This window comes from Mustelus asterias, chromosome 24 (assembly GCF_964213995.1).
Source record: "Mustelus asterias chromosome 24, sMusAst1.hap1.1, whole genome shotgun sequence".
NCBI classification, from domain to species: domain Eukaryota; kingdom Metazoa; phylum Chordata; class Chondrichthyes; order Carcharhiniformes; family Triakidae; genus Mustelus; species Mustelus asterias.
Window position 1 is genome coordinate 3,606,624 of NC_135824.1, and position 116,462 is coordinate 3,723,085.

General features: G+C 42.6%; 1 protein-coding gene and 1 pseudogene across 2 annotated transcripts; one reads left to right on the forward strand and one right to left on the reverse strand.

Moving 5' to 3' along the window:
- The first annotated feature begins 13,679 nt into the window (after positions 1–13,679).
- Positions 13,680–111,026, forward strand: golm2 (golgi membrane protein 2). 2 transcript variants are annotated; one of them, XM_078241177.1, is made up of 11 exons: positions 13,680–13,915; positions 35,693–35,863; positions 42,692–42,746; positions 49,837–49,939; positions 64,431–64,551; positions 68,683–68,857; positions 73,556–73,636; positions 75,441–75,746; positions 82,540–82,725; positions 93,292–93,459; positions 107,321–110,226. In XM_078241177.1, exons 1-11 carry the CDS (start codon positions 13,763–13,765, stop codon positions 107,401–107,403), a joined length of 1,602 nt encoding a protein of 533 aa, XP_078097303.1. In that variant the 5' UTR covers positions 13,680–13,762; the 3' UTR covers positions 107,404–110,226. The 2 variants fall into 2 exon arrangements, with proteins under 2 accessions (XP_078097303.1, XP_078097305.1); XM_078241179.1 differs by lacking the exon at positions 93,292–93,459 and having other exon boundaries at positions 13,684–13,915; positions 107,321–111,026.
- LOC144511599 (U2 spliceosomal RNA) lies at positions 83,952–84,125 on the reverse strand (annotated as a pseudogene).
- Positions 111,027–116,462: the final 5,436 nt, after the last annotated feature.

The following is a 116,462-nucleotide window of genomic DNA, read 5'->3' on the forward strand; positions in this document are numbered from 1 at the left end:
TCCATGCTGCATTCTCCATGGCAACACCTTCACCGATCAGAGTCTACTTGCCAACCAATCAGCACTCTCTTTTCATGCAAATTGTTGATCTCCTGTTCCTGTTGGTCATTTCTTTTGAGCAGCCCTGATGAGTGGAAGACGGAAAGAGCATGTCTCTTTTTTAAGCAATGCTCAAAACAAGGGAGAGGTTTAGGAGCGAAAATGTGAGCTTAGGGACCAGGCAGCTGAAGGGATGGTTGCCAACTGTGGAAGGATTAAAATTGGAGTGTGCAAAGGCCAAAATCAGTCAAGCGCTGAGATCTTGGAGAGTTGTGGGGCTGAAGAAGGTTACAGGTAAATAGAGCATTGAGACCATGAAACAACTTAAACAAAACACATATATTATCATATAAAGTAGCATACAAAGATCATAAGCTACAACTTACACAAAAATTCAGTGAATAAAGTGCCTAAAATCTGGCATTCCCTCAAACACCAGTTCCAATTTTTGGGTCTGCCTAGACAATCACATGGGGACAATGATGCTGGCCATGCCCATAAAGCAGTGCCGGGGACAATTGGGGGAGTGTGTGGGGTGGTGGGGGGGAAGGGGGGTGGAAGGCCACAGATATCTACGTGGTGGAGGAGTGGACAGGGGGTGGGGAATAAACTTTTGTTTGGGGTGCCCTTTGGTTCCCAGCTCTAAGAGTTCAAGCAGAGTGACAACACAAACCACGCCTAGTCGTTCTTTGGCAGTTAAAGTGACAAGATCTGGAGACCATGATGTGGAGATGCCGGCGTTGGACTGGGGTGGGCACAGTAAGAAGTCTCACAACACCAGGTTAAAATCCAACAGGTTTATTTGGTATCACAAGCTTTCGGAACGCTGCCCCTTCATCAGGTGAGTGACTCACCTGGTGAAGGAGCAGCGCTCCGAAAGTTGGTGATATCAAATAAACCTTTTGGACTTTAACCTGGTGTTACAAGATCTGGAGAGAAAACTGGCATGTGGAGCTGGAGAGTTTCACACAAGTTTCTCACCAGAACTGACACTCAGCCAAATTCTCGTAAGATTCCATCCAAAGTCTCTCCTGGTTTTTTTAATTGGATATTGTGATTTCTGCCTAGGTTGATTCAATCTTTCAGTTTCTGAACTGGAAATATTCTGCTGCCTGCATCTGAACTCACATAAAATCCCAGTTCCCCCTTCACTCCTGGTTGAGTCTCAATTTTAAAATTCCCATCCTTGTTTTCAAATTCCTCCATGCCTTCCCAAATCAATGATGTAATGATTCAGGAAGCCCGACTGGAAAGGAACATAGTTTATTACAGAATGTAAAGTAAAACCACTACTGTGGTGTACACACACTAGTCCCTGCCCGGGAGTACAGTTCAGCAGGCCCAGTCCTGGGCCTGCCTTATAAAAGAATCAGGTAATGAGTTCCAGCTGGGCAGGCCACTGCCTGTTACCAGGGGAACTCATTCTCAACGAGCCCCACAGGGAGATCAATCAGTGACTCCTCATGGACCTCATGAGGGTTATCACATGTAACCTCCTGGAGACCAACAATACTCTGAAAATCTCTATGCTCCTAATATTCTGGCTCCTTTGTGAATCTTTGATTTTAATTACTCGTTCTGATGACCGTGACTGGAATGTTACTGCCCCGCCCACCACAGAATTGGAGCAGGCGAGGGGCGGACAATGGAAATATCCGCTGACCTCAGGCGGGATTTTACGGGTTTTGGGATGAGCGAGACTGTAAAATCCCACCCCCCATGTCTTCAGCTGCCGAGGCTCTAAGCTCTGGAATTCCCTCCTTAACCCCTCTGCTCCTCTATCTCTCTCACCTTCATTAAGATGCACCTCAAAATCTATCTCTCAGCAAGAATTTGGTCACTTGTCTTAATGCCTCCTTATTTGGCTCGGTATCAGTGTCTGATAATGCTTCTGTGAAGCACATTGGAATGTTTTACCTACTTGAAGACACTATTTCAATACAAGTGTCACTGTTGTTTGGTTAAATAAGGCCAGATCATCAGGCTGTTCTATTCTGGAGACGAAACTTAAATGTTAAGATTAACAGCTTTAATCTAAACTCACTTCACTGCAAACTCCTGCTCATGAGAGACAATCATATTGCCCTGGCTTGGGTTGGAGGCTGACTTTACTTGTTTTTGTCAGTATTGCATTGAATCGGGTCTAGGCTTCAAAAGGACCTTGTCATCACTTGACTTACAGTAAAGAATGTAAGCCTTTCTCACAGCAGACCACCCTGACTCATCGTTTTCCCCTCTCCTCAATTAGACAGGAAATTGGCAGCTGACTTTGGACCCTTTGCCCAGGAATTGATCACCAAACTAGAAACTAAACCAGCGACTTCACTGCCTAAGAATGAAATTTCACTAGAGCTATCCCCCCACCCACAGCCCCAACCCCTACCCCTGTTTCCCTCCCACTCTCCTGGATTCTCAAATGAAAGACCATCGCACTGATAACAGTTGCAGAGTTTTGGAATAGTCCTGGACTGGGGTAAGCACTTTTGACTGTTGTCATTTAGAAAACAGGCTGCCCAATTTGCAATTCTGGATTACTAGTCCAGTGACATCAGTACAACACTACGGTCCCATATTCATCTCAATGTACGGCACTCGCTTTTTAATTACCTCTGAAATTGTTGTTTTGTGGGGAAATGTCTGCAGACAATTTGTGTACTGTAAAGTTTCACAAACACAAATGAAATAAACCATGGCGAGGTGGTGGCGTAGTGGTATTATCACTGGACTAGTAAAGCAGAGACCCAGTATAGTGGCATTGTCAATGGATTAGTAACCTAGACACCGGGGTGAAGCCCTTGGGCACCTGGGTTCAATTGCAGATTATGAAATTTGAATTTAACAAAAATCTGGAATTAAAAGTCTAATGATGACCACGAAACCATTGTCAATTGTCATTTAAAAAAACCATCTGGTTCACGAATGTCCGGTAAGAAGTCTCACAACACCAGGTTAAATTTACACGAATTTACACGAATGTCCTCCAGGGAAGGAAATTTGCTGTCCTTACTCTGTCTGGCCCACATGTGAGTCCAGACTCACGGCAATGTGGTTGACTCTTAAATTTTAAAGTTTAAGGGCAATTAGGGATGGGCAATAAATGCCAGCCTGGCCTGCGACACCACATCCCATGAAAGAATAAATAAAAATGACCAGTTAATTTGGTTGCGTGTTGCTTGAGGAAGACCTGTTAGGGAAGACACTCCTCTGCTCTGCTTCAAGTAGTGCCTTGGATAATTTACATTTACCAGAATGGGCAGGTGAGGCCCCATTTTACTACCTCGTCCTAGAGACGGTACCTCCGACAGTGTAGCACCCGTTCATCAGTGCACTGGAGAGTCAGCCTAGATCATGTGCTCAAGCCCTGGTTTAGGAAGCAGGAGTGCAACTATTGAACAAAAATGATACTTGGTTAATAAAGAAACTACATACAGTGCCTAGTGAATCATTTAATTCCTTCCACATAACTGTTTAAAATCTGTTCTAATCTTATGCACTTGAGCAAAGGGCAGCATAAACAGTCCCAAAATAATCTTACAGCAATATTACCAATTCAGTACACAGTGTGACCTATCCAAGTCACTGCTGATTTGTTACATCCCAGAAGAGAATGTACCATACCAAGCCCGACAGAAAATAACTACCCCGATGAATAATGCCTGCTGTGGCTATCTATTATTACAACAATAATTGACTTGTTCCTTGTTTCAACTTGTTTCTTGTTACATAATTAAACTTATTTTGATTGCCTGCCCACTCTTTGAGGCAACAAGATTCCTTTATCCTTTCTTTAAACATCTATTTTGTGTTATCTGCAAATCATCCACAATAATTCACAGAGTCAGTTATACGTGTCTGGTACTCACTGCCAGTTTCGTTTCCCTGTCGCTAATACATTGAGGAAAAAATGCTGAGGTCGAAATAGGGAATAAAATAATAGTCTCAATAACTCCTTATTTCATTCTTGCTGTTAGAACTCTTTAAATCGGGTGCCTGCATTGTCTTGTCTTTGCGTTTTTTGTGACCTCTGCATTGTTGGAATTTGGATATGACATTCTTTGAACTTGGTGAGAAGAGAGATACCTGCATCCCTCATTCCTGTTTGTGCACCTTTGAATACAGAGTAGAATTATGTTGGATGAGAAAGGAATAGAAAGATTCGCTGCCAGGTTTGTGTGAAGAGGGATGGGGCTAGGCTTGTATGGAGAACAATTACTTGTGTGCTGTGCATTCTGTTTAATTCAATGTATACTGAAATGTTCAGTCTTTGCCCTTTGACTTTGGTCTTTGGAGGCATTGTCCTTTCCCTAACTCCCAGACACTATCACCGCCTGCCATAGAATCATCACGCAAGCTAGATGTCCTTGCATTTTAAAATGTACTGAAAGGCAATTATCAGGAGCCTTGTTCAAATGATCATAGTTTCACTGGGTTGTAAATGGTATTTCCATTATTCAACGTCTTTTTAATTCAGCAGGATGTTGCTAGTGGCAAGTTGCTAGAGGGTGCAAGTCTTATATTCAGCCCACTATTGATTTTGCTCCATTCATAAGTAAACAAAGACAAGCTCAACAAATTCTCTACGTGTCTCCATATATTCATAACAATGTGCACAGAATTCCCACAGGCACAGGTACATCTTCAAAAAGGACTTCTCCTCCTTTGGCCCCTGGCTCCAATGTCAGCGGTCACTAATCTTCTGTCCTCTAAAGGTCTCGGCAGGGTTTGTTCTGTTCTACTATTTGCTTTTAAAACCTCCTCAAAGTCCTCCTCTTCAGCTGTGCTACTCCTCCTCTGTCCCAGCCTCTCGTCTTTTTCTTTTGCTGGGGCGGCACGGTGGCACATTGATTAGCACTGCTGCCTCACAACGCCAGGGACCCGGGTTCGATTCCCGGCTTGGGTCACTATCTTTGCAGAGTTTGCACATTCTCCCCGTGTCTGTGTGAGTTTCTTCCGGATGCTCTGGTTTCCTCCCACAGTTCCAAAAATGTGCGGGTTAGGTTGATTGGTCACGCTAAATTGCTCCTTAGTGTCAGGAGGATTAGTAGGGTAAATATGTGAGGCTACGAGGATAGGGCCTGGGTGGGATTGTTGTCGGTGCAGACTCGATTGGCCGAATGGCCTCTTCTGCACTGCATAGAATCATAGAATCCCTACAGTGCAGAATGAGGCCATTCAGCCCATCAAGTCTGCACCGACCACAGTCCCACCCAGGCCCTATTCCTGTAACCCCACGTATTTACCCTGCTAATCCCCCTGACACTAGGATCAATTTAGCCAATCAACCTAGGGATTCTATGATTCAAATGAAAGATTGTTCTATACAGAGAAGCAGTCTATCCATTCAAGGTGCGATAAGTTGCATGTCATAACAGAATTTATTGAGCATGGCTCAGTAAGTGGCACGCTGATCTTTGTGTCAGAAGCTCATGGATTCAAGACCCACTCCAGAGACTTGAGCACCAAGCCCAGTGCAATACTGAGGGAATGCTACACTGTTAGATGAAATGTTATGCCGAGGACCTGTTTGCTCTCTAAGGCAGACGTAAAAGATCCCATGACATTGTTTTAAAGTGGTGGAGTACCTATGCTGTCCTGGCCAATATTCATTTCTCAATCCACATCACTAAAATTGAAATCTCGTCATTATTGCATTGCTATTTGTGGAACGTGCTGTGTGAAATCGATAGCCTTGCTTCCTTTAACCATGACAATACTTCAAAAAGTATTTCCATTGCCAATGAATGCTTTGGGATTCCTGAGGTTATGAAAAGTGTTAGAGAAATAGTACTATTTATTTTTGTTGTTAAAATTGCAGATTTTGCAGAACAAACTCCACAGCCCAGTCCTAATGAGCCATGAATTCCTGCATTTACTAGCTCTTGTTGTCACACGTTTATACTGAGTTTCCACCCAAGACTGAAGTCTTTGCCGCAACGATTATTAAGAATTTCTTCAGCTCATTTTAAAGTATCTTCATCTTTCATCAAGATTATGGGGTCTCTTCATGAACGTGTAACTCAAGGATTTCAATCAAAATTAAAGTGTGCCACACAGCTTGCGAAAGAGATATCCCCAACTCTTTAATCTGATCCTAGATTTGCAAGCCACTGACTGTTCATAATTATCCATTCAGTGAAGGAATGAAGATTACTCAGCAATCCACATTATCAGTGCTTAATTTCATGAGGGTGGAGTATTTTTTTTAATTTTGCATGTGCATCATTACAGAGCCAAGCAATAGCCTTGTCAGTGTCCAGATGAAGTTTGTTAATCCCGCGTTCAAGTTTAATCAGCAGACAATCCTCGACCATAATAGGAACAGGAATAGGCTGTTCAGCCCCTCGAGCCTATAATCTATATGATCCTGGCTGGTCCGACGTTCCTCACGTCCACACCCCAGCCCTTTCCCCTTTACAGATGAAAAATCTATCTGTCTCAGCAGTAAATATACACAAGGGGCAGCACTTTCTGGCTGCGCTCGCCCCAAAACCGGAAAATCCCACCCGAGGTCAACGGACCTTTGCATGGCCCGCCCATTATGATTGCTGTGACTGGCGGGGCTCTGCCCGCACAGCTCTCTGTAGCAAGGAGTTCCAAAGACCCCTACCTGCAACGCCTCTACTTTCTCAGAAGACTAAGGAAATTTGGCATGTCAGCTACGACTCTCACCAACTTTTACAGATGCACCATAGAAAGCATTCTTTCTGGTTGTATAGTTATAGTCATAGGTTACTTATTTATTTATTTTTTATCACAGCTTGGGATGGCTCCTGCTCTGCCTAAGGCTGCAAGAAACTACAAAAGGTCGTGAATGTAGCCCAATCCATCACGCAAACCAGCCTCCCATCCATTCCCCCTGCCTCGGCAAAGCAGCCAGCATATTTAAGGACCCCACGCACCCCAGACATTTTCTCTTTCACCTTCTTCCGTCGGGAAAAAGATACAAAAGTCTGAGGTCACTTACCAACTGACCTATGGTTATAAATAAATTCCTTTGAAGCAAATGAAGGTACAAGACTAAGAGTGGAAAGAGAGCAAAGTAATAGAATTGTTATGGATTCCTTTTGCAATTGGCAAGCCCAGAAACCATCATAAACCACCCAAGAACAGCTACTTCCCTGCTGCCATCAGACCTTTGAATGGACTTACCTCGCATTAAGTTGATCTTTCTCTACAACCTAGTTATAACTGTGACACTATATTCTGCATTCTCTTTTTTCCTTCTCTATATATGGTATGCTTTGTCTGTATAGTGCACAAGGAACAATACTTTTCACTATATACTAATACATGTGACAATAATAAATCAAATCAAATCAAAGATTCACAACCCTCTGAGAAAATAAATTCCTCCTCATCTCAGTCTTCAATTAGCGTCCCTTTATTCTGAGACTATTCCCTCTGGTCCTAGATTGTCCCATCAGGGGAAACACCCACTCAGCATTTTACCCCTGTCAAGCCCCTTAAGAATCCTTTATGTTTCAATGAGATCAACTCTCATTCTTCTAAATTCCAATGAGTAGACCCCCAACCTTTCCTGACTATACCGGGGACCATCGACAACGTGAGTCATTGTTTGGACTGCATGACATCTGCAGCCTGGATGACCTCGGGATTCAGACTGATGTTGGGTGGCTGCACAGGGGCCTCAGTCTGTCCGGAAATGGGTTAGAAGGGTCAACTATCAACTGTGGGAGATCAGGCCCGGTGGATGAGCAGTGGGGCCTATGTTGGGGGAATGGTTTCTGTCAGATGTTTTCTCCTGCCATAAATCCTCAGATGTTACTTCTCAACATGATGGGCTCAACCATGTGGAGTGGCATGAGGCAAGGCCTACTGCTGGTGGCTTGAAGAGGTCCTTGAATAAGGGTAGACCATCTCCAGTATCTTGCCTGTTCCAATTACCTTCCTGATGTGGGTGCTGGTGGGGGTCAATGTTGCCAGGGCTGGGAACCAGAGGGAGTAAATTGATCAAAAGGTATCTGTGATGACGTGCATTGTTGAGGTGAGTTGCACATTGATAAGTTCGGTTTGGACAGATTTGTACCATTCTGGGGCTCAGTATAAATCAGGAGCAGGAGTAGGCCACTCACCTCTTTGAGCCTACTCCGCCATTCAATAAGATTATGACTGATCTGATTGTAATTTCAACCCTTGTCAGAGGCCTAGTGTTGTCACCCATAGTAGCCTGAACAGCCTGTCCTGGGGTATCAGTATAATGGTGGCAGTAACCCAGGGAGTGAGAACTCTTGATATTTTGACAAATGGGCCAATGTGCCAGATTGTACTGTATGCTACAGTGAGGTTAAGGAAAATTTCCCCTGTTTTAAGATACTTTGAAGGCTATTTTCATGAAAGTTGTTAATATGAGGAGTTGATCACATGAGCTTCTTTCTTGTTGAAAGCCAGTGTGGTCTACCCTCAGGATTCTCTCCACTTCTGGCTTGATTGGGTGTAGGATAAGGTGTGCTATTACCTATACTGAGAGCTGTTCCCAATGTGGTCTCCTCTAAATCGGAGAAACCAAACATAGGCTGGGTGATCGCTTTGCTGAGCACCTTTGATCGCTGCGCAATCAGGACCCTGATCTTCCCGTTGCTTGCCATTTTAACACACGATGCTCACATGTCTGTCCTTGGCCCTGCTGCAATGTTCCAGTGAAGCTCAATGAAAACTGGAGGAACAGCATCTCATCTTCCGGCTCGGCACTTTATAGCCTTCCGGTCTCAACATCGAATTCAACAACTTCAGATGATTAGCTCCACCCCGCCTCCACCCCTTTGTTTTCATTTTATTCAATTTTTAACTGTTCTCTCCCTTTAATTTCTTTATTGTCTTTATTTATTTTGTTTTTAACACCCCCACTCTCTTCCCCCATTTTATCCTCCCTTTCCTTACCTTTTCTCTTCCTTTGCTTCCCCTTTCCCCTTTTTTCTCAATTTTCCCTCTCTCCCACCCATCTTCCCCCTACCCCCACATCTTCATCTGTCACAGCTTACCCTCTGATTTCAGCTTCTCTGCTGTGTGGACACTCACACCTTCTATTCTCTCTATGGGCTGCCGTTAGCAGCCTTGTTTTTGTGGCTATGACTCGTCTTTCATTCCCTCACCCTGCAGTATAAATATCTCCCACTTTCTATACCTTTCAGCTTTGACAAAGGGACATCTGGACTTGAAACGTCAGATCTTTTCTCTCCTTACAGATGCTGCCAGACCTGCTGAGGGCCGGCACGGTGGCACAGTGGTTAGCACTGCTGCCTCACAGCACCAGGGACCCAAGTTCAATTCCGACCTCAGGTCACTGTCTGTGTGGCGTTTGCACATTCTCCCCGTGTCTGCGTGGGTTTCCTCCAGCTGCTTTGGTTTCCTCCCACAGTCCAAAGATGTGCGGGTTAGGTTAATTGGCCATGCAAAATTGATCCTAGTGTCAGGGGGGTTAGCAGGGTAAATATGTGGGGTTATGGGAATAGGGCCTTGGTGGGATTGTGATCAGTGCAGACTCGATGGGCCAAACGGCTTCCTTCTGCACTGTAGGGATTCTATGACTTTCCAGCATTTTCTCTTTTGGTTTCTGAGAGCAGCGATATTGGATATTTAGCTTGGTGCTAATTTTGGATCTTTGCCTGGTTTTGGGAGGCCAAGGACTTTAGACATGCGCTAGGATTTTGTCAGCCTTCCCTCGCATACAAACATATGAATTAGAAACCGGATCAGGCCATTCGGCCCCTTGAGCCTGCTCTGCTTATCCAATAAGATCATGGTTAATTTGATTGAAACTCAACTCCACTTTCCCACATACCCCTGAAAGCATTTCACCCCCGATAACCTTTCACCCCGATAACCTTTCACCCCCGTGTTAATCAAGAATCTACTGAGCTCTGCTGTAAAAATATTAAAAGATTCAGTTTCCACTGCCTTTCCAAAGATTTACGATGCTCTGAGAGAAGACATTTCTCCTCATCTCTATCTTAAATGAGTGACCCTTATTTTTAAACAGTGACCCCTAATACTAGATTAACCCACAAGAGGAAACATCCTCCCTGCATCCACCTTATCAATATCCGGCAGGATCTTAAAGGTTTTGATCAAGTTGCTTTTCACTCCTCTAACTCCAGTGGATGCAAGCCTAGTCTATCCAACCTTTCCTCATAAGATAACTCACCCATTCCTGGTATTAATCTAATAAACCTCTTCATAACTGCTTCTGATGCAATAACATCCTAAATGACCCTTGTAAAGAAATGGGCAAACCAGGAGTGGGTCCATGGGCCAAGATGTTTTAGGAGCTCAGGAAGGATGTTGTCATAATGAGAAACAATGCCCAGACTGATGGTTTGTCGTACTTTGTCCAACTCCAGAGTGGTGATGCATTCAGATCTGGAATTGTGCTGCCTATGGTAGGATCGCCACTCACTCTGGATTTGCTTCTTTGGGGGTGATTTTACCAAAATAATTCCAAGTGCTAAATGAGCATGAAAATGGGAGAGAATTGTACCAATTTTTTGGGCAAACTCCTAGTTGCAATCATAAGGCAATTGGAAAAAAGATGTGATTCTCGCAAGCAGGGGGAGTGGGCGGAGCCTATTCAGACTGTGAAGCCGGCAGCTGAGTTCTAGGGGCACCATTACGCAGGTGCACCAATCACCCAGTGCACTCTGTGCATAGGGGATCTCCTGTCACTTCCCCCCATCCCGGACATCGCACTTCCCCCCCCCCCCCCGATCACTACCCCAGCTTATGTTGATCCTCACATCCCCGATCGCTGCTCTGGCCAAACCCCATCCCCCTGATGCAGGATATCCCCACTATGGAGTTCCCCCCCTCCTGCCTTCCCTGTTATGGCCCCACTGCCTTGGCATTGCAAAATTTGAAGATATATTCATAGAGTTTTGCAGAATAACAAGAGGCCCTTTGGCCCATCATGGAAGGTGGCACAGTGATTAGCACTGCTGTCTCACAGCGCCAGGGACCTGGGTCCAATTCCGGCCTCAGGTAACTGTCTATGTAGAGTTTGCACTATCCCCTCATGTCCACATGGGTTTCCTCCGGGTGCTCCAGTTTTCTCCCACCGTCCAAAGTTGTGCAGGTTAGGTTGATTGGCTGTACTCAATTGCATCTTAGTGTCATAGAGATTAGCAGGATCAATATGTGCTGTTACGGGGATAGGGGCTGGGTGGGATTGTTGTCAATGCAGACTCAATGGATCAAATGGCCTCTTTCTGCACTGTAGGGATTCTATGATTCTATGTCTGCGCTGGCCATCAAGTACCTATCTATTCTAATCCCATTGTCATGCATTTGGTTTGTTGCCTTGTGTGCTATTTATTTATGGCGTTTCAAGTGCTCATGTAAATGATCCTTGAAGAATGGGAAGGTTCTGTCTCCACCACCTTTAAGGCAGTGAATTCCAGATTCCCACCACCCTCTGATCTATCTCTTCAACCTACTTGTAACTGCAACACTATGTCCTGCATCCTCCCTTTCCTTCTCCCCGATGCACTTTATGAGTGGTATGTTTTGATTGTACAGTGCGCAAGAAACAATACTTTTCACTGTATTCCAATACATAAGTTTAAAGCTTATTTATTAGGCTTACATTAACACTGCAATGAAGTTACTGTGAAAATCCCCCTAGTCGCCACACTCTCTGACACCTGTTCGAGTAGACGGAGGAATGCACCCTAACCTGTATGTCTTTCAGACTGCGAGAGGAAACCAGAGCACCCAAAGGAAACCCATGCAGACATGGGGAGAATGTGCAAACCCTGCACAGATAGTCACCCAAGCTGGAAATCAAACTTGGCACTGTGAGGCAGCAGTGCTAACCACTGTGCCACCTTTGCTAATCAACAATGTGACAATAATATATCAAATCAAATCCTCTGGGTGAAAAAGCTTTTTCTCAAACCCCCTCTACAAATCCCAGATTTGATTTGATTTATTATTGTCACATGTATTAGTATACAGTGAAAAGTATTGTTTCTTGCGCACTATACAGATAAAACATACCGTTCATAGAGAAGGAAACGAGAGAGTGCAGAATGTAGTGTTACAGTCATAGCTCGGGTGTAGAGAAAGATCAACTTAATGCAAGGGAAGTCCATTCAAAAGTCTAACAGCAGCAGGGAAGAAGCTGTTCTTGAGTCGGTTGGTACGTGACCTCAGACTTTTGTATCTTTTTCCTGAAGGAAGAAGGTGGAAGAGAGAATGCCTGGGGTGCGTGGGGTCCTTAATTATGCTGGCTGCTTTGCCGAGGCAGTGGGAAATGTAGACAGAGTCAATGGATGGGAGGCTGGTTTACATGATGGATTGGGCTACATTCACGACCTTTTGTAGTTCCTTGCGGTCTTGGGCAGAGCAGGAGCCATACCAAGCTGTGATACAGAATGCTTTCTATGGTGCAGCTGTAAAGATTGGTGAGAGTCATAGCTGACATGCTAAATTTCCTTAGTCTTCTGAGAAAGTAGAGGTATTGGTGGGCTTTCTTAACTATAATGTCGGCATGGGGGGCAGGGGAGGGGGGGGGGCGGCAGGGGAGCAGGACAGGATGTTGGTGATCTGGACACCTAAAAACTTGAAGCTCTTGACCCTTTCTACTTCGTCCCCATTGACGTAGACAGGGGCATGTTCTCCTTTAAGCTTCCTGAAGTCGATGACAATCTCCTTCGCTTTGTTGACATTTAGAGAGAGATTATTGTTGCGGTACCAGTTCACTAGATTCTCTATCTCATCTCACCTTAGGTAACATAAATGACTAAGAATTAAGAAGGAAATGGAAATGCAAATATATGAATGACAGCAGCAAATTCCCCCTGGTTATGGGCAAGAGTGCTCTCACAGTGCCAAGCACCCCCAGGCTTTAAGGAAATGGAAAATTGAAAAATGCACAGGGGGTTGGGTCAGGTGAGGCATGCTGCCGGGGTGCTACATCCGCGTAAAGTGGGATGTGGCTGGGGAGCTTGTGTGACAACCAGCCACAGCCACAGCAGCAGCAACCCCCAGCGCAGCAAGCTCAACGAATGCGGAAGTGTGGCTGTGCCCGCTCACACTAACCTGCTCGACCCGCAGCGGCGGCTCCGCCCATCCCGGGGCGGGGAGAAGGAACCAATGAAAGCGCGCGGGGTCTGATTGGTGGAGTCGCCGCTTCCAGCCCCGCCTCCCCTGCCTCGTCACAATGGGCGGCGAGGTGAGGGTAGGTTGCACCTTGTTTATAAGGGGCGGGGGAACGGGGCGGGCGGGCACAGCGGAGCGTCCTCGGGGAGAGAGAGATAGGGGCGCGGGAGGACCGACTGAGCGAGTCGGGAGGGAGCGTTTATTTATTAAGGGGGAAAAAAACACTCATTCCTCAGTATTGAGGGCGACTCTCGATCGATAAACGTCAATCGGTCGGTCGCTGACGGGAAAATTTTTTTACTGTCGGCGGCGGCGGGGGGCCTGAGGAGATTGTTCGAGAAGCGGCCGTTTGGACGGCGATGAGCGGCGGCTTGGGAGGCCTAAAATCGCCCTCCTTCCCCGGGGGGATGGAGTGAACCGGAGCGGCGGCTCGTGCAATCTCCTCAGGCCCGGCCTGAAGGGAGAGGAGGGCGGCGGGGCCCTCGCTAATCGCGGCTCGGGAGGGGTTTGGCCCCCTTCCCCCCCCTCCCCCCCCCCCCTGAGGCCGGTATCATTCCACCCCCCCCCCCCCCCCCCGTTTATTTAATTGATTATCCTCCCGGCCCCCGCGATGATGTTCGGGAACAGCCGGCGGGGGGGCCGCCTGCCGTCGCTGCTGCTGGTCGGCCTGCTGCTGCTCATGGCCGTGCTGGCCTTCAACTACTGGGTGCTGTCCAGCCGCCACACCCGCATGCAGCTGGAGGTGGCCGAGCTACAGGTGCAGGTAAGGGGCAGCAGCCGGAGCACCGCGCACCCGGGGGGGGGGGAGGAGCGGGAGGTACACACAGCTGGTGGGATGAGGGGGTCAGATCTGTGGATGGTGAGGGGTGTACACATGCACCCAAGGAAAGGGGGGGGGGGGTATACACGCACCTATGGATAGGGGGGCGGGGGGTACACGCACACTGGGGAAGGGGAGGTACACATGACATTGGGCAAGAGGAGGATGTACGTATGCACACTGGGGAAGTGGTGGGCACATGCACATTGGGCAAGGGGGCACACTGGTGTGCACATTGGGCAAGGGGGGCACACTGGTGTGCACATTGGGCAAAGGGGGCACACTGGTGTGCACATTGGGCAAGGGGGGCACACTGGTGTGCACCTTGGGCAAGGGGGGCACACTGGTGTGCACATTGGGCAAGGGGGGCACACTGGTGTGCACATTGGGCAAGGGGGGCACACTGGTGTGCACATTGGGCAAGGGGGGCACACTGGTGTGCACATTGGGCAAGGGGGGCACACTGGTGTGCACATTGGGCAAGGGGGGCACACTGGTGTGCACATTGGGCAAGGGGGGCACACTGGTGTGCACATTGGGCAAGGGGGGCACATTGGGCAAGGGGGGCACACTGGTGCGCACATTGGGCAAGGGGGGCGCACTGGTGCGCACATTGGGCAAGGGGGGCGCACTGGTGCGCACATTGGGCAAGGGGGGCGCACCGGTGCGCACATTGGGCAAGGGGGGCGCACCGGTGCGCACATTGGGCAAGGGGGGGCGCACCGGTGCGCACATTGGGCAAGGGGGGGCGCACCGGTGTGCACATTGGGCAAGGGGGGCGCACCGGTGCGCACATTGGGCAAGGGGGGCGCACCGGTGCGCACATTGGGCAAGGGGGCGCACTGGTGCGCACATTGGGCAAGGGGGGCGCACCGGTGCGCACATTGGGCAAGGGGGGCGCACCGGTGCGCACATTGGGCAAGGGGGGCGCACCGGTGCGCACATTGGGCAAGGGGGGCGCACCGGTGCGCACATTGGGCAAGGGGGGCTCACCGGTGCGCACATTGGGCAAGGGGGGCGCACCGGTGCGCACATTGGGCAAGGGGGGCGCACCGGTGCGCACATTGGGCAAGGGGGGCGCACCGGTGCGCACATTGGGCAAGGGGGGCGCACCGGTGCGCACATTGGGCAAGGGGGGCGCACCGGTGCGCACATTGGGCAAGGGGGGCGCACCGGTGCGCACATTGGGCAAGGGGGGCGCACCGGTGCGCACATTGGGCAAGGGGGGCGCACCGGTGCGCACATTGGGCAAGGGGGGCGCACCGGTGCGCACATTGGGCAAGGGGGGCGCACCGGTGCGCACATTGGGCAAGGGGGGCGCACCGGTGCGCACATTGGGCAAGGGGGGCGCACCGGTGCGCACATTGGGCAAGGGGGGCACACCGGTGCGCACATTGGGCAAGGGGGGCACACTGGTGCGCACATTGGGCAAGGGGGGCCGCACCGGTGTGCACATTGGGCAAGGGGGGGCGCACCGCTGTGCACATCGGGCAAGGGGGGGGTGCACCTGCACGCACATCGGGCAAGGGGGGCGCACCCACCCACACATTGGGCACGGGGGCTGTGCACCCGCACTCACATCGGGCAAGGGGGGGTGCACCCGCACGCACATCGGGCACGGGGGGGTGCACCCGCACGCACATCGGGCAAGGGGGGGTGCACCCGCACGCACATCGGGCAAGGGGGGGCGCACCCGCACGCACATTGGGCAAGGGGGGGGCGCACGCACATCGGGCAACATTGTGCGTGCGCGCGCGCACACACACCTGGGGTAGAGTGGGGGTACACACTTGCTCACCCGGGGAAGCGAGGGATACAACACACACAAACCTGGGGAAGGGGTGTTGGAAGAGGGTGAGAGAATGAGTCGGGGGTGAGGGAAGGGTGATAAACTTGGGGTATTAGTTTAAATTGAACATCAGTGTAAATTGTCCTGTTTATACTGAGACTTGGGTGGGATGATTGGTCTCTGATCCCGAGACCTATGATATTGCAAGATAAACATGTGGCTGGTTAGCAACTGCTGTTATGGACATTAAAGGTGTAGCAGACTCGGGGGTTACCGTAACTGCTATAGAATACTGAGAATACCTTCAGCATCCGCCAGGCACACCCCACGTTGCTTCTTTGTTTTGTGTCATAGTGCTGTCAGTATGTTGCTCCTTTACCAGTGTGGGAAAATATCTAATTAGGACTGGTGAATTAGTTTTGTGGCAATACCAGGCAGAGTTTTTATTACTGTTATGAACCTTGCTAGAACTAGAGGGCACAGCCTCAAAATAAAGGGGGGTCAGTTTAGGACAGAGTTGAGGAGGAACTTCTTCTCTCAGAGGTGGTGATTCTCTGGAATTCTCTGCCCACTGAAGTGGTGGAGGCTACCTCGTTGAATATGTTTAAATCACGGATAGATGGATTCCTGATCGGTAAGGGAATTAGGGGTTTATAGGGATCAGGCGGGTAAGTGGAACTGATCCACTTCTGATCAGGAATGATCGTATTGAATGGCGGGGCAGGCTCGAGGGGCTAGATGGCCTACTCCTGCTCCTATTTCTTATGTCCTTATGTTCAGTGTCAGGATATTGCAAATCACAGAAGGGAAACTTCAAAGCAAGAGTGGGAACGAGACTGGAAGATCAGAGGAGAGACCATTACCATTCTATGGAGCAACATTTCAACCCAAATGATTGTGTCTGTGTAAGGAATTTTGGCAGTAACTAAAGATGGCCGCCTGGAGTTTGCAACCAATGTGGTCCAGTATTTTTGCTAATGAAACTGATCAATGGAAGAGTTGTTCGCTGACATCAGAATCAATTTGTCTAGGCTGTGACTGGAAGACAATGGCCTAGTGGTCTTATTGCTGGACTATTGATCCAGAAACTCAACTAATGCTGGGTTCGAATCCCACCATGGCAGATGGTGGAATTTGAATTCGATAAAAAAAAATCTGGAATGTGTCTCCAGACCACAGCAATGTGGTTGTTTCTCAACCACCCTCTGAAACAGGGCAACTTGGGATGGGCAATAAATGTTGGTTGGCCAGGCAGCAACATCCATGTCCCACAAATGAATAAAAAAGAAGACAGTTCCAGATAACACGGTAGAATCATAGAAACCCTACAGTGCAGAAGGAGGCCATTCGGCCCATCGAGTCTGCACCGACCACAATCCCACCCAGGCCCTATCCCCACGCTAATCCCTCTAACCTATGCATCCCAGGACTCTAAGGGGCAATTTTTAAACCTGGCCAATCAACCTAACCCGCACATCTTTGGACTGTGGGAGGAAACCGGAGCACCCGGAGGAAACCCACGCAGACACGAGGAGAATGTGCAAACTCCACACAGACAGTGACCCGAGCCGGGAATCGAACCCGGGACCCTGGAGCTGTGAAGCAGCAGTGCTAACCACTGTGCTACCGTGCCGGTAGAAGTAAATGCTGCTGAGGATATTCAATAGGAAATGATTCCTGATCTACAAGGATTTCCAGTGGACTCTACTCCAGGAGAGGATGAGGGACATTCATTCACGGATACTCAACCTACTCCTATGTCCAGCTTTGCTGCAACAAGCCTCGCCCGTGATATTGTTGCAGGTCAACAAAGCCCCTGAAAGATTGATGTAAAGTTGAGACATGAGTGTCATGTTTCTGCCCATAATGGGGATTGAAATTACGGGGAGAAATATTATAGTAAGCATTGTCTTTATGTATAGAATGACATCTTTAGCAGGTATGAGCACGTGCGAGTGACGTCATCGTTAGTACAGGTTTAAAGTTTATTTATTAGTGTCACAAGTAGGCTTACGTTAACATTGCAGTGAAGTTACTGTGAAAATCCCCTAGTTGCCACACTCCAGCGCCTGTCCGGGTACACTGAGGGAGAATTTAGTGGGCGGGTAAGTGGAACTGAACCCACTATCAGATCAGCCATGATCTTATTGAATGGCGGAGCGGGCTTGAGGGGCTGGATGGCCCTGCTCCTATTTCTTATGTTCTTATGTTCAATGCACCTAACCAGAAAGACTTTTGGACTGTCGGAGGAAACCGGGTCATCAGGGGGAAACCCACACAGACACTGGAAGAACGTGCAGACTCCGCATAGACAGTGACCCAAGCCGGGAATCAAACCCAGGTCCCTGGCGCCATGAGGCAGCAGTGCTAACCACCGTGCTGCCCCATGCTGTGTAACTAGCTGCCCCCTATTCTGAGTCCGTGCTATACTGTATTTCCATATTTTTACTCGTAGAGGAGGTTGAATATCACGTTTGACTACCATTTTAGTGGCCAAATTACCACACGTGATGAAGGCCTGGAACCTGAGGTCCAATTTGAAGATGATCAAGCTAATATTTCATTCTAGCATGGCAGATGAGGTTTCCATGGCTTGCACTTGTACTTGTGTAGCAAGTTTCAAATTCCAAAGGTAGTGATGCCTGTAGGAACAGAATCATCATCTACATGGGAAAACGTAAAAACAGAGCAGTATAGCAAATGGTTACCTACCCATCTTGTGCAGTGCTTGCTGCAGTAGAACTGGCATTAGAGAAGTGAAGAAAATATTTTGTCATAGGTCAGGATTGGTGTCATATGAATTCACCATATGTTAGGGAGATGCAGCTCAAACCCAAAGGCCAAGTGCTTTATGCATTTCCTGATTCTGCAAGTTGAAATATTTTCTTCCAGTGTCAGTTGCAAAATTAAAGTTTCAGTTAACTTTTTAATTTAAACAATGTTTTCAATGAACACAACTAATGGTTGAAATGATATAATCATCGTAACCGCATATCAAATAAACACTCATAGCACATTGCATTTCAGATCCTACACTTTTAATATAATACCTCGGCAGCAGTACAAGTCTTGGGTATAATGCATGACAATTGGTGTTCATTTTATTGGCTCAATACATTGCTAACCACCATGTATTTCAGTTCCCATTGTTGCTCGAGAGGGAGGGTCATCAGGGGGAAGTCGCCTGATGCTTACAGGGTCAGAAGGAAAATCTCTAAACTTTATCCATGCACTTAATACAGTTAGTGGCATCAGTGAAGAAAGACCTGTAAACTGTCTCTTCCTGGACAATGTGTCTCGGGTACCGTGGGAGGTGTATTCTGAAGTTGATTATGGCAACACAAGACGAATGTTTATAATAAAGGTCGGCATATTGCATTGTGGATGGAATGTCAGCAAAATTTTATCATGATGAAAAGCAATAGCAGCTTGCATTCATTGGAATTATTGTTTAGCCATTGAATATGTTGTGCAAGAATATAGTGGTTCTAAAAACTGATTAAAAATTAAGTTACATACAGCCCTATCACTTGTAATTAGCATACATTGTGGATTTCTGATGTAACTTTTATCAAGAGATTGCCCTTTTCTGTACACATTGAACTCTTCCTCTCGCCCCTTGAGCGTTTTTATTCATGGAGTGATATGGTTTAATGGGGATGTAGTATGCCTAGCCTGAATCTGATATCATCCAACATGCATAAGTTAATAATGGGGACCACATTGCAGCATAGTGACCACTAGCGTGATTGGAGAACCAGCAGCAGAGGACCAATATCTTGGAAGATGGAAAACCAATAATTCTCAATCTGCTTTCGTTACAAAGCAAGACTTGCGTTCACTTGGTGCTTAGCACTACCCCTAGATGTTTCAGCACTTTACAGGCAATGAAGCACCTGTTGAAGCCTTGGCACTGTTCTTGTTAGGAAATGTAGTAGTCAATTTATATGCAGTAATATCCCACAAAAAGCAATGAGATAATTGATGATGGCCAGGTAATCTGTTACATTTGTGATGTTCGTTGAAGGATGGATATTCATGAAATCCCTACAGTGCAGAACAAGGCATCCGGCCCATCAAGTCTGCACTAGTTCTCCAGGCCGTGTTACCCAGCCTTATCCCAGTAACCCCACATATTTACCTTGTTAATCCCCCTGACCTACACATCTTGGGACACTTCAGGGACAATTTAGCATGGCCAATCCACCTAACCGGCACATCTTTGGACATATTGACACTAACATATCCATATTAACAACAGCATCAGGGAAATGTCCCCTGCTATTTATTTTCTGTGTTAAAATCCTGGCCAGTCAGTCGGGGAGGAAATGAAAAGAAGGGCGAGTGACTTTGGTTTGGTCTCGTACTGTGACAAGACCAACACTGGAAAGGCTTCCGAGAGTTTCCATTTGTCTTTTTTTCAATTGTTTTCATTTTTTAAATTCACTATTTTATTTTTTTAAACATTGCCTGTTTCAGTTCTGCTGGTGCTGAAAACCTCATTCATGCCTTCATTACCTCCTGATTATTCCAACACATTCCTAGTTGATCTCCCACTTTCTACCCTCTGCTATCAATATGTTTCATGTTTAAGGAGGGCTACTTTAAGATGCAGTGTTTTGTTACAAGCAGTAACTGCCAAGATAGCAGCACTCATCTAATCCTGACCTTTTGAATATTTGATTTTAATTGCTCCATCATTGCTGGCTTTGCCGTCAGTTGCCTGGGTCCTTAGCTCTGGAATACACACTCCACAGCTCTGCCTCTGCCTCATTTTCCTTCTTCAAAGGCACTGTTTAAAACCTACCTCTTTGACAAAGCTTTTATATCATCTGACCTAACATCATCATAGGTGGCTTGGTGCCATATTTTGTTTCATAATGCTCGATAGGACATTTTATTATGTTAATGACACTATATAAATCAAAGTTGTAAAATTTTCTTACTCTCTGCTCCAGTGAAAATTGTCTTAGCATCTCAAGTCTTTTCTTCGTAACCACAGTTTCATGTGAATGTACACAATGCATTACTTTGCCTACTATTAGGGGTGCCCAAACTTTCACAACTTTCCGATTTATAAAAAACCCTTTGCAGCATTATCCAACTGTATTTTCATATACAAGGAATTTGTTTATTTGCATCCATAGGTTGCTGAATTCCTCTATACTCTCCAGTATCTTACCATTGAATGTACACAACTGTTCCCTTTCCGTGTAGGCTACCAGCAGTGTGCTCATTTCATTAATTTGTCTTCAGTTCTCCTGAACAATTGAAGACAAGCTACGTATTCTCTTTTCTAGTAAAAACAGGCCCAACCTGTTTAGTTTTTCCTGATGGTTATTAATGCCTCGGTTCTGCTATCACCCTTTTAAATCCTTTCGGAATCTTCCCCTTCGACTCTATCTTTCTATAATATGGAGACCAAAACTGCATAAGTGGCCCAATATAACTTCCCTGTTTTTCAATTCTGTCCCTCAAAAATGAATCATAATACTTTGTTTTCATTTTCATGGTCTGTTAACTTCTGTTGCTGTCTCATGATTTTGTAAATGTGTATCCCTGGATTTGTTTGGTCCTCCAGACCATTTCGACTCTTTTTCCTAAGAGTAAGTGGCCTCTCCTTCGTCTATCAAAATATTCCACAAATGAAAGTTTCCTTGAGGTTGTTTCAAATGCGATCCTTTCACAAGCTGTTTGTTTTTGCATTTAATTGTCTGTTACAAAAAAGCACTGCATAACCACACATGTAAACTATAAGTTGTCAGCACAATGAGGTCACAATGAAAATTTTGTAGATTATCTGAAGGGTTCAGTTTAACTTCTAATTGTTGTTGCGATAGAAATTTACAGTGCAGAAGGTGACCATTTGACATTTCTTGTCCGTGCTGGCACTTGAAAGATCTCCACCTAATCCATTGCTCTTTTCCATATAGCCTTTAAAATGCCTGTCAAATAATTATCCTGTGCTCTTTTAAAAGCTATTGTGGATTGTGCTTCCCATTTCTGGTCAGTAATAAATTGTCTTTATTAAAGTAAGACTTTTGTGAAGAGTGCAGCTCCTGTGAAACTGTTGGCTTTTGTTACAGAAGCAAATATGCTTGTGATCAACTTGTGCTTGTCGGTCTCTGGCCCAGAAACTTGCTCCTTCCTCCCTGGCATGTGGGAGGCTTTCAAGTGTAAGTTGATAGGGATTCAGGACCGGTACATTCCTGTAAGGATGAAGGATAAGTATGGCAAGTTTTGGGAACCTTGGATAACGAGAGATATTGTGAGCCTCGTCAAAGAGAAAAAGGAAGCATTTGTCAAAGCTAGGAGGCTGGGAACACACGAAGCAAGTGTGGAATACAAGGAAAGTAGAAAGAAACTTAAGCAAGGAGTAAGAAGGGCTAAAAGGGGTCATGAAAAAGCATTGGCCAGCAGGATTAAGGAAAATCCCAAGGCTTTTTATACATGTATAAAGAGCAAGAGGGTAGCCAGGGAGAGGGTTGGCCCACTCAAGGACAAGGGAGGGAATCTATGCGTGGAGCCAGAGGAAATGGGTGAGGTATTAAATGAGTACTTTGCGTCAGTATTCACCAAAGAGAAGGAATTGGTGGATGATGAGTCTGGGAAAGGATGTGTAGGTAGTTTGAGTCATGTTGAGATCAAAAAGGAGGAGGTATTGGGGTTCTTGAGAAACATTAAGGTAGACAAGTCTCCAGGGCTTGATGGGATATACCCCAGAATAGTGAGAGGCAAGGGAGGAAATTGCTGGGGCTTTGAGAGAAATCTTTATATCTTCACTGGCTACAGGGGAGGTTGTGGCTACAGGTGTGGCTTTTGCTACCAAATAAACCTGTTGGACTTTAACCTGGTGTTGTTAAACTTCTTACAGGGGAGGTCCCAGAGGATTGGAGAATAGCCAATGTTGTTCCTTTGTTTAAGAAGGGTAGCAAGAATAATCCAGGTAATTACAGGCCGGTGAGCCTTACATCAGTGATGGGGAAATTATTGGAGAGGATTCTTCGAGACAGGATTCATTCCCACTTGGAAATAAGTGGACGTATTAGTGAGAGGCAACATGGTTTTGTGAAGGGGAGGTCGTGTCTCACAAGCTTGATCGAGTTTTTTGAGGGAGTGACGAAGATGATTGATGAGGGTAGGGCAGTAGATGTTGTCTACATGGACTTCAGTAAGGCCTTTGACAAGGTCCCTCATGGCAGACTGGTGCAGAAGGTGAAGTCGCTTGGGATCAGAGGTGAATTAGCAACGTGGATACAAAATTGGCTCGGTCAAAGAAGACAGGGTAGCAGTGGAAGGGTGTGTTTCTGAATGGAGGGCTGTGACAAGTGGTGTTCCTCGGGGATCAGTGCTGGGACCGTTGCTGTTTGTAATATATATAAATGATTTAGAGGAAAATGTAACTGGATTGATTAGTAAGTTTGCGGACGACACAAAGGTTGGTGGATTTGTGGATAGCGATGAGGACCATCAGAGGATACAGCATTATATAGATCAGTTGGAGACTTGGGCGGAAAGATGGCAGATGGAGTTTAATCCGGACAAATGTGAGGTAATGCATTTTGGAAGGTCTAATACAGAAAGGAAATATACAGTAAATGACAGAACCCTTAAGAGTATTGATAGGCAAAGGGATCTGGGTGTACAGGTACACAGGTTACTGAAAGTGACAATGCAGGTGGAGAAGGTAGTCAAGAAGGCATACGGCATGCTTGCCTTCATTGGCCAGGGTATTGAGTTTAAAATTTGGCAAGTCATGTGTAGCTTTATAGAACCTTAGTTAGGCCGCACTTAGTGTTCAATTCTGGTCGCCACACTACCAGAAGGATGTGGAGGCTTTGGAGATGGTACAGAAAAGATTTACCCAGGATGTTGCCTGGTATGGAGGGCATTAGCTATGAGGAGAGGTTGGAGAAACTTGGTTTGTTCTCACTGGAGCGACGGGGGTTGAAGGGAGACCTAATAGAAGTCTACAAGATTGAAAGGCATGGACAGAGTGGATAGTCAGAAGCTTTTTCCCAGGGTGGAAGAGTCAATTACTAGGGGGCATGGGTTTAAGGTGGGAGGGGCAAGGTTTAAAGGAGATGTACGAGGCAGATTTTTTACAGAGACTAGTGGGTGTCTGGAACTTGTTGCTGGGGGGAGGTAGTGGAAGCGGATACGGTAGTGACTTTTAAGGGGTGTCTTGACAAATACATGAATAGGATGGGAATAGAGAGATATGGTCCCCGGAAGGGTAGGGGGTTTTAGTTAAGTCGGGCAGCATGGTCGGTTATAGAGTTAGACTTTCATGAGAGATCAGTGAAGTACACAGAACATATTATGTCCTTGTCACAAGACAGCATCTGGTTCGAATTTGAAACCTTCGAATGCAAGCAGGAAAAATTGTTATCGGTTGGACTTATGGATACGTTTTACATCCTATTTAAAATCAGACATGCCTTTGGTTAGGATAAAGGTTTTTATTTTTGTATAGTTCCTAAATCTATTTTTAGAATGCTGTATACATGTTCTTTTCATGTACACAAGTTGTTGCTGTAAAACTTCCAAGTGAGGAATGTTAGTGCAGGAAAATCAAATAATTTCCATTTCAGGAGCCCAGTAAGTGCAGTTAGTGTTCCCCAAGTTATTATTGAGCACAGAGCAAAGTTCCATTGACTCTGTCACAGTAATATGTTTCAACCTGATCATCAGTGGATTACCTTAGAGTCACGAATGTGTTTTTAAATTACACCACCAACCAGCACATGGTTTCTGTGGATGAGATTGTTAATTTCACTCAGATCCTGCGCGAATCAGCTGGCAACAGTATTTGCAGGCATCTTCAACCTCTCTTTACAACAATCTGAGGTCCCTATCTGCTTCAAGAAGATGACCATCATCCCAGTGCCAAAGAAAAGCCAAGCAGCGTGCCTTAATGACTATTGTCCGGTGGCTCTGACATCCATCATTGTGAAGTGCTTTGAAAGGTTAGTCACGGCACGAATCAATTCCAGCCTCCTGGATTGCCTGGATCCATTACAGTTCACCTACCACCACAACAGGTCCACAGCAGACGCCATCTATCTGGCCCTGCACTCAACCCTGGAATACCTAGATAACAAAGTCACTTATGTCAGACGACAGCTCAACCTTCAACACCATTATTCCTACGAAACTCGTCTCCAAACTCCGTGGCCTGAGCTTCTCCCTTTGCAACTGGATCCTGAACTTCCTGACCCACAGACCATAATCATTTAAGGACAGGCACGATCATCCTCAACAACATGTCAGCTACGGCTCTCACCAGAGAAAGCATTCTTTCTGGTTGTATCACAGCTTGGTATGGCTCCTGCTCTGTCAAGAAACTACAAAAGGTTGAGAATGTAGCCCAATCCATCATGCAAACCAGCCTCCCATCCATTGACTCTGTCTACACTTCCCGTTGCCTCGGCAAAGTAGCCAGCATAATTAAGGACCACATGCACCCCGGACATAAACTCTTCCACCACCTTCCGTTGGGAAAAAGATACAAAAGTCTGAGATCACGTACCAGCTGACTCGAGAACAGCTTCTTCCCTGCTGTCTTCAGAATTTTGAGTGAATCCACCTCGCATTAAGTTGATCTTTCTCTACATCCTAGCTATGACTGTAACACTACATTCTGCACTCTCTTGTTACCTTCTCTATGAACGGTATGCTTTGTCTATAGCGTGCAAGAAACAATACTTTTCACTGTATACTATTACAGGTGACAATAAATCCAATCAAATTTAGTACCCAATTAGAGGCGGTGTTGTGATCTGGGCCTGCTTACTAGATTCAGGAACAGATTGAAACTGTAGAACTCTTAGTATTTTTATCCTGTCAATCTGATGTGTATTCAAAATTAGGTCCTAGAGTTCAACATTTTGCACAGTACAATGAGAAACATAGCATCTTGGAGTAGGGTCTACAAAATCGAATAGCATGATTAGATGAGTGCATTGTTAATGTGTGGAATCCCTTGTATTTGGTTTGGGGTTTTGGGATTTAAAAATTGAGGTGCTGCAGTGATTCATGCGCAGTCGCTGGGTCAAAATCCTGGAATTCCCTCCCCAACAGCATTGTGGTCCAATCCACAGAACATGGACTGCAGCGATTCAAGAAGTCAGCTCATCATCACCTTCTCAAGGGCAACTAGGGATGGACAATAAATGCTGGCCAGCTAGCAGCACCCATGTCCCACGAATGAATAAAAAAAAGTATTCATTTACGACCCATCCCTAATTTCCTTTAAAAGTGGTCATGAACTGCCTCCTTGAACCACAATGTTCATATGGTGTAGGCACATCCACAGTGCTGTTAGGAAGGGAATTCCAGGATTTTGAACTAATGCGAGTGAAGGAACAGCAATTATAATTTTACAAGTCAAGGTGGTGCATGGCTTGGAGGAGAGCCTGGTGGTGTTTTCCTGCATCTACTGTCCTTATCCTTCCGGGTGGTGCAGTCGAAGCAGCCTTGGTGAGTCGCATCTTGTAGATGGTGTACACTGCTGCCACTGTATGCCAGTGGTGATGGGAGTGAATATTGAGGGGTATGGGGTATCAATCAAGTGGGCTACTTCGTCCTGGATAAGTTTCTTGAGTGGAGCTGCACTCATCCAGGCAAGTGGAGAGTTTTCTAACTCCTGACTTGTGCCTTGCAGATGGACAAGCTTTGGGACATCAGGAGGAGAGTTACTCTACAGAATTCCCAGCCTCTGACCTGCTCTTGTAGCCACAAGTCTTTATATGGCTAGTCCAGTTCAGTTTCTGGTCAATGGTAACCTCCCAACATGTTGTTAATAGGGTTTCAGTGATGGTAATGCCATTCAATATCGGGGGAGATGGTTGGATATTCTCTTGAAGATGGTCGTTGCTTAGTACTTATGTAGTGCGATGTTACTTGCTACTTACCAGCCCAAGCCTGAATGTTGTCTAGATCTTCCAGCATTTGAACAGACTGCTTCACTATCTGAGGAATAGTATTGAACATTGTGCATTGCATCCCCACTGCCGACCTTGTGACGCATGAAAGATTATTGAAACGGCTGCTGGTGGTTGGGTGCAGGACACCACCCTGAGGGAATCCTGCAGTGATACCCTGGACTTGACAATAACAACCATCTTCTCTGTGCCAGGTATGACTCTATAACCAGTGGAGAGTTTTCCCTCCAATTCCTTTTGACTCCAGTTTTGTTAGGGCTTCTTGATGCCACACTGTTGAGGGCAGTCAATTTCAATTCCGCTCTCTCTTGTCTGTGTTTGGACAAGGCTGTAATGTGATAAGCTAAAGGCCCTGATGGAACCCAAACTGAGCATAGTAAGTGTTATTACTGAGTAAGTGCTTCTTGATAGCACTGTCAAACCCCTTCTATCACTTTGTTGATGATCAAGTATAGACTGATGGGGTGGTAATTTGCCAGGTTGGATTTGTCCTTTTTTTTTGTGTTCTGTAACCTTGGCTTTTTACACTGTTTGGCATGCAAGCAATCCTGTTTGGTAGCATCACCACGTTGAAGCTTCATTTTTAGGTTTGCCTGATGCCACTCCACTCAGTATATTCTGTGCCCTTGGCACCCTATTATCAATGAGACTCGCTTTTAATTCAAGATTTTAAATTCTACCAGCTGTTGTGATGGATTCAAATCTTGCATCTCCCAAACATTAGCTTGGTCCTCTAGTCTAGAGACATTACCACAATGCCACCACCTATATTGCAGAAATTCATAGAATCCCTACAGTGCAGAAGGAGCCGCTTAGCCCATCGAGTCTGCACCAACCACAATCCCACCCATGCCCTATCCGTCCTGCTAATCCCCCTAACTCTAAGGGCAATTTAGCATGGCCAATTAAACTAACCCACACATCTTTAGAATTCCTAGTAGTAGCAAATATTACATTGGTCTGTAGCCTCTAATTGCCCTTCTAAGTCACACTTTGTGAAGAGAACTCGGGTCTGATTCTAAAGGACCTGAACATTTGTGAGAATAAGTGATTACATTGAAGAGTAGCAGGTACACGTTTTACTCTTGGAGATACCTGTACTGCAGAATATTGAATTGTGTATTGCATGAATGAATGCCCCTCTAAAACTGCATGCTCTGCATGATGCTATTCAATGTCCTGGAAGATCCAGCTTCTGAAAGAGAAAATACTATTTTGGTTGCTCTATAAAGAATTCATGTGATGCACTAATATTGAAGTTCCAGCTGTATGGAAAATCAACTTTTGTGTTGCATCCTTCCATCCATGTTTCTGATTTTTTGTGAAGTTTGTGTGATATGGTTTTCCTTGAAAATGCTTTGGAAGTTTCTGAGGAACAGTAAATTGATTCACAGTGATAGATGGATGTGTTGTTGTGTTAGTGTTGTGACATCAATAATGGTCAAGGGGAAACTATTTCTGATGGTTTTTTTGTATAAAGTTGTGCTATGGAAGCAATTGTATAGTAAGACAGTCAATTTAATATAACAAATGTAGAACTTGATGTCGAAGGATGTTTGACTCTGAGTTAAGGGATTGAAGGTGAAAAGAGGTGAAATATGTGTTTGGTAGTGTCTATCATTAGGTTTAGTTTATTTATGATTTGTTTCTAACAAAATATTGGCGTTATCCTATCCTTTAATATACAACTTGTCCTGTCCTTTTAATAGGTGCCCTGGAGTCCACTGGCGCTGTTCATTTAAACACAATTTAGTGTGGATTTTAGATATTCAAATGTTTGACTTTCCGCATCTTGGTTCAAATCAATTCTGGAGAAAACAGGTTTAATTTGTTTTATTGAAATTCTCTAATTATTTTGTAGTTTAACACCAATGTAGACAATATAGGAGATATAATAGAATGTTCTCTGTGATGAAACATTTTAAACGCTGGTGACTGGAGGGATTTGGGGGGGAAAAAACTGAGTTGTGAAGAAGTAGTTTCAAACATGATGTAGAAAATTAGCGAATTCAAATTGTGGTTAGTGTGCTGTTGCCATGTAGTGTTTACTTTGGAGAGAACTAATGTGTTTTGTTTACAAAAAGAAAAGGTCCCCTTAGGTTTTTGATTAGGTGGGCTTAGATTGACAAGGTCATGTGGTGATGTGCTTAAGGAGAGGAGCTAGGTATATAACAAAACAGCTTTTGGCTGGGGTTTGTTTAAAGACAGATCTGCAAGCTACTCTCGACAAAATCTTTCTGAAGGCTTAAATGTTGTTTACCCTCATTATAGCAAATATATGGTTTTTAACTGTAAAGTGTTTTCTGAATCTGTAAGAATGTTGCTTATAGAACATAGAAAAACTACAGCACAAACAGGCCCTTCGGCCCACAAATTGTGCCAAACACGTCCCTACCTTCTAGACCTACCTATAACCCTCCATCCTATTAAGCTCCATGTACTCATCCAGGAGTCTCTTAAAAAACCCTATTGAGTTCGCCTCCACCACCACTGACGGCAGCCGATTCCACTCGCCCACCACCCTCTGTGTGAAAAACTTACCCCTAACATCTCCCCTGTACCTACCCCCCAGCACCTTAAACCTGTGTCCTCTCGTAGCAGACATTTCCACCCTGGGAAAAAGCCTCTGAGAGTCCACCCGATCTATGCTTCTCAACATCTTATACACCTCTATTAGGTCTCCTCTCATCCTTCGTCCCGTCAAGGAGAAAAGACCGAGCTCCCTCAGCCTATCCTCATAAGGCATGCCACTCAATCCAGGCCACATCCTTGTAAATCTCCTCTGCACCCTTTCAATCTTTTCCACATCCTTCCTGTAGTGAGGCGACCAGAACTGAGCACAGTACTCCAAGTGGGGTCTGACGAGGGTCTTATACAGCTGCATCATTATCCCCGAACTCCTAAACTCAATCCCTCGATTGATAAAGGCCAGCACACCATACGCCTTCTTAACCACCTCCTCCATCTGTGGGGCCGATTTTAGAGTCCTATGGACCCGGACCCCAAGGTCCTTCTGATCCTCTACAGTACTAAGAGTCTCTCCCTTTATATTGTACTCCTTCATCCCATTTGACCTACCAAAATGGACCACGACGCATTTATCTGGGTTGAAGTCCATCTGCCACTTGTTTGCCCATTGGAACAAACGGTGATAAGTCAGAAATAAAGTTCTGTTTAAATATTGTTCAACGGGTAATAGTTAAGTGGCTTCATTTGTTAGTTATTGTTAAACTGCGTTATTAAATAAAATTTTGTTTGATGATAAAAGAATTCCTAGTTTGTCAGTGGAATAATTCCTGGAGCGAAACATTCTATCCTCACACTTACGCCAAAATGGAAAAATCTTGGGGGCCTATTCTGGCTTCCTAATGTAATTTGGAATTCTGGCCCAGGACCCTAATGTGGATGTTTGTGACGTAGTCATAAAATCTTGTAACGTGCAAGAGAAAGCTTGAGTGGCTTATGATGATTTCTGACCTATGGTTATAAATAATTTCCTTTGAAGCAAATGAAGGTACAAGGCTAAGAGTGGAAAGAGAGCAGAGTAATAGAATTATTATTAATTCCTGTTGCAATTGGCTAGCCCAAATACAATAGATTGAAGGTTCTAATCTGTCCTAAAATTCAGTAAAATTTGGAGATGTTCTGTCAAATGCAGAGAATATATAAAATTTGAAAGCATTGTGAACTGTGAGGAGGATGGCATAGAACCTTGAAAGAGCATGGACAAATTACAGAGTGGGTGGGCAGGTGGTAGATGAAATTTAATGCAGAGAAATGTGAAATGATTCATTTTGGTAGGAAGAATGCTGATATGCAATAGGAAATAAAGGGTACAATTCAAAAGCAGGAGCATATGTATATGTGCAGGAATCATTGAAGATGACAGGATAGTATCCTGAGTTTTATTAATATAGGTGTAGAATAAAGAGAAAGGAACTTATGTTGAACTTGTTTAAGGCATTAGTTTGACCTCAGTTGGAGTATTATATTGGGTTCCGGCTTCCACACTTTAGGAAGAATATGAAGACATTAGAGAAGGTGTAGAAGAGAGTCACGAGAATGGTTGCAAGGGTGAAGAACATCAGTTATGAAGATAAATTGGAGGAGTGAGGACTGTTTTCCTTGAAGGAATAAGAAAGCTTGAGAGGAGATTTGACAGTTTTCAAAATAATGAGGGGTCTAGACAAAGTATAAAGAGGGAATCTGTTTCCACTTGTGAAAAGATTGCAAATGAGAGGGCACAGATTCAAACTGATGAATCAAAGAAGCAAAGGTGATGTGAGGAAAGTGTTTGGGGTTTGCAATGCACTGTCTGAATGTGGTGGAGGCAGGTTCAATGAAGCATTCAAAATGGAATTAGACTGATATCTGAAATGTGCAGGGTTATGGGAGGACGGTGGGGGTAAATGGCCCCAGGTGAGTTCCTCATTCAGAGAACCAGTGCAGACACGATGGCCAAGGGCTGCCTCTTGCACCGTAATAGTTCTTATGAATCTGGACATAGTTAGTTAATGCTGTCTTGTGAGCATTCTGTGCAGTTTTCAGCATCATTGACTGTTTGATCATTTTCAACATTAACAAAGTATAAATGTTGCTCTTGTGCAGCGAGCCAACTTTCTGGGTAATGCTGAGGATGTGGGACTGCAGGCTTTGGCTTATTGCATGGCTGTGTAATAGTGTGGTCAGAGTGAAGTGAGAAAAAAATTAAAAGTAACCTGCTTTTCTTTAAATGGATATATTTACTGCCCCTTAAGTTTTAAATTCTAACCTTGATTGTTTTTAAAATATTGCATTAGCATCAATATTTTCAAATTTTGTATGCTCTTTCGCTGAGACGGTTGACATAGGATAGGGAGCATTTTATTTTATGGGTCAAAATTACTGGTAGTTTTCTTTTAAGACATTAACTTATTCCAGGATGACATTGCCCAATTCTATCCATATGTCATTTGGAACCCTGACTAATTTTCCATCCTCTCTTTAGCTAGTTATCAAGTTTCTGGAACGTCCAGACAAGGCCTATGTTTTAAAAGGGGTGAGGGGTTGGGAGAAGATGAGAGAGGTGCATGAATGAATGGTAAGAGTTTGTTTTTTTAAAACTGGACTCTTGGATCCAGATCTCCGACCTGCTGACATAGCTAAATATCAGAAGTTCTTAATTGAACATCCAGATAACTTGTGACTTACCCTGCTGACTCAGTAGTTGATGTCTGTGTGATTAAAACACAAGTTTATTTACAATGGATAAAATTATGCCCCACCATATAATTGAATTCTTGTGGATAATGTTCCTGTAGTGCAGTTAAGATTCTGCTGTTCAAGTAATGAAAAGACCAACTTGTGCTGGGCTGCTTAAAAGCTTATGGCCTTGAAGATTTTATAAGTTTTACTGTAATAAAGAATTGTCCCTTCACTGCAGTTCATTAGCTGCTTTACACAGAATATAATAATTTTAAGGGGTTAGAAATTTGCCAATTTGTTATGGAAATGCTATAACTTCAATTCTTGGGAATCATTTTTGGCATCTTAAATTATGGAGCATGGGAACAGGAATCAAAAATTCTTCTTGTATTCTTTCTGCTGATCATGTTTGACTACCTTTATAGAATTCTTACAAAACAACACATTTGCTTGATGATATTTCTATGAATTTTCAAAAAACATTTCAAGTATCATGTATGAGATTAAAGGGGATGTGGACACATGGATAGAAATGTTTGCAGGTCACCATTTTAAAAAGTAGTGGAAGCTTTTCAGGCTGAGAGAGAACCATGGTCTACAATGCATTATATTTGGGCTCATTTTGAAATGATCTGGGCTTGGGAATTGAGGGAACTGTCATCACGTTGGTCGGATGTTGAATTGTGATGACTGGACACTGGGAATAGACAGTTTTGATGTGGAGATGTTCTTCACTCACATGAAGAAGGGGCTTGGGGCTCCGAAAACTTGTGTGGCTTTTGCTACCAAATAAACCTGTTGGACTTTAACCTGGTGTTGTTAAACTTCTTACTGAATAAGCAGTTTAGCAGAGAAGCAAAATCTGAAATGGGCTGGAAAATCTCAGCAGTTCTGACAGCATCTGTGGAGAGAGTACAGAGTTTAATGTTTTGAGTCTGGATGATTTTGTCAGACCTTTATTTCAGTAGAGAGGCAAGTAGGCTGTTTTACTGGAGATAAATGTGAAATAATTCCCTATTCTTAAATGTATTATGTACATCCTGAATGGTAAGATTTTAAATGCAATAGAAGCAGAGGCACATTGGTGTTCTGATAACTTGGTGCAGGTGGAATAAGAGTGTATAAAAGGTAAATAGAACCCTTGGTTTTAAATTTTGAGGTTATAGGAAACCTCAAAGATAAGGTGGTAATGTTGAACATGTCTGTCTTGATCTGTAATTGAAGTACCATGTATACTTTTGGTCACTTTCTAGGAGAGATGTGAGGGAGGAAAAAAAACAAGCAAAAGGTCTATTGTGGATTTAATACGCTGTTTTAAGTATGTGGGGTTACAGTTACAAGGGGAGACAAAGTTAAGGAACTGAGTCGGCTTTGGTTACATGATGGGCTCTTGGGAAGAATTTATATAGGTTAAATATTGACTTATTTCCATTGGTCAGTAACAAGGGGACAAAGATGAAATGTTTGCAAGAAGCAAAAGAACAAATCCAAAAACACTTTATGCAGAGGGTGGTTAGAAGAGTTCTTTGCTGCAAAGCATTGAAGTAGAGTCTGTTATTTAAAATTTAATAGAGGGAAGAAAGCAAGAGAATGGGATCAGACTGGAAGTGGTCAAAGAAAAACAGGGCTATCAACCATATAGTCTAGGTCTACGTTGTAAAGTTCTATTTAATTCGCTCCACATGTAAAGATCTTTCTCTTGCAGCTAGTGTAGCATGTGCTGTTCAACTTGTGCATGAATAGAAAAGAGCGGGGTCAAACATTAAACAGATCATATACCTGGGTAGACTGAATAAGGAGAACAGTGATACGCTGAACTTGAAGACCCAATTAAAACATTTAATAATTATTCATGTTGAAATCATGAGAATGGCACAAATTACACTCAAGCAAATGGGAAAAGGATTTCTCTGTGTCAAGTACGTTGAAATTATAAATTCATTTTAAGACTGCATTGATAGTTTTCCCATGACTGACTTGTTCCTGTCAGCACAGCTAGGAGTTAGTTGGTGCTGCTTATACAGGCTCTTGTCCCAAGATATTTCAGAGTGCAGAAGAGATTGACTAGGATGCTATCGGGAGTTGATGGTTTGAGTTATAAGGAGAGGCTGGATAGACTGGGACTTTTTTCTCTGGAGCGTAGAAGGCTGAGGGGTGATCTTATAGAGGTCTATAAAATAATGAGGGGCACAGATCAGCTAGATAGTCAATATCTAGGGGAGTCTAAAACTAGAGGGCATAGGTTTAAGGTGAGAGGGGGAAAGATGCAAAAGAGTCCAGAGGGGCAGTTTTTTCACACAGGGTGGTGAGTGTCTGGAACAAGCTGCCAGAGGTCGTAGTAGAGGTGGGTACAATTTTGTCTTTTACATAGGTAAGATGGGTATAGAGGGATATGGGCCAAATGCGGGCAATTGGGATTAGCTTGGGGTTTAACAAAAGGGCGGCATGGGCAAGTTGGGCCATGCTGTAAACCTCTATGACTGTGTAAAGGAAACAGATGTGTTGCATTAAGGTGGCAAAATGAGGAGGGATTGCAAAGCTGACCAGACGTGGACTTTGAGGAGGATAGTCTGGTTGTGAGACAGAGATGTCAGGCAGTGGGATGCTCTACCACTTTTACTGGAGCGAGGTTGGGACAGATGGACATAGAGACTAGAGTTTGGAATTTTTGGGCAGGAGGAGATGGGGTATGAATTTGATGCCGATGGCAGTTAAATTTGGGAGATGAGCTAATACAGCTCAATCAGTGCAGGGGGTGATAGATTAGTGGTGAGCAATAGAGTTTTGAGCAAGCTTGAGTTTTTGATGGGTGAAATGTAGCAGGGTGCCAAAGACAACATGGAGTTTATGAATGCTTGTCAGGATTTTGGTGGCAGCAGCAGATGAGTAGGGCTGGAATGGGTGATGATGGAAAGTTTCAACGTGTAATCATCACTCATAATGAGGTTTACTTTCCATGTTTTCATTTTGTGGTGTGTTAGGTTGTGCAATATAGACAGCTGAAGTTTTATTTTACTGACTTGTGATGCCATTCATCCTCAGAAGGATAGTCTGGGGAACAATACTTTGAAAGTATATCTTTACCTGTGTAAGTTAAAGGTTCAGTTCATAGTAGAAGGGTCGATAATCAGGGGGCATACCTTTTAAGGTAAGGAGCAGGAGATTTAGTGAGGATTTGAGGAAAAGACGTTTTCGACTAGAAGCTGGTGGGAATTTGGAACACTGCCTCAACGAGAGGTCGAGGCAGGAACCCTCAACATTTAAGAAGCATTTAGATGAGCACTTGAAATGCCATAGCATACAAGGTTCAGACCAAGTACTAGAAAGTGGGATTAGAATAGATAGGTGATTGATGGGCCGAAGGGCCTCTTTCTGTGCTGTAAACCTATGAATCTATAATTTTGACCTCCATGACAACTCACCATATTGGATCATCTTTCATATTCAGACCTACTCTTATTGCATACTTGCGGTTGGGCCATAGCATTTGGCACTTCCAGAAGTGCCGAAATTGGAAGAACTTGATCTAACTGAGTGCACCTTCTCCTTCGATCTTGCCTCACTTAGGTACACCCAGGTTAGGATTTAGGTAGCCTCTGAATGACTTCAACCTATATCATAGTGTCTGCCTAAGAAAGGAGACTTGAGGTATCTGTGGGAGAAAAATTAATGATTAAAATTGAACTATTTTTTAAAATGTAAGTAGGGTTGGGATAAGTTTCAAACACTTCTGTATCACATGGTTTTCTATTAAATTTAAGTTATCAGTTTGTGCAGTAAATTCTGTGCCTCTTCCACCAGGTGAAGAAGACAGATACGGCTAAAAGTCGTTTAGAGAAGAGGAATTCTGAGCTCATGGGGCAAGTGGACACACACAGGCGGCAGCTTGATGAAAAAGAGGATGAATGTAGTAACCTGGGCAACCAGCTCCAAAATAAAGAGAATTTGATGAAGAAATGCTTTGAGGAGAAGGTAAGAATAAGAATATTATGATCATGATGTGTGTACCAAGACCGATAATTAACCAGTTATGCAGTTTTCTGTCAGATATTTATCATCCATTTAAGGATTGCTGCTCTAATTTATTTTGTGGCATTATACACTAATAATGACTTTTTAAATTTGTTGCTTGTGTCCTTGCTATATTGATTTTGGTTTTGGGAATTGATAAATAGCTATATCACTTTATTAACCATACTGGTGTTCGTTCTGGAAGGATGAAAATAGTTGTTCCTTGTAACTAATTTAAATGTTCTGTGGAAAATTGAACAAGTTTTCCTATTGCATTTATAATTGCATCTTATACATAGCCATCTCTTGTGGTGATATTTTAAATTGCTAAGGAGCACAATCAGTAAATTAAGAATATTTGTGCAGCATAGCAGTGCAATATCCTTTTTCTGAGAATTGAGAAGTGATGAATAGTTTAATAATGGGTCAGTATCACAGGCTACATGGAATGAATATTGTGATGCACTTGTCATTTGATTATTCAGAGCTAGTAAAAATGCAAGCTGACTAGTTTAAATTATTTCAAAATATAATTTCCAAGCTGTGCAGAATGCGAAAATAAATTGATTTGATTTAAATTCCTCAGCACTGAATTTCCTTTCCAGCTATCAAATTACTGTCATACATAATTCAGGATTGCTAGTGTTGTAATTTAACCTTTTTTGCTGTCGTCTTGCCTTTTTTCTGCTTGTGGTAGCACGGTCACTAGCAAATGTTCTGTTTCACTCGCAAAGCTAATCAGGATCAAAATTTCAAACATATGCTTTGAATAATAAAAGTGTCTTAAATTGTACTCCCAGGTTCAAATAGTCTGCCAGTACTTGTTGTTGAGGCTTGCACGTGAAAATTTGTTACCCAGTGGCATTAACCATACCCTAGCAGGAAGACACAAAATTGGCTCAGGAAAGAACTACATACCCTAAAATAAAAAGCACACTAAAGTATATTGGCCCTCTCAGGTTCTCTGTTTAAGAAACCCAACTGCAAACTGAGGTTAAACCAGGTTTGATTCCCGGCTTGGGTCACTGTGTGGAGTTTGCACATTCTCCCTGTGTCTGCGTGGGTTTCCTCCCACAGTCCAAAGATGAATTGGTTAAGTGAATTGGCCATGCTAAAGTTCTTCCTCGGTATACCCAAAACAGGCGCTGGAGTGTGGCGACTCGGGGATTTTCACAGTAATTTCATTGCAGTGTTAATGTAAGCCTACTTGTGACTAATAAATAAATTTGAACTTTAACTTTAAGTTAATATTATCCTATCCTATGGAGTTCAGATTCATACTTGATTCCAAAATAGGTGTTCATTTGAGTTTTTAAAGAAACCGAATCCCAAATAACAGCCTATGGCTGTGATAAAACTGGCCAAATGTATAGGGTGGGATGTTGGGCGAGACCAGAAATTCCTGCCTGAGGTCAACAGAGATTTTGGTTGTCGGACCCTTGCCTGCTGAGATTCTGTGGCAGGCGAGGTGGTAGAGTTCCGGTCATAGTGTCAGATTAAGGGTATCACTGAGTTAGATAGAAGATTGTATCTTAATCAGTTCAAGTTGGGAAGAGTTATCAAGTTGAAGAAACAGGTTGCTAATTTTAGCAGCCTGCATTAGAAAATGCATTTGAAATAGAGCTGCATGGCCTGCATGATAAGTTGTTCAATGGATGTTTGAGTGAAGAGCACATGCTTTTAACCTCTTGTGATAAAATTATGTTTTAGTGAGTTGTAATATTTGAGAGGGTTTGTTACAAGTGTGGTATGTTTATTTAAACCTCTAATACTTTTCTGGAGAAAACAGCAATAGCCTAATCTATGCCAAAGTTAAAAGTGGGCTTGATACTTGAGAGAATTGAGGATTGCTTGCTGAGGTTTAACAGCCAGTCACTTTGATCTGTTAAGCACTGAAAGATTTTTTGTTCTTTAAAAAAAAACAAAATGCCCTTGTGATCTGAAATAAATTTGGGAATGTGAGAAATGCTGTGAATATTACGTGTCTGTCGTCTGAGACCGCCTGTGGTAGGTTTCTCTTTTTTCCTCCACTAACTTTTCCATCAACATGGTGGGTACTATGCATTCAAAATATTTTTTTTTAAAAATTAACCTCATTATTATTAAAGTTCTGTTTAGTTGGAATAATTTATTGTCTTGATTGCTTAATATTTTGAAGTGACTCTTTACCGGGGCTCCAATTTAAGTCAGCTGTGTAGTTCTGGAATTTTCTGTTCTAATTAAGCTTGCTACTCCTGACTTATTATCGTTCCTGACAAAGCTAATTTTTATATTTTTGATTGAGAAACACTACCTTACATATACAGCCATGCTGTCTTTCTCTTTTTGTAAAGTAATGTTTAGTCTATTCTAATAAACCTGGAGGCAATAGTTTGACTTGAAAGCCTGCTGCTGGTAGCACAAGTTATAGAAGAAAAACACGTGGCCAAAAAATATAGGGACAAATTTATATCCAATATCTGTTTAAAGCTAACCTTTTAAACTGCTGCCTCTAACATTACACCCCACAGTTACCATTTATCCAAATTATATAGACTTGAGGCACGTGCTGATGTGAACTCTGATCTTACCCTGCATAGCATAATGGTAAAACTTCTTTCTATACAGAGAAGCAAAGAAAACAAAACTAGAGCTTGGGTTTAAAAACTAATTTCTTGCGTAGCACAGAATTGAGAATTAAAATAAACAAGTGTTGTGATATGGAGGATCTGATCAGTGCTGTTTTTTTTTGGATTAAATATTTTTACAATTGGCCACGTATATTCTTTATATTTATAGCTGCAGATCATTGAAAAGTTTTTTTTCCCTCTGGTTATCATTCCTTCAGTCAAAACTGTCCTTTTTGATTTCTAATCCACTGTTGCTTTGCTATTGTCTGGTGTTATGCAGTTTGAATGGTAGTTTATTTAAATACCAAAATCAACTTGATTACCTTGTTGAAAGTTTTGAAGAACAGTTGACGTTTAGAATGAGCAATTGCTCTCCGGATGAGCGATATCGGAAATCCAAGCATTGTGTGCAATCATTGAACAGTTTGTCTCCTGATCTGGTGTCATTTGGTGCCAGCTTGCCTGGAACAGCAATTGGGGCGCTGGTGGATCAGTTTCTGTCTCGGGGCTGAGGGAGCAGATATTGTAACCAACCTTGTGCTGCTTCTGCTTTTTACCAGAATCTCTCTTGTGGGGAGGGAGGGCAGACCATGTATAGCTCAGTAAGATGGTTTACATGGTTAACTCCCCAGCCTTATAATTGGCCATTTGGGTGAGGTGCCTGCACTCATGAGCTGTATCCTAGCGATAATAAATACATATTTGACGAGTGGCAGGGAGAACTGGAATAAAGGCAAAAACCGATGCTTTTCAGTAGGTTTCAATGGTGCCATGATTGAATTAGACTGAGTCTCTGAAATTGCCGCCTACTATGTTCAGTTTATTAGTGCTGAAATTAAGTCCTGCAAACTATCCTAAATATCATTGAATGCAGTTGAGAGCAACCTGAATATGATGTTTGGCGGGGCAATAGAGCAATTCAAGAATATTGGAAATCCAAGGGTCTGGGCAAAAAGAAGTCCTTCCTAGGTCTCTTGGATAATCAATACATATTATTGTCACTTGGACAATTGTTTTAGTCCAATTAAACTCCGTAAGATCTCAAATTGTTCCTTTTGCACTGAATTGCCTGAATATCACAATATTCAATTCTGTAAACAAGGTACCGATATTTTTGTCATTTTTGAAAAAGAATTTTGGCGAAAACAGTGACAATTATTTTTTTTCTCTTCCGCTATTGAACTCTGTCCTGCTTGCATCCACTTTGACTGGAGACAGTATTGATCTGCACTGCGATTGATGTTATAGCTAAACATTTGAAATGAGAGTTCTCATGTTAATGGTATCGGTGATAAATTTATATTTCTTATTGCTTTCTAGTCTTTACCTTTTTTAAATCCCCATAGCCTTGGGTGAAAAATTACTAGTAGCATATACTGCAGCCACGCCTGGATCTGTTGAAGTTGGTTTCTGTTTGAAGTTGGATAAAGGGGTCTTTCTCAGGATGGCAGCCGGTGACTAGTGGTATGCCTCAGGGGTCAGTACTGGGACTTTTCACAATATACATTAACGATTTGGAGGAAGGAACTGAAGGTGCTGTTGCTAAGTTTGCAGATGATACAAAGATATGCAGAGGGAGGGTAGTATTGAGGAAGCAGGGAGGCTGCAGAAGGACCTGGACAGGTTAGGAGAGTGGGCAAAGAAGTGGCAGATAGAATACAATGGAAAAGTATGAGGTTATGCACTTTGGAAAGAGGAATGGAGGCATAGTCCTTTCTAAATGGGAAAATGCTTAGGAAATCAGAAGCACAAAGGGACTTGGGAGTCATTGTTCAAGATTCTCTTAAGGTTAACATGCAGGTTCAGTTGGCAGTTAGGAAGACAAATGCAACGTTAGTATTTATGTCGAGAGGGTTAGAATACAAGAGCAGGGATGTACTTCTGAGGCTTTATTAGGCTCTGGTCAGACCCCATTTGGAGTATTGTGAGCAGTTTTGGACTCCTATCTGAGGAAAGATATGCTGGCCTTGGAAAGGATCCAGAGGAGGTTCACAAGAATGATCCCTGGAATGAAGAGCTTGTCATATGAGGAATGGTTGAGGACTCTGGGTCTGTACTCGTTGGAGTTTAGATGGGCGAGGGGGGATCTTATCAAAACTTAAAGGATACTGCAAGGCCTGAGTGGACATGGAAAAGATGTTTCCACCAGTAGGAAAAACTAGAACCAGAGGGCACAACCTAAGGCTAAAGGGATGATTGTTTAAAACAGAGATGAGGAGGAATTTCTTCAGCCAGAGAGTGGTGAATCTGTGGAACTCTTTGCCGCAGAAAGGTGTGGCGGCCAGGTCATTGAGTGCCTTTAAGACAGCGATAGATAGGTTCTTGATTAATAAGGGGATCAGGCGTTATGGGGAAAAGGCAGGAGAATGGGGATGAGAAAAAAAGCAGCCATGATTGAATGGCACAACAGACTCTGGGCCGAGTGGCCTCATTCTACTCCTATATGTTATGGTCTTCTGGAAGTGGTTACACAATCTGAACCTTTCAATCTCCAATGGTTTGAGGGATCTGGCGCACAAGACAGCTTTTACTGTTTCAATTCTCATTTTATCCAGCGTCAAAAAATACTGATCAAGTATTAATGTGCAAAAGGGAACTTGAGAGATTCCACGTGCTGCATGAGTATTTACGTGATTCAGGATGGTTGTGGAATATTCGTAATTGCATTTAACTGAAGTCCCTTGTGATCAATAAATGTAAATAATTTGAAGCTTCAGGAAGTTTTAAATCATTTTTTAAATCAACTGGTGAAATTCAGATCAAACCTTTGGGGTATGTATCCTTCCTACTGCACAATTGAGCGCTTGATGTCTGTTCTCACATTGATGGTATTTTCATGTCTTCCCTATATCTTGAGGGAGGAGGTTTAATTCACTTGTAGCAGTGTAGATGACTCTCTTTCTTAAATGTTTTGCCTTGCACCTGCGTGTATGTGTTTCAGATTTTCTAGTCACTGGTAGTGTGGGAGAACACTTTGCTGACCAGGTTTAAAACTACCCCCTTAACTTGTGTGTTGTTGGTGGTGGCGGGGGAGGGGGGAGGGGGAGAGCGGCGGTGTTTGAATGTGAATAGTCAGCGGTAGAATTTGTTGCCTGGTGCAGTAAATGCATTCCACTGTTTCTTTTCCTGAACTAATTGGTAGCAGGTTCTGATATTAAAATAAAGATAATATACAGCATTTTAACAGGAAAAATGTCAACTTGATGGCAATATTGCCAAAGCTGGGGGGGGTGGGGATTTTGTAGCACTTTTTACACCGTGTTCTCTGTGCCATGTAATGTAATTTCACTGTCTCAGTGAAATGTTTCTTAGTAATGGTAATGTCTGTCAGTGACAGTGTTTCATTTGTGAATGTGCCTAGTTGTTGAATGAGGTTATAATGTCTACCACATGCCAAGTATGATTTTAGCCAAGTTGTTTCCCTTAGCTAGATCCTGATGAGGCACTACACACCAGTTAATAGCGATTGTGGTGCAAATAGTTGGACTGGAAGAGAAAGGTGACAGAAGTGTTTGATCTGAAAATAAAGATAATCTAATGCCAGCAAAAAGCAAAAAAAATGTTGGCAATTCTAGGAAAATGGATAATGCAGGAAATATTCAATAGGTCAGCCAGCATTCGTGGAAGAAACTGGACAGTTAACATTTCTGGTATCACAAGAACTGGCGGAGTGTATGCCTCAAATGCAAACTTGTCTATTTCTCCACAAATGCTAATTGACTTGCTGGATGTTTCCAACAGCTTGTTGATATTTATTTTTACATTAGGATAGATTTAGAAAACCAGAGCTCAAATCCCAATTTGTAATCTAGGTTTTCCAGCATCAAACTTTACCTATCTCAGCAAAAATGTTCTGAAGAATGAGGATAATATTGATCCGAGGGATGGGGTTATGCTTTTGGGAACCCGCAAAGTTTGGAGATTCTCAACATAACAAAATTAAGCCCTGGAACACTGCATAAACTAGCCGAGTCATTCGGAAATTGAAGGATGCTTGGGTTAGTATTGTTGAAGCTTTAAGGGAACCTTGTGTTGTTGGATTTATTCAGAGGCCGCTTTTGACATTGTTGCCATCCTGAAATCATTTAAACTGTGAAAAATTCACATGTTTGAGATAGGCACACTGTAAATTATCTACCATGAAACAGATTTTCACAATTATTTTTCTTTTTCCCTCAAGGTTAAATTTCAGAATAATGTAACAGATCAGCTGTCTTTGATCCATCGGTTACAAGGTAAGAATGAAGGGATTCTTCATTTTTAGTCAACTGCTAAGTTTTGACATTTTGGCTACAAATGTAGTTTACCAACCTTAATACTGTTCTTGATACCTATGCTATCCTAAAATACTCTCAGTATTACTTTATAACACAATAGTGCACTGGTTACGTTAATAGGTTTGTGATCTAGTAATGTGAATTTTTACACACTGGCATTTTGATCATTTGAATCTAAAAATTAATCAGTGAACAGATTGTTGTAAAGCTCAATTGGTTCACAGATGTACTTTAGGGACGGAAACCTGCTGTCCTGAACCCAGTCTGGCTTAATATGTGACTCCAAATCCACAGTAATGTGGTTGACTCTTGCCTGCCCAATGGGCAAATGGTGTTGGCCTTTCCAGCGATGCCCAAAATCTTGAGGGGAAAAAATAGTTTCATCTGTACCTTATGCAATTTCGAACTCTACTATATATCAACATACTTCCCCACTTTCATAGCATCAAAAGGATTCAGGGGGGCCTTTGAGAGGTCAATGGAAAATTACTAGAATTGTCTAGGATGGAAGACCCTCTTTTAACCCCTTGGTGATTGTTTTACTCTGCACAGTAGCAATAACAATCAGTATACAAATAATTCTCTTGCAGTTAAGAGCCTTGATAAGCTGCGTACTGTATTTTAGCATAGTTGAAGTATAGTACAAGGTGTCTCATAACAGACTACGATGTAAATTTAAAGCACATGGGATTGCAGGTAATGTCTTGAGATGGATAGAAAGCTGGTTAGCAGATAGGAAGCAAAGAGTTGGCATAAATAGGTCTTTTTCTGATTGGCAGTCTGTGAATAGTGGGGTTCTACAGGGATCTGTGCTAGGATCCCAACTGTTCCCATTATATATTAATGATTTGGAAGATGGAAATGAATGAATTATCTCAATTTGCAGATGATACAAAGTTCAGTGGAAGGGTGAGCTGAGAGGAGGATGTAGAGATGCTTCAGCATGACATGGCCAGGCTGAGTGTGTGGGCATATGCATGGTCGATGCAGTATAATGTGGTTAAACGTGAGATTATACACTTTGGTAGCAATAATAGGGAGACATTATTACTTGAATGAGTGTAAATTGAGAGAGATAGATACTCGGAGACCTTGGTGTCCTCGTGCATCAGTCATAGAAATCATAGAATCCTACAGTGCAGAAAGAGGCCATTCGGCCCATCGAGTCTGCACCAACCACAATCCCACCCAGGCCCTATCCACATATCCCTACATATTTACCCACTAACCCCTCTAACCTATGCAGCCCGGGACACTAAGGGGCAATTTAGAATGGCCAATCAACCTAGCCCGCACATCTTGGGAGGAAACCGGAGCACCCGGAGAAAACCCACGCTGACACAGGGAGAATGTGCAAACTCCACACAGACAGCGACCCGAGCCGGGATTCGAACCCAGGTCCCTGGAGCTGTGAAACAGCAGTGCTAACCACTGTGCTACCGGGTCGCCCCGTCGCTAAAAGTAAGCATGCAGGTATAAGAGGCAGTAAAGAAGATAAATGGTATGTTGGCCTTCAGAGCGAGAGGATTTGAGGATAGGGATAGGGATGTTTTGCTGCAATTGTATAGGGCGTTGGTGACGCCACACCTGAAGTATTGTGTGCAGTTTTGGTGTCCTTACCTGAGGAAGGATGTCCTTGCTATTGAGGGAATGCAGCAAAGGTTTACCAGGCTGATTCCTGGGATGGCAAGTCTGTTATATGAGGAGAGGCTAAATTGTTAGGATAATATTCACTGGAGTTTAGAAGAGTGAGGGGGATCTCATAGAAACTTATAAAATTCTAACAGGGTTAGACAGGGTAGATTCAGAAAAAATGTTCCCCATGGTGGGGGAGTCCAGCGTCAGGGGTCGTAGTTTGAGGATATGGGGCAAACCTTTTAGGACTGAGGTGAAGAGAAATTTCTTCACCCAGAGGATGGTGAATGTGTGGAAAGTAGTTGAGGCCAAAACATTGTCTGATTTCGAGAAGAAATTAGATATAGCTCTGGGGGCATAAGGGATGCAGGGGGCGGGGAGCTGGAGAGGAGGGAGGAGATCAGGATATGGAATTCGATGATCAAAATGAATGGCGGAGCAGGCTCGAAGGGCTGAATGGCCTACTCCTACTTCTTGTTCCTGTTTCCCATTCTTGATGTCCAGAGGCTTTGTGCTAATTGTGAATGTTTAAATTTTAGAGGAGAACGTGTTGCACAGGCAAACAGTCTGCCACCTGTTCACTGTCTAAATTTAAATAGTCTTTCCAGTTGTTGGAACCTGTGAAATTCCACCTCAGTAAAAATCGGAATGTTTAGAGGAAACAAAAGGGAAGGACGAGTTGGCAATGGCAGATTATACACACATTCTCCAACTTTGACTTCAAACTGATTTCTTCCTACTCTTTTTCCTCCCCTTGTCCAATCCTCCACATACCTCCCCCACCCAAAACACCACAACCTCGATCCTTGACCCTCCTGATTCACTCTGTCACTTTAAAAGTTTCCAGTTCCCTGACCCATATTGTCTCCTGTTCACCCTGGATGTCCAATCTGGGTACACCCAAAGAATTTGAGAGCACCATCCACCCTTGATTGCTGAACTTATTCTCTTGTTGAAGAATTTCTCCTTTAATTCATCTCACTCCTTCTAAATAAAAGGCGTTGCTATGGGTACTGTATGGAGCTTGGCTATACTGCCTTGTTCCAAATCATTCCTCCCACTGGCTACCTGCTGCTACCTTGATTACACCTCCTTGCAGGCCATTGCCCTACAACATTAAGTCAGTTTCTCTCTCCACTGATGCTGCCTGTCCTGCTGAATATTTCCCAGAATTTTCTGTTTAGTTTTCTTTTTACTTCAAGCTTGTTGATTTGTAGCATTTTCATTCATAAATGATTAACTTTATTGCACTGCTATCCCATACTTCTGTGGAATATGGAAACAGCAACGAAACTATCTACTCAAGATCACTTGTATAGTCGCCTATGTCAAGGAACAAAGATCAGTACAGCACAGGAACAGGCCCTTCGGCCCTTCAAGCCTGCGCCGATCACGTTGCCCTATCTAGACCAACCGCTTGTATCCCTCTATCCCCCGTCTGTTCATGTGCCTATCCAGATAAGTCTTAACTATCACTCATGTATCTGCCTCAACCACCTCACTTGGCTGTGCATTTCAGGCCCCCACCACCCTCTGTGTTTAAAAAAAACTTCCCCTGCGCCTCTCCACTGAACCTTTCCCCCCTTACCCTAAATTTGTGTCCTCTTGTAATTGTCATTTCTGCCCTGGGGAAAAACTTCCAACTGTTCATCCTATCTATACCCCTCATAATTTTTTAAACTTCCATCAGGTTGCCCTTCAGCCTCCATCTTTCCAGGAAGAACAATCCCAGTTTATTCAATCTCTTCTCATAGTCACTACCCTCCATACCAGGCAACATCCTGGTAAACCTTTTCTGTACTCCCTCCAAAGCCTCCATGCCCTCCTGGTAGTGTGGTGACCAGAATTGGACACAGCATTCCAAATGTGGTCTAACCAACGTTTTATACAACTGTAACATAATTTGTCAACTTCTATACTCGATGCCCCGGCCGATGAAGGCAAGCACCTTTTCCACTTGTGCTGCCACTTTTAAGGATCTGTGGACCTGCACCAGATCTCTGTGTGTCTATGATCCTGATGGTTCTGCCATTTATTTTATAGTTTCCCACCTGAATTGGATCTCCCAAAATGCATCACTTTGTATTTGTCCGGATTAAATTCCATGTGCCATTTCTCCGCCCAATTTTCCAGCCTATCTATATCCTGCTGTATTCTCTGACAAACTTCATCACTATCTGCAACTCCAGCAATCTTAGTATCATGAGTATGTAGGAGCAGGAGAGGAAGCCATTCATCCGTTTGAGCCTTTCTGCTGTGAGTAGTTATTGCACAAGTCCTTCCTGTTTTTGTAACGAACTGTTGCATGAAAATGAAGATGGATAGCCATGTACGGCTTTGAATGGGGGCAATCTCGTGTGTAATACCATCTCCACAATATCTCTTGTGGTTTTCCTTTGTGATCTGTGCTTGTTCCTATGGTTTGTTGTGGGTTTCCATTCAGAGTTCTGGAACTGTCTTCTCTCTTGATTTAAAGAGTGGTTATCATTTTTTTTTTGAGGTGATGATGCAGTGACGACGTAGATGTTTGAGAAATTTAGGGAACTCTTGCACATGATTTCCGGGGATGAGAGGGCTTTCCTATCAAGAAAGACTAAATAGTCTGGGTCTGTATTCGTTGGGAGTTTAGGAAAGTGAGGGTTGGCCTTATTCAAACATATAAGACCCTGAGGGGGCTTGACAGGTTAGATGGTGAGATGCTTTCACTAGTGGGAGAGTCTCGAACGAGGGGACGTAGCTACAAGATAAAGGGCCGGTCATTTGAAACTGAGGTGCGTAGAAATTTCTTCTGCCAGAGGGTGTTGAATCTATAGAGTTCCCTGCCCAAAACGTTAGTGGAGGCATTAGAAGTACTTAAAGTAGATGGATAAATATTTGATAGATCGAGGAATAGAGGGCTATGGGGAAATGGTACAGAAAAGCAGTTGAAGCCGGCAGTAGATCAGCCCTGATAGCACTGAATGGTGGGGCAGGCTTGAAAGGCCTGGTAGTCTATTCCCACATCTGTTTCTTGTGATTTTTCAAACGAGAAGGCTTGTTGCATGTGATAAAATTAAACTAAAATTATTCTCTGATCTAAATATTAATTGATATTGCCTGTGCAGCTTTTGTGCATTATTACCCTGAATTGAGAAATATTGGTCCAGGTTTATACCAGGTCATAATTGTCGGTGGATCGCTTGATGAGACAGACTCTCTGTTAGAGACCTTCAATTATGACACCTGCCTCTCTCACAACTGCTCTCACTCCACTTGTCTATTACTGAAATTCAATTAAACTTTAAGAATTATATCCATTCTATAGAGATTCTTTACAAAACCTTCAACCTTTGCCAGCTGTTTGTAGCCAAGATTAGGTAATAAGCATTCTCCTGACTCCCTATCATGTGATACTGCAAGGCGGTAGGGTGCAAGGTCATAGAAGCAGTTGTTCATATGGCAAATTCCATCATGAATGTTTCCTAACATTATGCTGTGTAATGGTATGGACCTGGGAACAGTCCGTCTACACTATTCACAAATAAATATTTGCCTTCACAGCCTGGAATGTTAACTCACTGCATAGATATTGCCTGACTTGCGAAGTGTTTCCAGCATTTTCTGTTTTTACTTCTGATTTCCAGCGTCTGTGGTATTTTGCTTTTGTGTTGTTGTAATGATGTGTGGTATTAAAGGGGACAATAAGGAAGAGAGGGGAAAAAGTGTATTTTTAAAAAAAAGAGTAAATTAGCATTTTTTTCCTCCTCCAAGGGATGCAGGGAGGTGGGGGCATAGTGGTATTGTCACTCGACTAGTAATCCATTGACCTTGGGTAGTTCTCTGGGAACCCTGTTTCGAATCCCACCATGGCAGATGGAACTTGCTTAACAAAGCCTCTCATCCTGACTCCCTGATCAATCTGGGGGGGTCACAGTTTGAGACATTAAAATGGGGTCGCATTAGGAAAATGTTTGCTGAGCAAGAGATTAGGCACTTTTTTCATGACAATGAAATGATTGCTGTTAAAACCCCATCTGGTGTACTAATCCTCTTTTAGGGAAGGAAATCTGCTGTCCTTACCTGGTCTGATCTACATGTGACTCCAGACCCGCAGCAATGTGGTTGGCTCATAAATGGCCTCTCAAGCCACTCAGTTCAATGGAAGTTAGGGATTCGCAATGCTGGCCCAGCCAACTATGCCCACATTCCATGAGGGCTTCAGTGGTCAGATAGCATTTATTGCCCTTGAGAAGATGTTAATGAGCAGCTTTGAACTGTAGCAGTCTGTGGTGTAGGTACACCCACAGTATTGTCGAGGAGAAAGTTGCAGCATTTTGATCGAATGATGGTAAAGGAACAGTGATGTGCTTTCTAGTCCGGTTGGCGAGTGGTTTGGAGGGGAACTTCCAGGTGATGGTGTTCCCATGTATCTGCTGCCCTGGCCCTTCTAGATGATAGAGGTTATGGGATTGGAAGGTGCCGTTTAAGGAGCCTTGGTGAGTTCTTGGAGTGCATCGTGTAGATGGTACATGCTGCTGCCACTGTGTATTGGTGGTAGGAGTGGATGTTTGTGGATAGGTGCCAATCAGGTGTGCTGCATTATCCTGCATGGTGTCAAGCTTCTTGAGTATTCCATCACACTCCTGACTTGTGCCTTGTAGATGATGGATAAACTTTGGTAAGTCAAGGTTAGTTAGTCTCCATAGGATCCCTAGCCTGTGACCTGCTATTGTAACAGTAGCATTTTTAAAGCTAATCCAGTTAAGTTTCTGGTGAATTGTAACTCTCCCTCAGATGTTAAGGGGAGGCAATGGCATAGTGGTATTGTCACTATACAAGTAATCCAGAGACCCAGGGTAATGCTCTGGCATTGGGTTAGAATCCTACCACAGCAGATATTTGAATTTGATGAAAATCTGGAATTAAAGTCTTCATGACCATGAAAACATCGTCAATTGTCGTAAAAACCATCTGATTCACTAATATGCCATTTTACCTGGTCTGGCCTACATATGACTTCACGTTGACAGTAATGTGTATGACTCTTAAATGCTCTCTTGAACAGAGTGACTTGCTAGGTCATTTCAAAGGGAATTAGGGTAATAAATGATGAAAGAATTTTTTAAAAATGTTTTGTATACAACCTTCCATGTCAACACAGGTGTTCCACATACATTCCACTTGCTCCAATAACACCTAAGTTGGGGCAATAAAATGGAGCAAATGTGGTCAAAGGGTGCTTTTGGACTGCACTCAAATATACACTGATGCCCTTTTTGCCTTGATAACACCCCAAAACCACTTCAAATTCTTGTGCAAGTGACCCCTAAGTGCATCCATGAATTTTATTCTGTGGCCGGGTTTTTCCCTATGTATTGTGGTATTGTTGCCCCAATAATATTTGGTTCAGCTGAAGTGTTTTTCTCTTGCACAGAACAGCTCACTGAGTTGCGACAAGAGTACATCAGGCAGGATGAACAGCTGCAAGAGTACCGGAAGAACTCAACTTCCTTGGAGAAGAAACTAGAATATGAGAGGTGAAGTACTCATTCCAAACACAGATTCTAAATAATGAAACCTTGGAGGGGCTTCTCTGGTCTCCCGACAGTGTGTTTCTTACAGTGGAAGGTGGTGTGCTGTTTGTCGGTGGCAGGATCTTGTCCTGCCACTAACAATGGGATTCCCATTGACTGCACCCCATGCTGCTGAGAAACTTGCAGTGGGGGTTGGCTAAACGTATAAATGGAATTCACCGAGCGAACGTTCGGCTTAATTTACTTGTGGTTTAGGATGTGTGGTTTCTGCACCAGCTGCACAGTATGTTGTAAATCTATTCAAAAAGAGCATGCCTGTGATTTTACTGTACTTACTGACAAGTATAATGTTTCCCTTTCTGATATTAATTGCTCATTAGCCATGAGCTAGTCATTAAACAGAAATAAATATTTACATTACATAAAGTTGAATTCACCATTTTGAAACATTTTCCCCTTTTTGATCATTGTCAGGCTTACTTTGTTTTTTTCTGTTTTATCTATTTCTTTGCTGCGGTTGTAAGTTTATATTGATGAGTTCTGTAGTGCCATTTGACATGATGCAAGTGAAACCAGATTGTGAAAATGCTGATACAACCCTAGTCAACGAGGCTATTTCTAATTATTTATCTCTTAACCCAAAATATTGGGATGGAAGGGAGAAGGTAGAACGTTTTTCTCTGGCTCTCATTCTGTCTGAATTGTATGCATTAAAAGAATGGTGCAAAAAATAAATCCATTTAACAGAATTGCAAGTGTCAGCCTCCCATCCATTGACTGTCTTTGCTTCCCGCTGCCTTGGAAAAGCAGCCAGCATAATCATGGACCCCTCGCACCCCGGACATTCTCTCTTCCATCTTCTTCCGTCGGGGAAAAAGATACAACGGTCTGACATCACATACCAACCGACTCAAGAACAGCTTCTTCCCTGCTGCTGGCAGACTTTTGAATGGATTTAACTTGCATTAAATTGATCTTTTTCTACACCCTATCTATGACTGTAACGCTACATTCTGCACTCGTTTCCTTCTCTATGAGCGGTATGCTTTGTATAGCGCGCAAGAAACTATTTTTCACTGTTAATACTTGTGACAAATCCAATCAGCAGCAGTTTATTTTCAAGACCAGAAGGTAATGCTGTATATGAACTTTGCGAAAACATTGACATGTATCTATATCTTAAGTGGTATGAGGCAGACTAGTTAATGAATATTTGTAATGGGAGGTGAATTAAAGACCTTGTAACCATGCTTGTGAATGCTTTGATGTAACCAGAAAAATTGGCTGAGGTGGGGGAATAGATTAGGAGGGGACATGATTCAGGTCATAGTCATAGAAGTCATAGAAACCCGACAGTGCAGAAGGAGGCCATTCGGCCCATCGAGTCTGCACCGACCACAATCCCACCCAGGCCCTACCCCCATATCCCTACATATTTACCCGCTAATCCCTCTAACCTACACATCTCAGGACACTAAGGGGCAATTTTTAGCATGGCCAATCAACCTAACCTGCACATCTTTGGACTGTGGGAGGAAACCGGAGGAAACCCACGCAGACACGAGGAGAATGTGCAAACTCCACAGACAGTGACCCAAGCCGGGAATCGAACCCAGGTCCCTGGAGCTGTGAAGCAGCAGTGCTTCCGTGCCGCCCTTTACTCAAGATTGTACCTGAGGTCTTTACTCAAGATTGTACCTGAGGTCAAAGTAACTCTGCTTTCATGAATATTCTGTATTACTACCATTTTAAAGGACATGAACATACAATTTGTAAAGCTTGAAGTGAGACCAGAATTCAATTTTTAATGGAAATGGTTGAAAGCTGCATTGATTAACATCTTGAAAGAAAGTCAAACTTGGATAAAGATATAATCAAATACGCTGCAGAACACAATGGTCTGTCTGGAACAAACCATGGAAATATCAGCTGTGGATTGTAAATTGGATTGGATTGAAATTTTAAATTGTAGTTTTCTGACTCTTTCCCGTTGGCACAAAGTCAGTGCAGCTCTGCTGCAGTTTTGAAAGTGTTTTATAATTGTCTGATACTTAAAACACACCAAAGCCAAATGATTTGGTTAGGAAGTTGTCTAATAACCACTTTAGTTTGTCCTGCCTTGGAGTACAAGTTAAGCTTCTTGTGTTCTGTGCAAGGATGTTAGATTGGCTGGATTCTTTATAAAATGAAGTGTAGATTTTTTAATTTTGTAAAGCAGATTAAGCCATTCATGACACTCATCATTTAAAAATAACTACAGAGCTGCTTTATGGAAGCTGGAACATGTACAACCAGTGTTGTGACTCTGGTCTGAGTTCATTACAATCCACTGATGGCCATCTGAGATCAATATTCGATAGTATACTGTAGTGCTGGTTCTTGCTTTCAAATAACCTAATTATTGTTAATTATTATGTAGGTGGACTGATGCACTAAACATTTAATTGAGAGCTGTCACCTGTGACAGTGGTTTCAAAAACTGGTGTCAGTAAAAACAGATATAGTGTACAATTAATTGGTGATGAAACTGTGTTTCTTAGAATCCTGTTGCAGCATTGCATGCCTTCATGTGTCAACAATTTTAAGGTTCAGAATTATTTTGGAACCTTCTGCATTTGAGACAAGAAACTTTTTTTAGCTTGTGTACATAACTTGTGAACAAGAATTGGGTAATGGCTCAGAATTAAGCAGAGTATTGCTGTAAAAATGCACCCCAAGTATGCTTGCAGAGTTGTATACTGGATCAACTTCACTAGGGACATCCAGGAGTCACACCTATGAAAGAACTCTCAAGGGGTTATTTCTGGTGGCCAGGTCTAGACTCTCAGATTGAAGAAAGTGCATATTGACTTCACAGGACCAATTGAGAGATGTTTGTTTCTCATCCTCATAGATGCACATTCCAAATGGCCCAAAATCATGATGAAAAGACAATCTAACAACTAGATAAAGCATTTGTACGGTTTGGCAGAACAGTGTAATTGGTTAGCGATAACGGAACTCTGCTCACTTCAAGGGAATTCGTGAACTACCTCAGATACAATGGCATGTAGCAGATCAGAACTGCACCTTATCATCCTTCTGTTAATGGATTGATGGGGAGGTTGGTACAGTCATTGAAGAATGAAATTAGCAAAGGATGAAATACCGTTAACCAAAAGAGTTAGCAACTTCTCATATCCTACAGAAAGCCCATGCAACAACCCAAGCCTGCCAGCAATATTATTTTTAAAGATGATGTTGAGAGCCAAATGACATGATTTGCTGTTGGCTCCTGACACTGCCATTGTAGAGCAACAACTCCCCTTGACCAGACACACAAATCAAGCAGTTTTGACCAAGGAAAGAGTTCTAACAAGAAACTACTCTTCAGTGGGCTTCTCCAACCACATTTGCCTCAAGACCAGAAAATCCTGCCCGAGGTCATGGTTTCCCCCCGGCCCCCAGCCTGCTACGATTCCTGGATGGGAAAATTCTGGTCTTCAAGTGAGAAGTGGGTACTTCCACAATACTCGCAATTTTCTTAAACGGTGCAAACTGATGAAAGTTCTTGAGTTGGGTAGTATGTGTCCTCAGACTTTTGTATCTTTTTCCAGATGGCAAGAAGGTGGAAAAAGAATGGGATGCTTGGGTTCCTTGATTTTGCTGGCTGTTTTTCTAAGGCAGCGGGAAGTGTAGATGGAGTCAATGGATGGGAGGCTGGTTTGAGTGATGGACTGGGCTTCGTTCGTGACTCTTTATAGTTTTTTGTGGTCTTGGACAGAGCAGGAGCCATCACTTGATGGATACAAGCTGTGATGCATGTATCCATGCATCCATGTGATGCATAGATACATGCATCACAGCTTGTATCCATCAAGCTGTGATGCATACAGAAGAATGCTTTTTTTTGGTGCATCTGTAAAAGTTGGTGATAGTCATAGTGGACATGCCAAATTTCCTTACTTTCCTGCAAAAGCAGAGGTGTTGGTGGGCTTTCTTAACTATAGCATCGGCATGGAGGGACCAGGAGAAGTTGTTGGTGATCTAGACACCTAGAAATATGAAGCTCTCTCTACCAGTTCCAATTCATCCCATTGATCTAGACGGGCATGTCCTCCACTATGCTTCCTGAAGTCAAGGATTTAGTTAATGTTAGTTGTCGTACTACTGGAGTTAAGGGAGAGGGATATTATGTATTGTAAACTAATGCATCTGTGTAGTATCACTTGATTGCGTGGTGACATTATAAGAAGCGTTTGGGAGATTTTCCCCCACTTCCATTCTGGACTGCAAACAAACAACACCTATCTAATAAAGCTCCACAAACTAGTTAAGAAACCCGCTGTGTGGCAACCTTTTCATTCTTTTATCTTTGCTGCTAAAGTGAGCTAATCACTTTTTAGTTACAACATCTTCCACTAGAAAGCGAATCTTTACCAGTAAGATCTTAATTTGAATTCAGCCCTGAATGGTGAGGGTGGAAACCCTATCTCTGCTGGCTACAGGGTTAGAAAGAAAAATGAGTTTGCATAATTCCAATCTCGTGCTGAGTGCAGTGAAAATCTGTACTATCTAAAACCAGACACTAATATATTACACTTCCTCTTGACCAGCACAGAAAAGCACATTTGTTCCAACACACAATGCATATAAAAGAACATGGGAACAGATTGGGTAAACATGCTTAGAGCTGTTTGCTTGTGTGAAGGGTAAACGCTGACTTGGAAAGATTGGGCCAGAAAGCCTGTTTCTGTGATAAAATACATGAAGGTTACAATAATTAATCCTTGGGTTCCAACCTAGGAATGAAAAAAATGGTCCATCTTTGGCTGACATCAGCTTGAAAGAATTTGCTATGTTGGAAAAATGTCACACTGAATATAGCTGTGCCACTGAAATACTGTGGTTTTATTGACTAACTAGATTTGATAGGTGACTTAAACGTTCTTTGAAAATAATAGATTAAGTTGGTTCAACTTGCAATAAAAATGCATTTTGTGTTTTCAGAAGAAATGCATTGTGTTTATTAAAAGATGGGATTGAATTGAATATTGAGCAAGCAAGGGAATAAAAATCAGTAAATGGCTGTCAGTTATACAAATTGAGTATTTCCAAAGTCCATATGAATGATTCTGAGAATGTATCACAAAAGAAGGGAGTGATTATGCAATAAAAGTGCTGGAAGTACTCAGCAGTATAAGCAGTGTGTTTGGAGAGAGAAAAACATTAGAATCCAGTATGACTCTTCAGAACTAAGTGATTAGTGTATGTAGCTGACACTCATTGATTAGTTGATATCATTAGTGGATACTGATACTAACACACGGATCTCCTCAATATATGACAAACGTAAATTATACAGATCAGAGTTTCACTACAGGTGTTCAAATTTTATATGGGTTCCATTTTTGTGATAAATTGGTAGATGCAGCAGTCAACCCGTTTTACTACAACTTTCCCTTCAATGCTTTGAAACACCACCCTCTATACCTCCTTCGTTTGGTTTCCGATTAGTCAGATTTGCATTACTCTCCAAACGCTGATCAGTCTCATCTGCAACACAGCAGTTTCCTGATTTGAATTACTCTTATCTCGATTACCTGTCATTGTCTGAGGCCGAATACATTCAAATCTGCCAGCTGCTGCAGCGTCTCTTGCTGTCGCTGGCATCTTTTTTAGTCTGTTCCCATTCCAGTGGTTGCATAGCAACCGATGCTGTAATCTCAGACAGTGGAGCAAAGCAGCAGATTTGTTCAAAGCAGTAGAAAACGTTAATTGTATTCTGATAACTTTGAGGGGGAAGTTCTTGGTGCAGACTACAACCTGAGAATATTTATCAAATAAATATAACATCCATTTTCTTGTCCAACTGCAGCTATGTTAAGAACAGGGAAAAGCAGTTTTAGTGCTTGTTGAAAAATGCAAAGATGTGACGCACTTGAATTATTTGAGCGTTTCTGAGCAATCGTAACAGTGCCATACTTCAGAATGCCAAATATCAGAATTTTAGTCCTTTTACAATAGTGTGACTTGTGACATTTGCATTATGTGGCTAGATAGACATCAGTTGCTTAATGCATCTGAAAGTTGTGTTGAACATATAATATGATTGAATCTGTGTGACCAGAGAACTATCTATTGACTTTATTATCATTTATATATTTCTCCTTTTCTGTATTTTCCCTCCTCCCCAAAAACATTGACCCAGATGACCTCCATCTGTACAAGTCCAGATCCAACAAACAGAGTACCACATCCTGAAGTGCAGTGTTGCAGGCAAACTTCCTGGTGCTGGGGCAGTACTGGCAAGGTTACCTACAACACTCATGGGTAAAATGTGTGTATGTTCTTCTAGGTAAATTGAAAGACTTGTATATTATATGCAGTGCGCCATTGCTATTTTTCTAGAGAACCTTAGTTTCCTTACTCATGTTGTACTGAGGCTAAAAAAATGTTTTTAAGAAGGAAACAACTCCCACTTTTGGTAATACCATGGCCACAAAGTGCTTTTTACCAGGTAAGGGAAAATGTTTAGACTAATGGTTCTCTGTGCTTTCTGTTAGGATAGTGGAGTTTCCTCCTTCAGTCTGTTAGCAATTTCAAACACTGTCCTGCAGATCAATCCTCATCTCTATATTTTTGTTAGGGTCCTGGACCAGGACCCCAAGTTACATTAGGACGCCAGACTAGACACCAACATTTTTTTTCCTTTTTTGGCATAAGTGTGAAGATAGGATATTTCTTTCCGAGAAGGACTCCACTGACAAAAGTAGGGACCTTTTATAGTGAAACAAACTTTATTTAATGACACAGTTGAAGCAGCTTAACCATTAACAGTTGAACAGTATTTAAAAATGTAAAGAAGCCACTTTAGTTTCTAGTGTATGACTGTTCCAGTTCCAAATAAGCCCTATTCGTGCATAGATCAAAACCACTTTCAAATAAATGGTTATTAAACCCAGGCATGCTTGCTGTAAATTGTTCGTCTTGAAGCTTTCAGAGATGATGTGGGAGTGGATGCTGAGGAACAAGCCTATACGTGTCTGACTTCAGCACCACTGCAACTGCTTAGTTTTTTACCCCTGCTACAGATCTAGCTCCTCCAATCACCACATCAGCACCTGATTGAACTTGCGACCCTTTCAATCAACCTAATCAAAAACTGCAGGAGAAATCTCCATCTATAAACACGAATCCTTTAGCTCTATCCTAAGTAAAACACCACATTGGCTAAAATGAGTAATTATCTTGCTCTCCCAGCATCTGAGCCATATTCCTTCTAGACATACTGACTGCCTGTAAAATAAAGCTGAATTTTATACATTTCCCATCAACATTGTGTGACCTGAAAGTGTACCTCCAAAGAATTAAACACTGGGGAGGGAGAAAAAAGTTGGAAGTACAAGTGTTATAGGTATCGGACTCTGCCCAAACTAAATTTCTTTCGATTGGGAACGTTACAGTCCTCCATTGAGTTCAACAACATAGGGCTGTGACCTTTTTTCCTCCATCTTAACTTTTCTTTATATCCCAAACATTCTTGTTCCAATGCAAAAGCCCGCCCTCCCCCTTCCCCATCGTGCCATCCGTCATTTACTCCTAAGTCTTGCTACATCTTTGCAATCTCTCCCAGTTCCCACTATAGCTGTTCCAGCTGTTTTACACCCTCTTATACAGTGTATAATCCAACACATTTTTCCCTTGCTTTAGTAGTACGTACGTGAATTGTTGGCAGCTTGTTAAAATATGAGCTCATGAATATTAATCCAAATCTTGGCTGTTTTACTGTGTTTAATAGAAGTAGCTTATCCAGTGGTGTTTTTTGTGAATTTAGTTACACTCTGTAACACCGCAAATAGTATTTGCTGTGTTATCTTGCAGGTGGAGTGGTGGTATAGTGGCATTGTCACTGGGCTAGTAATCCAGAGACCCAGGGTAATTCTCTGGGGTTTGAATCCCACCATGGCAAATGGTGAAATTTGAATTCAATAAGAATCTGTAATTAAAAGTCTTTTGTCAATTCTCGTAAAAGCCCATCTAGTTCAACAAATGTCCTTTTTTAGGGAAGGAATTGCAAACATATAAAATACAAACAAATGTGAAATGGGAGCAGAAATAGGCCATTCAACCCCTCAAGCCTGCTGTGCCATTCAATAAGATTTCTGTTTGTATTTAGTTCCACATTCCCCATTTACCTTGATAAAATCTTATCTCCCTTGCCTTAAAAATATTCCACGACCCTGCTTCCACCGCCATCTAAGGCAGTGTTCCAACGCCGCACAACCCTGAGGTGTCAGTACCATTCAGGATCTTGTATACTTAATCAAGTCACCCCTTATTTTTTTAAACTCGTGTTGAAACAGTCCAACCTATCCTAAAGGCAACCTGCTCATTCCCAGAATCAATCTAGTAACTTCCTCTGAACCACCTCCAATGCATCTACATCCTTTAGTAAGGAGATCAAAACTGCACGCAGTATTCGAGATGTGGTCTCACCAATGCTCTGTATAACTGAGTAAGAAGTTTAACAACACCAGGTTAAAGTCCAACAGGTTTATTTGGTAGCAAAAGCCACACAAGCTTTCGAGGCTCTAAGCCCCTTCTTCAGGTGAGTGGGAATTCTGTTCACAAACAGAACTTATAAAGACACAGACTCAATTTACATGAATAATGGTTGGAATGCGAATACTTACAACTAATCCAGTCTTTAAGAAACAAAACAATGGGAGTGGAGAGAGCATCAAGACAGGCTAAAAAGATGTGTATTGTCTCCAGACACATCTTTTTAGCCTGTCTTGATGCTCTCTCCACTCCCATTGTTTTGTTTCTTAAAGACTGGATTAGTTGTAAGTATTCGCATTCCAACCATTATTCATGTAAATTGAGTCTGTGTCTTTATAAGTTCTGTTTGTGAACAGAATTCCCACTCACCTGAAGAAGGGGCTTAGAGCCTCGAAAGCTTGTGTGGCTTTTGCTACCAAATAAACCTGTTGGACTTTAACCTGGTGTTGTTAAACTTCTTACTGTGTTTACCCCAGTCCAACGCCGGCATCTCCACATCCTGTATAACTGAAACAGGGCATCCTTACTTTGATCTTCAGTTCTTCACTTAAAAGGAACAACATTCCATGAATCTCTTTAACTACATGCTGTACCTGCATACTAACATTTTGTGACACATGCACAAATACACCTAAATCCTTCGGCATTCTGCAGCCGTTCTCCATTTTAAGTAATACTCTGCCCCTGCCAAAGTGAACAACTTCACACTTTTCCACGTTATATTCCATTTGCTAGACTTTAGCCCACTCACTCAGCCTATCTATATTCATCTTCACAACATACTTTGCTACTTATCTTTGTTGTCTGCAAATTAACCTACCGTGCATTTGCTCTTCGAATCTAAGTTATTGACGTAAAATGTTATGGCCCCAGCACAGACTTCTGCAGGGCTCCACTCGTCACATCCTGACAATAAGACAACCCATTTATGCACACACTCTTTTCTGCCAGCCAGTCAATCTTCTAATCACGCTAATATGTTGCCCCTTACAGCATGAGCTGAACAGATTTACAGATTCCCCTCTGTCCACAGCACATTATTCCTTCAAGAACTCTAGTAAATTGGTTAAACGTGATTTCCCTTTCATAAAACCATGCTGATTGTTCCCAATTACCTTGTACTTGTCTAAATGCCCACCGACAACCTCTTTAATGATGATTCTAATGCCTCCATGACAAACGTCAAGCTAACTAGCCTATAATTTCTTGTTTTTTGCTTCCCTCCCTCCCTTGAATAGAGGGCTTATATTGCTACATTCCAGTCCGATGGAACCTTTTCAGAATCTAACGAGCTTTGGTAAATTAACACCAACATTTCTATTATATCATTAGTTATCTCTTTTAAGACCCTAGCATGAAATCCATTATGACCCAGGGACTTGTCAGCTTGCAGCTCTGCCAGTTTGTTTAGTACTGCTTCCCTAATAATTGCAATTTCACCAAGTTCCTTTCTCCCTTCCACCTCCCAATTTGCATTTTTAATCAAATGTTTCTTGTATCCTTTGTAGTGAGTACAGAAGTAAATATAGTGAGGTAGTTGATGCTGAGACCAGGGTCTTGAATCTCAATAAAGATAACTATGATGCTATGAGGCATGAGTTGGCTATGCTGGACTGGGAAACATTACTGAAAGGAAGGACAGTGAACAGGCAATGGCAGGCATTCAAGGAACAAATAGGTGAACTCAAAGATACTTATTCCTATTTGGTACAAAAGTGGAAACAGAACTGTGGCTAAGCCATGACTTACAGGGGAAATTAGAGAGAGTATTAGATTCAAAGAAGCAGCATACAATTTGACAAGAGAAAAACAACATACCTGGTGATTGGGAGTAGTTAAATTCAGCAAAGGCAGTCCAAGCGATTGATTTTAAAAAGGGGAAAATAGAGTATGAAAGTAAGCTATCGGGGTACATAAAAACTGACTAAAAGTTTCTATAGGTATGTAAAGAGAAAAAGATGGACAAAAACGAATGTAGGCCCCTTACAGTCAAAAACAAGAGAATTCATAATCGAGAGCAAAGAATTAGCTGAAGAACTAAATTCATACTTTGCCCCTGTCTTCACAAAGGTGTGGAGATGCCGGTGTTGGACTGGGGTAGGGACAATACCTGATGAAGGAGCAGCGTTCCCAAACCTTGTGATACCAAATAAACCTGTTGGACTTTAACCTGGTGTTGTGAGACTTCTTACTGTCTTCACAAGGCAAAATATGAGTTAAGTACCGGAAGTTCTGAGAAACCAGTTTTAGTGAAGGTATTAGTCGAGAAATGGCTGTGGGGAAATTAATGGGACTGGAGGCGGATAATTCGTCATGGTCTGGTCTTCATCCCAGAGTACTGAGGAAATGGCCCTAGAAATAATAGATCAATTGGTGGTAATTTTCCAAAATTCTCTGGATTTTGGCATGGTTCCTACAGATTGGAGGGTAGCTAATGCGAGCCTGCTATTTAAAAAGGGAGGTAGAGAGAAAACGGGGAACTGTAGACCAGTGAGCCTCATGTCGGTATTATCAAGGGTTTCGGAGCACAGTATTTGGAGAGCAGTGGTATAATCAGGCAAAGTCTGCATGGATTTACATGCTTGACAAATCTACTGGAGTTCTTTGAGGATGTAACTAGTAGAATTGACCAGGGAGAACTGGTGGATGTGGTTTATTTAGACTCTGAGAAGACTTTCAATAAGGTCTAGCATTGCAGATAACTATGTAAATTTATAGCACATGGGATTGTGGGTAGTGCCTGGAGATGGATTGAAAGCTGGTTAGTAGACAGGAAGCAAAGAGTTGGAATAAGTGGCCGCCTTCCGATTGCCAGGTAGTGATTAATGGGGTTCCCCTGGGATTTGTGCTCGGAGCCCAACTGTTCACATTATATAATAACGATTTGGACGAAGGAACTAAATGTTTATATTAAAATTTGCAGATGATACAACGTTGGGTAGGAGGGTGAGCTATGAGAAGGATGCAGGAATGCTTCAGTGTGATTTGGGCAGGGTGAGTAAGGGCATATGCATGGCAGATGCAGTATATAATGTGAATAAATGTGAAATTATCCACTTTGGTTCCAAAAATAGGAAGGCAGATTATTATTTGAATGAGTATAAATGTAAAGTTGGATACTCAGCGAGACTTTGGTGTCCTCGTGCATCAGTTGCTGAAAGTAAGCGCGCTGGTATATCAGGTAGTAAAGAAGGCAAATGATGTGTTGGCCTTCAAACTCAAACATCATATAGATGATCTGGAGGAGGGGACGGAGTGTAGGGTAACGAAGTTTGCAGACGACACAAAGATAAGTGGAAAAGTGAATCGTGTGGAGGACGGAGAAGATCTGCAGAGAGATTTGGACAGGCTGAGTGAGTGGGCGAGGATATGGCAAATGGAGTATAACGTTGATAAATGCGAGGTTATACACTTTGGAGGAAATAATAACAAATGGGATTACTATCTCAATGGAAACAAATTAAAACATGCTACCGTGCAAAGGGACCTGGGGGTCCTTGTGCATGAGACGCAAAAGCCCAGTCTGCAGGTACAACAGGTGATCAAGAAGGCAAATGGGATGTTGGCCTATATTGCGAGGGGGATAGAATATAAAAGCAGGGATGTCTTGATGCACCTGTACAGGGCATTGGTGAGGCCGCAGCTGGAATACTGTGTGCAGTATTGGTCCCCTTATATGAGGAAGGATATATTGGCATTGGAGGGAGTGCAGAGAAGGTTCACCAGGTTGATACCGGAGATGAGGGGTTTGGATTATGAGGAGAGGCTGAGGAGATTGGGTTTGTACTCGTTGGAGTTTAGAAGGATGAGGGGGGATCTTATGGAGACTTATAAGATAATGCGGGGGCTGGATAGGGTGGAGGCGGAGAGATTCTTTCCACTTAGTAAGGAAGTTAAAACTAGAGGACACAGCCTCAAAATAAAGGGGGGTCGGTTTAAGACAGAGTTGAGGAGGAACTTCTTCTCCCAGAGGGTGGTGAATCTCTGGAATTCTCTGCCCACTGAGGTGGTGGAGGCTACCTCGCTGAATATGTTTAAAGCGCGGATGGATGGATTCCTGATCGGTAAGGGAATTAAGGGTTATGGGGATCAGGCGGGTAAGTGGTACTGATCCACGTCAGATCAGCCATGATCTTATTGAATGGCGGGGCAGGCTCGAGGGGCTAGATGGCCTACTCCTGCTCCTATTTCTTATGTTCTTATGTTCAAAGCGCGACGATTTGATATAGGGATAGGGATGCAGTTGCTGCAATTGCATAGGGTGTTGGTGAGGCTACACCTGGAGCATTGTGTGCAGTTTTTGTATCCTTGTATGAGGAAGGATGTTCTTGCTATAGAGAGAGTGCAGCAAAAGTTTACCTGGCTGATTCCTGGGATGATGTGGAGATGCCGGCGTTGGACTGGGGTAAACACAGTAAGAAGTTTAACAACACCAGGTTAAAGTCCAACAGGTTTATTTGGTAGCAAAAGCCACACAAGCTTTCGGAGCTCCAAGCCCCTTCTTCAGGTGAGTGGGAATTCTGTTCACAAACAGAGCTTATAAAGACACAAACTCAATTTACATGAATAATGATTGGAATGCGAATACTTACAACTAATCAAGTCTTTAAGAAACAAAACAACGTGAGTGGAGAGAGCATCAAGACAGACTAAAAAGATGTGTATTGTCTCCAGACAAGACAGCCAGTGAAACTCTGCAGGCCCAGGCAACTGTGGGGGTTACAAATAGTGTGACATGAACCCAATATCCTGGTTGAGGCCGTCCTCGTGTGTGCGGAACTTGGCTATCAGTTTCTGCTCAGCGACTCTGCGCCGTCGTGTGTTGCGAAGGCCGCCTTGGAGAACGCTTACCCGAATATCAGAGGCCGAATGCCCGTGACCGCTGAAGTGCTCCCCAACAGGAAGAGAACAGTCTTGCCTGGTGATTGTCGAGCGGTGTTCATTCATCCGTTGTCGCAGCGTCAGCATAGTTTCCCCAATGTACCATGCCTCGGGACATCCTTTCTTGCAGCGTATCAGGTAGACAACGTTGGCCGAGTTGCAAGAGTATGTACCGTGTACCTGGTGGATGGTGTTCTCACGTGAGATGATGGCATCTGTGTCGATGATCCGGCGCGTCTGATTCCTGGGATGGCAGGACTGTCATATGAGGAGAGACTCAGTTTGTTACAAGTTTAGAAACGTGAGTGGGGGACTTCATAGAAACTTACAAAATTTGAAGTGTTAGACAGGCTAGATTGAATGTTCCAGATGGCCAGAACTTGGGAATTAATAGTTTGAGAATAAAGAGTAAACCTTTTCGGGCAGAGGAGAAATTCCTTCCCAGGAAGTAGTGAATCTGTGGAATTCGCAACCGTACCAAGTAGTTGAGGCCAAAACACAGGGATCAAGGTATAGGCAGGGAAGGCGAGATCAGGGTATTGAATTTGATGATCCACCATGATCAAAATGAATGGCAGATCGGGGCAGAATGGCCTACTCCTATTTTCTATGTTTAAAATATCTGTTCATCTGCCATTTCCTTTGTCTATTATTAACTCCCCATTTTCTCTCTCTCTCTCTCTCTCTCTCTCTCTCTCTCCAGAGGACCAACACTCAGTACCTGTAGAAACTCTTGCTATCTGTTTTTACATTCGTAGCTAGCTTCCCCTCATACTCTGCCATCCTTGCCTGGTCTGGCCTGCGTGTGATTCCAGATTCAAAGCAATGTGATTGACTCTGCCTAGCAAACCTTTCATTTACAGAGCAATTAGGGATGGGCAATAAATGCTGACCCATCCAACGATGCCCACATCCCATGCATGAATGAAATATTCAATTTGAGTTGGCTCGCATTGGTGTCAAATCAGCTAGTTTGTTTTGCGTGCTGAATTCAGAAACAAAGCTATCTCCCTGCCTCTGGGAAGTTGCTGTTTTGTGCACTCACAGTTTCTTGGATGTTCTCTTGCAGCCTGCAATGTGGTCAGCAGATCAGTGCACTTAAGGAACAATGTGAAGAAAAGTTGAAAACTTTAGGGAAAGTGCATGATCAGCCATCAAAACACCAAGATGATCCCATTAAACAAAAACGGGTAAGCTGCATGGAATTTTTGGACCAATCCTTTCAGTTACTATTCAACTGATATTGGTAAATATTTGTTTCATTTCATGTTACACTTCTCTTAAATTTAATGCTGAACAGTAACAGGTAAGGCAGATGAACTTGGAGTTTGGATTAGTACTTGGAACTATGTTGTTGCCATTACCGAGACTTGGTTAAGGAAAGGACAGGATTGGCAACTTAATGTTCCAGGATACAGATGTTTCAGGCGGGATAGAGGGGGATGTAAAAAGGGTGGGGGGAATTGCACTACTGGTTGAGGAGAATATCACAGCTGTACTGCGGGAGGACACCTCGGAGGGCTCATACAGCGAGGCAATATGGGTAGCGCTCAGGAATAGGAAGAGTGTAGTCACAATGTTGGGTGTTCACTACAGGCCTTCCAACAGCCAGTAGGAGATAGAGGAACAGAAATGTAGGCAGATTTTGGCAAGGTGTAAAAGTAAAAGGGCTGTTGTGGTGGGAGATTTTAACTTCCCCTATATTGACTGGGACTCGCTTAGTGCTAGGGGCATGGATGGGGCAGAGTTTGTAAGGAGCATCCAGGAGGGCTTCTTGAAACAGTATGTAGCTGGTCCAACTGGGGAAGGGGCCATACTGAACCCGGTATTGGGGAATGAGCCTGGCCAGGTGGTCAACGTTTCAGTAGGGGAGCAGTTCAGGAACAGTGACCATAATTCAGTAAGCTTTAAGGTACTGATGGATAAAGGTAAGTGTAGTCCTCAAGTTAAGGTGCAAAACTGGGGGAAAGCTAATTATGACAATATTAGGCAGCAACTGAAAAATGTAGATTGGAGGCAGATGTGTGAGGGCAAATCAACATCTGGCATGTGGGAGGCTTTCAAGTGTGAGTTGATAGGGATTCAGGACCGGCACATTCCTGTAAGGATGAAGGATAAGTATGGCAAGTTTTGGGAATCTTGGATAACGAGAGATATTGTGAGCCTAGTCAAAGAGAAAAAGGGGGCATTTGTCAAGGCCATGAGGCTGGGAACACACAAAGCAAGTGTGGAATACAAGGAAAGTAGAAAGAAATTTAAGCAAGGAATAAGGAGGGCTAAAAGGGGTCACGAAAAGCCATTGGCCAGCAGGATTAAGGAAAATCCCAAGGGATTGGGCCACTGAAGGACAGGGGAGGGAATCTATCCGTGGAGCCAGAGGAAATGGATGAGGTAATAAATGAGTACTTTGTGTCAGTATTCACCAAAGAGAAGGACTTGGTGGATGTTGAGTCTGGGGAAGGGTGTGTAGATGGTTGGGTCATGTTGAGATCAAAAAGGAGAGGTATTGGGATTCTTGAGAAACATTAAGATAGATAAGTCCCCAGGGCCTGATAGAATATACCCTAGAATACTGAGAGAGGCAAGGGAGGAAATTGCTGGGGCCTTGAGAGAAATCTGGTATCCTCACTGGCTACAGGGAAGGTCCCAGAAGATTGAAGAATAGCCAATGTTGTTCCTTTGTTTAAGAAGGGTAGCAAGGATAATCCAGGTAATTACAAGCCTGTGAGCCTTATGTCAGAGGTAGGGAAATTATTGGAGAAATTTCTTCGAGACAGGGTTTACTCCCACTTGGAAATAAGTGGGTGTATTAGCGAGAGGCAACATGGTAGTGGAAGCAGATACAATAGTGACTTTTGAGGGGCATCTTGACAAATGCATGAATAGGGTGGGGATAGAGGGATATGGTCCCCAGAAGGGTAGGGGGTTTTAGTTCAGTCGGGCAGCATGCTCGATGCAGGCTTAGAGGGTCGAAGGGCCTGTTCCTGTGCTGTAATGCTGAAAACTGCAGTCAAATGCACCTGTATGTATCGTATAGATAATTGCAAGATCATGAATTTTATTCTTTCACTGTCCAATAAAACAAATGTTCAGACAGTTGCTCACATGATTTCCAGATCTGACCAATGTCTTTGTAAAGTTGTGCTCAGTAAAATCTAGCCACTATTTTCCTAAAGAGAGATTGGGGGAGCTAGAGGATTTGATGCTCACGGAAGACCTCAACAAATTTTACAGGCTACAATTAATTTTCTACCAACAAAGGTTAATGAGAGAACAGTTTAGATGCTTGGTAATCCCCTCTAGCATGCTTAGTTTTGGAGTCAGAGGAATTTTCCAGTCTTTTCCCCAGGGGCAGCTGGTACTTGGTGATCTAATAGATAAGGTGAGCATTGATGGACCTTGATCATCTTCTTTCCTTTAAGTTGCTCCGTGCAGCTTACCCTAGTTTTGTAAATGTATGGAACCAACTTTCATAGGCTGGTCATGCACTTTCCCCAAGGTCTTGAACTTGCATTATTCCTCCAGTGCGTTGATCTACTGACCACATTGCAGGCTGCAAGACATCCTCCAAAAATAGAAACAATGCTCCTAAAACAGCAACTTCATTTCTATAGCACTACCCGGGTACAGAAAGATTTTTAAAAAGCTTATTCTTTAATGAGATGTGCTTGTCACTGGTGAATGATGTTGGCCCATCCCTAAATGCCCTTGAACTGATTGGCTTACTCAGCCATTTCATCGGGCAGTTATAAGTTAACCATGAAAGTTATCTTGCAGTTCAGTTTGAGTTGGCTCACATTGCTGTCAATCAGCAAGTTAATGTTCCTGAATTTAACCAGTAAAATGAACTACCTTATGGGGGGATGGTAGCATAATGGTAATATCTAGTAAAGTAACAGAACAAATGCAATTTTGCACTTGGCAGCAATCTCCTAGAAAGTACAGGGTTTTTTTTTTGCTGTTCATTCACAGGATGTGGGTTTTGTTGGCGATGTCACCATTCATTGACCTTCTCTAACTGTCCTTGAGAAAGTGGTGGTGAGCTGCCGCCTTGAGTCGCTGCAGTCCATGTGGTGTAGGTACACCCACAGTACTGTTAGAGAGGGAGGATTTCTGACTCCGTGATAGTGAAGGAACGGTGATATATTTCCAAGTCAGGGTGGTGAGTGACTTGGATGGGAACTTCTAGGGGGTAGTGTTCACACGTGTCTGCTCCTCTTGCCTTTCTAGATGGCAGTGGCCGAGGGTTTGGAAGCTGCTGTTTAAGGAACCTTGGTGATTTCCTGAAGTGCGTCTTGTGGATGGGACACACTGCTGCATTGGTGATGGAGGGAGTAAATGTTTTTGGGTGGGTCGCCAGTCAAGTGTGTTGGTTTGTCCAAGATGGTGTCAAGTTTCTTGAGTGTTTTTGGACAGGCAAGTGGAGAGTATTCCATCATGCTCCTGACTTGTGTCCTGTAGATGGTCCACAGGAGATGGTACTTGCTGCAGAATTCCTAGACTCTTATCTGCTCTTGTAGTCACAGTATTTATATGGCTATTCCAGTTCAGTTTCTGCTTTGGTAACCCCAAGGAAGTTGATGGTGGGGGATTCAGTGATGGTCACGCCATTGAAGTGATGGTTAGACTTTCTCTTGTTTGTGATAGTCATTGCCTGACACTTGTGTTATTTGCCATTTGTCAGCCCAAACCTGAATATTGCCTGGGTCTTGCTGCATTTTCTCCATATTCTCTATATTATATCCTTATTATCACAGCAAGGACAATTGAAGAAGTAGTCCTGGAAGTCCACCTCTTTTACTCTGCACACCAGCAACCACTATTATTTATGACCAAACCAGTTTCTAAAGTCATGACTGTTTTCAGTAGCATTTCCTAACACGGATATCAGAAGGACGTATTTTACACCGAGGGTGGTGGGGGCCTGGAATGCGCTGCCGGGCAAGGTGGTGGAGGCGGACACACTGGGAACGTTTAAGACTTATCTAGATAGCCACATGAATGGAGTGGGAATGGAGGGATACAAAAGAATGGTCTAGTTGGGACCAGGGAGCGGCGCGGGCTTGGAGGGCCGAAGGGCCTGTTCCTGTGCTGTATTGTTCTTTGTTGTCCGGGAGCCTGAGCAGAAGGTACAAGATGTGACGACAGTTAGACGTCTTTAGTAAACTAAACTAATATTGATCCGGTGATCTTTCAGATGTTTGAGGCAATGGAAGTCTATCTTCTGAGCAGAAGTTTTGCACACTGTTGAAGCCTGCTAATGTTGCCTTTTAATATGACTTTAATCCCACCTACTATTTCTCTTTGCTTTGATTTCACAGCCCAGAGACGAGGATGACAAAGCGGCTGATCCTCAGAAAGCTGACTGGGATTACAACAAAGCCAAAGTAAATCTCCAGATTGAGCAGCAGACGGCTGAGAGCAATAAACCCAGCATCAATCTTAATGAAGGAAACAAACTGCAGCCTCACCGAGATGATGACAAGAAATTACTAAGTAAGAAAGGCTTGTAAATAAATGGTGTCATTATGTAACCTAGCAACTGAAGTACTGCCTGTCAGATAAGCATGTTTGAATAGTTGTTTGTGTGTACAGATACTGAAAACTCTGATTTGATGGATGCAGTCCAATTTGCCTCTGGGTCCGATTCATTTTTGGTGTTTATATCACTGAGCTTTGGAAAAACAAATTGAATCTTTGTATCTATTCTTGCTCCATTTGTATTGTATATAAAGTGAAAGTGATAGGCAAAGCATTGACAACATTTCAGCTATGAGATTGGAGTCCAATTCTGATAGGTTTGAAACAAAATGTGTGACATTTTAAGATTCTGGCGCACCTTTAATTTGCAATCTGCATTCTTGGAAACAAATGTCAAATTATTTCGTACAAATCAAAAATGGCAGTGGAGAAAAAGATTCATTGCAATCTCGCCCCACCCCAAACTTTTGATTGGAGTAAATGGTAACACAAAAGGCAAAGGTCCTGCTAGCTGCACTGGATTTGCTCATGTGTGATCAGATTAAGCACAAGAAAACCTGTTCAAAGTGTACCAGGCGTAACAGCACTGTAATTTTAAAGAGAGCACACCCAAGCGAGTGATTTGTGATTGGTAAACATCTCTGAAATGAAATGACAGATTAATCCTTTTGCATGCTGAATGTCTTTTGGAACTTACATGCTTATTAAATGCTTTAAGAAATAATAATTTTTGGGGTAATCATTTTTTGTTCATTAATGGGATGTGGGGGCTGCTGGCATTTTTAGAGTCAACCACATTGAACAAAGAACAATACAGCACAGGAACAGGCCCTTCGGCCCTCCAAGCCTGCGCCGCTCATGTGCCCAACTAGACCATTCGTTTGTATCCCTCTATTCCCAGTCTGTTCATGTGGCTATCTAGATAAGTCTTAAACGATCCCAGCGTGTCTGCCTCAATCACCTTGCTTGGCAGTGCATTCCAGGCCCCCACCACCCTCTGTGTAAAGTACGTCCCCCTGACATCTGTGTTGAACCTTGCCCCCCCTCACCTTGAACCCGTGTGACCCCTTGTGTTCGTCACCTCCGACCTGGGAAAAAGCTTCCCACTGTTCACCCTATCTATGCCCTTCATAATTTTATACACCTCTATTAGGTTGCCCCTCATCCTCCGTCTTTCCAGGGAGAACAACCCCAGTTTACCCAATCTCTCCTCATAGCTAAGACCCTCCATACCAGGCAACATCCTGGTAAACCTTTTCCGTACTCTCTCCAAAGCCTCCACGTCCTTCTGGTAGTGTGGCGACCAGAACTGGATGCAGTATTCCAAATGTGGCCTAACCAACGTTCTATACAGCCACAACATCATATGCCAACTTTTATATTCTATGTCCCGGCCAATAAAGGCAAGCATGCCATATGCCTTCTTGACCACCCTCTCCACCTGTGCTGCCACCTTTAAGGATCTGTGGACTTGTACACCCAGGTCCCACAGAGTCAATTGCTGTGGCTCTGGAGTCATATGTGGGCCAGACCAGGTAAGGTCGGCAGATTTCCTTCCCTAAAGGACATTAGTGAACCTGATGGGTTTTTACGACAATCCGACAATGGTTTCATGGTCATCAGTAGACTTTTAATTCCAGATTTCTTTTATTGAATCCAAATTTCACCATCTGTCACGGTGGGATTTTAACTCGGGTCCCCAGAGCATTACCCTGGGTTTCCGGGTTATTAGCCCAGCGACAGTACTGCTACGCCACTGCCTCCCCGTCTTGAATCTGTAGTTACCCTATGTACAGCTGCCTTTGCTGAATGATGGACAGCTCAATATTTTGTGTTCGTGACTGTGTGCAAGGAAAATCTGCTGATTGGCGATGGGGTGAGTGTAGAAATAATATTAATCTGGTGATCTTTCAGTAAATATTTAAGTCTCATTCAGCGCATTTGGTTCCATACACCTATCTGAGGGGTACCCATCCCCTATAATATATATTAGTTGGGTGGATATCAAAATACGTAGTCTGTCTGCCATTTTTAACTGAAGAATTAAAGGTCAATTCAGTTTGTTACTAAGTCAGGTGACTGGGATATTATGCTACCCATGCCATAATATGGTTGGCATGGGTGGTTGAAGTGGCAGGCTGTTTTTAAGGCCAAGTTGAAGAGAGACAGGAAGGAAGAGAACCCACGCGCAGTTCCTTATCACCATCCCTACAAAGTCCAACCCCCACTCTCCAATATCCTCCCTGGGTTCTCTGGTCCCTCCCTTCCCTTTACCCCAGGACCTACTTTGGACCTGACCTGCAGCCATCAATCGTCTTCCTTCTCCTCCAGTCTGTGCCCATTATTGAGCCAGTCAGATTGGCTAACAACTCTCTAGATTAGGACTTCCTGCCACTGTGGGGGTGAAAGTCCTACACTCCCCTTGATTAGCCCGCCAATAGTGTTGTGGGACTGGCTTCTTCCACGTGTGTCAATTGCAATGAATTTACTTCCAGGGGATGTGCAGTCCATCTCCTGCCCCACACTTGTAAAATCCAGCTCCTAGAATTAGTTGAGGCACTGTCTCAATGGATCAACAGTTATAGAGTCAGAGGTTTACAGCATGGAAACAGGCCCATCGGCCCAACTTGTCCATGCCGTCCTTTTTTAAAAAACCCTAAACTAATCCCAATTGCCCGCATTTGGCCCATTTCCCTCTATACCCATCGTACCAATGTAATTACCTAAATGCTTTTTAAAAGATAAAATTGTACCGCCTCTACTACTATCTCTGGCAGCTTGTTCCAGACACTCACCACCCTCTGTGTGAAAAAATTGCCCCTCTGGACACTTCTATCTTTCCCCTCTCACCTTAAACCTATGCACTCTAGTTTTAGACTCCCTTACCTTTGGGAAAAGATATTGACTATCTACCTTGTCTATGCCCCTCATTATTTTATAGACCTCTATAAGGTCACCCCTCAGCCTCCTACGCTCCAGAGAAAAAAGTCCCAGTCTATTCAGCCTCTCCCTATAACTCAATCCATCAAATCCCAGTAGCATCCTAGTAAATCTTTTCTGCACTCTTTCTAGTTTAATAATATCCTTTCTATAATAGGGTGACCAGAACTGTACACAGTATTCCAAGTGTGGCCTTACCAATGTCTTGTACAACTTCAACAAGACATTCCAACTCCTGTATTCAATCTTCTGACCGATGAAACCAAGCATGCCGAATGCCGCCTTCACCACTCTGTCCACCTGTGACTCCACTTTCAAGGAGCTATGAACATGCACCCCGAGATCTCTTTGTTCTGTAACTCTCCCCAACGCCCTACCATTAACTGAGTAAGTCCTGCCCTGGTTCAATCTACCAAAAAGCGCCACCTCGCATTTGTCTAAATTAAACTCCATCTGCCATTCGTCAGCCCACTGGTCCAATTGATCAAGATCCCGCTGCAATTGGAGATAACCCTTCTCACTGTCCACCATGCCACCAATCTTGGTGTCATCTGCAAAGTTACTAACCATGCCCCCTATATTCTCATCCAAATCATTAATATAAATGACAAATAACAGTGGGCCCAGCACTGATCCCTGAGGCACACCGCTGGTCACAGGTCTCCAGTTTGAAAAACAACTCTCTACAACCCATTTAGATACCTCACCCTGGATCCCGTGAGATTTAACTTTATGCAACAATCTACCATGCAGTACCTTGTCAAAGGCCTTGCTAAAGTTACTTCCCTCAAATCTCATTCAATCTTTCATACTGTGCTTTGATAGTTTCTCTTTGTCTCTTGCATAATTGGTGCTCCTTGACCTTTGACTTCAGTCCAAGCACTTTTTCATTGTTGCCGTGTTTAGCCTCACCACATTTCACCGGTTCTTAAAGGGAACCCCCAAATCTCCATTGCCAAAGCTGCCTCTGGGATATTGGGTTTTTCTTGGCAAATGCTATTTTCTTTCAACAATTTTAAACTCTAAAGCTCATGTCTATCCGAAACTGCACTCAGCCCTATAACTCAGCGTGTCCGAAGGAATTAAAGAAAATTAGCACTGGATAATTCTAACCCCTTTATTCCTTTCCCTTCCTAAGCTACAAATACATTTCCATGCTTACTCTGTTGAAATCAATGTTTTCTGCTCTAATGGGTACTTTCCCAGGGATTCTAAATTGTGGAATTCCTTCCTTAGTGGAACTGCTTCTCTTCAAATGTTTCCTTTCTGTCACTTCTTTCTTGCTGTTTTCAACCATGGCATCTTGCTCCTTGTCTGCCAGCGCTGTGCCTGCAGTATGTACAGTTTGCAGCATGCATTGCAGCTGTTCACCAAGGTAACTTTGATAGTTCTACACTCCCCTGTGCCATCTGTCACCAAGCAAGACAGCAATAATGTGAGAACACCATCTTTTCCCAAGTTGCACAATATCCTGGCTCGGCCGTCTATCGCCGTTCATTCCTCCTCCGTTGCTAGGCCAGTCTTCTGGAATTCTCTATCCAGCAACATCAACTCAATGATGGTTCAAGGACAAGACCCAATATCACCCCCACAGGACAGCTGTGGATGGGCAATAAATGTCAGCATCACTACGTTTCAAAAGCAAATGTATCTGGGGGAGAAAAACCATTCTTCAATTTGATCAGGCTTTTGCACCTGATTTATTGTTTTTTAACTGTTATCTGTAAGATATAGCGTACTTGAACTGCTATAATTTCAGTATTGTCTTTACAGATCTGGGCAAAGCAGATGATGATGCTGGCATGCCTGGAATAGAGGAAAATGAACAGTCGAAACCTGTAGACCTTTTGAATGGTAAGTGCAAAGGGAAAAAAAATCAGATCTTAAAATTCACAATTTTCAAGTATGTTTAGATTATTGAATTGAAATGCTTGCAAAAAAAAATCTATTTTGTGTAGTTACAACCTGAATTGTACGATAAAATGAGCTGGATTTTTCCAGACTGTTTAAAATCGGTGCAAATAATTCCTGTTGGGAAGTAGATTTACAGTCTACTTCCCTGTGCTGAAACCATCTCCACTACCTCATGTCACCACTCTGCTAGACACTAGGAAGCTAACCCTGTGATGGTAGCTGGTGGAGTCAGTGTGGTCCCATCTACCTTTCTCTCCCCTGTCCCTCTCCAAAACTGGGCGATAGGTGAGACCTTCAGATATTTCAATCCCTTCAGAAAATTTTTCATTTTTCCCGTCCTATTTCCTTTATTTCAATACTTAGAGATTTTGCTTTGATTTAGTTTTCCCTGTTTTCCTCTTTTTAGTTGATCCCTGTGTTTTTGCGTAGTTGCAAGAACAATACAGACTTAATAAAGTTCTATAACTGGCTATGTGCAGAGCAGTAGGTCAGATTCATGTTTCCCCCATCTCTGTTATAGCAATATCATTTGCAATAGCTCCAAGCTCTCACTGCATTACCTATTTAATTTGAACCATTCAAAATGAGAGCAGACTGGCTACGAACGTCGTCACTGTCTCTCTGAATCATGACCAAAAAGAAAAACTAAAGTACTTTTTATGAAATGGCAACGTGTTTCCACCTCCTACCCTAATCATAGAAACTCTACAGTGCAGAAGGAGGCCATTCAGCCCATCGAGTCTGCACCAACAACAATCCAACCCAGGCCTTATTCCTGCTTGGTTACCCTGCTAATCCCTCTAACGTATCAACATCCCGGGACACTAAGGATTAAGTGAGCATGTCCACTCAACCTAACCCGCACATATTTGGACTGTGGGAGGAACTTTCCGGAGCACCCGGAGAAAGCCCATGCAGGCACGGGGAGAATGTGCAAACTCCACACACACACTGACCCGAGCCGGGAATCTAACCCAGGGCCCTGGAGCTGTGAGGCAGCAGTGCTAACCACTGTGCTACCATGCCGCCCTAATCTTTCAAAATAGTCAAAGTTATAACTCGACGGGTAATTCGGGAGAAATCTCCATGAATTTGGGTGTAGTGAGCCACAAAAGATGGTGGTGTGTTTTGTGGAGTTCTCCACATTGGACCTCGGGGTTCGGACAGGCGCACGTATAAAAGCATTGCTGCAAAACTTTGTAGTTGCAGTGCCACCTGGTGGTAATATTTTGGAACAGGGGAAATTTGTTGAAGACATTACATTAATGAAATTTCAGCAGGTTTTATATGATCACACGATTATATGTATGGATTTATCCATCCAGAATAATCTTTGTGATATTCCATGTATCTTTTGTCTTTCACCCTTTTGTTCGGTGATAATGGGCTAAATAAATTGGGTTGGGGTTTTGAGACGCGCGAGTCAGTCCATTTCCCAAGTTAGAAACATGGGCCCATTGCCTTGGTCCATATTTTGCCTCCTGGAGATGTGGACAGACAGGGTTTGGGTTTTCCAAGTCCCGAGGAAGTGTTGGAGTAGTTTGGGTGCTGAAATGGGGCTGGTTAGAAGACCTGCTTCAGTTACTGGGACATCAAACCAACTCTCCAATACAGTTCTTATACTCTTTCTCTCCCCCCCCCCCCCCCCCCCCAACCCTCACTCCCCTGTTAAAGTTTTATCCATTTTACCCTGTACATCTGTTTAAGGCAGAAAATTATTATCTCTACTAAATTATTTCCTTAGATCACAAGAAAAACAAACTGGTTGTTGAAGAAATTGAGAAACGCGTATCTAGGGGTGCTGGGATTGCTGGAGACAAATTGAATGTGGAGGCTGAAATGATGCCTGTCCATCATTTTGAGAGGGGTCCAGCTATGCAGGCTCCACCTCCAAAACAGGCCATGTTGTACGATAAGCAACAAAACATTGCAAAACTTGGGAAAGGCTTGGTTGCAAATATGCCAAATCCTGCAGACCGGGAGGATCCAGAAGATGAAAACCTCCAAGTCAAAGCGGATGAAGTTGGAGAATCTCAGAATCGCCAGCCAGGTGGGTGTACACACTTTTTTGGAGTGTTTTGTCTCCTTCAAAAGATGGAGTTACCCTAACAACTTGGTTGTCTCGGTTCATGGAGTCAACTTGAACAAGAAGGCACCCTCTCTTGTATGGCACTGGTTTGCAGTGACATCTCATTCTGTAAGCTGTGATATCCAGATGCCAGTCTGACGTGATTGGTGCTACACAGTGATCCTGTGTTCCACTGCCCTGTGGTAGAACCTACTGCACAGCATTTCAGTTAACCATTCCAACACACACATCACCCCAATCATCAGCTCCCCTAATTTGCTGTGTCCAGCATCATATTAGTTCACTCTGTTTAAAAAAAAATGTTTAGCATTGGCATCTGTAAATGACTCAACCCAAAAGCCAGCCTGCCTCTCTGATTGGAGCGGTAAAAGTACTGGTACCAGCCTCCAGTTCATACGCTGTGGCTGTCTTACAGTTTCCATGCATGGGACTCAGAGAAAATCCATCCTGTTTCAAATCATCCATCCCCCCCCCCCCCCCCCCCTCCCCGCCAATTGGAAAATTTAGTCTTTTTTTATTTTCATCATTGTTATTGAGTTCATTGTCTGCTGATGCTTCAGCCTGAGCCATTTATCTTGGGCAGTTTTTGTCAGTGGTGGTTTGTCATTGTTCCCCACTCTTGGGGGCAGGGCAAGGAGGCAGTTGCCAAGTCGACCTCAGCTGGAACAGGAATTGAACCTGCACTTGGTGTTTTTCTGAACTGCACGCTCGCCATCTAGCCAATTGAGCTGACTGTCCCCTTTTATATTTTGCCCACATAAAATAATTAAGCCGATGGAAAATAAGATTAGTAATATTTGTTTGAAATTTTATGGGGCAGTCCTTGGGACTGCAGTCCTTGGGACTTGCCAATATCAATCCAATTTTGCATCAGTGGAACTTAGTTTTATACTTTGTGGCCAAATAGTCCCAGGAATTTTCTCCATAATTGTTGCCAGTTACCCTATTAACGTAAACATTCTTGTATAAAATATAGGATATGAATTTCAAACTCCTGCAATACTTATTGGTGGAAATAATCCCATGAACATGTGGCAGGCAGAGATAGCAGGTGATTCAACAGCTGAAATGGGTTGTTAAAAAAAGGTAGTCGAGGCTAGAATATAGGACTAATTTAAGAAAAAGTTTGATTGCAGAGTAGGGTATCAAATGATCTGTAGCTTCTCAATAATGAAGACCATACCACCAGTTGCCAATTTCATTATAACAGAATCCCTAAGGTGCAGAAAGAGGCCATTTGGCCCATCGAGCCTGCATCGACAACAGTTCTACCTAGGCCTTATATCCCCTTAACCCCACGTTTTTATCCTGCTAATCTGCCTGACGCTAAAGGGAAGTTGAGCGTGGCCAATTGACCTAATCTGCACATCTTTGGAGTGTGGGAGGAAACCGGAGCACCTGCAGGAAACCCATGCAGACGTTGGGAGAATGTGTAAACTCCACACATCCAAGGCTAGGAATTGAACCTGGGTCCCTGTCGCTGTGAGGCAGCAGTGCTAACCACTGTGCTACCGTGCCGCTATCATTGATAATTGTTGCCCTCTCAAATTGATCAAAGTGAGAAATAATGTGAAAATTACATATTATAAATAAGAAGTGGGTTACCAACAATCCTAAAATCTGAATCTGGGCTTAATCAATTTGTTCTAAACATTGGAGCTTTGTATTAATGAGATCATTTGAATCTCTCGAGTAGATAACAATCCCATTACTTCAGGCTTTCCATTATTCTCCAATATATACTAATTGAGTTTTTCTGGTTATGAATTGCACAGTGTTCATGTTACATTTGCTAATTTTTCAGTGAGGGCATCCTCCGGCATTAACTGCACAGAGCATTTTGTTTCTCGGGCTTCTGTGACATTTCATTGAATAAATAAAATCTCTTGTGGTTATGCAAATTATGGGTAGGTAGGAGTGATTTTCAGGCCTTGACCTGGATTTTGGAGATCTAATTGCTTTAATAGACCAATCGAGCTTCATGCACTCTCTTTATGGTGTCAGTGTTTGAAAATCTGTTCTCAGTGACCAATCATTGTAAAACAAACTAAATTCGATACTGAGACAGCGCTAATGACAGTGATCTGGACCTTGAAATAATGGTGAAGTGAGGATAGCTAGATGGATAAATCCCACTTGCCTGGTGTCTAGGTGCAACAGGGAACATAGGAATGGGAGTGGGGAGGCGATCGCCTAGTGGTATTGTCACTAGATTATTCATCCAGAAGCTCAGCTAATGTTCTGGGGACCCAGGCTCGAATCCCGCCATGGCAGATGGTGGAATTTGAATTCAACAAAAAAAAAAATCTGGAATTAAGAATCTACTGATGACCATGAAACCATTGTCGATTGTTGGAAAAATCCATCTGGTTCACTAAAGTCCTTTAGGGAAGGAAATCTGCCGTCCTTACCCGGTCTGGCCTGCAGCGTTGTGAGCGGGCAGCAGAGTGAGCAGGTAGCAGAGTGAAGGCTGAAGGGCTTTGGCTCAACGGGCTTAGGCGGAAACGGGCAAGGCAGGGTAGGTTTAGTTCTTAGTTGCTTCCGGTGTTATTTGAAGAAAGGGGAAATTATGAGTGTGAGGCCAGTTTGTTGTTCTCGGTGTCGGATGTGGGAGGTCCTGGAGTCTCCTAGCCTCCCGGACATCCATATCTGCGCCAGGTGCGTTGAGCTGCAGCTCCTAAGGAGCCACGTTAGGGAACTGGAGCTGCAACTCGATGACCTTCGTCTGGTCAGGGAGAATGAGGAGGTGATAGAGAGGAGTTAGAGGCAGGTGGTCACACCGGGGCCACGGGAGGCAGACCTGGTTAAGAATGGGAAGGGGAAAGGTCAGGTACTAGAGTACCCCAGTGGCTGTGCCCCTTAACAATAAGTACTCCTGTTTGAGTGCTGTTGGGGGGGACAGCCTACCTGGGGGAAGCAACAGTGGCTGTGCCTCCGGCGCAGAGTCCGGCTCTGTAGCTCAGAAGGGTAGGGAAAGGAGGGGGAAGGCAGTCGTAATAGGGGACTCTATAGTGAGGGGGTCGGACAGGCAATTCTGTGGACGCAAACAAGAAACTCGGATGGTAGTTTGCCTCCCTGGTGCCAGGATCCGGGATGTTTCTGATCGTGTCCAGGATATCCTGAAGTGGGAGGGAGAAGAGCCAGAGGTCGTGGTACACATTGGTACCAATGACATAGGTAGGAAAAGGGAAGACGTCCTGAAAGGAGAATATAGGGAGTTGGGAAGGGAGTTGAGAAGAAGGAACGCAAAGGTAGTAACCTCGGGATTGCTGCCTGTGCCACGCGACAGTGAGAGTAGGAATGGAATGAGGTGGAGGATAAATGCGTGGCTGAGGGATTGGGGCAGGGATTCAGGTTTCTGGATCATTGGGACCTCTTTTGGGGCAGGTGTGACCTGAAAAATAAGGACGGGTTGCACTTGAATCCCAGGGGGACCAATATCCTGGCGGGGAGGTTTGCTAAGGCTACTGGGGAGAGTTTAAACTAGAATGGTTGGGGGGGTGGGAATCAAATTGAAGTGACTGGGAGAGAGGAGGTTAGCTCACAAATAGAGAAAGCTTGTCGACAGTGTGAGAGGGAGGATAGGCAGGTGATAGAGAAGGGGAGCGCTCAGACCGAAGGTTTGAGATGTGTCTATTTTAACACGAGGAGTGTTGTGAGCAAAGTGGATGAGCTTAGAGCGTGGATCACTACTTGGAAATATGATATGGTGGCCATTACAGAGACTTGGATGACTCAGGGACAAGACTGGTTACTTCAAGTGCCGGGTTTCAGAAGGGACAGGGAGGGAGCAAAAGAGGTGGGGGAGTGGCACTGTTAATCAGAGATAGTGTCACGGCTGCAGAAAAGATGGACACCATGGAGGGATTGTCTACGGAATCTCTGTGGGTGGAGGTCAGGAACAGGAAGGGGTCAATAACTTTACTGGGTGTTTTCTATAGGCCGCCCAATAGTAACAGGGATGTTGAGGAGCAGATAGGGAAACAGATCCTGGAAAGGTGTAATAATAACAGAGTTGTCGTGATGGGAGATTTTAATTTCCCAAATATTGATTGGAATCTCCCTAGAGTAAGGGGTGTAAGTGGGGAGGAGTTTGTTAGGTGTGTTCAGGATAGTTTCTTGACACAGTATGTAGATAAGCCTACAAGAGGAGAGGCTGTACTTGATTTGGTATTGGGAAATGAACCTGGGCAGGTGTCAGATCTCTCAGTGGGAGACCATTTTGGAGATAGTGATCATAATTCTATCTCCTTTACAATAGCATTGGAGAGAGATAGGATCAGACCAGTTAGAAAAGTGTTTAATTGGAGTAAGGGGAATTATGAAGCTATCAGGAAAGAAATTGGAGGCTTAAATTGGAAAGAGGTTTTCTCAGGGAAATGTATGGAAGGAATGTGGCAAATTTTCAGAGAATATTTGTCTGGAGTTCTGCATCGCAACGTTCCAATGAGACAGGGAAGTTATGGTAGGTTACAGGAACCGTGGTATACAAAGGTTGTAATGAATCTAGTCAAGAAGAAAAAAGCTTACCAAAGGTTCAGGGAGCTAGGTAAATGTAGAGATCTAGAAGAGTATACGGCTAATAGGAAGGATCTTAAGAAGGAAATTAGGAGAGCCAGAAGGGGTCATGAGAAGGCCTTGGCCGGCAGGATTAAGGAAAACCCCAAGGCATTCTACAAGTATGTGAAGAGCAAGAGGATAAGACGTGAAAGAATAGGACCTATCAAGTGTGATGGTGGGAAAGTTTGTATGGAACCGGAAGAAATAGCAGAGGTACTTAATGAATACTTCACTTCAGTATTCACTATGGAAAAGGATCTTGGTGGTTGTAGTGCAGACTTGCAGCGAATTGAAAAGCTTGAGCATGTAGATATTAAGAAAGAGGATGTGTTGGAGCTTTTGAAAAGAATCAAGTTAGATAAAGTCGCCGGGACCAGATGAGATGTACCCCAAGCTACTGTGGGAGTCGAGGGAGGAGATTGCTGAGCCTCTGGCGCTGATCTTTGCATCATCAATGGAGACGGGAGAGGTTCCGGAGGATTGGAGGATTGCGGATGTTGTTCCTTTATTCAAGAAAGGGAGTAGAGATAGCCCTGGAAATTATAGACCAGTGAGTCTAACCTCAGTGGTTGGTAAGTTGATGGAGAAGATCCTGAGAGGCAGGATTTATGAACATTTGGAGAGGTATAATATGATTAAAGAATAGTGAGCATGGCTTTGTCAAAGGCAGATCATGCCTTATGAGCCTGGTTGAATTTTTTGAGGATGTGACTAAACACATTGATGAAGGAAGAGCAGTAGATGTAGTATATATGGACTTCAGCAAGGTGCCCCATGCAAGGCTTATTGAGAAAGTGAGGGGGCATGGGATCCAAGGGGACATTGCTTTGTGGATCCAGAACTGGCTTGCCCACAGACGGCAAAGAGTGGTTATAAATGGGTCATATTCTGAATGGAGGTCGGTCACCAGTGGAGTGCCCCAGGGACCTGTTCTGGGACCCTTACTCTTTGTGATTTTTATAAATGACCTGGATGAGGAAGTGGAAGGATGGGTTGGTAAGTTTGCTGATGACACAAAGGTTGGAGGTGTGGAGGAATGTCAGAAGTTGCAGCGAAACATTGATAGGATGCAAGACTGGGCGGAGAAGTGGCAGATGGAGTTTAACCCAGATAAGTGTGGGGTGGTTCATTTTGGCAGGTCAAATAGGATGGCGGAATATAATATTAATGGTAGGACTCTTGGCAGTGTGGAAGATCAGAAGGATCTTGGGGTCCGAGTTCATAGGACGCTCAAAGCAGCTGTGTAGGTTGAGGCTGTGGTTAAGAAGGCGTATGGTGTACTGGCCTTCATCAATCAAGGAATTGAGTTTAGGAGTCGTGAGATAATGTTGCAGCTATATAGGACCCTGGTTAGACCCCACTTGGAGTACTGTGCTCAGTTCTGGTCGCCTCACTACAGGAAGGATGTGGAAGCCATAGAAAGGGTGCAGAGGAGATTTACAAGGATGTTGCCTGGGTTGGGGGGGCATGCCTTACGAGGATAGGTTGAGGGAGCTCGGCCTTTTCTCCTTGGAGAGACGAAGGATGAGGGGTGACCTGATAGAGGTGTATAAGATGTTGAGAGGTATTGATTGAGTGGACAGTCAGAGGCTTTTTCCTAGGGCTGAAATGGTTGCCACAAGAGGACACAGGTTTAAGGTGCTGGGGAGTAGGTACAGAGGAGATGTCAGGGGTAAGTTTTTCACTCAGAGGGTGGTGGGTGCGTGGAATGGGCTGCCAGCAACGGTAGTGGAGATGGATTCGATAGGGTCTTTTAAGGGACTTTTAGATAAGTACATGGAACTTAGATAGAGGGTTATAGGTAAGCCTAGTAATCGTTAAGGTAGGGACATGTTCGGCACAACTTTGTGGACTGAAAGGCCTGTATTGTGCTGTAGTTTTTCTATGTTTCTACATGCGACTCCAGAGCCACAGCAATGTGGTTGACTCTCAACCCCCTCTGAAATGGCCTAGCAAGCCACTCAGTTCAAGGGCGACTAGGGATGGGCAATAAATGCTGGCCCAGCCAGCGATGCCCATGTCCCACAAATGAATTTTTTTAAAAAAGAGCAAGGACTAAAGTGAGTCCATAATGGAACTGACTAAAGTGTGTGTCCCAATTTTGGATTGGAATTTGTGAACCAGAACACTTCACAAATCGATAAATTCCTCTTGATTGTGATTTTTCTCTTCTCTCTGAACTGCACCAACATAGGTCCAGATAGACCACATCAAGGAAAAATGCTGCATCATTTAGCCAAGGAGCCTGCTATGCAGCCACCACCTAATCAAGCTTTACACTTCCCTGCTGGTCAAGCCTTTCCAAATCATTTTGATCACCGTGGTGGGAAAGGACACGAGAAAGCAAATGGACCAGGAGAGCATCCTAAAGACCAACAGGGTAGGTGCTTCTTTAATGTTTTCAATCCTGTCATCCTCTGAGCAATTATTTCAAACTCTCTATTTAATGGAGAGCCAGTCTTTATCCTCTTGCTGCTATATAATGGCCCCCCCTTTATTATAGCAGGTTAATTCTCATGTTAAAATGTAATAAATAGAATTACGCTACACACATGGCCAATTCTTTCATGACGTTCATCTTGAATTTGAATGTTGGGGCGTGTAGTTTTTAAAAATTATTTTGTCGTGAATACCAAGATTGCAAAAAATCAGTTTTAAGGATCTGTTGGCTTTTGCTGTTTGCAGTGTTTATAATGGACCAGGATTCTTTTTCATTCTGTGCCCTTTACACATCATACAAATATAATCCATTTGATAGCTTCTGGGAAACCACGCATGGTGTATGTTCACAAATGTCTTTGGATTGCAGATAGGCATGCATAAATCTCCAGTACCTGTGCCATTCACTCGGTTTAGATTTTAGCAACCAATGATTCTCTGCTCCTTGTGGCTGATTGCTACAAACTTAGTCCAGGTCTTCATATTTGCTTGAGTGGGTTCGATCAGTGGATAAAGATATCAAAACTCTTCTTAACTATCCAGCCAGCCTTGGATTTTGTTTCTCCACTGTCTTAGACTTTGCTATGGACCCTGATCATCAAGTGATGGGTCTCCAAAAAATGTTTTAAATTCTTATCATTGAATGTATGTGCCATCAAGGGCAATTAGGGATGAATAATAAATGCTGGCCGAGCCAACGAAGCCCATATCCCTTGAATGAATTTAAAAACTTGTGCTAGCATTTATTTCCCAATTATTGGAGGTGGTGAGACTATTCCTTGAACCGTGTGGCAGATTTGTACGAATGACTGGCTTGCTGTCCCTTTCAGAGGGCAGTTAAGTTAATCACGTTGCTGTGGTCCTGGAGTCACGTGTAGGCCAGACCAAGTAAGGGTAGCAGATTTCCTTCCCTGAAGAACATTAGTGAGCCAGATTAGTTTTTACAATAATAGTTTCATGTTCATCATTATTAAGATTAGTTTAATTGAATTTCAGTTCCATCAGCTGCTGCGGTGAAATGTAACGGTGTCCCTATAACGTTAGCTCTTTATCTCTGGATTCCTAGAAAACACAGGAACAAGCCCATGCTGAGACATTCCCGATCCAAGCTGACAAGACAGGGCTCTCACCTCATGTCTTGGGCTTGATCTACATGATCCAAGCTGATTGGAGTAGGAATAGCTCCTCCTCCAAGGCTATACTCATTTGCATCTTAGCCAAAAGGCCGAGATGCCACTTTTAAAAATTGCTTCAAATGAAGCTAAAATGTAACCTAATGACTTCAACCAAGCACAGCATGTCGATACTACACTTGATCTTAGCCAAAAGCCGAGAAGAGATCATGATTTGTTTTGTATTTTTATTCCAATTCAATCAAATCAAGTCCAATTCAGAGTCTCAACAAGTTGAGACATTTCCAATCCAAGCTGACAAGACAGGGTATGCAACCCTTTACCCTGTCTTGGGCCTGATCGACATGAGCCAAGCTGATTGGAGTAGGCGGAGGTTTCCTCCTGCAAGACTTGAGCTCATTTGCATCTTAGCCAAAAGGCCGAGATGCCGCTTTAAAAAATTGCTTCATATGAAACATATGAAGCTTCAGTGTAACCTAATGACCTCAACCAAGTGCGGCCGACCATGGGCTGCCGACCATACTACACTTGATCTTGGCCAAAAGGCCGAGAAGCGATTCGCGAGAAGCGAACATGATGCCCTAACTAAACTAAAATAAAAACTAAAACTACTGGATCAGCAACATTGCCACGATGCCACTGTCTCCCCCTAAGTATCACATTAACCTGCTCCTTACAGGGCAAGCATTCAAAAGAAATGGAAGTCATACTATTCAGGTCCTGTAGTAACATCATTGATGTTTTTCCACCTTGGACAACTGATATTTAAGGCAGGAACGGAAACAAACGAGTATTGTTGAAAAAATAGACATGGTGTTGAAACATTTGATCTTATGCTGATTAGGACGGACTCACAAGAATGTATATTGTGAAGGGAACAACAATTTGTACTGCATGAGAAGAGTGTGCTAATTGATTGGCAAGTGGACTCTGACTAGTAGAGGCATTGCCATGGAGAAAGCACACGGAAAAGTTAAACTGTCGGCATGTCTCTTTTTCAGCAATACTCAAATTCTGTACTATCAAACAAATGTGTTAACCTTTGCAGTGCTTGGGTACAAGTTGAAATTTTACACTTAATAGGAACATTTGGTTATTCACTGTGCCTTATAGTATTGATCCATGTAATATGCCACTTGCATAAAAAATAAAATTGTTTTCCCATAGAGGAATTATATATCTGCAGTAATACCCAACAAAGGATTAGAATTCTATGCAAAGTTTAGCATTTATTTGCAATCATAGAGTTCATTGTATAAAACATGACACTGCAATTTATTAAACTTAACTTGGCTCCACAGAACCGTGCCCATAAACAACAGCTGTACCTGTATTTTCCCCTTTTTGTCAGTGCAAATTGGGCAGTGAAATTAATCATGGTTACTGATAAATGTTGGCGCAACTTCACCATTATATGTCAAAAGCTTAACTTGAGCCTATACTGGGGAATTGTCTGTAATACGATGCCAACATAGTGCAGACACCAATTGGAAGTGTGATCCTTTTTATGTCACATAGTGCCAGAGTTTGCTAGTGCTGAGAACTCTAGTACTAACAGTGAACTGCGTCCAGCATTGAGCGTACTGACCGGTATCCATTTCTATGTAAGTTAAGAGCAGAATACAAAGATCAGTGGTATAGTAAGTTGTGTAGACAGGCACATCAAATTACAAAGAGACAGTATGGATTAACTGAGCAAAACTCTGGCTGATGGATTTCAAAATGTCCAAGTGTGAGGCCGTCCATTTTGGAGCAAAAGAGGACACATCTGAATATTATGCAAATTGTATTTTGAAATTTAAAAGCTAAGGAACACTGGAGGTCCAGAGAGATTTATGTTTTCATGCACACTGATCACTAATGTTGGCAGGAAAAAAAGGTAATCAAAGGCTAATAGAATGTTAAGTTCTACGCTCTGAGGAAGGAGCTGCGCTCTGAAAACTCGCGATCCCAAATAAACATGTTGGACATTAACCTAGTGTTGTGAGACTTCTTACTGTGCCCACCCCAGTCCAACGCCAGCATCTCCACAGCATGTCTACGACAAGAGAGCTAGAATATAAAGAGGAGGATGTTTTGCTGCTGCTATGTAAATCCCTGGGTGGACCACATCTGGCGTGTCTAGTACTGTTTTAGGCACTGCATCTTATAAAAGGATCATTATTCATGAAGGGTGCAATGCAGTTTCATCAGAATGTTACCAGGGCTTTAAGGATTGTGTTATAAGAAGAAATTAAAGTAGGCTAGTATTCTGTGGAATATAAAATAGTAAAGGATAATTTGATTGACATTTTTAGAATTTTGAAAATAAATTCTAGGGTAGATGAGTTTTTCTGCTGGCGGATGAAACTAGGTTAAGGGGAAAGCCTTAAAATTAAAGCTAGATCATTCAGGAGAGAATTGAGAAACCATTTTTTCATTGTGGGATCATCTTTCACTATAGTGGTTGATGCTATCTCAGTCAATTTTGATTTATTGTCACATGTATTAGCATACAGTGAAAATTATTGTTTCTTGCGCGCTATACATACAAAGCATACTGTACATAGGGAAGGAAAGGAGAGAGTTCAGAATGTAGTGTTATAGTCATAGCTAGGGTGTAGAGCAAGATCAGCTTAACGTGAGGTAGGTCCATTCAAAATTCTGATGGCAGCAGGGAAGAAGCTGTTGTTGAGTCAGTTGGTACGTGATCTCAGACTTTTATATCTTTTTCCCAATGGAAGAAGGTGGAAGAGAGAATGTACAGAGTGCGTGGGGTCCTTGATTATGCTGGCTGCTTTTCTGAGGCAGTGAGAAGTGTAGACAGTGTCAATGGATGGAAGGTTGGTTTGAGTGATGGACTGGGCTTCGTTCGTGACCCTCTGTAGTTTCTTATGGTCATGGGCAGAGCAGGAGCCGTACCAAGCCGTGATACAATCGGAAAGAATGCTTTCGATGGTGCATCTGTAGAAGTTGGTGAGAGTTGTAGCAGACATGTCAAATTTCCTTAGTCTTCTGAGAAAGTAGAGGCATTAGTGGGCTTTCTTAACTATAGCGTCTGCACGGAGGGACCAGGACAGGTTGTTGGTGATCTGGACACCTAAATACCTGAAGCTCTTGACCATTTCTACTTCGTCCCCATTGATATAGACGGGCATGCCCTCCACTACCCTTCCTGAAGTCGATGACTATCTCCTTCGTTTTGTTGACATTGAGGAAGAGATTATTGTCATTGCACTAGTTCACCAGATTCTCTATCTCTTTCCTGTACTGTGTCTCATTATTGTTTGTTGTCTGACCCACAATTGTGGTGTCATCAGCAAACCTGAAAATCGAATTGGAGGGGAAGTTAGCCATACAGTCATAGGTGTATAAGGAGTATAGTAAGGGGCTGAGAACACAGCCTTGTGGGGCACCGGTACTGAGGATAATCGTGGAGGAGGTGTCGTTGCTTATCCTTACTAATTGCAGTTTGTGGCTTAGGAGATCCAGGATCCAGTTGGAGAGGGGGGAAGCCGAGCCCCAGGCCACGTAGTTTGGAGATGAGACTCGTAGGAATAATGCTGTTAAAGGCTGTGCTGTAGTCTGTGAATAGGAGTCTGATGTAGGTGTCTTTGTTATCTAGGTGTTCCAGTTTGAGTGTAGGGCCAGGAAGATGGCGTCTGCCGTGGACCTGTTGCAGTGATAGGTGAACTGTTGGTGTTTTTAACTCCCAAGGGTATAAAATGTAGAACCAAGGCAAGCGGAAGTACGGATCAGCAATAATTTCAATGACAAAACCAACTTGCAGGACTGTGTAGCCAACTTGTTCCCATGCTCCTATTACACCTATCGTCCAAAGTCTACTTGTGGGAGTGGGGGGGAGCCGTTGTACAGTTTAGAGATCCCAACAGTGCCTGTGGCAGTACCTGTGAAGAAATTTGTCCTGGTCACCAATGAATATCCTTGAGCTTCTACTTACTGAGGACTAGATAAAACAAAACTGGCATATCTTCCTGGGAAACAATAGGCAGTTTCAAACTGTAACCCAAGAAAGCGGCACTAGGTGAACCGAGATGTATTCCATTGGGTAACTCACTTTGCTGCTTATTAGCATGATGCTATTTTCATTGGGATCTTCTCTCTTGGGAGAGAAAAATTTCAACAACCTTTTTTAGACAAAATCCTGGGGCAACCACAGATCGGGCTCCTTGAGCAAGACAGCGAGTTGGAGAGTCATGATCCCAGTTATAATGGGGCAGACTAATCCCACAATTGATGGTTTGTGCTGGATCACTATTACTGTACAACACCATAGCAATGTTTTACAGAATTCCTTCATATTAAAACCCAACCGCTGCTTCTCAGAATTTTACATCCAAGTGATACCAGTGTGGAGCATCAGCAACTGTTTCAAACAGATTTTTTTTTCTCCATCAACTTGGTTTTGTCCCCACAAAAGCTGCAGAGCCTCCTGTTAGAGGCTGAAGAGCACCATTTTTTAGGTTGATTCATTGCCTCTTGTGGCACCAGCTACGATGTTCAAATGTGTCAGGAAATTAGTTGCAAGTGCGCAGCTGGAGTTGGGATACTGATCAGCCAAGGCTTCATTCAATCTTGCAGGCGAGAGGGGCTAAACAACTATTTCTGATCTCTTCATGTTGCTTGGTGATTTTGAGTTTCTGGCTTTTTGTGTAAATGGTAAATTAGCTTGGGCATTTTCAGAATAGAATATTTTATTTTTATGCATTTCAGCAGTAACCTCGTGTGTAGGTAGCAAGGAGGTGTCAAAGATAAGTAAGCAGTGCCACTGTATTTAGGCAACAAATTTCAGTTAAATCATAACTGATGTGACAAGAAAATGTTGCAGGAAATAAGTATGAAGTGAATTTCTTGATGTATACAAGTCGATCTCCCGTGGCTTTATACACTGGGGTCTGATTAAATATAGCCAAAGAACAAAGAACAGTACAGCACAGGAAACAGGCCCTTCGGCCCTCCAAGCCTGTGCCGCTCCTTGGTCCAACTAGACCAATCGTTTGTATCCCTCCATTCCCAGGCTGCTCATGTGACTATCCAGGTAAGTCTTAAACGATGTCAGATGTTTTTCAGATGTTCCAGGTTAAAGGTTTTGGGATAATTCCATCAGGCATGAAGATGTGATCTATTTTAAAGTCATGCATTCTATCCTTATTTTAATATATTTTTGTTGTAAATTTCTACATTGACATTTATAGTAGATGCTGCCTGTGTAATTTTGTCAAACATTTAATTGCAACCCCTTGCTCTGCAGCAGCTCAACTGGTGGGAGGGTGGAATTACAGCATGGACACAAATTTATAATTTGGAAGTTATCTATATGGTTCATGTTCCATGGTGTTAGATGCAGGGAATCAAGACAAAGTGTAAACATCAGAAGAAACAAGTTTATAAGTCAGGAGATAATTAAATGAGGATGTAATTCAGGAAAAACTCGGGTCTGGAAGTGTTTGTGAAGAGAGAAACAGAATTAACAATTTGAGCCCAATATGATTCCTTTTTGGACCTCCAAGGAGAAGTAATATTGGACTTGAAATATTAACTCTGTTTCTTTCTCTGCAGATGCTGCCAGACCTGCTGAGTTTTACCAGCATTGTTTTTATCTCCAATCTCCAGCATCCATACTATCTTTTGATGCAATTCAGGCCATTTTTCTAGTTCATTATAAATTCCTGTATCCATACATGGAAACTGCCTGTGTTAATTACATCGTTCCCTCCCAACAATACCACTATAACTCTACTGGATATTTAGAATTTTGACAAATCTACCAAATACCTTTCCATTATAAATGTGGATGAAGCAATTTAAATTGAAAAAGTAGCCAAGTACAGACGTAAGACTTTAATATTATAAATGGATCTGAATAAACAGTGCTCTCTATTGAGCTTGTCATTGGATGCTATTCTAGTCTAACCCAATGGTAGGTTGGTTGGGACAGATTTATGTGGCCTCACTCAGTTTAAGGTCAGTACAGCAATCATTGTTAAATATTCAAGAATATCCCATCGATGTTTAAACTGTGGAAAACAAAACAAAATGGGCAACATTTTCAGATAATATCTGATCCAGGAATTTGATTTTGAACAACTTAGGAAAAAAATCAGAAGGACATTTGTGAAAAAAAAAGCTTGTTTACATTTTCTTTGAGCTTGCTTATAGTTAGAAAAATCTTGGAAATGGGGAGAAAATGACTTTACTCAAGATTATTGAAGTGGGAAGACTGGCGATGAAACCTTTAGCAACATATTAATCAGAGCTGGCAATTCTAATATGACTCTGTCTTAGTCAGTCAATTTGTTGAATGATGTGTGCCTTAAAACCTGTTTATTTCTCCATTAATATCTTTCCTTTCCTGCCAGCATTGTAGTTGCCATTTTTATTGTGTTACTTCCATGTGATGGGAAAGAGAATCCGCTGGGTGGGAAAGATGATTCTTAAATTACTATCAACTTTAAAGGTTGTATGATTTCATTAAGTAGCAGTAGGAAGAACAACCGAGGAACTGCCATTTAAAAAAATATTCTTAAAAGCAATTAAACAAATTAAAATTGGCCCAAGGTGAAACATTAAATAGCTGGATAAGGAAAATGTATCACATTCAAATAAAGATCACCTTGTGGGGACTGACTGAGTGGAGTGATGGTCTTACTGAAATTCTCACCAGTTTCTTGCTGCACAGCATGTTTTGCATGGCACCATATGGTGTCTGTGCCTATATGTAAATAAAAATACAAATATTCCTTCCTCTCTGTGCCACTTGGACTTAGTAAGAAGTCTCAGAACACCAGGTTAAAGTCCAACAGGTTTATTTGGCAGCAAATACCATAAGCTTTCGGAGCGCTGCTCCTTCGTCATATGGAGTGGAAATGTGCTATCAAACAGTGCACAGAGACACAAAATCAAGTTACAGAATACTGATTAGAGACTTGGACTTGGACTTCTCAGGTTTCTATCACTTAGTATTGGTTTTTCCATGATCGATTCTGATGTCCATATTCATAATGGGAAATATCAAATTAAACCTTTTTCCTGCAGTTTGGCCACTGGGTTCCCATAACTCTCTTCTAATGCTTTCTGAAATTGTTTTTTTTGGGGCTGGTTTCTTTCAAAAAGAAGCCTGGACTTAGACTTTTTTTAGTCCAGAACTAGTAGTTGGGTTATTAAATCTGAGCATATGCAGTGTACTAAACCTTTTCGGTCAAGAGACATGGGCATCACTGGCAAGTCCAGCATTAATTGTCTATCCCTGATTGGATGCATCAGTACCATTCCTTCCACTACTCTCCGCTTCTAGTTATTATGCACAATTTCTTCAAAATTATTGGACGAAAAGTTAGAGAATAAACTTCAAAACCTTAACTGAGAAGACGCACATCTTAAAAGGTTTTTGTGCCAGAAAGAATTTTCTAATTGCGCATCTTTTGTAGGCTTAACTACAAAAGATGTGTAATCAGAAAGTAGAGATGGGGTAAAGGAGATGAAGCACGTGTGTATTCATGTAATGTTACCTCAGTTCGCAAAACATTTGCATTTTGGAATTGTCTAATTAGCTCACCTGTGTTTTGATTATTTGTTAACATCTACCTATCAGGCAGAGTTTCTAATTTCAAACACCTAAAATATGGGGATGACAATTATGGAGAATGGCAAACAGTTTACTTTCTTCTAATTTGATTACTATTTAAATCGTTCTAATTTGATGTGTATTTATTTTGCTTTGAAAGTGTATGAACCTTTGGGGGAATAGTTAGGAAGGTAAGCCAGGAGGACGGCTTGAAGATGAGCAGCTTTTGCCTGTCATTACTTATCCTTACAGGGGATAATAGGGAGTGCGAGAGGCTTGAGATGGATGATAGTGGACCATGAAGGGGAGGTTGCAGGGGTTGTATGATAGTGAAGATGTGATGTGAAGTAATGGGAACATGACTTGAGGGGCAATTTTTTCACAGAGAGCGGTGAGTGTCTGGAACAAGCTAGCAGAGGTAGTAGTAGAGGCGGGTACAATTTTGTTTTTTAAGAAGCATTTAGACAGTTACATGGGTAAGAGGGATATGGGCCAAATGCGGGCAATTGGGACTAGCTTCAGGGTTTTAAAAAAGGGTGGCATGGACAAGTTGGGCCGAAGGGCCTTGTTTCCGTGCTGTCAACCTCTATGACTGTAGTGAAGGACAGGAATGGAAGCCATTCAAGGCCATATTCTCCCTGCAGCCTTCACCCCCAAACGTAAACTGTAGTTCTTTTTTCTGTTTCACTGCCCACCAACCAAAGGAAGAAAAGGATAAGTGAAAAGAGTTGAGGAGAGAGAGGAGGAATGAGAGGGAAACAACAATCTGAATATAGAGGTGGCTATGCATAAAAATAATCTCTTGATTTGATGTGTACAATGCCATTGTACACATCATGGAATTGGCTGTCTAAAGCATACATATACATTGTGAATATTGGATACAAAACACTTTTGTTTGTAATAAAGAATGGTTTCTGAGCAGATTTCATTAACGCTCTCTGCAGTTCCTCCAGAACTAGTAATGATCACTTAAGTAAGCAGATGAAAATGTGTATTTTTTTCTGGGCTGCTGTTGTATTTATTTTTAATCACATATACCACCTGGAGCACAATTTTCTCTCACTTTTAACAGAAAATGAGGACTACAGCTTTAGCTTTGGAAACCTTTTCCTCATGTCACCAAACCATCAAAGGTTTTAAGTATATGAGCTATTTGAACAACATTGACTTTATCTTCTCTCCAGTTTAGGGTTGTATGAAGTAGGCTGGAGGAAGCCTTGTGTGCAGGATAAACCATTTGGTCAAAAGGCCTGTCTCTGTTGTAAATGGTTCAATTTTAATCAGACCTTTAAGTGTTGGTGTTGTGCTTCCATCAGCATGCTTCAGACTGAAGGAGATTTCCAGCTGCTTATATCGTTTGCACTGTATTCTGTTTGGCTCCACTCTACTCACTAGAATTTTAGTTCAATTCTAACTTTGAATAGCACCCAGCTATACAAGAAACTACCACCTTAACCAGCTAGTAATTGCCTTCACCCTTAAGTGGGCTGATGGCAACAGAATACCAGCACGTTAAAACGTTGTTGATTGCAAGAAATTGAACCCCAAAATTGCTTGTAATTTTAGTCCAACTCGGTGCTTTTGATTTTTCATGTGCTGCTTCACGTGCACGAGCCCTAATGAGCAAAGATGACAAGGTAGTATTGGAATTGCAAAAGGAAAGATTTAATGGTACAGCTTCTGTTGACATCTTTAAAAAAAAAAAGAAAACAATTAAAATTCTTTTGTTCTCCATTTTCAACTTGGATTTCTGTCTCTCTTTTCCCCCTCCCTCTGCTTTCTCTCGCTTCTGACTTGGATTCCTCAGGCCAGTTCTTTGATGAAAATGAATCCCCAGCTGATCCGCAGCATGACTCTAAAGTGGCGGATTATAATGGGGATGATGGTAATGTGGGTGAGTACGAGGCAGACAAGCAGGCCGAATTGGCTTACAATGAGGAAGAGGATGGTGATGGTGGGGAAGAAGACGTCCAAGGTGAGCTTGGGCCTTATTTCCTTGAAACTGAGAGCTGTGCTAAATCTGTGTGTCATCTGCTGAATACCTACTTAACGGCTCCAAAGGAACGGTTTATTTTCATTCAGACTGGTGTACTTTTTCCAGTCTGTTGCTTTGTTTATATTCTTAAACCACATACATATTTTATCACACCCTGGTTCTAAATATTCATAAACTCAAACATCTGCAAATTTAGAGCAACCCGCCATCAGATGAACATGTCAGTCCTAATAGATATTACCCTTTTGTTTCTTTATGCTCTCGTGTTCTTTGGCTCAGTGGGTTGGCAGTGTGCTGCTCCCAGGCTTTTGCCAATTGTCTAGTGTAACCGGCTTTGAGGACCCGTGGAAGAAAATCCCCTCTCCTCCCTTCATTTCCCAGTGTCGACCACGCTGGAATTGTATAAAACACTGGTGAGGCCAGAACTGGAGTATTGCGTGCAATTCTGGTCGTCGTCTTACAGGAAGGACATAATTGTTCTGGAGAGAGTGCAGAGGAGGTTTACAAGAATGTTGTCGGGGCCAAAAAGTATAGCTATGAGGAGAGATTGGCTAGGTTGAGGTTATTTTCCTTGGAACAAAGAAACCCTAGGGGTGGCTTGATTGAGCTGTACAAAATTGAGGGGAAGAGATAGTGGACAGGATAAAGTTTTTCTTAATGGAGAATTCTAGAACCAGGGGACGTAAATTCAAGATAAGTGGCAGAAGGTGTGGGGGCGGGGGAATGAGGAAGAACTTTTTTATGCAGAAGGTAGTGGGTGCCTGGAATTTGCTGCCTGAGTTGGTGGAGGCAGAGACCCAAAACTCTTTTTAAAAAGTACCTGAATCTGCACCTTAAGTAATGTAAACTACAGGGCTAGGGACTGGGTCACCTGGGTGTTTTCACATGGACAACTTGGGCCAAATGGCCGCCTTCTGTGCTGTAACTGTTCCATTGTTTCTATGACAGTGGGCTAGAGGCGGGGAAGCTTTATTGGGTGAGTGTTTATTACTATTTATTCTCTTGCAAAGCCATCATTTTATAATTAAACCAAATAACTTTGAGATATCGAGACCGACTTCCACTGAGACATTCATACAAATACTAGTCTAATTTGTAGGTTGCTTTAATGCCTGTCATTTGATTAAAAACTATGCCAAATGAATTAAAAGTTGCACAACTTTACAATTTAGAAAAATAGATTTAAAAAATTGAACAGTAACTTAGGTACCTGATTTTGTAGTTTCTTCACTTTAGGAATAAGCTAACTATAAAAATCCTGCTATGCATGTGAGATTCATAGAATGGGAGTGCCACACAGCATCTTGTGTGCTGTGTCCTACCTTGGAGGGAATTGATCGTTACATTGTGTGGTGCAGTGAGCGCACCTAGTTTTGCTGAACTTGAAGTATTTTTGCCATGGCAGGGCACAAATAAATTGTATTAAAATAGGAGCATGCAGAGGTGTGAAAAATAGAGTGGGACAGGCAGTGAAATGATATAGTACTGCACATTGATGTCCCAGCAACGAGCCCACCTGCAAGTTCTCCATTCCAGCATGGTGGTTGTTTGAGCCTGGAAGGGAATAGGGAGCAAGAGTTGATCAAGGACTTCCTTGCAGATAGACTGAAAAGTAAGACAGATACTCGGGCCTTCTCTTGTATGCCCTCTAGTAGCCAAATAAATAAATTACCTGCCTGATCTCCCTGGTGGAAGCTGCACACGGGTTAGCTAAGGATAAATGACAAAAACGTTTTTAAAAATGCCTGGAAAAAGAAATGAATGAAATGCTCTCCAATATGTCCAACTAAGTAGAGAATTTTACTTTTTAAATACGTTGTCTTTCTCGGCTAGATAAATTGGTAGCATTGTATACCAATTTGCGAGTCTAGCAAATGATTTTTTAAAATTCAAAGTAAATAATCATGCAGATGACACACTTCGATTTAGTTTCAGCTTTGTCTGCATGATGCCATCTGTTTCTCAACGTACATCAGCTTGACTCTGGCTCTAGTTTTCTCACTGAATCCTGCATGCAAACCTCGACCCCTCAAATGTGTTGACGTTATTTCACCATCTTTCCATCTCCTGGTGTAACTAGTTTCAATGTGCATTCACATTAATTATAACTGTCATTCTAAATGTGCTGGTCACTTTGTCTTTGCATCTTGAATGTTTAGTTTTACTAGCTGTTTTGTCCCACCGGTTATTCAGTTATAAGCTGAAGATTAATTAATACAATGTTAAAATCAGTAAAGTAGATGGGGGGTGGGGGGGAGAAAGACAGACAATTTTTTAGAATCATAAGTACTTTAGATTTGTGCTGAGTACAAAATTATTTTAACCACTGTTGGGTTAATTCCCTCTTCTCAAAAATGGAATTGTTTCAAGATTTCCTTGTCATCTTGACAATAGCATTGCACCAAATTCAACCCCATATTGTATAACCTTGGTAGGATTGTCGTCATAATTTGATCATGGAGTTTGCATGCTTGCAATGTTGCTTTTTGTTTGCACAGTTAGCATATGAATGGGTAACAAAAATCCTGAGATTACTCAATTGTAGCATGTGGGGCTTCCTTGTTGGTGCAAATAGTTTGAACAATAATCAAATAATGAATCATTTGCTCAACCTGGTGCACAGGCTCAGGTTCTCCTCCTGACAGGAATTTTCATGCTTTTAATATTGGCAATGTTTTGTTTCTGTTTTCTGTTTAAATCTTAAAACAGGTGAACACGAAGCAGGATTGTGCTCAGCAATATAACTGCTGTACATTCAGTCATAAATGTTATTTATTGGTACTGGCCAGTTACTATAGCTGGTTCCATTGTTTATATCTTCTCATTGAATGTAGATTCTGTTACTTTTGAATATATTCAGTGTCAATGGGGCACAGTACTAGGTTTGAGTCCAATCCTTAATTCCATAGGGTTTTTTTTCCTTAAATTGTAATTTTCCCTAACTTTTGAAGTTGACTCTTTTAGCTAGTACATTGAGCAAACCTGATATGAATTTTTATTTCATTGGCACATTCCTTTTATTGCAATGTTTCAGCAAATCAATTTCTATCCCATGTCTGAGCATTGCTTCATGTTTAAGTATAAGGAGTAGATTTATAGATGCAATAAAAAGATTGTTGAAATCTGGACCATTTGTCACATTCAAACACGCTCTACCTTGTGGATCTGACTAAAATGTTATTTTCCATTTTTGTATTTTGTAATGCTTTTTAAATTTCCCTCTAGGATCACAAGTTAGATACAGGGGAAAGTAATTTATTTTGGCAGTCAAGAAAGAGTCTATATATAGTTCCCCTCTCCTTCCCATTATGACATGCAACTGTTGATTATTCTGGGTAGGATTTTCGGCCACTCTTGCCCAAGACTGGAAAATCCCGCCTGAGGTCAACAAGGTTTGTGTCCCGCCCGCTATGATTCCTGTGGTGGGCTGGCGAGCGGGATGGGAAAATTCCACCCTTTTGTCTTCAGTATTCCAGAGGTCCATTCCAAATACTTTAAAAAATGTATTCTTTCTTTAATGTGGGCATTGCTGACTGGACCAGCATTTTATTGCCCATCCCTAATTGTTCTCGAGAAAGTGATGGCGAGTCGCCTCCTTGAACCGCTGTCGGCCATGTGGTGAAGGTACACCACAGCGCTGTTAGGGAGTTTCAGGATTCTGACCCAGTGACTCTGAAGGAACAGCCAATACATTTTCAACTCGGGATGGTGTATGGCTTGGAGGGAAACTTGCAGGTGGTATAGCCATGCATGTGATGTTCTTCGAGGTGGTAGAGGTTGTGGGTTTGGAAGGTGCTGTTGTAGGAGCCTTAGTAGTTGCTTATAAATAATGTACATTGCTGCCACTGTGCATTGGTGGTAGAGGAAGAGAATGTTTAAGGTGGTGGATGGAGTGCCAATCAAGTAGGCTGCTTTGTCCTGGACGCTGCCGAACTTCTCTAGGAGCTGTGCTTATCTAGGCAAGTGAAGAGTATTCCATCACACTCCTGACTTGTGCCTTGTAAATAATGGGCATGCTTTGGGGAGTGAGGAGGTGAATTACTTGCAGCAGAATTTTAGCCTCTGACCTGTTCTTGTAGCCACAGCATTTATATCACTGGGTCAGTTCAATTTCTGGTCAATAATAACCCCCAGGATGTTGATAAAGGGGAATCCAGCTATGGTAATGCCTTTGAATGTCAAAGGGAAGTGCTTCGATTCTCTAGTTGGAGATGGCCATTGTCTGGCACTTGTGTTGCGTGAATATTACTTGCCACTTATTGGACCAAGCCTGAATGTTGTCCAGACCTTGCTGCTTACGGACACGGATTGTTTTTTTAATCTGAGGAGTGTGATGAAACCCAACTGACGGTATGTGCACAAGTGCTGCCACCTGAAACACTGGTTTCGTCTGGTGCATTGTTTTTTGGATATTAGCGAGAAACATTTGTGGAAACTGTGAGAACTCCGACCTCTCCTTCATTAAACAAACAAATAAAAGTATTTATTTAGTAGAAGAAAGATAATACACAACAAAGAACAGTCTTCCACTTCGGCACATAAACAATAAACACTTAGTCCCTCAAAGACTGAAAACCCAAACGCGTCTGTTTCCTCCGTATCTAAACTCTTGTTTCCCAAACAATTAGGCTGGCGTGGTTTCCTTAATGCAGAGAAGGCTGAGGGGGGAACCTGATAGAGATGTACAAAATTATGAAGGACATAGATAGCATAGAGAAGAGGAAACTTTTCCCATTAATAGATGGACCAATAACCAGGGGGCATAGACAGGAGATTGAAGGGATTTGAGGAAAAGCTTTTTCACCCAGAGGGTGGTGGGAACTCGCTGCCACAAAGGGTGGTAGAGGTGGGAACTCTTGCACCATTTAAGAAGCATTTAGATGAGCACTTAAAACACCATAGCATACAAGACTATGGACCAAGTGTTGCAGTGGGTCTGGATTCACATGTAGGCCAGACCAGGTAAGGATCGCAGATTTCCTTCCCTAAAGGACTAAAGGTGAACCAGATGGGTTTTTATGACAATTGGCAATATTTTCATGGTCATCATTGGAATTTTAATTCCAGATATTTTGTTGAATTTGTATTCGACCCAGAGCATTACCTTGGGTCTCTGGATCACTAGTCCAGTAAAAAGAGCACTGCGCCACCACCTCCCCCTCTACAGCTAAGGCTGTTCTGCTGTCAACAGGGTGATACCAAGTCAGCTCCTGATGCTGTGATGCAGCTTTGAAGATGAAATCCTTGTTTTATTTTAATTGCAATTGTTGAATGAACGATTGCAAGTGAATTTATAATGGATGCAGCAGCGCAAGGGCTGTTGCCTATTTTTGGAAAAGACACTTTTTATCTAGGTTTAGGTGTGGAGGAAAGATTATTAGGCAATCTTCTGTTGGGGGAGCAATCTTTGCTGCTCTTGTGCGTCTAGTAGCTGAGAGCAGCTGCTTTCTGATTTAATGTTTACAAACCATGCAAGAACAATAATTTTAGTCAGTTGTTTACCATATTACAAGCAACATTTATTCTGTGTACTTCAAAGTTATAAATGTACCTTTTGGCTGTCAAAGTCCATTGTGCATTTCTGTGTGTCAACAGGAGAATTAATTCCTTACTGTTTGGATCAAACCTGTGGTTGCTCTTTGGAAAAGCGTTTGATTTCTGAATGCAGACTTCCCACAGGTCTGTTCCTTGGTATCAGAGCTGGAATGTTTATGTCGGATTGCAGTCCCTTGTGTCTGCACCTCTCCAGTGAACTTGAATTTACTTACCACAAAAACAGAAGATGCTGGTAAACCTCAGCAGGTCTGACAGCATCTGTGGAGAGAGAATAGAGCCAATGTTTCGAGTCAGGATGACCCGCTGGCTCTACTCTGTCTCCACAGATGCTGTCAGACCTGCTGAGATTTTCCAGCATTTTCTGTTTTTGTTTCAGATTCCAGCATCTGCTTTTATCTTTGTAAAAATTTTTTTTTTCTTGTATTTAGTCAGATCTGCATCTGAAATGGGGAAGATTAATTTTCACTGAGCTCATGATCATCCTGATATAAAATGGCAGGTGTTTAGGTTTACAGAATGGGATTTTGAAATTAAAACTAAAAGAAAAGAGGTGGTTGTATCACTTCAGATGAGAACAGTCATCACTGGATACATCCACATCAGATCTTTTTCCCTTTAAAAGCAATATGGTTCATCTCTTAGCCTGTGTATCTGTGGATATGCACTCCAAGGTCCCTCTGACCTTCAATACTTTCCAGGCTCCTACCATTCATTGTGTAATCTATTTACTTTGTTAGCCCTCCCCAAGTGCATTACCCTCGCACTTTTTTTCCGGGTTGACTTGCTCTGCCCACCGTTTATCTCCTTCTATCGTGTACATCTATTCTCCTCACTACCCTACCAATCCTTGTGTCATCAGCGATCTATGCCTGGTTAAGATGCTGTTTTGGAGAGATGGGCTGAATGGCCTCCCGCACTGTTGGGATTCTATGATGGACCTCATCAAATGCCTTAATCAACACACTTGGTTACCTCCTCAAAGAATTTGTTTAAATTTGTCAAACATGACCTTCCTTTGACAAATCCAGGCTGACTATCCCTGATTACTCTTTTGTCTATCCAAGTGCAGATGTTTTGTCTTCCCCACCACTGAAGTTAGACAGATTAGTCTATCCCTACCTCCCTTTTTTAATAATGGGACAATGTTAGCGGTCCTCTGACACCACATCTGTGACCAGAGAGGATTTGGAAAATTTACTGCCAGTGCCCCTGACATCTCCTCCCTTGCCTTCATCAACAGCTTGAGATGTACCTCATCCAGGTCTGCGGATTTATCCACCTTCTGAGGCTGCTGAGCCTGCTGGTACTTGGTAACTTCCTCTAATATTTCAGTCCTCCATCCTCATGTCTACACCTGCGTCGTCCTTTTACATTGTGAGGACCAACACAAAGTATTCATTGAGGAGTCCCCACAAAGAACAGTACAGCACAGGAAACAGGCCCTTCGGCCCTCCAAGCCTTGGTCCAACTAGACCAATCGTTTGTATCCCTCCATTCCCAGGCTGCTCATGTGACTATCCAGGTAAGTCTTAAACGATGTCAGCGTGCCTGCCTCCACCACCCTACTTGGCAGCGCATTCCAGGCCCCCACCACCCTCTGTGTAAAAAAACGTCCTTCTGATATCTGAGTTATACTTCGCCCCTCTCAGCTTGAGCCCGTGACCCCTCGTGATCGTCACCTCCGACCTGGGAAAAAGCTTCCCACTGTTCACCCTATCTATACCCTTCATAATCTTGTACACCTCTATATTAGATCTCCCCTCATTCTCCGTCTTTCCAAGGAGAACAACCCCAGTCTACCCAATCTCTCCTCATAGCTAAGACCCTCCATACCAGGCAACATCCTGGTAAACCTTCTCTGCACTCTCTCTAACGCCTCCACGTCCTTCTGGTAGTGCGGCGACCAGAACTGGACGCAGTACTCCAAATGTGGCCTAACCAGCGTTCTATACAGCTGCATCATCAGACTCCAGCTTTTATACTCTATACCCCGTCCTATAAAGGCAAGCATACCATATGCCTTCTTCACCACCTTCTCCACTTGTGTTGCCACCTTCAAGGATTTGTGGACTTGCACACCTAGGTCCCTCTGTGTTTCTATACTCCTGATGACTCTGCCATTTATTGTATAACTCCTTCCTACATTATTTCTTCCAAAATGCATCACTTCGCATTTATCCGGATTAAACTCCATCTGCCACCTCTCCGCCCAATTTTCCAGCTTATCTATATCCTGCTGTATTGCCCAACAATGCTCTTCGCTATCCGCAAGTCCAGCCATCTTCGTGTCATCCGCAAACTTGCTGATTACACCAGTTACACCTTCTTCCAAATCATTTATATATATCACAAATAGCAGAGGTCCCAGTACAGAGCCCTGCGGAACACCACTGGTCACAGACCTCCAGCCGGAAAAAGACCCTTCGACCACTACCCTCGGTCTCCTATGGCCAAGCCAGTTCTCCACCCATCTAGCCACTTCTCCTTGTATCCCATGAGCCTTAACCTTCTTAACCAACCTGCCATGTGGAACTTTGTCAAATGCCTTACTGAAATCCATATAGACGACATCCACGGCCCTTCCTTCATCTACCGTTTTTGTCACTTCCTCAAAAAACTCCACCAAATTTGTAAGGCACGACCTCCCTCTTACAAAACCATGCTGTCTGTCACTAATGAGATTGTTCCGTTCTAAATGCACATACATCCTGTCTCTAAGAATCCTCTCCAACAACTTCCCTACCACGGACGTCAAGCTCACCGGCCTATAATTTCCTGGGTTATCCCTGCTACCCTTCTTAAACAACGGGACCACATTCGCTATCCTCCAATCCTCAGAGACCTCACCCGTGTCCAAAGAAGCGACAAAGATTTCCGTCAGAGGCCCAGCAATTTCATCTCTCGTCTCCCTGAGCAGTCGAGGATAGATGCCATCAGGCCCTGGGGCTTTGTCAGTTTTAATGTTCCCTAAAAAACCTAACACTTCCTCTCTCGTAATGGAGATTTTCTCTAACGGGTCAACACCTCCCTCCGAGACACTCCCGGTTAACACGCCCCTCTCTGGATCCACACTGAAACTGCCCTATATGGTCCCTAATTGGGCCTATTCTTTCTCTAGTTTATATTTTAAAAAACCCTTTGGGTTTTCCTTTTATTCTATCTGTCAAAGCTGTGTTGAGCCCTTTGTATCTTCCAGAAGCTTCTCTTTTTATCTTAATCCTGATCTTTAAATGCCCTGACAACCAGGATTCTCTTGTTATCTCCTCCTTGAAGGCCTCTCTTCTGCTCTGTCAGTTTAATCTGCAAGAAGCTGCACCCAGTCCACTTAGGCCAAATCGTATCCTTTCTTTGTAAAATTATGCTTTTTCCTGTGGCTCCTTGCATTAAAATATATTTCATTTAACCTCGCTAGGCTCACTTAACAGCATTGTGGGTCAACCCACAGTAAGTGGATTGCAGCAATTCAAGAAGGTGGCTCAACACCACCACTTCAAGGGCAACTAGGGATGGGCAATAAATTTTGGCCAGCCAGCAACGTCAATGTCCCATGAATGAATAAAAAAATAATCTAGCCTATGTTTCCTCTGCCTTTCAGACTCACTGGCATTTTAACTTTTAATTCTATCTCAGTTTCTCTCCCTTCTGAACTATTTGTCCGGATCCCACCCTCTACCGATTAGTTTAAATCCGACCAACAACACTAGCAAACCTCCGCGCGAGTATGTTGGTCGTATTTAGATGTAGCCAGTCCCAATGCCCCAGGAATCTGAAGTCCTTCCTCCTGTACAATCTCTCCAGCCATGTATTGATCTGCTCTAGTCTCCTGTGCCTATACTCTTGTGTGGCATTGAGAGTAATCTGGAGATTACTACCGTTTCAATTTCCTCCCTAACTCCCATTCGTTCTCTGCCTGAACTTAAGCTGAGGAATGGCCACGTCCTGAAAAGTGCTAACCACGAACTCCTCAGCTTCCTGATTGCACCATAGTGCCCTCAGCTGCCGTTCAAGCCCAAAGCCTGGAGTTTGTGTTGCTCCAGCCAAAGGCGCTTCCCGCACACATGAACACACAGACCACCTGGAGTATCTAGGATTTCCCACATAGCACAGGATGTGCAAATCACAGGACTGAGTTCCCCAGACATAACTAAATAGAATATAATATATACTATACCAAAAAAGTCTTATTCTTATGTCAGACAAACTAGAACCCCTTAACTCTATCAAATTAAGGAATTTAGTTTTGAAGTTTTAAAATGAAGTTTTTAAGCTGTACTTGCAGTCTAAACTAAAATCAAAATCTGGTTATTTTCCTATTGCTTATGTTTCTTTCTTAAATGTACCTAGCCCTTATTAAAAAGTGTTTTTCTAATTCTCAGCTATTTATTGACCTTCCCTAACAATAACAGCATCAACTTCCGTTAGCAATGAATGCCAAAATTCAATTTGCCTTCCTTATTACCTGCTGCACATGCATACGAACTGTGATTCATACATGACAACATCCAGATCCCTCTACACTGAAGCATTTTGAAGTCTCTCTCTATTTAAATAATAAGTTGCCTTTTTATTCCTCCAACCAAAATAGATAACTTCACACTTATCCATGTTAAACTCCTTCTGCCACGTTTTGACCTACTCCCCTAACTTATCGATGTCCATTTGAAAATTTCCTGTTTCCTCATTGACAATGTGGTAAAGCAAATGTGGCTATAGTACAATCTATTCCTGCATCCAGGTCATTAATATAGATTGCCAATATAATTTATGTTCATAATAGGTTCATGGCACACTATTTGTAACCCCCACAGAGTTTCACTGGCTGTCTTGTCTGGAGACAATACACATCTTTTTAGCCTGTCTTGATGCTCTCTCCACTCACATTGTTTTGTTTCTTAAAGACTTGATTAGTTGTAAGTATTCGCATTCCAACCATTATTCATGTAAATTAAGTCTGTTTCTTTATATGCTCTGTTTGTGAACGGAATTCCCACTCACCTGAAGAAGGGGCTTGCAGCTCCGAAAGCTTGTGTGGCTTTTGCTACCAAATAAACCTGTTGGACTTTAACCTGGTGTTGTTAAACTTCTTACTGTGTTTACCCCAGTCCAACGCCGGCATCTCCACATTCTGTGACCAAGCCAGTTCTCCACCCATCTAGCCACCTCCCCCTTTATCCCATGAGATCCAACCTACCATGAGGGATAATGGATTCCAACAGTTTCCCAACTACAGACATTAAACTAACTGGTCCATAGTTTCCTACTTTTCTGCCTTTCTCCCTTTTTGAACAGGAGAGTTAAATTAACCTTTTCCAATCCACCAGAACTTTTCCAGAATCCAGGGAATTTTGGAATATTATAACAAATGGCTCCACTTCTCTGCTGCCACTTCCTTTAAGACCCTAAGATGCATCAGGCCCTGTGGCTTTAATCAGTATTTTTTGCTAGTGTTGGTGATTTGTTTTACATTCCTCCTTTTCTACTACCTTTGTTTTACCTGTTACTATTGGGATGGTTCTAATGTCCTCCAGCATGAAAACCAAAGCAAAATATTGATTTTGTGCCTCTGCCATTTGTGTCCCCCATTATCAACTCCCTGGTTTTTTGGTCTTTCTACCTCATCCACTAGGACCAAATCTGTCCTCCTGGCCTATGTAATTACCTTGGTTTAACACCAGAACACTAGTTCTGGGCTCAGGCTTATTGCCCTCAAACTGAATTTGAAATTCAAGCATGCAATGATCACTTTTCCTTAGAGCCTTTACTACAAGATCATTAATTAATCCCATCTCAGTGCATAATATCAAATCCAAAATTGCCTGCTCCTTGGTCAATTCAACAACATGTTGATTCAACAACATGTTGGTCCAAGAAACAATCTCAGATACACTCTATGAACTCTCCCTCAAGACTGCCCTTGCCAATTTGATTAATCCAGTCTATATGCATGTTAAAATCACCCATGATTATTGTATCTTTCTTACTAGCCTTCAGTATTTCCTGGTTTATACTGTTCTACTGAGGACCTATAGATTAATCCCACCAGGGATGACTTTCCCTTGCTATTTTTTTCTATCCAGACTGATTCTGCATCTTGATCTCCAGTGCCAATATCATTTCTCACTCCAGCACTGATCCCTTCCTTTACTAATAAAGCTACACCACCACCTTTTCCTTTCTAGCTATCCTTCTGAAACACTGAATACCCTTGGATACTCCGCTCCCAGGTCTGGCCTGGAATTTTCCGGCTATTCACACCCTGTCAATTTGTCGCTCAGCCAAATCTCCGTTCACTGCAGCGGGACCAGAGAATCCCACCGGCATGGTAGGGCGTTGGGGAGAGAGGGATCATGGGGTACATGTTCATAGCTCCTTGAAAGTGGAGTTACAGCTGGACAGAGTGGTGAAGAAGGCATTCGGCATGCTTGGTTTCATCGGTCAGAAGATTGAATACAGGAGTTGGAATGTCTTGTTGAAGTTGTACAAGACATTGGTAAGACCACACTTGGAATACAGTGTGCAATTCTGGTCACCCTATTATAGAAAGGATATTATTAAACTAGAAAGAATGCAGAAAAGGTTTACTAGGATGCTACCGGGACTTGATGGATTGAGTTATAAGGAGAGGCTGGATAGACTGGGACATTTTCCTCTGGAGCGTAGGAGGCTGAGGGGTGATCTTATAGAGATCTATAAAATAATGAGGGGCACAGATCAGCTAGATAGTCAATATCTTTTCCCAAAGGTAGGGGAGTCTAAAACTAGAGGGCATAGGTTTAAGGTGAGAGGGGAGAGATACAAAAGTGTCCAGAGGGGCAATTTTTTCACACACAGGGTGGTGAGTGTCTGGAACAAGCTGCCAGAGGTAGTAGCAGCGGCGGGTACAATTTTATCTTTTAAAAAGCATTTAGATAGTTACATGGGTACGATGGGTATAGAGGGATATGGGCCAAATGCGGGCAATTGGGATTAGCTTAGGGGTTTTTTAAAACAAAAAGGGCAGCATGGGCTGAAGGGCCTGTTTCCATGCTGTAAACCTCTCTGACTCTGAACGGCCGGAAAATTTCAGCCCTGATCTCTCTAACCATATCTCAGTAATCGCCACCAAATCATATCCCTTTGTTTCTTTTTGTGCTATTAACTCATTAATTTAATTCAAATTCTATGTGCATTCAGATACCAAGCCTTTAAATTTGTTTTATTATTATATATAGTATTATATTTATATATTATATTACTATTATTTATTCTATTTTTCCCTACTCTTGTATGATTCCCTAATATCATAAGTGCTCATAAATAATAGCCGCTTCTCCAACCCCACCAAGTTACACTTTAATCACAGGCTGTAGAGAGACAGAGGGTGCATTGTAATCTCATTTACACTGACCTATAATGAACTGACAACAATGTTGTGATCATATCACTTATCCTCATTTATAGCCTGTAAAGTACTGGACTCCTTGGACCTCAATAAGAGACTTGAATGCATTAATCTTAGAATATAAGGATCATCATTCGTAGGATACAATTGTAAGAACTGATTCTGAATGCCGAGCATTATATTTATGCAGCTTGTCATGATGAATGTTTTCCTGGGCATGTTATGAACAATAATCAATAGCATTGTTATATAACTGTAGCAAATGTTATAAATTATCTTGCTTGCAATGGTTGTTGTATTGCTTAACTCACTTCTCAGCTACAGACAAGATTTCAATTTAATTGAATTCTTTTGTGGATCTGTGGGGTAAAAAGATCCTGGCCTGGTACTTGGTCATAGTAGCCAAGAAAAGTTTAGGATTAATCTCTCTGTGCTGAGTTAGAGAATATCAGCCGGACAGCTTCATATATACTGCCATTGACTTTAGTGTTCGTAGGTTGAGGAGGAAAAGATCTGTGAGGTTTGCTGTCCTCATTTTGATCTAGTCTTTACCCCTGGAATGTACGCACATAATAATGATTGGGTAAAGACAGAATCTGGCTCAGTTGTGATTGTCTTCATAGTCAACTATCAGTGCCCGCATTCATGAGTAATAACCAATGACTGAGGTGTTGGAGCCACAAATCACTACCTTCAGAAGAGGACAGGTGGAGAAAAGGATTAATTCTAAATGTAGTTTAATTTCCTTTTTTTAAATGTTCATATAGTTTTCACAATGAAAAATGAAGTTTGACCCAATAGTAAGAATTTTGGACTAATTTTTAAAATGTGGATTGTGAATTCACTCCTAAAATACTTAATCTTGATTTCTAATTTTGTTAATCCTCTCATTTCCAATCTCAGATGAGGAGGAACAAGACCTTCCAGGGGGCCTGAACAACCCTGCTGCGTATGAAAATCGCCGTTTTGCAGTTGACGGTTTGTAACTGTTTGCCATGGAGTGGAATCCAGGTTTATAGGCTGTGGAGGGAATCTTGAATCTGACTCTCAACGCAATAATGCAAAATCGTTGTACAGTATGCCATGGCCTTTTTCTTTTTACAAGTGCATTACTTGACAAGTTTGAGAACTTCTGGTGTTGATGTCCGGTGAAATAGAAGGTGATGCAGACTAATATTTCTTAAAGATTATAAGCAAATTGTTTAATTGATTTATAATTGCAAACATTTGGTGGGGGGGGGGTGGGGGGAGGGGATTTCATTTACCTCTGTACATTATTTTGTATATTTTGTACTTTTGAAGATTTTATGAAAAAATTTAGTTTTCATTTTGAGAAAGGTTTGGCGTTCACAAAACCATTACATAAACATAATAAAATCAGCGAAAATGACTGTCCAAGCTCGCAGTAATCTGCTATATTCAGGTTATTCAAAGTAGCATTTGAGAACTGATCTGTTTAAATTTACTACACTTACAAAAAACTTAGCAACTAAATAGCCGAAACATTTTGCTTTGTACAGCCATCTACAAAATTTAATTTTGCTTAGTGAAGTTTTTGCATTGTGCTGTGAAAACAGTAAATATTAGTCATAGAGGTATACAGCACAGAAAAAGGCCCTTTGGCCCATCATGTCTATGCTGGTCAAAGACCAACCACCCAACTATTCTAATCCCATTTTCCAGCACTTAGCCCATGGCCTTGTATGCCTTGGCATCGCAAGTGCACATCTATAAGAATTATCTCCTTGGTTCTTTGGTAGAAGTGATGAGAAGCTATTGTGGTGATTTGAACGCATTCTAACTTTAACACTACAAGAATGTCGAGATACTTGTACTGATTGAACCCAATGCAACAGAGAAAATTCTTCTGAAAAATATTCAATATAAGCATTGTTTGAATATTAATTTTCACACTCATTCCTTTTGTTGCTTCCATCAATTGTTTATTGCTATGTAAATTTAAAAAAGGGACAGCAATGAAACTTGGACAGTGCTACCTACAGACAGACATGGAATGTGCACTCTGTGAAGAGGTTGCTGAATTGAGGAGCAGTGTCACAGTGGAACTCAGTGTTGTAAAAAAAAACACCAACTTGAAAAATTGTGATGCAGCGTGACCCTCCTTTAGGTTGTTGTTGTTATTACTATTGGTGAGTAGAGTACTAATATATCTTTCCTAATGAGTTAAATATTAGACATCTTCTCAAGGGGGATTGGAATGGGCAATAAATGCTGCCCTAGCCAGTGACGACCACATCCGATGAATTAATTTTTAAAAAATCTCCATTTCTACTCCACTAAGTGAGCGTAGGCTCTTATGCTTGACATAAACTGACATTAAATAAGCTTTAAAGAAGCTCATCTCACAATGGTGTTTTAGGTATGGTTTTCATTCCTTGAGATACAGTTAACCACTTTTCCTCCTTTGGGCTTTTCCTGTGTTACGTGGGATTGCTGGTTGATTGCTCCTTCATATCACCATAATGTTTTTGGATTTAACGGGTGGTTTTACAGCTGGTTGCCCTTCCTGCCATTAACACTCCCCTTTTAAAGGGTTGGGAACTGTCATTGAATCACACTGGCCTGCCTGCTGGATTCTTGCATGGCAAACAAGCCATGGAGTGTGACTTGAACTGGGCCATCAGGCTCAGATGTAGAAGAACTTACTCATTCAGCCACTCCCTCTTCCCATCCAATAAACTAGTGAAATTATGCTGAATCTTTTCCATGGCTTTAATATCATTCCATGGCTTTAATATCCTTCCTATATTAGGATACCAAAATTGAAGAAAGCTCTTAAATGTGGTTTTAAAGTGTCTCATATGGAACTGAAAATCACCACAGCGGTTTCAATATTGTTTCACCCTCTAATGAGTTAGCCAGGCGGTAAAATGTTGCACTATCACTTTTAAAGTGAATGTTGTAGATTTTCTACATTGTACAAAAAAAGTATAGCCCTTTAATTTACTGTTGAAGTAGGAAGCAAAAAATACTGTGAAGACACAATTTGCAGATTTGGGAAAATATAGACAGACTAGAAATGTATTGCAATTACTAGCTCCATGAATTTGAAATCTTGTTTAGAGTTAGAATGTTCATTATTAGGTGTAATAAATTTGATTGCAAAGTTTGTACTTCAAAAATTAATTATGTTCAGAGCAAATATTGGGATTTCAAGTGTAGAAGAATAATGCATTTTATCTTTTTAAGCATAATGAGCTTAAAGAATAAAATACTGCAATATATCTTCTGTGGAATAACTCGAGAGTCACTGCAAACTTTATTATGGCCCTTCTAACCTCATGTTAGGTAAGGTAGCCCTCAATAGAAGTGATAATACATCTTCCGTGAATTGTGGGATCCCATCAATGCCATTTGAGTGGACACTGTGGAATGCAATATGTAAAATATTCATTTTTAAGCAAGTGATTAACAATTTAATAATGGAGAGTGAGTAGTACAGCTCATAATGAACCTTCTGGCCAATCAATTACTTCATTTTATGGTTCCTTGCATTATCTGAAGCACTAGATTGAATTACACCGTTTCTAACTTGCTTCTGGGTATCTTATTCTGTAATTGGCAAATTTAGTAATGTAAACAAATATCAGTAGTTCCGCCTCTGTGTGCAGCTTTTTAGGGAGGGCTGGGGTTGTTCTTTGCCCAAGTTAAATAATTACATCGGATTTTTGTGCTTCTGAAATGTTTCACCCGTGTTGTAAAACTGTAAAAAGATGCTGCATGGTAAAATGGTTTATGTTCCTCTGATTTGTTTACAATACTTTGAATAAATGATTTATTTGAGTTGGTGAAGAGTGTGTTTGTGAAATGCTGTTGATTAATACCTGCATCGTTTGGACTGTCTACCAGAAATGGCCTTGAAACAAAATGTACGTCCATTTCAATACCTTTTAAAAGTAGTGTGAGGAGTTCAGACTTTGGGATGGGAAAATTGAGAGAATATGTGGACATCCGTGCAACTTCATCTACATCAGGAAGTTCTAAGTGTCTATGAACATTAACTTCTCAGCAGAAATGTTGGAAATACCCAGCAGATCTGGCCCCACGTGGAGAATGAAAGAGTTAACATTTCAGGTCAAAAACCTTAATTCCCTTAGCACTGTGCTATTGGATATTTACTTACATCCATCTGAAAGGATTTGACAGCATCTTGGTTTAATGCCTCATTCGAAGGACGGTACCTCCAAAAGTGCAACACTCCTCCACTACACTGGAGTGTTGTCCTTGAGTTTTGTGCACAAGTCCTGAAGTAGGACTTCAAATCAGAATTTTCTGACTCCACGAGTGCCACCAACTGAGCCAAGGCTGACACTAGTAGGAGATGATTACTGAAGTTAAGTCTCTGGCACAATGGAACATAGTTACTCGGAGCACCATTCTATATCTGATCATTTTTCAAGAGCCACAAGTGTTGTAATCTTGAACTGGGCATGTGTTGTATGTTTTTTATTCCTCCGACAGCCCTCCTGTTCTGGTCTTGTTCTCCTTTGAGTTGCAATTGGAAATGAGGTTCACAAAGTATTTCCAGCTTGAATGTTTTTCCAGCAAAAAAAAAAATTCTAACTAAAATAAAAATGTTTTTTCTCTAGGGGTGTGGGTCTGTCTGGTTATTTTAAATGGTTTTAGTACTAATTTATTCAGGTCAAAGAACCCATTGCTATTTTACATGCTACCAATTTGTTTGACATTCTCATGTTTTATAGCTTACTGAACCTACAACCAACCATTCCTGATTATAACCTATATTTTTGTCTTTCACCAAAGTCTAATGGTAAATTCTTTCCCATGTTCTAAAACATTTGTGAGAAAGGGCAGTGTAATGACAGCTATAACTTCCAAAGAGTGTCAAGTAAGTAATGGTATCTGGCTAATTGAAAACGATTTGATTTGATTTATTATTGTCACATGTATTAACATAGTGAAAAATATTGTTTCTTGCGCGCTATACAGACAAAGCACACCGTTCATAGAGAAGGAAACGAGACCATAGAATGTAGTGTTACAGTCATAGCTAGGGTGTAGAGAAAGATCAACTTGGTGCGAGGTAGGTCCATTCAAAAGTCTGATAGCAGCAGGGAAGAAGCTGTTCTTGAGTCGGTTGGTACGTGACCTCAGACTTTTGTATCTTTTTCCCGATAGGGGAAGAAGGTGGAAGAGAGAATGTCCAGGGTGCATGGGGTCCTTAATTATGCTGGCTGCTTTGCTGAGGCAGCGGGAAGTGTAGACAGAGTCAATGGATGGGAGGCTGGTTTGCGTGATGGACTGGGCTACATTCACGACCTTTTGTAGTTCCTTGCGGTTTTGGGCAGAGCAGGAGCCATACCAAGCTGTCTGGTTTATTATTTTAAATGGTTTTAGTACTGATTTATTCAGGTCAAAGAACCCATTGCTATTTTACATGTTACCAACTTGTTTGACATTCTCATGTTTTGTAGCTTACTGAACCTACAACCAACCATTCCTGATTATAACCAAAGAATGTTTTCTATGGTGCATCTGTAAAAGTTGGTGAGAGTCGTAGCTGACATACCAAATTTCCTTAGTCTTCTGAGAAAGTAGAGGCATTGCTGGGCTTTTTTAACTATAGTGTCAGTGTGGGGGGACCAGGACAGGTTGTTGGTGATCTGGACACCTAAAAACTTGACGCTCTCGACCCTTTCTACTTCCTCCCCGTTGATGTAGTCAGGGGCATGTTCTCCTTTACGCTTCCTGAAGTCGATGACTATCTCCTTCGTTTTGTTGACATTGAGGTAGAGATTATTGTTGCTGCACCAGTTCACCAGATTCTCTATCTCATTCCTGTACTCTGTCTCATCATTGTTTGAGATCCGACCCACTGCGGTGGTGTTGTCAGCAAACTTGAAAATCGAATTGGAGGAGAAATTGGCCCCACAGTCATAGGTGTACAAGGAGTATAGTAGGCGGCTACATTAAATGATATTAAGTTATGACGAGCCAAATCTCTTGGAGCGACTTTTGTGTTTTCTCGGGCCAAGATTAAGAACATAAATTTTCATTAATGATCTTAAGAGAAGTGACACAGTGGTTAGCACTGCTGCCTGACAATGCCAGGGACCCGGGTTCAATTCGACAGTGCAAACTCTATACAGACATTCTCCTCATGTCTGCATGGGTTTCCTCCTAAAGGGCAAATATTGCAAATTAGGTGGATTGGCCATGCTAAATTGTCCCTCGGTATCGGGGGATTAGCAGGGTAAATATGTGGGTTTACTGGAATGGGGCCTGTGTGGGATTATTGTTGGTGCAGACTTGATGGGCCAAATGGCCTCCTCCTGCACTGTAGGGCTTCTATGATTCTAAGTGCTTGAAACTACCAATCTCAAATGTGTTTGATTTAAATGTCTATGGAGTTAGTAATTCAGAAAAAAAATGATTGAAGGTAGGTTTAGACAACTGGTTGAAGGTCTCTCTGGAGCTGATACAGACAGGAGGATTGTGCACATAGGGTTAGGAAAGTAGAGATTTATGCAGCATGCTGAGATAAAGAAAGGGATCAGAAAAAAGGACCGAGTAGTATCTGGTCACTTGTTAGGGTGCAGCTTTAGATTGCTATATGGGAAATGTAGTTTTGGTTGAAATACAAGGATCACTGAGGTACCGAGTGAACAACACTATACTTCAACTATATAACGGCTTGGAACTCTGTGTTTGACAGTTCGATTTGTCCCTGCACACGTTCCAAGATGGTGCCAGAGCGAGCAGCTTCTTGCAAGTTGTGCCCAGCATACCACCTAATTCTATGTTTCTAAAACTCTACTGCAACTCTTTTAAACTCTCTAACAATGCACTATTATAGACCTACCTCGTATTAAGTTGATCTTTCTCTACACCCTAGCTATGACTGTAACACCTGCATTCTGCACCCTTTCCTTTCCTTCTCTATGAATGGTATGCTTTGTCTGTATAGCGCGCAAGAAACAATACTTTTCACTGTATACTAATACACGTGACAATAAATCAAATCAAATGCTAAGTCATTGAGCTTTTGCATAACGATAGGCCTTAAGATTTGGGGGGGGAAGTGCAAGGGGGAATAGCATTTACTTTAAATATACAGATGTGCGGGTTAGGTTGATTGGCCATGCTAAAAATTGCCCTTAGTGTCCTGAGATGCGTAGGTTAGGGGGATTAGTGGGTAAATATGTCGGGATATGAGGGTAGGGCTTGGGTGGGATTGTGGTCGGTGCAGACTCGATGAGCTGAATGGCCTCTTTCTGTACTGTAGGGTTTCTATGATTTCTATGATACAGCCCGAGGGAGGCACTAATTGAAATGGATAGGATGATGGCAATAGAGTTTGTCTGTTAAATCCATTGTTTCATTTTTATGTCTCATAGACTGGCTCCAGCACAGAAGGAGACCATTCGGCATGCCATGTGGCTTTCTGCAAGAGTACCTACCTAGTCCCTACTCCCGTACCTTTCCCGGTAGCTCTGCAATTTTTTTCTCTTCCAATAATTGTTGAATTCTGTTTTAAATCTACTTCTGCCCCACACACACTCCAGATCCAAACCACTTGCTGCGTTAAAAAAATGTTTCCCTCATGTTGCTTTTGCCAATCAGCTTAAATTGATGTCTGCTTCTCAATTCTTCCACCAATAGGAACAGGTTCTCCTTTTCCACTCTGTCCAGCCTGCTCACTCTTTTGAATATCTCGATCAAATTTCCTCTTGATCCTCTTCTCCGAGGAGAACAGCCCAAACTTCTCTAATTCATTCATGTGCATAAAGTTCTTCGTCCCTGGAACCATTTTTGTGAATCTTGCCTGCACCCTCCCTAATGCCTTCATATCCTTTCACAATGTGCCAGTTCAGTCTGAACTACAGGTTTAACATAATTACCGTGCTTTTATATTGTATTAAAGAGGTAACAGAAGGTTGATGAGGGAAATGATGTTGGTGTAATGTATATGTACTTACAAAAGGCATTTGATACAGTGCAACACAGTAGGCTTGAGCAAAATTGTAGCTCATGGAATAAAAGGGACAGTATGGATATGAAATTGGCTGAGTGACAGAAAACAGTAGGATGTTTTTCAGGCTGGAGGAAGGTTTGTAGTGGAGTTCCCTGCAGGTCCATGTTGGGAGCCTTTCTTTTCTTGATGCTATTAATCTAAACCTTGGTGTGCTTGGCACAATTTCTGAATTTCCACATGATAGGAAACTTGGAGGGTTTCGAAGAACTTGGACAAGTTGGGACATGGGTTGGAATGGGTGGCAGATGAAGTTCAATGCAGAGAAATGTGAAGTGATTCATTTTGGTAGGAACGACAGAGACAATATATGATAAAGGGTACAACTCTGGATGCAGGATATGCATAAGTCATTGAAGGTGGCAGGACAGGTGAATAGAGCAGTTATGCATTATGTTCCACATAACTGTTCCTGTTGGTGGAAGTAACACATTATGCTTAACTTCTTTGCTCATGTACTCAATGCCCCTATTAATAAAGCTATGTTGAGCTTTAATAAGACACCAGTTTGGCATCAGCTGGAGTCCAGTTCTGGCCACCTCACCTTTGGAAGGATGTTAAGGCATTGGAGAGAGCACAGAAGGATGAAGAAAAGACTGAGGAGAGATTTGTCAAAGGTGCCCAAAGTCAGGAGGGGTCTGGACAGAGTAGATGGTGAGAAACGTTCCCACTTGTGAAAAGATCAAGAACACGATGGCACAGAGTTAAAATAATTGGCAAAAGAAGTAAAAGCAAACGAGAAACTTATGGTGCACCATGTGGTTAAGAATTGGAATGCCCTTCCTGAGAGAGTGGTGGCGGTGGGTTTAATCAAGCATTCAGAAGAAAATTAGACTTATCTGAAAAGGAAGAATGTGCAGGGTTCCTGGACAAAGGTGAAAATGACACTAAGAGAATTGCTCATTCAGAGAGCCATTGCAAACATGATGGTCCAACTGACCACCTCCTTTGCTCTAATAATTCCCTGATGCCTCCACTTACAAAGTATGGTATATTAACTGCTTTCTGAACTTGCCTGTACATATATAGCAACTTTAATGTAGTAAAATGTCTGAAAAAGCATTTGGGACATGCTATTGTATCGGCCTGTGGAACCGATTTTAGAGATGGGTTAAGTGTGAATTAACACAATGAGCCATGACTGTTTAATAAATGAATAAGTATTATCCAATTGGGTAATGAGTCTTTACTTTCCAATGGGCAAGTGTACTGCAATGCTGGACATGTGGGCTGATCAATGATTGGAGTATGGGGTTGGGGTGGTTGAAGGCAGGAGACTAATGTAAAAGCTCCAGGAATACATCTAGTCAGAGTTGGCAACTCACCAGAAGGACAGAGAATTAGATAGGCTTCTGACCAGGTAATGTCTTTATGGGAATTATTTTGGGCAATTAAAAATAACAGCCTGTACATTTTCCTTCCCATACTATTTTTATCAAAAACATTTTTGCTATCAAAAATGTCCTTTGGCACTGATCATAGAATGTCCACAGCGCAGAAACAGGCCATATTTGGTGGGAGTTATTACATCATGAGCACAAGCAAATTGGATAAAGATTAGCCCAGGTTTCCACTCCTGGTTTGAGCTGTGGTGCAATATCTTTCATTAATAAATGCTTCTCGGAAGGATCACTTGAGCTCAGACCCCATGCAATGGTATCTTTTGCACTTTCAAGATCAGAATTGGGGTCATGTTGGCAGGAGGAAGGTTGGAGATTAAAACCAAATCATTTCCTAAACTTCAATAAGATTATGATGGCAGAGGCAGGGTGGTGGATGAAAAAATAAGTGCCTTTGCAATTCTGCAACACGACTCCCTGACCAGGTCACATTCCAGCGCTTGTAAAAAGGTGCAATGATACATCAATATGATTTAGTTGTATTATCTGTTAACGTTTGCTGGTATTTCCCCAAGTAGTTTAGCAAAAGCAGGTAGTGTGACATCATTTGGTGACAGATAACTACTCTCACAATCTCCTGAAAGCAGCAAATGGCTGCTTGTAGTAAGAGGGAAAAACTCAATTTTGCATT

What these genes read in the sequence shown, in the direction of transcription:
- golm2 (XM_078241177.1), top strand. Translation starts at nt 13,763, where the DNA reads ATGATGTTCGGGAACAGCCGGCGGGGGGGCCGCCTGCCGTCGCTGCTG. An exon ending in ATCCCATTAAACAAAAACGG is followed by an intron (nt 64,552 to 68,682) that starts GTAAGCTGCATG and finishes TTGATTTCACAG; the next exon opens with CCCAGAGACGAGGATGACAA. An exon ending in TGATGACAAGAAATTACTAA is followed by an intron (nt 68,858 to 73,555) that starts GTAAGAAAGGCT and finishes TTGTCTTTACAG; the next exon opens with ATCTGGGCAAAGCAGATGAT.